General features: G+C 37.0%; 7 protein-coding genes and 1 long non-coding RNA gene across 14 annotated transcripts; 4 read left to right on the top strand and 4 right to left on the bottom strand.

Moving 5' to 3' along the window:
• The first annotated feature begins 16,123 nt into the window (after positions 1 to 16,123).
• LOC131307541 (uncharacterized) lies at positions 16,124 to 26,911 on the top strand. 4 transcript variants are annotated; one of them, XM_058334095.1, is made up of 10 exons: positions 16,124 to 16,466; positions 18,482 to 18,587; positions 20,632 to 20,951; positions 21,239 to 21,344; positions 21,449 to 21,805; positions 21,892 to 21,968; positions 22,050 to 22,174; positions 25,963 to 26,211; positions 26,556 to 26,600; positions 26,701 to 26,911. In XM_058334095.1, the coding sequence occupies exons 1-9, from the start codon at positions 16,303 to 16,305 to the stop codon at positions 26,576 to 26,578; spliced, it is 1,527 nt and encodes a 508-aa protein (XP_058190078.1). In that variant the 5' UTR covers positions 16,124 to 16,302; the 3' UTR covers positions 26,579 to 26,600; positions 26,701 to 26,911. The 4 variants fall into 4 exon arrangements, with proteins under 4 accessions (XP_058190078.1, XP_058190077.1, XP_058190076.1 ...); XM_058334094.1 differs by having other exon boundaries at positions 26,689 to 26,911; XM_058334093.1 differs by having other exon boundaries at positions 26,556 to 26,911.
• Positions 26,912 to 28,245: 1,334 nt separating this feature from the next.
• On the bottom strand, positions 28,246 to 31,644 carry LOC131307550 (uncharacterized). Its single transcript, XR_009194163.1, has 2 exons — positions 31,360 to 31,644; positions 28,246 to 28,514 (listed from the first exon to the last, which is right to left on the bottom strand). It is a non-coding gene; the product is annotated as an uncharacterized LOC131307550 (long non-coding RNA).
• A 5,767-nt stretch (positions 31,645 to 37,411) lies between these two features.
• Positions 37,412 to 42,689, bottom strand: LOC131307548 (gamma-glutamylcyclotransferase 2-3). Of its 2 annotated transcripts, XR_009194162.1 has the most exons (9): positions 42,317 to 42,689; positions 41,416 to 41,492; positions 39,743 to 39,796; positions 38,559 to 38,615; positions 38,434 to 38,474; positions 38,272 to 38,343; positions 37,836 to 37,915; positions 37,525 to 37,725; positions 37,412 to 37,482 (listed from the first exon to the last, which is right to left on the bottom strand). XR_009194162.1 is itself a non-coding variant. In XM_058334104.1 (8 exons), the coding sequence occupies exons 1-8, from the start codon at positions 42,423 to 42,425 to the stop codon at positions 37,634 to 37,636; spliced, it is 582 nt and encodes a 193-aa protein (XP_058190087.1). In that variant the 5' UTR covers positions 42,426 to 42,689; the 3' UTR covers positions 37,412 to 37,633. The 2 variants fall into 2 exon arrangements, 1 of the variants encoding a protein (XP_058190087.1); XM_058334104.1 differs by having other exon boundaries at positions 37,412 to 37,725.
• A 935-nt stretch (positions 42,690 to 43,624) lies between these two features.
• Positions 43,625 to 91,260, bottom strand: LOC131307544 (WAT1-related protein At4g08300-like). The gene is made up of 8 exons (XM_058334098.1): positions 91,242 to 91,260; positions 48,249 to 48,464; positions 47,828 to 47,890; positions 47,076 to 47,192; positions 45,566 to 45,806; positions 44,636 to 44,794; positions 44,171 to 44,322; positions 43,625 to 44,005 (listed from the first exon to the last, which is right to left on the bottom strand). Exons 2-8 carry the CDS (start codon positions 48,458 to 48,460, stop codon positions 43,768 to 43,770), a joined length of 1,182 nt encoding a protein of 393 aa, XP_058190081.1. The 5' UTR covers positions 48,461 to 48,464; positions 91,242 to 91,260; the 3' UTR covers positions 43,625 to 43,767.
• Positions 56,460 to 61,361, bottom strand: LOC131307545 (WAT1-related protein At4g08290-like). 2 transcript variants are annotated; one of them, XM_058334099.1, is made up of 8 exons: positions 61,151 to 61,360; positions 60,876 to 61,101; positions 60,266 to 60,328; positions 59,786 to 59,902; positions 58,113 to 58,350; positions 57,684 to 57,842; positions 57,314 to 57,465; positions 56,460 to 56,915 (listed from the first exon to the last, which is right to left on the bottom strand). In XM_058334099.1, exons 2-8 carry the CDS (start codon positions 61,085 to 61,087, stop codon positions 56,687 to 56,689), a joined length of 1,170 nt encoding a protein of 389 aa, XP_058190082.1. In that variant the 5' UTR covers positions 61,088 to 61,101; positions 61,151 to 61,360; the 3' UTR covers positions 56,460 to 56,686. The 2 variants fall into 2 exon arrangements, with proteins under 2 accessions (XP_058190082.1, XP_058190083.1); XM_058334100.1 differs by having other exon boundaries at positions 60,876 to 61,361.
• On the top strand, positions 84,024 to 89,786 carry LOC131307543 (uncharacterized). Its single transcript, XM_058334096.1, has 4 exons — positions 84,024 to 85,185; positions 85,766 to 85,903; positions 89,007 to 89,246; positions 89,335 to 89,786. The coding sequence occupies exons 1-4, from the start codon at positions 84,322 to 84,324 to the stop codon at positions 89,425 to 89,427; spliced, it is 1,335 nt and encodes a 444-aa protein (XP_058190079.1). The 5' UTR covers positions 84,024 to 84,321; the 3' UTR covers positions 89,428 to 89,786.
• Positions 91,261 to 99,477: 8,217 nt separating the features above from the next.
• LOC131307547 (ethylene-responsive transcription factor ERF014-like) lies at positions 99,478 to 100,484 on the top strand. Its single transcript, XM_058334103.1, has one exon. It carries the CDS (start codon positions 99,557 to 99,559, stop codon positions 100,181 to 100,183), a length of 627 nt encoding a protein of 208 aa, XP_058190086.1. The 5' UTR covers positions 99,478 to 99,556; the 3' UTR covers positions 100,184 to 100,484.
• A 2,585-nt stretch (positions 100,485 to 103,069) lies between these two features.
• On the top strand, positions 103,070 to 110,660 carry LOC131307546 (uncharacterized). 2 transcript variants are annotated; one of them, XM_058334102.1, is made up of 12 exons: positions 103,115 to 103,583; positions 104,886 to 104,945; positions 105,022 to 105,066; positions 105,184 to 105,244; positions 105,404 to 105,480; positions 105,864 to 105,913; positions 106,034 to 106,116; positions 106,960 to 107,030; positions 107,109 to 107,268; positions 108,686 to 108,819; positions 108,895 to 108,993; positions 110,252 to 110,660. In XM_058334102.1, the coding sequence occupies exons 1-12, from the start codon at positions 103,545 to 103,547 to the stop codon at positions 110,324 to 110,326; spliced, it is 954 nt and encodes a 317-aa protein (XP_058190085.1). In that variant the 5' UTR covers positions 103,115 to 103,544; the 3' UTR covers positions 110,327 to 110,660. The 2 variants fall into 2 exon arrangements, with proteins under 2 accessions (XP_058190084.1, XP_058190085.1); XM_058334101.1 differs by having other exon boundaries at positions 103,070 to 103,583; positions 108,686 to 110,660.
• Positions 110,661 to 124,474: the final 13,814 nt, after the last annotated feature.

Below are 124,474 nucleotides of genomic sequence, written 5' to 3'. Positions count from 1 at the left end.
CATCTTCTAGCTTGGTGCAATGCATCTTCAAACATTCATCGGTCGTAGAATTTAACTTGTTCACATCAAACAAAAAACCCCAAGTTTCCTCATATTTCTTAAATTGTTCAAACCGGCTCGTAAATGAAGAAAGAGCATGATTCATAATATACAAAAAGTAGTTCACTCTAAAGGATTCTTCAGTCGAAAAGGTCACCTCTTCACTCAGACTCTCATCAAATTATTTCTTCTGGCGAATGACACGCTTCTCGTGAAATATGGGCTCTACTCCCATTTTTGATGCAATTTCCTTAGCTTCATCTATGGCCTCCGCCAAACCGCTTGCTCTATATTTGTCAAGAAAAGTAATAAGCCCTTTCAATTGATCAATGGCAACATCTATATGCATGTCTTCTTTTGGAAGGTCTTGCTTACACACTTAACTACGAACAACATTGTATGCCAAATAACCATGCCAACTAAGAATCCAAAATCTTCAATTTCATGTCTTACTAAGCCTTCGGCTTCACACTTTGCACCAGCATCGTCACGACAATCGACATCGGCCAATTCAAGTAAAGCATCTTTGATTCCTGAAGCTTGGTATCTTATTGCTCTAACACTATCAACACGACGTTTCCAGCACGTTTGTGATAATGACTTCACAATGAGACCTCCAACATTATCCATCAAAATTTTCCACCGCTTGAGAGAAGACGAAAACAAACAATAGATACGTTGTACAACACCAAAAAAGTATTTAGCTTTGTTACAAGTGTTGGCCATATCGCAAAGCACGAGGTTAAGACTATGGCAACCACATGGTATGTAAAATGCTCTAGGATTTTTGTCCAAGAGCCTTTTCTGGACACCTTTGTGTTTTCCTTTCATATTGGAGCCGTTGTCATAGCCTTGTCCTCTTATATCACCAATATCAAGTTGAAGAGTGGCCAACACTTTTTCAAGTTCATTGAAAAGTCCAGATCCCGTTGTATCTTCCACCTTCACAAATTCTAAGAAGAATTCCTCCACTTTTGGTGTACTTGCTGAAACATCTGCACATCGTATTACAAGAGACATTTGTTCTTCGTGACTTATATCTGGAGTACAATCAAGTATCACAGCAAAATATTTTGCGTCTTTGATTTTACGAAGCATTGAACTTTTGACCTCATCAACAAGCATTTGTATTATTTCATTTTGGATTTTGTGACTAAGATAATGGTAATGAATCTCACCATTCTGAATTCGCCGAAAGTGCTCTTGCATGATTGGATCATATACGGCCACCATGTCCATTATGCTTAGAAAAATCTCATTCCTCTCTTGATATATTTTCTCATTGTCTCCACGAAATGCTAAGGTTCAATTTAGCAAGTGTTTTCACAGCTTCAATTATTCTTACTAGTACCCCTTTCCAATGCTCTTTCTCTTTCTTGATTTGATCTTCCACACATTGGTCGATTGTCTCATTCTTCTTCAATCTCCTCTCCGATTTGATCCATTTGCTCATGGAAGCAATATGCTCATTACTAGCTTCATGATTTTTAAGCCTTTGACCAAGATTTCTCCAATTTCTCAAGCCATTAGTAGCCAACAATGTCTTGTTTTCACCTTGCGCAAACAATTTACAACAAAAGCAAAATACTTTGTTGGAAGCACTCGAATATACAAGCCACCTCCTATCTTGTTTCTCTCCATTTGACAACCGGCGAATATAGTGAAAGGGAGTAAAATGCCTACCCTCCATATCCTTGGGAAAATAATCTCCATCCCTTCTTACCTGACCTCTTTCTACTATAAAGTCAATGAAATTTTGATCAATTTTGTCCCAATTTCTTGGATCATCAATGTTTGTAGGTTCACATTCAACACCCATGTCTTCATTTTGAACCTCAACATCCATATCTTCATGGTCACCCTCATCTACGCATTCATTTGGTTCCCTTGCACCGACATCTGTATTATCCTCCAAATTTTCATTTTCTTCATTCCCCATATCTTCCCGTTCTTCTTCATTCTCTAAATCTTCAACCACATTTGAACTCTCTTTTTGTTTTTTGCTACCGAAAAACTTATCGACTGAACCCGCTTGAGATTGAATTAATGTATCAATTCTTTGCTTTCTTTTTCTTTTTTGGGCATTATAATTAAAAATCTGCAAATCTCCAACATAATCTAATAATTGAGACTATAAAATTATTAATTAAAGAGAGTCTCACTTCTCATAAGCAATATTAAATCACTGTAATCATAGACTTCAAGATTTAAGGCTTTAAGCAATATAAAATCACTTTCAAACTTCAAGCAATATAATTTATTAAACAAAACAAATATACAATTCAGACAATCAGACAAGTCCGGCGCCTAGACCCAAATTCCAATCCGAAATTGTAATATACCTCCGAAGCTTAAAAAGATGAGAGACTTACAAGTTATGAGTGGAAAATGGAAATCTGCAGTTGGAATGTTGGATCAAACATTCAAACCAAAGAACTCATAATCCAAGAGGACCCTTGTTCGTTCTTCACTAGTGGGTGTGGATTGGTGACAACGTGCCGTGGTGATGGGAGCCGATTAATTTAGGTTCTGTTTGGAACCTAGGGAAAGGAAAGGAAAAAAAAAGGAAATAAAAGAGAAGGAAAATGAGAGAAAAATGGGAGGGAAAGTTTACTATTCACTACACTTGAAATTCTTATTTTCTTCACTCTTTCTCTTCAAACCAAACAATGGAAAGATTTTTTTTTTAATTTTCCTTTCTTTTCCTTTCCTTTCCATAGGTTTCAAACAGAGCTTAGGGAAAAATGAAAACCCTTGTTTGTTCGTTCTTTCAATTTCAGAGGCCTCTGGCTTCAATTTATTTTCGGAAAAAAGGTGAGAGAGTTGGGTTTTGTTTCTTTGAAAATGGACCATCTAGTTTTCTTATTTACAAAACTGCCATCGAGATTTTTTTTGGGCCCAGCTCTGAATTGTATCCGTGTGGGCCTTTTTTAACTTGGAATGGGCCACTTTTTGGGTATAGTACTATATAGGACCACTAGATATTTTGAGGCCCTAAAAATTTGTGTTTTGGGAAAATGGCAGTCAAGGACGTGTTTTGATAACTAATACCAGCCAATGACATGCTGAGAACATTTGTTAATGCTGAAAATGTCCTTAGCGGATATTAATTATCAAAACACATCCTGGGCCATCATTTTCCCTTGTGTTTTTTGGAGGCCTAAAGCCATGGCACCTTGGGCTTTAGCCCAAGGCCAGCCCTGTCAGTGATGCTTTAGTCAAACTATTATTAGCATTTGGTTTCTGGAGTTTTTGTTTCTCTGTCCAACTTGTTGAAATGGCCATGAACTTCATTCCTCTATATCTATAGTTCTTCTTTGTTTCTGTCTGAATCTATGCCACTGTTGAAATGCCACTCCTTATTGCAGCTGTAAATGGGCTGTTTGGAAGATAAAAGTCCTTGCCTGCTGCAACATTTGTAGAACCATTTGTGGAAAATCATTTTGACAACCAAACGACGGAAACCATTGTTTTGGAAAATATTTTTCATGTGCCAACCAAATACCCAAAAATAAAAGTTTCAAGTTTGTTTTCTGAAAAAACATTTTACATCAAAACAAACGAAGCCTAACTTTCATGTCTTTTGCCGGTAAATTAATATTATTCAAATTCGATAGAGATGAAATTGGACTTGTTGATCCTTCTTTTATTTTTTCCTTTGAACTCCACAAGAATTTGCCGGTATTTTTAATTAAGCATATCATGAATCAACATATTAGAAGAGTAACAATGGTTTTGTTTCTTAGATGGAGAGTGTGGAAACTACTATAAAAAGTTTAAAACCAGATTTTTTTACGTTTATATAGCAGAAAGCAAAAAGTACTATTAGTAGATTAGTAGTAGTTTTTTTTTTTGGGAAGGGAAGTGTAGAACTTAATTTGACAAATATTAGAGATACCAAAAAAATGGGTATCAAAATTTTTTATTCCATCCTTATAATGAGTGTAGGTTTCACACTATGTATTTTTCAAACGAGTGTAGGGATCCATCAAATATTGCTCATGTATTTCTATTGGCGCATCTTTCAGTAAAAAAAAAGGAGGGGGGGTGGTGTTGTTGTTTGGTAATGATTTTAAGAGAAATTTTTGGATATTATGTGAAGATAAATAGATAGATACTAGGAAGATGGGGGCACTATATGGTGCGAAAATTTATTAAAATCTATATTGAGAGAGAGTGGTTCTAAAAACCCAAAGTGAATAAGCCATTTTTTTTTAATGTGTTTTTGCCCATAAAAATATTTTTTTTAAATTTTTTTTCTTTGAATTGTCTAGTATAGTATTACTTGTAACTTATAGTAAGTTGTACCATAGGATCGAAAAAACCTTTCGGCACAGACTTTTTCACACAGATCCTACACATACATTTTTGTGGGGCCATTTCCGGTCCCACAAAGATGATCCGAACTGCTTATCTTTCTTAAAATATTTTTTTAGTGTTTATATAAAAAAGAGAAAATTAAATAGGCATTCTATTTATTACACTTATTTAGGTGTTCATCCTAGGAGATTTGAATACTTATGTTCTCATCCTCAAAATACATTGTTGCCCACTATACCCCTATCCATATATTAATAGATAATATCTATTTTATTAGATTACTGGCCCGTTTGGATGGAGGATTTGTTTTAGGTGGATTTGTAATGAGGGGGGATTTGAAGGTGGTTATGTAATGAGAGGTGATATGTTAAGAAGGGTGGCGCCACCTCTTAAGAAGAGTGGATTTGTAATGAGGTGTTTGGATGGTTTTTTGAAGAGGGGGATTTGGAAGGTGGATATGATGGGAGAAGATGTGAAATGACTTTATTGCCCTCATTTTATTAATTTAATGGGTAATATAGGTTAATTTAACTAAAACTAAAATGAATACATATTTATTTAAAAATACTGGATAAAATTAAATAAAATTATGTTTAAAATGTTTAAACCTTAATATTTAAAAAAAACCCGGATTAAATCCAATCATAATTGTAAAATAATTCAATTATTATGAAATTATATAGGAAAACAAATTTTGTTTTTGTTTTTTTATAAAATAATGAAAATTAGAAATCTGTTAAATGTTTAAAACATTTTTCTAATAGAATAATGATTTTTTAGAAAAAATATAAAAACCGAAATATCCCAAAAAAATGGTTTATTGTTAAAATTAATTGGGTAGTTGAAAGCACATGATCAACAAATTTGTTGGGTGTGTGGTAATTGAAACATATGTTCACCAACTTTTTTTGGTAATTTTTATAAAAGGCACACATTTGTACACTTTCCTTCATCCCATTTCATATCTCTTGTCCATTAAAAGTAATTTCCATCTATTTTAATATTTTGCCTCATAATGGCACGCGCCGCACGCCGAGCTTGGAGCGATGAGGAGGAGTCGTTACTAGAAAAACTTATGACTTTTGTAGATCAAGGGGCTTGGTAAGCTGAGCACGGGTTTCATCCCGTGTACTTGGGAGTCTTGAAAAATCAAATCAGATCTTCTTTCCCCAAGGAGGTATTGGCAAAATTCATATTGAGGCAACTATTAAGAATTGAAAATAAACTTGTTTTACATTACAATACATGCTTCAAATACCTGGGTTTGGTTGGAATGCAACTGAAAATAGACTGTTGGTAGAAGATGAAATTTGGAATCAGTATGTCCAAGTAAGTAATCAATATTCTTGCAATTTATATAAACTCATGTTTACGGTAATTTTTGAACATTTTTCCTACTATTTGTGTAAGTCAATTGACGAGCTAGGCACATGAGGGAAATGCAATTTTCCAATTATAATTGATGGTGCCATTGCTTTGGATGTCAGTACTGATGTGAAGAAGTCGGAAGCTTAAGACAGATGTTGGACAATAAATTTGTACCTTTCATAATGTACCTCAACTAAATGTTTAAATTTAATTAAGATGATTACTTTGTCTTCATATTACAGTCTTAATTTCCATAATGTTTGAAAATACGTAGAAGTCCAATCAGAATCAAATAGATATGCCAAGATTATACAACATAAGAAACCTAAGAAAAAAACTACAATGAAGTATGTGGTTAGAGTAGTTCGATGTTGAACTTCCAAAGGAATTGCGGATGTGGAACCATTGTGACTTGATTATTGTTCGGTTCGAACTGACTGCATTTGAAGGAGCCGGTATTTTTCCTCATGGAACTGTAACAATGCTCCTTCCGCTTCGTCGAACGTGGTGTATCTTTTGAACAAGTTCCCCGGGTATCCATTAACCTGCAATTCCTCGATCTCCCAACTTGTATAGATTCTCGATTTACGGCCAACGAAAACCACCCAATAGTATTGTTTATCTTCACTTGACATTGTAAAATCTACGAGAAAAAATTGATTATCATATTTACAACATAATGAATACTAATATTATGTTTATATGTAGTTGGCTCAGATTTTTTTTCCACTGGCACATAGTGCACGAGTTAGCTACAACTTATGTTGCCAAATGGTGATTAAACCATTGATCCTCATAAATTGTCCCGCCAAGACAAGTGCCTCGCCTTCTAATTTGTATGTCACATCATCATAGCCTATGAATCATAGTAAATTTCACCCAAAAAAGAAAATATGACAGCCATAAAACTGATAAGTGTAGGTAGATGATATGCCAAAACATGGCATAACAATAGTGCACGAGCCAGACCACAGAGTAAACTGCAGAACTGGACTACTGTGATAGTAGTTAGCAAAATAGCAAGCAAATATATTAGATCATAGCCGGACGAAATACACAAAACCAGAACAACAACTAGAGGAAACAACAACAATAGCAGCCAACTGCTGCCATGAGAGTAGCACTACCATTTTTGCAAGAGTTGGGCTCAAACAGTACCAAACAGCCACAAAACAAGCCAGAAACAACACAAAACAAGTCAGAAACACAAGCAAGACTTGGGCTCAGACAATAAAAACATAATTAAAGTAGTACTACCATTTGCAACTAAGTTGTCATTAAGGCCATCATAATTGGCAAAGGCAATACCAACTAATCCATTATTAGTAAACATTGCATCATTGCCCAAAAAAACAAACCAAGAAACAACACTAAAACTGGGCAACAAATAGGGGAAAAAATGGCCTAAAAACAGCAACAAAACATGCCAAAAAATTGTTAGAAAAGCCTTCCCATTCAACAGAACATAATGCACCCAATACCCAGCCAAGAAACATCAACAAAACTGAACAGAAACTAGCACCAAAATAGCCCAAAATATTGCCAGAAAAGATTGGCAAGAAACATAAGATAATGCAGCCAAGAACCAGCCAACAAATAGTAACAAAATTGGGCAAAACCAGCAACTAAACAGCCCAAAAATTTGTCAGAAAAGCTTGGCAACAAACATAACATAATGTAGCCAATACCCAGCCAAGAAACAACAACAAAATTGGGCAAAAATCAGCAACAAAACAGTCCAACAAACTGTACCAAACCTGTCAAACAAAAGGATATAATGCAGTACCTAAAACAGTCATAAAATCAGTCAAACACTGGCCAAAATGCAGCACCAAAATAGGTCTGCACACACACATATACATAGCCCTGCACACATACATATTGCCCTGCATGCTAGCAGCCACCACAATATGAACATTTGGGCTCAATTGTAATTACCATAATCAAAGTAGCACTAACCAGTAACTAAGTTACCATTAAGGCCTTCATAGTTGCCAAAATTAGTACCAATTAATACACATTGTAATCAATTTAAAGTGCATTATCATTACCCATCTCATATATTTGATCATCATCGTTTCCCTAACATTTGACCTATGAATATAATCATCATTGTTGCCCAAACAAGTACCAAATATACATTATGAAAAGTTTAACATGTTATAAGGTGCATCATTACAAAAACGTAAAAGGCCATAAGTAGTATATCGTTAATTACAAAAACAATGAATCACTTGGAGAAATCCCTAAGTGGTCTTCAATTTGATTTTGCCCGCTAATACGGCTTCCACCCAAGCTTGTCTGTAGTTCTCGGGTATACAGTAAAATATGTCCACATTTTCTTCCGCCAATACAATAATGGCATGTGCCGCAAAAATATCAAGCAACTCAAGGTCGAGCTTCTCAAGCTCGCCAAACACCTTCTCTTTTTTGGTAGCAAGTCGGTCCTCAAAACCAACCGAATCGGCGATCTTAAGAAACGCCGTACTACTTTGAGCCATGTAATTACCTATTGCGTCATGAATGGACGCCTCTTTTGCGTCCATCTTTGCTTTCTTCTTTGGCTTTTCCGGCACAACATTGGTCGCCGGAGTGTTCACATTAGTTCTTGGAGTGGCGGGAATGACATAACTTGTTGGAGTCCCGGAAGAAGTTGATATGTCAACAAAAGCCGAGTCACCATTTGCAAAGGATGGAGTATAGCAATCATTGAACAAGTCAACGGGGTTAATGGTTTCAATGGGGTTGGCCGGAACATCGTCAAGTTCCGCTGCATTCTCGACAACTTCACCGGTGGCCCTATCCCTCCTAAATAGTATTTGCCAACTCTCGTACATGGGAAAAATCTTCCCATTCATCCCTTTTGCCTTCGAATGAGACTACACATATTGAATGACATACATTAAGTGGGAGGTGAGAACAATTTGTGTAAGTGAAAATGGAAGAATAGAAAAGTTACCTTCTCATATTTTTTTCACACCTCTTCCGAATCCACTTGAATTGAATTAGTGACATAGTTCCAACCGAACCCACTAATACGTGTGATGTCGAGAATTAAACTATACATCTTCTTCCAATTTTTCACCTTGACTCGATGTTGGGTATTGCTTTAATCGTCGTTCCAGGCAATTTCTTTTTCAACTCCTTCTCAACCTCATTGAAAAAGTCCGGTTTGAAACCATTATGGGCTTTATACTTATCGGAGATACACTCCATCATGGCAGCAAGTAGGCACTCCTCTTCCTTATGGCTCCATAACCTACGAGCTTGTTTTTCCTTAGCAAATTGATGTTTGAGATTGCGCAGTTCCTTCACTTTCCATTATGTTTGATAACTTGATTTTGATAACGATCACAACATGACATATGTAATGTACTAACAAAATACCTAAATATTACATTGAAATAGTAAACACAATTCTTGTTCCAATGGTTTAAGAAGTCCAGAAGCAAATATGCTTACAATTATTAAATAACACAGTTACGCATATCCTATTGGCCATCTCTAGGATGAGTTAACCAATCGTTGTACATTTGGGTTGCCAAGTTATCTCTCATTTGGGTCCATTGGTTTGTACTTTCGAGAGTTCTAATATACTCATCAGGTGGTACATTATGTAGATTAGCCTGCTCCCACGCCGTGTATTGAGCCTCAACGGGATCCACCGCCATTGTACGCTTAATGAGATTGTGGAGAAGACAACAAGTAGTGATGATGCGGCATTCAGTCCTAATGGGATAGAAAGAGTAAGATCTCAAAATCCTCCATCTCATCTTAAGCACTCCAAAGCATCTCTCTATGACATTTCGTGCTTTAAAGTGCTTCATGTTGAAGAACTCTTCCCGGCTCTGGGGCATGTGCTCTTGCCTCCAAATATTAATGTGGTATCGTTGACCTCTATAAGGTGCTAATATTCCCGGCCCATTAGTGTAACCGGCATCGGCAAGGTAGTAACGACCTACACATGAGATTAGTTGCCTTAAATGAGTACGTTTACACGTAGGGGGAAGGATGTTCACTATTAATGGAAAGGTTTTCAAGGCACATACCGTGTGGAATTTTCAACCCGTGAGGCCTTACCAAGGCATTTTCAAGCACTCTTGAGTTTGTGGCGGAGCCTTCCCAACCAGACAATGCGTATATAAATTGCAGGTTACGACTACAAACTCATAACCCATTTGTCGCGTAGTCACCCTTCCTTGACCTATACCGTGCCTTATGTTTTATTGGGAGAAGGACTGGTATGAAAGTACCGTCTAAAACCCCTAGACAATTCTACGAGAAAGAAGAGAATTTTTATTATCATTGTTCATTTATAATCAAATAAGTGCATTACTATAACTTAAGATTTAACATTTATGTACCTCAAATCACTTCTACCTAGCATCCGGCTCATTGGCAGGAATAGGCTGAGGATGATTCCACAAATAGTTGTGAAGGCGCAATACCGCAATCAAAACTGAGTTGAAATGCCTAATAATTGTTTCCCCCGATCTCCAAAATTGTAAAATGGTTCGCCTATTCTTCGCATGGTGCGAGAGGATCCACAAAAATATTGCAACCTTCTCTACAATGGTGACATTCCTAGACGATTCTAGCCCATTTTCAGTAAGTAAATGGCACAACGTCATGAATGTATGCTTATTTACCCTCAATTGATTGTGGCAAGTCGTGTCACGCTGAAGTACCAACCTATTAAGTGCGTTTATTTGGTATTCGTAATAATTAGGATTGGCACGAAGATGAGACTTTTGTCGAATCCTTTGTCGATCCCTTTCGACAATCAAGTCCATAATTAACAAGTGTAGTTGAAAAACACTATTGACTACTGTCATCATACATAACATTGCTAATAATGCTTTATGGTTTCTCTTCTTTCTTCGTTCACGGTTCATTCGTCTTGCCATCTGTTTAGGGCACAAGTTAATTTAGTGTAAACACAATAGTAGGAGAAATCATAATTTAAGGCAGCTTATAGTATAGTCTTTTTTTTATCATTGTACATGCAATATTAGCAAATTCTTATTACTATTTACTAAACAGACAAAACAGTTACAAACTGCACGAATTACTATTTCTAAAATCCCTATTACTATCTTCAATGCCACCTGCTTATCAACAGAAGGAAACCAAGATATGCCTAGCACACACACAAACTTTAGACCAATACGCTTGACAAACATTACAGCCGTCATCTAAGAAAAGAAAATTCAGTTTCAAAACTATTTAGTCGCCTACCAAACTAATGGTAACTTTGATATCTCATACAAGCAGCAAAACAACTCCCACATCTCTTCAACACAAATTGACACTTTCAAATACACCAGACACAACTCCACCCACACTATAACATACAACATATTCCCTCAGACATCCCAACATACCCTAACCAGACAACACCATTACAGCACACCCCATTATTTGGTTTATACCCCATATTCATTTATTTTTTATTTTTGATCCGTACCCCATATTCATTCAAAAAATCTCATAAACCCTCTTCATTCACTTCCCCGCCACACTCGCACACACACACAGAGTTCAAAATTTGGATTCCATATGAGAGAAACAAACATCAGTGAATATTTTTTGTACTATAGATATTTATTTCTAGAAACATTATCTAGCCAGATATGTTGCTTACAAATTAATGCTGTGAGCAGTTTCAGTTTTAGTTCACCAAAATTCCACAAAACTCCCCAAAAAACTTCACCAAAACTGTAGTAATACCAACGAATTAGGGCAGATTTAATTTTATGGCATAATAAAAATTAAGTCAAAATCATAAATTAGGGCAAAATGAAAAAAAAAATCATCAATAGACCAACTCAGATCTCAAATCGTAACTCACTGATGACTGATATTCGGTTCAGTAAAAAAAAATCTAGATCTAGGGCAACTCAGATATGTCGTTACAGTACAAAAATGGAGTCCATCGAAAACCATATCGCAAAAGCAGATCACAAAAACCAGATCGCAAAACCAGATCGCAAAACCCTCTGCATACTACAAAAATGGAGTCCAGAACTATACCTCAGTCCTTTCAAAAAAGGAAAACAAGGTCAGGACGTAGAAGAAGACGAGGTGGAGAGTAGAACCCATTGGTGTATAGCCGTGGAGTCACCAGAGAGTAGATCGGCGACCTCCTTCTTCTTCTTCTTCTCTCTCTCTCTCTCTCTCCCTTCTCTCTTTCTCGGTCTGGTTCTAAAATGAATGAGGACAACTCACAAAAGTGAAAAGTCAAGGGCAAAACAATCAAATGTCACGCCCCGCCCCGCAAATGGCACCCAAAGTGGGCTCGAGTCGGCGCGACCACGTGACATTCCACACAGAAGACCAAATCATACCTCACAACCTGTCAGAAATAAACACCCAGCGGAAGACTTATCACCTTAACAAAAAAAAAAAAAAGTCAATGTATTGACCAACCAACATGACATCGCACAACCAGGAAACAACATCTGCATTAGAGTACTTTAAAAATTCTATTCTACAACACATCCACCAATGACTTACTTGCAACTTGAATAAACCAACTTCATCATCAATCACCTACAACAAACTTGACCATCCACAACGTCCAAGGCTAACCTCAAATAGAACGTCAACCATCGACCAAACTTAATTACAACCTATACAATTTAAATTTTTTTTAACTATCCTTAGCTACAATTTCATGCAAATTAAGTTCTGTACCAGTTAAGGCACTCGACAACAACGTAACCAAAAACTCCACCCGACGCTAGCAAAACACCTTAACACGACGACCGGTAGTGGACCCACTCTACGCAACCTGCTACCTGACAAACCAAAAAGGAAAGCCAGAGTGTGTGAGATATAAAAATGCTCAACATAATACCACAATACCCGAAGGAATATCAACATGAACACACATCACCAATGTAACTGAAATACTAGAATGTATATAACAGTTATAACCAACATATCCACCCAATTGAGCAATAATAATCAATGCACAACAATATGAATGTAATCACATCACATGTAGTGGCATGTCTGCCATATCCCATGAACCCAAGATAAGGTGTCCCACATACCATGCTCCCATCCACCGACAATTAGCCGCATTGGCATACGACATGGTATGCCTTACACGTTAACTTTCGCTGGTATAATCAACACCCATCAGTATGTATTTTCATCAAACACACATAGCACAACCAAATCTCGTGTCCCACACACCATGCTCCCAACCATCGTCCATTGAACGATATGGCTTACGACATGGTGTGCCTCACACGCACACATTCACAACATATCAAAGCTAAACAACAGTAGCATGATATACACTCACCACTACAGCAATATCTCAGTAAGGATAACCATATCAAAAGCTAACTACGATTAGGAAGATATACACCCACCACCACAACAGTATTATATGGAGAAAAATCATATCAAACACACTCACCTTTGTATTGACCGAGGTACGCCAAACTTACGATTTTGGCCCCTCCCGATTGACTGGCTTGACACCTAATCACAAGTTAACCATATCAATTTATTGAATGCTTAAACGTCACAACTAACTCCTAACAATAATCTATAACACCAATAATAGATTAAAGATGCTTAACGAATACTAGCATGTCCATCTCAAAGGTTTAGAAGTGTCCCTAAACAAGCGTAACAATCAAACACTACATAACCCCTACATTTGGTTTGAAATCTACGATCAGCCTATCGTATTCTGTCTACAACTTCTTATAGGATTAAAACCAGATCATAAAACCACCACCATTAGAAGGTACACCTCCGGAACATGAATTTTGATATAAAATTTGTTAAAAAAAGAGTCCGGACGATAAAGTTATATTCGTCTAAAATTACACAAAAATCTGTTCAAAATTACAGATTCTGCACGTCTATCAATTTCAAATTAAAAACTGATTTAACTTGGTACAAACTAAGTCAAAACCTTCACATATTCCAAAAGACAGACAAGTCTAGTTTTAGAATCAACAACCCGTTCGCTAACCCGATACCCGAGCTAAAAGATATAATCATTTTACTAAAATGTGTCAATGCAACAAATACAAAACTCAGCAGGGACACACCAACTTATAAAATCCGCCAAACTTAGAATATGCATCTAATAAATCCCAAATTTGGTACACACCATTATCACTCATCAAAGTTCATCCCTGATTTTTTTTAGATTTTTCACAATAAAGAAACCTTATCAAAATCACCCCCAAACTCAGAAATTCTGTGCAGCGAATCACAATTTTCAGCAGAATAGTTTGTATTCGAAAATTCATTAAAAATTGAATACTGAATACTTTTTAGTAATTCCAACGCCAAAATATCACCAACTCATCAGTCTTTAAGACTCATAAAGACCCCTAATCAGAAGGATCTCTTAACTATAAAAAAATTGATAAAAGACGCAGCTCTGTAAGCTGTCTGCTAAAAAATAGGATCTTGACCACGGTTAAGTTTATGATTTTTATCTTTTTCTACACCTCTCAGAAAATTATGAAAATTTAACACCGTATACTAGACACACTAATGAATCTTCAATAAAAATATCAGAAATTAACAAGTTTTCTAGGTATCTTGAATAATTTTGTGAAGAACAGACTAGAGTCTCTGGCCTCCTCTTCCTTCTCTTCTGTCATCTCTCTCTCCACATAGAAACAAGATACGTATGGAGAAAGATAAATATCCCCATGATATTTTTCTATATTAGGGCACAAGGGAATTTATCACATGCAAGCGGAACCACGTCCTAACTTATGGTCCAATCACAAATCACACACAGGACCCTCGCAAGTTCTATTGTTTACTATTTAAATCCCCAAAACACATAGTTCAATTAAAAGTAATTGAAATACCGAAATATCCGAAGTGGGTATTACACAAAAGGCCACCCGGATTCACTAGCGACAGGGGTACCCCCTGTCATTAACTAATACGGGAAGAGCCGGAGATGGAATCCGGCTACACCTCAAATCCCCCTTTCATTGGTAGTTTACAAAAACAAAACGAAGACTCTCCATCTCATTCTTCTAATACTTTACGAGGGTTTGACAGTGATCACCATTGGTGTCTTGCCTCTGTTTTATCGGTAATCTCTCTTTGATGAAATGGGCGAAGCAACCACACATCTCCAATGGCGGTATCGTCGACCCAAAACTCGTCTCAAAAGAGCTCCGGTACTATTGTTGTTTCCTTTGGGTTCGACGTGGCAATCCCCGTTTTGAACTCGTATTTAGAAATGAGAGTGAACGACATCAAAACAGTCATGGATGGTTGAGGAGCTAGTCGAGGTGTTAAGGTTGTGTCACTATCGCTTCCGTCCTCTTAATCGTCGCCGCCGCCGTTACTGGAATATCAGTTTTAAGTATTATGTTTTTCGATTTTTGTTATGTTTGTGAATTGATGATGTTTTGTTCATCTACCTCGTTTGAAACCTACACTTCTCAAAACTTGTCATGTTTTCTGATTTTTGTCATGTTTTTTATTTGATCATGTTTTGTTTATCTACCTCGATCGAAACCTACACTTCTCGAAACTTGCCATGTTTTTCGATTTTGTTATGTTTTTTAATTGATCTTGTTTTGTTCATCTACCTGATTAGGTTTTGCCATGTTTTGTGAATTGATTAGGTTTTGCCATGATTTTTGACTTACACATTTGTTTTTGTAAGAGGCGTGTTTTCTTTTTAGATTTTAGGGGAATGAAAATATGTGAGAGAAGATTAGGAGAGAGAAAAAATTCAAAAGATTAGGTGAGAGAAATGTTTGAAAGAGGAGAGAGAATTGAAATAATTAGAAAAGATAAAAAAGAGAGAGAAAGATATAAAAATTTAGGAGAAAGAAATGGTAGTTTAGGATTTAATTGAATTTGAGAATGTAAAAATAAATATTTAAACACATTAGAATGAACACCTAAATAAGTAATGTAAAAATGATGGCTAATTAAGTGCCTCTATAAAAAATCAACTCCAACAAATATCAGTAAGAATTTTTCCAAAAATGATAAGGCAAAATAGAATTTTTTTACAAGAAGGCTAAAAAAATATTTTAAAAAAATTAACGATTTACATACTTGAGGAACCAAAATGAACCCCGTACATGATGCGATGATACCTGTCAAAAAGTCGAGAAATTCTTCAGTGCCGAGTGGGCACAGACAGCTGGTGCCGAACACGCATTTCGGCCGTCCAAACATGTTTTGGACGGTCCAGATCTATTTGGAATTGAGGGGGTATTTTGGTAATTTTATACTTAAAAATTATTCAAACAGATCTGGACCGTGCAAAACACGTTTGGACGGCCAAAATGTGTGTTCGGCACCAGCTGTCCCGTGCCCGCTCGGCACTGAAGAATTTCTCCAAAAAGTCTGTGACAAATACTCCACACGTTATTCTCAATCCGAATCCGTCCATCCGGGGACAGATACCCCGTTCAGTACCCGAATTCGTAAGCCGATGTACGAGAAACACTCGACTAGAGAGAGAGAGAGAGAGTCGTCTACGGGTCTGTTCGTGAGTACAACTCCCTCCACTGAGAGAGAGAGAGGGAGAGAGAGAATAGGAGTAGGAAAAAAATGGCGGAAGTAGAGGAGGGTCAGGAGAAATCCACCGTAAAACGAGAGACGAAGGAGGCGGCCGAGGTAGAAAAACAAGTCGTCGAAGAAGAACAAGGCCATACGGAGTCCCAGATACAGCGCGCCATGCGCTCTCGCGTTCCCCATTTCAAACAGCTTGCCGAGTACGCTCCCCTCCTTCATCCTCTCTCTCTCTCTCTCTCTCTCTCTCTCTCTCTCTCTCTGCGATTACGCAATTCTACCTCTCTCGCCCTAGGATTTCCATACATCTCATTTTCGTTCTTTTGTGCGTGTAGTCAGTGTATCTGCGGTTTATTAGGTCTTATGTCACTACGGTAGTTTTGAACTTCTTTTGTTTACGAGGCTGATACAGATGGAACCTAATAGTACAAGCAGTGGTTAGGTTAATCGAGGCTATATCTATCCCTAGGTGTTTAACGCAGCCTCTGCCGTGTGCATACTTGACTCTGTGACTGAATTGTTCACCCCAAATAGGGACAATGCTAGGATTAAAAAGGTTAGGAAGCAAGGATAGTTGCATCATCTCGGGTTTATAAACGAGTGGTTCACTCGTTAAAAGCTCATTTGACATCGGTTAGTTACATAAATGAATTAGCTTTGCTGTCTTGGAGGAAGCTGGATGCCACTCAAGACAACAAAGAGATATGCAGGGAATGGAGTTTTCTCTAGTGCTTCCTTTTGTTCATAAGATTTTGCTGGTGTAGTGCAGTGTTTTGTTGGCTCTTGTGCCTGCTGTTTTTAGGCTGATTTGCTCTCTGGTTTGGTCTTGCATGACCTGCTAGGAGTGTTTTGTTTTTTCATTCGTTGTACTGATTGTACATGTGTTTGGAGTTAATGATAAAGGTACCTTTACCAAAAAATAAATGAATTAAGCTTGAACATTTCTTTGACACGGATACAACATTTGTCATAAAATCATGAAACGGATGCTGTGGTGGGCCAAACCCGACTGCCTCTATGGGCCAAATCCGATTAGCTTAACGGGCTGACCGGACAACACATATTGGTTGGGCCGAACGTTGTGGGCCGAGTCCACACGTTCCGTTTGGGCCTAGTCCAGGGTACAAGTCCACAGGGCGGGCGAGATGGACCGAGCGGTGGTCTATCACAGCACCAATAAAGATACAAAATACATTGACGTATGAAAATGTTAATCGACATCATCGCCAAGTTGTATTTAAAACCAGAAGCACCATTGACAAATTTGATAGTGCCCAGTTTTAAACTTCCTCCTATTAATGTCGCTTGTCGAATGCGAATGCTTATAAATGATTTCAGACTTATATCGGCGCGTGTCTGGCATGTGTTCAGAGCGTGCGTGTCCCATACATGTCAAACACAGATACGTGATGACTGTAGAAAACAGCCATCTAGGATGGTAATTAGAGGAGGAAAATGGGATTATGTCAAACCTGAAAATATCGGTCTGAATTTTGTTGAAAATTGGTAGGTCAGTGCCATAATAGATCCTTCCACATTAAAAGTATGTATGCATATGCTACAAGCCCTATGCCTCTTTATTTGATCGGTCTCTAGGCATCTTTCCTGCTCAAGCTGCAGTTTTGGAACTAGATATTCCTGCGGAGTGTGCAACTCTTTTGTGTCATGGAAAGGATAGAAAGCTTCGTAGAGCCTCCTTCCTTCCTATCTTTTTTGTTCCTTAAATTTATTCCATGTTGGATACTGTGCTCTTTTTTTTTCTTCTCTTTCTTTTCCAATGACTTGCTTTGTCTGTGGAAAGCCTTGGCAAAACTTTGGCCATCGTCCAATGCTGTTGATGTTTGTCCTTTAAAAATGACCTTGGTATCTGTTGGTGTTTGTTCAGTTATTATCCATAAGCTTTCTTGTTTCCAACCTTCTTTGCTACTGAATTTGATTTGTACATCAAATACTGTTGTTTATAGATCTGTGTTTTTTAGTCCACTGATCTTTTGTATTGCATTATCTGATTATCCTTTTGCATTTGTTGCTTTAGTATATGGATTATTGTCATATGCACACCTTGTTTTTCTGCATAAAATTGTCCTGTTTCTTTCATTTGAATGTGCTTATTTAATTTGCTATGTTTTAACCAATCATTAGTTTATGGAGTGAAGGTTCTAACTCCTTCAGTAGTAGACTGATTACTTTTTGTATTTTGGACTGTTTCTGGGTGCAGTTCCTTCACTTTTGAAGGTGTTCGGAGGTTGTTAGAGGAGGACTTGGGACTAGAGAAATATGCATTGGATGTACATAAGAGATTTATTAAGCAATGTTTGTTAGAGGTACTTTCTTGGAGTTAACTTCTTGTCTGCATTTCTTTTTTTATTTGGTATAATCCATAGATTTTATAAGTTCAACATGTTTCGTGTATGCTATTTTTCGCCTTTGTCTAAAGGTTGATTTTGTCTATTTTATTTAAAGCTGTATGGCACTGAAACTTGAGTTACTTCTTTAAGAGTTTGCGGCCCAATGGCTACTTATATTTCCCATTATGAATACATTAAGTGTTCTAATACCTGCTTACAACTTAAGTCCGTCATATTTGGCATTTGATGTAGTTGGGTGGGAATTGAAACTCAACCATTGGTAGTGGACTTGAATTAACGCTGCAATCATTGCTTAAATACAATGAGCTGTGGGGCTAAAACCAACCCTTCGCATGAAGAGAAATGAAGAGTAACAAAGAATATAAAATCTAAATTTTGCTCATCAGATCTGTCGTACAAATTTCCCTTAGATGTGCACTAAGAAGCACGTATCTGGACATGGGACATAGGCTTGAGACAATAATCGGGCTGGGCGCAGGTGCCAGATCCGAAAAGTCTAGTCTCGATCAACCTAGTGCACCAACCACGTGGTACGACGGGCATTCAAAGACCTGGCGAATGATGTGATGGCCCACCCCACCCAAGAGCTGTGTTGGTATCTATTATGAACTCGTAGAAACAGATAAATATATCATATCTATCAGAATAGTTATAAGACGTTTTATTATTAGCGCGCAATAAATTGTAAGCATTTAGGAGATAAGCAAGTATAAACAGCTTTACGCAACTGTCTCCGTGCAAGATATCCTATGTAAACTTCTGCAAGTAATAAATACTTTAGTATGAACTACTTTACGCTGAAGCAATCCTTTTGTGCTGTACTGTATGTGAGTGCTTCATTCCCAAAGACATGTGCTCAACCAGCCTTAGTTAATGGGTGGCAGCGTGATATGTCTAGTTGGAGGGCCAGAAGCACAATTCACGGTGGCAACTATAAATTTATGTGCATATATGCTTTTGTTTCAAGTACTATGCCCTCCAAAGCTTTGCAGAATCATTGTATCTTCCACAAAGGGTATTTTGTTGGGGAAGAAGAAGAATGGGCATGTGGGCTATGATGTGGCTTACTTGGCGAGACAGGGCAAGCAACATTTCTATGGTTTGGAAAGTCCTTTGTACCTTAGTACTCCCTCCGTTCCTATTTGATGGTCCAACTTTCCTTTTTTGGATGTTCCAAATTTTATGTCCAGTTTGTAAAGTCAATATAAAAAAGGAACTAATTTTTTCTCTTTTTGCCCTCCTTCAAATTCAATTTAATGCTCCTTGACAACTTTTGTATTGGAGTGGAATTTGAATTCTTTTTATCAGATTTTGGAAACCCCGCCACATGTACCTGCAATTGGGAGCCAAGGTGAACATTTTACCGCCTAAATGTCTCGGAAATTGTGATTTTTTTATTTATTTTAAACAGACCCAAACAATTTAAACTCCAACACTAATTATTTCAAAAATTGAGGGGCAAAATAGGAAAGTTAGAACTTTGTCCCCCATAATTATGAAACCCCTTAAAAAGTTGGATTCCCAAAGCGGAAATAGGAACGGAGGGAGTAGCTTGTATAGTTCGGACGCGGGAGCGTATAATCCTTCCCTCGACCAATTTCTCGTAGATATATAGGACACACACGGATGTGTATTAGGGGCCTTAGGGCCTTTCCGTCTTGGCCTTATCTAATACTTTGGTAGCACTCTCTTTATGCCTTCTTTTGTATAATCTGGTAGTTATTGGGAAAAAAGAGAGTATATGAATCTTATGTCACTTTAGAAATTTGCTCTTAATTTCATTGCTTTTGGGTCCTTCATGTTTCAGGAAGGTGAGGCCTTAGAGGATATTTGTTTAGATCTATATCTTTTTTTGTCCTTCGATAGTTGATGCAGCAAAATATGAAATTTACTAGTTCTCTGGTTGTTCTAATGTACAATAGCTAGTTCTAATATTTAGTTCACCATCTTGTGAAAATTAGGAGAGACTTTATTAATGTTTTTCTTGATCTAATTCTAGTGCATGAATGATGGTGATGGTGATGGTGAGAATGGCTCTAAGAGTTCAGCTGAGACGGTGGAGAAAAATGTTGATACAGGTAAAGGTGAAGTGGCAGAGTCACTTGAAAAAGAGCAATTAAAGGAAGATGTGAAGGTACCCAGCTCTGAAGATGAAGAAAAAATGGAAGACTCACCGGTAATGGGCCTTCTAACAGGAAATAAGAAAACCAAAGTCCAAACCAAGGAAACTCAAGGTGTTGAAAAGAAAGAAGTTCCTACTGAGAGCTCCATAAAAGAGGCCATTAAGAAAAGAGCTTCTTACCTCAAAGCTAATTCTGAGTATGTTATCATTCTTTGATATGGTTACCTGTCCACCAATATGACTTTTGGTTGTTAGCATCGTTACTATTGTGTTGTGGTGGTTATTGTTGTTGTTGCTGCTGCTGCCGTGGCTCCTTTAGTTTTACTTCAACGGTACTCTACCGTACTACCATATCCATCTTCTTTTCTTTGTTATAAACAAGTACTAGTGCATTTCCTTGGCATGAAAAGTTCCTATAAGCTTCTTTAGGTTCAGGTAAATGAAACAAGTATTCAGCATTTTTTTTTTCCTTTTCTTTCCTCAGTACTGTTACAATGGCTGGATTTCGGCGACTTTTGGAGGAAGATCTTGAGCTTGACAAGGGCACTCTTTTTCCCTTCAAGAAGTTTATAACTGAACAAGTAGAAAAGGTGAGCAAAACTTGTTCAGGTGAATTGAACTTGTTCCGGTAGTGCCATTTCTGGTTGAGTTGGCTAGGAAAATGAGCATGTGCTCATTTAATTTGTTGTCTCAGGTATTAAAATCCGCAAAAGTTTCTGAACCTGCAAGTGTGAAGAAGAAAACTTCTGCTAAAAAATCTGATAGCAAAGCATCAAAGAAAATCTACAGTGAAGGAAGTTCTGATTCTTTAAAAAGCGAAAGTGAGGAGATAGAAGATGAAAGAAAATTGAAAAAGAAAGTTGCTCCGAAAAAAAAGATTCCAAAATCAGAAGAGCCCAGGAAGCGTAAAAGACCTGTGAAGGAGACCAAGGAGTCTAGCAAGAAGCGGAGCAAGCTTGCAGAAGCATCAGAGGAAAATAGTGACGCAGAAGCAGGTAGAAATGCTTCTGAAGATGATCAATCTCAATCCTCTGCTGAAAAGCCTGCGAAGGTGATACATCATTTTTTCCATTTGATTGTTTATATTGTGTTCGTCGCAATTTAGTTACTTGTGACTCATCATTTCTTGGAACACAGACAAAAGAGGTGGCAACTCCTGCATATGGGAAACGCGTGGAACATCTAAAATCGATTATCAAATCTTGTGGGATGAGGTCTTCCTTTGACTAGCCACTTGCCAGCCTGGATATTTATATATGGTGGTGTCTTAACATGTTTTTCTACATATTCTGCAGTGTTCCTCCAGTAGTTTATAAGAAAGTCAAGCAGGTTTCTGAGAATAAGCGGGAGGGCTTCCTTGTAAAAGAGCTCGAGGATATTCTCTCAAGAGAGGGGTTGTCCACAGATCCTTCTGAGAAAGGTGCACTTTACTATGACATTGGTTTTGGTAGTGCTCCCTGTTACTTATTGCCGTGTATGTTGACTAGAGAAAACAATTTTCTGTTGATGCGGAATGAAGAGGTTCAGTATTCATTGAGGCGAGCAGAAACTTAACGTGGATGCTCAATTTAGTGCTATATTGATTACTGTCCCTACGTTCTTTTTAGTATTAGAAATAGGGTTTTTAGTTTCCTATTTTGTTTGGTGACTATCCATGCATTACATTGTATTAGTCAGGCTTGAATGTGTAGAATTGAGAATTTAAGGTAGTGGCCGTTAGGGCTGTGATCTTTTGGTGTTTCCTCCCTCTTCTCCCTCCCTGTGCTGCATTTTCCATTGAGCTTAATTAGGACAAAAACTTCAAATCTCATGGTTTGGTCATCATAGAATTTCTTTGCCTTCATATTTTAGCTTGTCAATAAATCAAGAAGATATGGCTTTGGTGGGGGATTCAACATCCACTCCAACAGATGAGTCGCGTTTTCAGTTGTGTCTGAATGACCTCAGACGGAGGTAACATAGCACTCAATTGGTGAACTTCGTTTTATAGGCATATGGGTTTGGTATGACCTGTCGCTACTCTCTGATCTCTGATCAAGCAGTAACTATCTAATTTATAATCGACATGGAATGTGGGGAACTGTGACAATTAAAAGGGATTCAGTGGACTTTGCAAATCATGAGATTCACTTGTTGTATATGTTAAGAGAAGCTTGGTTCTGTTTGTTAGAATCCAAACCATGGGTTTTGTTAATAACTGTGTGTACTTGAGGATCCTAAGATGGCTAGATGAAAAGACCAAGAAGCGTAAATTTAGAAAAGAAACTGTTCATTAAATGGTTAGTTGGTAACAGTAGAGCCAGTGGAGGATAATTGACTAATATGGTTTGGGCATGTCCAACCAAGGTTATGAATCCCGTATCGTACCGGCCGGTACGTACCGATATTGTCCAAATCTAGTACCCTACACCTCTAATTTCATTCCGGCTCAACTACCGGCCGGTACCGGAGATACCGGTCATTACCGGCCAATACCGGATGGTACCGGACTACTTTTAAATTTATATTTTTTTGTTCAAGTAATAACGGACGATACCGGACTATTTTATTTTATTTTTTAAATTTTTAATAAATGTGTATATTATACTCTAAATTCTCTTATGTGGGAAAATAACACTAATCGCGATAAATCCGAAACGTTATCTAGTATCTCACCGGTATCGCCGTACCAGTAGGAAAATCTACACTCTAGCCGATACGGTAATTAGAACCTTGTGTGCAGGCAACAATAAGAAAGAGCAGTGTTAATGGTAATGCTAGGAGAAGGGGAAATCTAAATTCTTGTAGGTAAGTATATAGCATTAAAAGGATGCCAAGGGGACGCAAAGTTAAAACTAAAAGAAAGAAAGGGAGGGAGCATAGAAAAAAATCCACATTTTGCTCAGTTTACCTCATGCCTCCTTAAGCCAAGAATGCAAAGATCAAGATAAGCCGAACTAAAGATAAGGATGCCCATGTGTCTATCCAAAAAGTGGTTTGTTTCTGTGCCACTTGGAACGCTGCTCATACCGGTACGATGAAGAGGACCAGGATCGGGAACGGAAACATGTTACCCACATGCATAAATTGGGATACGCTACGCGTAGACTTCTATTGATAGCAAAATTATAACTTAGTTTTCCAAACGGTAAACTTCACATCTAGTCAAACTAAGTATCGCTATATCGGTTTTCAAATTATTCATACACAACACATTTCTAGAGTCGTAGTAACTGAATCTGTTTACATCTTTTCTCACCAATCCTATTTCTATAGATTTTTACCTTCGGAATTTGTTTTTTTTTTAAAATTTTGGGGTTCACATGTCCAAACCACCTTAATATATTTATCTCATCCCTACCATTCTATGAAGGTTCTTTCTATTCTATCTTGCAAGATCTTACCACATGTCCATCTTAACATTCTTATTTCAGCTACATTCATCTTACTTGCATGTTGTTTCTTAGTGGCTCAATACTCCTTGCCATATAACATGGCTAGTCTTATTAGCGGTATGGTAGAATTTTCCCTCCAACTTTGTGGGTGTTTTGTGGTCACCTAACACTCGCGAAGCACTCCGCCACTTGACTCATCCAGCTTGTACTCTTGCATTACATCCTCCGTAATCTCTCCATCCTTGCTAACAACTAAGCCATGATATTTAAAATGCTTGCTTCTTGGTAAATCTGGGTTTTTGAGGATCACTCTTAATTATAGGGAGAGGTATGACACTAGGTATTAGGTAATACCTAATATGCGGGATTCTGCATTGTAGCTCATTCCTATCTAAACTCCTTCCGAGTTAAGTAATTTTTCTTTATTCTGTGGTAACTAAGGTTATTTCCTGTATGCATATAGAAGTTATATTCAGGGGAGTGATGGGTTAGTAGGCATGCTTTTTTTCCCCCCCAAGACAAAAGGCATGGTATTTATTTCGGAAGCAATCAGAGCTGGATTAGGGGGTTGGAACTTTGCACAAGTATGAGAAAGTTTGTAGGGCATTTGTTTTTCCTTGGGAAGTCTAGTCTTGTGAAATTTGTACTTAAGGAAAGATATATTTTTTGGAAGTACCTATATGGGAAGTGCGAAAATGGAAGTCACCTATTACTTTGTTTTGATTCTTGCTTTAGTCTATCTTATAGATTGAGCGTTGGGGTAAACATTTTGGTAGTTAACTTTTATGGTTCTTCTTCCCCTACTAATAAGTTGCAATCAATATGGTGATTTTGGTGTATCGGAACCGTATTTACTTGAACAATTGTGTCATAGTACCAATTATGGGAAGGCCAGTCATAAATGCAGTTGATTACCATGCATTGGGCGTTCCATTATATATTGTCTATAGGTACATGTGCATAAACATGTTGACAGGACATGTTTCGGTGTTTGAATGCTATATACAGAATACTAGATGAAAACTCTGTACAAAGTGCTGCTGAATAACACCTTATGTATTTTGCAAGTATAAACAGCGATTATTGCTAACTTGTTCTTGGCTGATTTGCCAAATCTTTTTATGTATTTAGACAAATTAATGGGAGCTAGATGTTTTTATTTGCTCGGCAACGGGAGCTAGATGTTCATGACAAAGTGGTTTTAGTTTTGCGATAGGCAACATAACTAGAGCCTGCATGTTAAAAAAGGTAAGCTTGAGTCCTTGCATGACATTTTGATGAGCACTTATGGATATTGTGTGGGTATTTTACTTTGTAGCAGCAATGAATGTGCCCACAGAATTTGTCCTATGGTGTGCAATAAATTGGTTTCGAGTGCGACAGTGCGTAGACTTGATTCCATCATGAAAAGAAACTATTACACCATTCTTGGTAGCCATTGCTTTGTTGAGAAGAGTACAAGCTGCTTTTCCAGTCCTCTTGAAAGCAATGCTTGAAGTAGGCAGTTCCTTTCCAAGTAGCTCCAAAATTCCAGTGTCATGTTATAATGTTGAACTTAACAATGTTCATGTGCTTATGTGGTCTACTCCTATGATTTCTATATGATTTGGAAAGAGGTACTCTTAAGTTGAACCAGGTCATGATGTGTGGAAACAATATTTTGTCATTACACATTATTCTTCGTGAAGTTTTTTGCTACTGTATCTTTAGTCATGTAATGTTTGTTAACCTGGCAATTACATTTACAACTATGCACGAACATTTTTCTGATACTTCAATGTAATTGAGATGATGGCAATGTTACCTACTGATTGATGCTGTGTGATTTGTTCAGAAATCAAAGAAGTCAGAAAGAGGAAGGACAGAGCAAAAGAACTTGAAGGCATCGACATGAGCAACATTGTCTCAAGCACACGCAGAAGGTCCACAACTAGTTTTTTACCTCCTCCAAAACCCAAAGTAACTGTTAAAAGTGATAGTGAGAAGGCGGAAGATATTGATAGTAGCAATGACGAGGATGGCACTGACAATGACAGCGATGATGAAGATGGTGATGACAGCCAGAGTGAAGAGCTTAATGAAGGTAAAAGTTTTTCTTTCAGGTTTCCTTTGTCTTAGTCAACGAGCTTCTATATACTCACACCCATAAGGGTTTTTCGACCATTGTGATTAACAATGCTTGAGCCATGTGGAGTTTACTCCCAATGGACTATGGAATTGATTTTGAACAATATGATAGCCATATCCAAAAATTGATTGTAAGAAAGTCTAACCCTTTGTTGCAACTATTGCTGTTCCTATGCCCTCAATTCTCTGGTACATTTGGTTGTTCCTACTTGAATATTTCATCTTTTCTGGTTACTACTCAGGTGGCTACCATTTTAGGTTTGTTACCGATGATTGACTATTCCCCTATCTATTTTGCAGATGAAGATGAGAATAGTGATTAAATCCTGCAGAAGCTGATTTAAGGTGACAGTGATAAAAGCTTCCATTACAGTACAATTATGTAATTTGTGCTTCTGAGTTCTTCACCCCCCACCCCCCCTCTTTATTTTAGTTGGTTTTGCAGTTGGGACTCGGCAATGCAAGCTATGATTGAAGCTTGAACAAATTAGTCAGTAATTAGCTGGAGTGTGTAGGCATAGGCTATGTTTTGCTATGAAGTGTTCGATAGAGTGGGGATGCTTTAGTTTCTTATTTTTCTTGAATGGTTCGTGGTATTATGCATAATAATGGGAATTTACTTTTAGCTCTCAATATGTATCAATGTTTTTGGATTATTTAGGTTTCTCTTCTTTCTTACCTTCATCGTTTTCTTTTCCTTTCACAATGCCGCGCCCCCAAATCCATCATTGAAACACCTTTCTTTTTGAGGATTATGAAAGATAGTGGCTGGAAACCCTAGTTCGCAAAGCCTTCAAGAAGAGGTTTTCGTAGTTAAGAGCAGAGAGGTGCAGGGGGAAATGGAATTGCGCTAGGCCAATTGGAATTGGCTCAAGCAGTGCCGTCTGTTTTTCTTCCCTCCAATATGGTCTTGGCCTCCAGTTTTGTCAGAGAGCTAATAATTTCTCTTTTTTCTCGTGAGGACGACATCAAATTACACAAAGGTTGTATCCATGGCTCCACAGTCTGTCAATTGCAGCATGTTGCCTTCGTACTTTTGGAACAGCTCATTGTTTTGAAATTTCCAATAAGAAAGCAAAAAATGCTTTGGTGACCATATTCAATGGTTGCACTTTTTAGTACCATATGATGTCATCAACGTTGGTATAATAGATTTCACTCGTCACGTATACTACAAATGCATTAAGATACATCACAATGTGTGTATATGAAAGGCAATACATCACAATGTGTATATGAAAGATACCCTCTCATCGTGGTGATTATTGAAAGCGATCATCTTAGTATTTGCTCATAGGAAAGATACCCTTTCATCATAATATGTATCGTAATGTTTCTCCCTCCAAAATGGTTAGCTAGAGGAGAAGAATCTTGTTTGTGGAAAGACTAAAATCCTTTCCATGAGATAATACACTACAAGAAAAAACACAATTCCCGACTAACCCTTTAGTCGCCTAATGTCCCCTTTTTAGTCGGCAAATGGTTTTCCCGACTAAATAAATTAGTCGGCAACTTTGTCGAGGAATGAGAGTCGGGAAAGGGTTTTGCCGACTAAACAACATTTAGTCGGCTAAGGTATATACTATTGGCTACTAAACTTTAGTCGGGGAATGTTTAAACCTATTGCCGACTAAAAGTTTAGTCGGGAAATGTGTATACTATTGGCGACTAAACTTTAGTCGGGGAATGTTAAATCTATTGCCGACCAAAGTTTAGTCGGGGAATGTGTACTATTGGCGACTAAAATTTAGTCGGGGAATGTTAAACATATTGCCGACCAAAGATTTAGTCGGGAAATGTGTAGCCTATTGGTGACTAATGTTTAGTTGGGTAACGTCTTGTTATAATCGTATAAATTCTAGATTTTTTTTTTTATCCGCAAATTCATTCCAGAATTTCCTACAAATTTTTTTCCCATTCTACAAAACCTATAAATTTGAGCCAATAAATCATTACATCCACAAAACCAACCTAATGCAATTAATACAAATTCTAAGAAACAAATCCAAAATTTCATAAATATAGTAATAGTGTCCACCAAATATAGTGATAACAACTTGTCTTCAAATTCCTAGAGCACAAAACAGCAACACGTCTCGAACTACAAAATGTATCTAAACTGCAAGGCCACAAAATACTAAAAAGTTCTACTCTAACAAACAGATAACCTTAAAACATCCAAGCACGTCCACAATATCTTTGATCTTGATAGTCAATAACCAAAAGTATAACTGCGGGATACTCCATTAAAGCGTCGATCTGTAAAAAAAAGAACAATCCACCATTAATAATTATGAACTAGTGTACCTCATTGCTCAAAGACTGAACATAGGTAAATACTAAGCCAAAACGAAACATATGGCAGCAGAAACACCAGTTACAGTAAAAAAATAACTACTGGCTTTCAGATCCAAAAACATGAGCTCATATTCCAACTCTCAAGACCATATTTTAAGCAAACAAAATCAAATTTTTGCACCTAACCACCAAATTCCAGCACTTGAGTACATGTTTTCAACAAATACAATTTGTTTCCAGCATGTTACACTCGATTCCTGCACTTTTACACATAATTTCAGCTCTTGTAGATTATTTCCAGAATTCAACAACCAAATTCTTGCATCTATACTACAGCTACAGCAGATTTAGCACTTAATAAAAGTGATTTCAATATCTAAACTTCAATTGTAGCAGTTAGAACTTCAATTTCAGCATCACAACAAAAGACATAAGGAACACAAAAAAAATAGCAAGGTACCACACTTGAAATGCCAAAAAAACAGCCATTTACAACACTACATGGCTGCAATCAATCCCAAATTCAGTGGTTCCATAGCTCATGTTCAAACTCTAAAACTATGGGTGTGATCAGTGGTTATGTTGAGACATCATAATACAATTCTAGCAAAGCAGAATCTATAACGTACAATGCAGACATGCCAAACCCAAAATGATAGTTCAGTTCTCCATACCCTACGAAATGTTCTGAAAAAGAAAGAGATTTTGCTCCAAGTTATTATATGACAAATTATGGCATGACTCATGAGTGACTAAGCGAGTTAACCAACCCAGATTTTGATGCCATTCTACATAATATCGATGATATGCAACCTACGTAGTAGCAAAACTTCGCCAGAATCAAAGTGTCGGTGTCAGAAACGTGTAAGACATGGATACGCTCCGAACACACTTCAGACACACGTGTCTAACACGCTTCTGGTTCATAGCTTTCTAAATGAAGTTCTACTCCTTGGATGACCATATTGCCTCCACACCAAAGGTAAGTTAACAAAGGAGATCCGAATGAAGCATTGTTGATTGATACTAGATTAACATATTTCACTAAGAAAGCATGTCCAGATAGCTACATAGCTACTATAAGAAATCAAGCTACTCAAAACCTGTATAAGAACCCTGTCCCCCCACATTCAATAGTATCCCAAGTAATTAAGTTCAAAGTTCAATTCTATCAAGAAACAGAATTTCAAGCAAATTGCAGTCATCATTTTTTGTCCAAAAAGTCATATCACACGATGTTCAGACTTTCTGAAACTTGATAGAACTATGGATCAAGAAATTTACTTTTCAGAAATCTTATAAACATATAAATCCAAAATGACGATACATGCAAAGTAAGTTCAAGGGTATGGAGAACTGAACAAGTACAATATGAAAACATGGCCATGGAATCATGCTATAAAATAAACTTTTGAACTAAACAAACACTCGCCATCTATTTTTTTCACGGGTCAGGAGTTGAAATGGCAACTCATACTTGGGGCATGTCTAGATGGCAACTCATACTTGGCAACTCATATCTTCAGCTCCAATTTTTTTGGTGTAATCACCAAATTCATTCCTGCAATGAATCACATCCAGCCCAAATTTGTCGTATTTCCTCAATGGTAAATATATTAGTAGTTAAGAAATGCGGACTATCAAAACAATAAAAAAAAAAAAAAAAAGTATTGCCACAATATCAAACAATATGATTGTCCAAGGGTATATAGAAAAAACAAGATACTATTGATCATTAAGTTCCTTTAAATGCTAATTAAACCAAAGGGCCAATAAGGTACCAGTTCCATAGACTAATTAAAGAAGTAGTTAAAGACGTGGCTATGAGGTCATACCAGTTACTCCCAACAAAAAAACAGCCATGTTATGCACTTGAAAGGACACAAAAAATAGCAATGTACAACACTTGAAAGGCCAAAAAAAAACAGCCATATTAAAGGCTTACAAAATGGACTGCAAATTCAAGTCGAGAGCAACTGTAAGTCGACTTGTTCAAAAATACAAAATGGGAAAAAAAAAATTGGTTCAAAGTGCAGTGGTAAGTCGACTAATTCACCGAACTAACCTCCAAACAGACCTCGTGGCCGCCCAAACCAAAGCCATGAACGATTAGACTACCACCATTTGTGGTTCAAAGTCTAGTCATCTAAATTCTAATTCTCATATAATGAAAATTTGTCATTACAATGGCTGCCCCAACATTGCTTTGACCACAGAAACACAAAACCCACACTTTCACACAACCACGTTTTTCCTTTCCAGAGAAGAACAAAAGACCCCACTGCCTTTTTCTTTCCAAAGACCGTTAAAGCTATTGTTTTCCCAGGTGAACCAATTGTGTTCTACCGAAGACACCCACACATAGTGTACCAAGCAATTTTTCTTTTCCAGAGGCTACTGCTTTCTAATGGTGTTTTCCCCAAAACATATGAAGACCAAAAAATTCTAAGGCTTCACTGCCCAACACAAATTCCATCATACCGGCCCTTATCCACTTCATTCAACCAAAACTTTTCCCCCATCTCTCTCAAGCAATTCAACAAACACTAAATCTACAACAACTTGATGGTCCAACTGTCACACTGTTCACAACAAATTAACACTACCCCAGCACACCCACGGGTCAAAAGGTGAGGAATACAAGCAGAAACAAAGGCATGGACTGATTATCATAGGAAAGATCAAAACCCAATATATAGATGATGAAAAAGTCACAGGAAAATGGAGTATGGGCATCACATACACCTGCAAAATCCATCTCGTTAATACATGCAAAATGAAGACTGAGCTCAGTAGAGGATTATACCTGGAGTTGTTGAGGAGAAGCAGAGCGAGCAGCCTCGGCCTTGAATAAGTGCGTTATCATTGTTTCTGTTGAAGTAAGGCGGCTCTAAGTTGACAGAGCGACCTAAACCATTGCGAAATTGAACGACGAGTTGCGGATTTAAGCGGCGATTGCTGGCCATGGCATCAATTGGATCCCTAGAAAATCACATAAAAGCAGGCGGGGGGAGAGAGAGAGAGAGAGAGAGAGAGAGAGGCGAAGAGAAGAGACGGGGAAGCTTGCATTCTCTGGGGTTTAGAAAAGACCAGGTGTATTCTATACACTGCCGTTTCTATTGGGAAACAAATTTGCCGACAAACCGATTTGTCGGGAATTACGACAATACCGCCAAGATTTTCAGCGAAAATTAAAATTGGCGCAAAAAATATTGGTATTTTCCGACTAAATATATAATTAGTCGGCAATTGTTTGATTTTAGGATTTAAAAAAAATATTTCGTGGGCTCTAATTGCACCGCCATTGCATGCAAACACTAAACTTTATCGCTATGGATGTTCTTACAATGTTCGATCGGAACCGTTAGAATTTTCCGTTTTACCGTTTATAGCCTGGTCACCAAAATTGAAGAGAATTCCATATCAAAGACCACATGATCAAAAGACTTTTACTGCGTCCAAAAGAATTAAAGTCTCATAGCACACCACCCGAGCCCCACTTGAAGTCTTTTTCCACGATCAGAACCATCTATCTTTAATTTATTATGGGTTAGATCATTCTTACCGAGATTATAGTTGATCGATTTTCGTTAGACAATTGATCGAACAAAAAATACCTTTTTATAATGAGTTCATGTGTCGATAAAGGGGTTTTCTAAACTTGATCGAATCAGAGATTTACGAGAATGAATAATTCAACAAGTGCAACAATATCAACGGTCTCGATCTTCATGATTGTAAGACAATCGTGTGGCTACTATAACAATGAATACAACATAAGGCTTAGTTGATTATCAAGTAAATCAGAAGTATAGATTGCAAAGGTAACTGTCTAGTTATTTTTTATAATGCTCGATCTGAATCGTTAGGATTTCAAATCTTATCGATTGTAGTATTGTCACCAAAATCGAAGATCATTTGATATCAGCGACCACATGAAAGAAAGCTATTTAATGCGTTTGGAGACGTTTAAGTGTTATAATGCACTAAATGAGTCCCGCCGGAGATCTTTCTTGGCAATCGAAATCATCTATCTTTGACGCAATACGAATAAGATCATTTGTACCAAAAATGAAGTTAATCCCATATAGGTAGACACTTGATCAAACATTAATTTTTTGTAATTTAAAAATTTGTGTGCCGATAAAGGGACTACTTTAACCTGATCAAGCCAAAAAATTTCAAAAAACTTATGATTAAGAAGGACAAAAAAATGAATGGTTTTGATTGGAAAAGTTGCATCGTGATCAATGTAGTTGGAACAAATATTTCAATTATTGAGAAAGTTTTAAAAAGGGGGGGAAAATTGATATTCCATGACTAAAATTGTTTTTAGTCGGCAAACATATATAAATCCCAACGAAATAAATTAGTCGGGAAATTTATTTCATTTTTTGATTTTTTTAAATTGGTGAAAAATGCTTATTTTTCCGACTAAACTTACTATTAGTCGGCAAAACTACATAAATGCTGACCAAACTAATTAGTTGGTAAATGTATTTCGTTTATTGATTTTTAAAATTCATAAAAAGTTTAATTTTTCCCAACTAATCCTATTATTAGTCGGCAAAAATAACTAAATCCCGACAAAATTAATTAGTCGGGCAATTTATTTCATTTATTGATTTTTTAAATTGGTGAAAAATGCTTATTTTTTCGACTAAACCTACTATTAGTCGGCAAAACTACATAAATGCCGACCAAACTAATTAGTTGGTAAATGTATTTCGTTTATTGATTTTTAAAATTTATAAAAAGTTTAATTTTTCCCGACTAATCCTATTATTAGTCGGCAAAAATAAATAAATCCCGACAAAATTAATTAGTTGGGCAATTTATTTCATTTATTGATTTTTTAAATTGGTGAAAAATGCTTATTTTTCCGACTAAACCTATTATTAGTCGGCAAAAATGCATAAATTCCGACTAAACGAATTAGTCGGTAAAATTTATTATATTTATTGATTTTTTAAATTAGTTAAAAATAATTTTTACCGACTAAATGTACTTTTAGTCGGCTAATATGATAAAATACCGACCAATATAATTAGTCGGGAAAATGTATTTTATTTATTGATTTTTTAAATTGCTTAAAAAATTAATTATCGCCGACTAAACTTACTTTTAGTCGGGAAAAATGTACTATTAGCGACTAAATTAGGTTTAGTCGGGAATAATAAAAACTTCTACCGATTAATTATTATTTAGTCGGTAATTGGTCAATATTTGGCGACCAACGTTTTTTTAGTCGGCAATGTTAGTCGGGAATTGTGTAATTTGTTGTAGTGATAGGCAAGCGTCACTTGGTGCATGGATCATAAAAACTTGCAAGCGACAAGAATTGAACTTCGGGTGAGGAGAAAAAAGTACGACAGTATGGGCTCCTCTAGTTGTTTCATAATACAATGCTATAACGATATTACATTGAGTTGTCTGTTAGATGCTTATCTATCGTAGATATAGTGGTCATAGATTTTGATGCAGTAGGTTTAAGGGTATGTATGTCATTTTTAATCTTTGTAACAAAGGGTCTATATAAATAGAGCCCAACTCTTGCAACGGTGATCAACACCTCCTCCTCCGTTCATCATCATCTGTAAGGCCATTCTCACAGTGATGAGGTCTCTCTTCCTCCATCGTTTCAATTTATTTTGAATCCTAGTATTACGGTTCGATTTTTGTTTTGTCCAGCAATCCCCCACAAGACACTTACAGGTAAATCCTCACAGAGGATCCGGATCCGCTCACATTAGGTGGCTTTTTGATTATTAAAAATATTGAATATATTGATTGAGACAGTTTCTCTCTCTACCCTTTGGGGTTTTGAATGAAATTTTGCTCATTTATTTGAATATTTGATTTGCATCATTTGGTATCAGAGTATCTAAGCTCGATTTGAGCCATTCATCTCGCCAGAAACCTAAAAAGGCGCCGAAAAATCCCGCCGGAACCCCCAATCCACTTGTCTCCTATAGATCTGCTCAACCCAAGCCTTTAAACCTCGATTTCGACCCTCAAAACTCACTAATCAACCATTTCGGAGCTGATACCTATTGTTTTCATACATCAAAACCCATTTCGGAGCATTTTGAGCACTAATCAACCATTTCAGACCTGTCAAGATTGATTTAGCCTATTTCAAGCACTGTACAACACTCGTTTTGTGTTTTTGAGCTGGACCTAGTCCTTTTCGACCTCAATCCATCCATTTTTGAGCTTAAAACAGTGTTCGAACCTGGATCTGCCCTTTTCGGCACTCGAAACTGTGATTTGTTTCTCGTTTTTACTACTTAAGCACTCAAAATAGTCGATTAAGGCTCGAACAGCCTTCGGTTGGACTCGAAACCCTATTTGGGCACCTAATTCAGCCATTTCGGAGCTCAGAATAGTGAGGCTATTCGGTACTTAGTTAACTGGGTTTGATCGATTTTGGTTGAGTTGGTTGAGTTATAGTATTGAGTTGGCTGACTTTGGGTCTAAAATCACTGAGTTGAGTGAGTTTGGTGACTGAGTTGACTGGGTGCATGTTCTTTGGGGTTGATTTGCTTGCTTGGAGTTGATTGTGGTATTGTAATGGCTTATTGGGCTAGAGGTAGAAGAGGAGGTAGAGTTAGAGAAGTTGTGGTGGACAACGGTGAATGGTTGAAGGTTATTCCATAATGTGGAATGCAAAATGATTGCAATTCAAAAGATAATCAGAATGAGATTAAAGAGTTGAATGAAGAAGTTACCTTGGTCGAAAGGGTGCAGCGTTTGCAACATCCGACCAGTAGCATGGATTGCATTCCATTGAAAAATCGTTATGGTGCTCCGCATTGGCGTAGAGCAAATGTGGTTAGATTTGAATACACATTGGTGAACGATGTTGATAATGAACTTTCCAAGTTTTGTGGAAGCCTACTAGAGTTCGTTGGTTGGTTGAACACCATTGAGAGTGTTTTTGAATATTATTTTATTACCGAAGAAAAAAGGTGAGGTTGGCATCTAATTGCCTTAAGGGGAGAGCTTTGGAATGGTGGACACAATTCAAAGTTAGTCGACAATGGAGAGGTAAAGAAAAGATTGGGGAATGAGGAAAGATGAAGAAGAAACTCAAGGAGGAATTCTTACCTTTCCATCAACATCTCAACGCTGATTTCTTGACTAGTTTTGGTAAGAGCAAGTCCTTAGGGGTTGTCCCAACTAGAAATCAATCTTTAATTGGCACATTGGAGGCTAGAAATCCGTCACCCAATGGAGTATTCAAATGCTTCAAGCTTGGAGAACCATTTCTTGAGTTGAGAGTTGGTGAAAAGGCTTATGAGCTCGTTCTTGATGCTCTCTTTGTCAATGAGGTGAAAAAACCAAGTTGTAATGATAATTATGAGCACACTAATGTTCCAATCTATGATGAGTATCCAAGTGAGGATATTCATGTTTCTATGCTTGATGAACCCTCACATGAAGATGTTGAGGATGATCCTGTCTATGGGGTTAGAGGTGATTTATATGGTGTTCCCATATATGGCAACTTTGAAGAAGAGTTTGGTGAGGATGAAGAGAAATGAGGATTTATTCTACCGATCAATGAGCCTTTCTTGACACCTTTGGAAGATAGTGGGCAAGTTTTGGAGGCAAGCCATGACATAGAATAAAGTTATGACTTTGAGATTGATGATTACTTCCAACACCTGTCTTCCAAGTTATCGATAGAGCAAGAGATGCAAGATGCACAAGTTTGTATTGTGGTGGTGCCCGAACAAGTTCCAAAGTTGCCGAAAGAGAGTGTAGACTACTTGGTGCTTGAAGATCTTTTGGGTATGGTTTTAACTCGAGCAAGCCTTGCGTATGAAGTGAAGTTGGACTTTGGCACTTCGTGATAGATGATTCTGATTCTTGGTGTGCGTTGGGAACAAGAGTCATGGCCTATTACTTTGACGTGTTTCTACACAAGAAGCATGCCAAGTGGGTGATCTATTTGTACATAAGAATGGACGCGTTGGACGTACACAAACGAAAGCTCGCATTGAAGATGAGTTATTGCGTAAGGGGTGATGATGGTCAATAAAATGCGGCTACATACCTGACCCGAAGCTTGCATGCATGCTTTATGTTTTCTTTATTTAGTGTCTTGTGTCTTGTTGTTCAACTTGAGGACAAATTATTTTTTTTAAGGTGAGTCTGATGCAATAGGTTTAAGGATATGTATGTCATTTTAAGTTTTTTGTAGTAGAAGGTCTATAAATAGGAGTCTAGAGTGCTCATTAGGTAGCTTTTTTATTATTAAGAATATTGAATATATTAATTGAGACATAATTTCTCTTTCTACCTTTTGAGGTTTATCTCCTTGAAAGTAATTTTGCTCATTTCTTTAAATTTTTGATTTCCATTTGACATCTAGTTTGCATAAGATTTATTGAGTGTACCGTACCTATCATCAGGTAGTGCATATTAGTATGAACGCTAAACCAGAAGTTTTCTTATTTCATTATCTCCTCTCTTTGTTTTTTTTCTCTTTATAATTCATCGTCATGCATAAATTCTTTCACAAATTCATGATCCAATCACAACCCAGAAGAAATCCACCAGAAAATCGCGGCTGACATTGATTATCCATTTAGTTCTTTGCCAATCCTGCCCATCCTGATTTTTATAACTCCCAATTGGCGTATACCTTGACAAATAAACTGCAGTTGACAATATAAGGTATAAACGAAAGCAGCTGATCACATAATTTGGTCATATGTTAAAGCCAAATGATGGGTCTGAAGGAAGCAAGTTCTGTCTTGTAGTTAGGGTCAAGAAAGCATATGAAGTGCATAAGATTCACTTCTTTCTGTAAGGAAAAAACAACTGTGCATTTGATGGATCACGGAGCCTAATAAACCAAGAATTTCTCAACTCATTAAGAGAGATAAAATATCATGCGACATAATGTATGGGAATAGGGTGCCGTTCAAAAAAATAAAAACAAAAATGTATGGGAATTGGGAGTCCATACATGACCCCAAGGTTCACAAATCCGAGTCCCAACAATATTTTCTAACCATTAGCACTTTCCAAACATAGAATGATAAGGAACGCTGGAGTTGGCAAGACTCTCATGCCTCGTGTGTCACGAACAAATAACCCGCCTCTGAAAGTAGGCGCCTTACTTCATTCGCGATATCCATTACATGCTTATCCTCAAATCCTAGGTAAAATTGGAAAAAACAGAAAGTTGATATGTAGTTGAGAGAGAGAGTGAGAGAGAGAGAGAGAAGGGGGGTAGGGGGCGCAAAAGGTTCTGGGAAGTAGGAATACCAAATTGAATGAGGGCCTTTTCAAGTTGGAAAAGGTAGTCCCTGTTGGGTCCTGAGGGGCCTTCTGCAAGTATAATTTGTCTGCAGAGTGGAGAAGAAGTACATCAAAGAAAAGACTAATTGATATCTATTAGAAAATTGACAAGTGCCCTCTGTGGTTGAGTTTTTGCCTTTTCGGAAATCAGTTTGTAGTACTTTTTTGGAAAAACTATGTTTGAAAAAAGATGCTCATCGTTCTGATGTCTCGCTCGATTTTCAGCAAAAATGGATTTCGAGATATGGAAACATCTTTCTAGTAGACAAACCAGAAAATGATAATCCGAAAACTGCAACAATTTAGGGCAGTGGGTTAGAATCATCCCTCATCAACCTAGCCGCTAAACTACAAAAAATTATTTTCTCGTATAAATTAAGTTACATTGGTAGAAAATGCATACTTGGCAATTTCTTCAAGTGATGCAGGGCCAAGGTAGTTTGGGTTGAGCTTTCTGTCTGAAGATGCTATATATCTAAACAGTCGTAGTATCAGTTTTGATCTTGTTGAGTTTGACAATCAATATGTATAAATCATGCAAATTGCTTGGATATCTTCCACTTACACCATAACATCGGAAACAGCTGGGGTCAAAGCCATTGGGTCCTGACACAGTTATAATAGTTATGTAAAGATAGAAAATAAGGCCATCAATATATTGGTACATTGAGCACGAAAGTTGGAACTTACAGTGAAGAAATCAACATAAGCCTTCGTGTCATATTGCTTCTCTCTCACTTCTAGATACTGTCACAACATTGAAGCATCTGCTAAGAAAATCGCATGTTTGTGCAGCTCGGAACAGACAAACATAGTGCAAGGAAAATTGATGTGTCTGTGTACGTGCAAGTGTGGTTGTATGATAGTGTTACCCTACACCTCATCTGCACATGTAGAAACAGTAAGCTTTTAATGTGAGGGTTTGGATCCTGTTGGTACGATTGGTGAAGCGGAATTTGCAAATTAGCTTGAATGGTTCTTGCAATCAAGTTGAGGAGGTGGTTACATCTTAGATTATTGGGGAGAGATGTGAAAAGGGGAACGACCATAGGTGGTGTTTCATAGGAAGATTGATATTACACTTGGATGTCGGCAATGGAAGAAGGACCATCGGGTGGCATATTTGGGTTTCTTTTTTGGTGATTTCTTTAGTTGGTCTCTTACCAATTCGGTTTGGGGATTGGTGAGTTTATTATTGTTCGGCTCTTATGTCCCAACCTAGTTGGGATATACTTCTTTGATAATGATGCAATTTTTCATTCTCCCTTGTAATAGGCTAATAGCTACTACAATAATATATTAACAGTACCCATGTAACTGATGGGGGTATAACTTATAAGCGTGGAGGACTGGACACAAACCTAACCTTTGGTAATATAGGCACAAAGTGGCTGCTTTCAGAAAGTTTTATCACTGAAATAGCAGCCATTGTATACCTCCATAAATCGAGGAACTCAAGGGATGTTATGCCATGAAACCATGCCCCTAAATCAAAAAGCGGGAAGGCATTAGAGAGGCCAGACCTAGAGACCCGATTGTCCTCATTATCTTGCTTCCTTCATTCACAATACAGAGCATCAGTAATGCCCAATGAAGTAATATTTACTAAAGTTAATAAAATCCTTTTTACTTATAGCAAAAAAGCATACAATTGGATTGAGTCGATCGACTATAGTTAGGTTCATATAAAACTGTTAGGTTCTTAATCTTATAAAGCAGCAAAGGGGATATACTACGTGTAGAAGGATCAGAAAGTTAGCTTATGGCCATGTTTGAACTTATCACATAATAGAAAAGGGGACCCAGGGAATTTTAAGTAAATTCCAGTGAACTTGGAATAGAGAAATTCAAAAGTACTGAAGAAATAGCCTTACCGTTAAAGCAATCTGTTCGTCTTCTGTCCCTGATATCTTGTAAGCAACTCCCCACTATGACCTCACACCAAATAGATTTATCAACTCCACATGATTGTGAGATTTCATATTCAAAGGTGAAATTCTGAAGCTACTCTCTTTAGTAATACCATTAAGCTAAGATCAACAAGAGGAGATACAAAAGGAAGAAAACGTAATGAGATATTGTACCTTCATCTTCCACAACAAACAAGCAGCAGCATAAATACATTTAATAAGTGGTAAACTGGTCATTTGGATAGTGTTCATTTCTGGAAATAACTCCCAGTGATAACAAAAGTGTGAGAATGAGAAAGCACCTTCGATTCCAAATAGTTACTTAATACAAAAAACACAGAGGTTAGATCTGCAGCTAATCGAACCCCAGAAACTCCCAAGTTGATGAGACGAGCACGGGAAAGTAGTTTTCCCTAGGAAAAACTTGCTGAAACGTAGCAAAGTAAAAAAGGGGTGACTCAAGCTAAGGCCACGTCTTTGTCCGTATTAAAGAACCGTATTAGAGTGTACAAATCCAAGCGGGAAATCATGTCCCATCTGGTTGAACTTCTACAGCTAAGAGCCTAAGACTAAATATCTGCCGGATGGTGTATCCCATAAAACTGTAGATATACAATGCCATGGGAGATGTGGTATTAATCCCCTCACCAAAATTCCCATGGGATCACCAATCCGACGAAATTATATAATGGCCTAAAGGTATTAGACTAGTTCAGATAAAAAAGAGAAGAAGAAGAAGAATTATTAGACTAGAAACCCATTTGCAAAAATCTTTGTGAGGTAAGTCCAAATCATGGCATCAAATCTCTGATAAACACAATCGCACTTTTTACGTTGCCTTTGGATTTTTGGTATGGCGAACAATCTTTACAAATCGTGCAAGTAAATTCCACAAACCAGTCAAACATGGGACTTAGGAAGAAGGAGCAAACCCCTAAGTCCTAGGTCATGTCCACCAGGCCAACCCTTTTAGCTTGTTAGTCGTACCTTACATTGTGAAAATGTATGGGTTTACTGATGCATGATGCACATATCTTGCAAAAGCAAGAATGAACTCATATTAGGGCAACTTTTATTTGAGGCTTTAGCTGTGACCAAGCTGTTGTTGATGGTAAGTGGAAATAATTAACCCTTCTCTCCCGAATGGAGATGTACGAGGAATGAGAGAAATGCAAGTTTACCGCAAATTACACAGTAGTAAGCTGCGTAGCCACAATTAGCTTGTAGGTGGTTTAGATTAAGAGTGCTTTCAATACTTATGGGGCTAGTTTATATAGGGCTTTACTCCTGCTTTAATTGGGTCCCCCCCTTGTGTACATTGTATTGGTCCCTAGAGATTAGTCGAGGTGAGATAGGTTGGTCCGGATACTCTAGTTACCAAAAAAAGAGAGGTACAAATAACCCTGAAACTCCATATGACTACAGAAGTTGTCATTGAGTACCCAACACAAGAAATAGTCGTGACTCTCAGTTAAGTGATATGCAACCTGAACTGTCAAATTACGTGATTCTTCTTAAAAATAATGCAACCGATGCCATTTGACGACAAAACTAAGATTATGCACCAAAAGTTACAAAGGATGATTACGAGCCAAAATAAGGGAATGGGTCATTGGGGTGGTAAGAGGGGCACTTACACACACTTCTCCCTGTGCACGCTCCATTGTCACTACTCTTCCCGGGTAATCCGGAGTCCCTCTATGGTCAGTACTCCCTGCCAAGAAAAACCCACCAAATCGTTCAAGAATCCAACAAAGGCTCCATTTGGATAGATATGGATCTCATATAAAAGGACTTTACAATACTAGTAGTGAGAAGAACTCAAAAAACTAGTGAGAAGAACTCAAATTTATGTTAGATAATTTACAAACCGATTTGAATTGAGTTGAGGAGAGTCATCCGATTAAGTGGGAGTGATTTGAAATCCTTCCACTTAGAGTTTAGGGATACAACATTCCCACTATATATATATAATACATGTTCTACCTCTCATCCGTTTAAGACTCTACTTTCACAAGTCACCTACAACTAAAGCTCTCACATTTTTTGTTAAAATTGACCATCAAATCCCTTTAACTTGCGGCATGGTTCCACTGCATAACGTCCCTTAAGTTCCTCAATCTTTAGAGGTATAGGGTGCCACTATTTTAGTAGTAAAATTTCTGAGAGTAACCACTTTGTACATATATTGTAAATGTCAAGTCTGTCTCTTTGTACATATATTGTCAATGTTAAGTCTGTCTCCCATACCCCTATGTCGGATTTTTTGGAGGGTTCCAACCTCAAACCAATTGGCAATAGGTGTGGTAGCATCTGGATTATATTAACCAAGCTTGGGTGACTTGGAGAGCGACGTGGTATAAAGTCTAATACCCAACCATTGGGATAGCATGAGTACTTACTATATTTATCAAATCTCTTTAATTAAGATCAACATCCGTTCAAACGGAGACAAAGTAAAATGCAATTACACATACCAACATACACAGACACATATCGAGAGAGAGAGAGAGAGAGAGAGAGAGAGAGAGAGAGAACCCTGGTAGAAGACGCGGCGATAGCCTTTGATGCAGCCGACGAGGCGATCGTCATAGTGAAACCCTGCCTTCCAAATCAGAGACCCATACCCAAATACCCACATCACCATTTTATCACTCCCTACTCCAACCCCACTTCTTATTATTGTTTTCTCTACCTCTCACAAAATTCTCTCTCACCAATCAATTAAGAGAACTGGGATTAGCACAGTTTCCCTCTCCCTCTCTGCAAACAAACACCAGAGAGAGAGAGAGAGAGAGAGAGAGAGTTTGGGATTCAATTGAGCTGGAAATTGAAAAAACAGGGAGGGTAGGTTCTTGATGGGCCTAAATACAAAGATCCTTTTTTCTTCTTATTCTATCTTTGGTGGAAAAAATTATTTGGTGGAGCTTCACTATGCTCCAGTTATTGATTATGCAGGAAACTAACGACTAACGAGTTCTATGATGCCACGTCAGCAACACATTGGACTATCCTCACGAAATCAAAAGCACATGATTCCTCAGACACCAAAAAAAAAAAAAACAAAAGCAAAAGCAAAAGCAAAAGAGAAAGGTCAGGTGAAGTCCAAATAGAGACGTGGATAAAAAAAAAAAGAGTCCAAATAGAGATGTAATTTCCCTCTACGTTAACTTAATCGCTCTAAATTTAGAATTAAGTGGTGGTTCACAATTTTTTTTGATTTGTTTGTCATTTCTCTTTTTTTAATAGCAAAAAATTTGTCAATCATAAAGCGTATGTATTTATGTTATTGTTTTTTTAATAGCTTAGGGTGTCTGGACTACCTTATCCTATGTAAACGACAACATACCAAGTTATTGTCATTAAAGAATTCCATTGGTGGTGTAAATTGTGACGGAACATAGTTTCCGAGAAAAGAGTGTTCCGCAAGAGTTTTGATGGGTAGGGTAAGATTACTCATTGTTTAGAGGGATAGAGTAATCCTTTTAACAACTTGCATGTAATACGGGATTAGTTGTACTGGGTTCAATTTGGGTGGGATAAACGATGGGATAACAAATGAAAAACCATATTTGCCTATTAAATGAAAATGGAAATAATCCCAAAGGTCGGGTTAATTAATACCACCTCTAGTTCACTCTTATAGTACCACGTGACAAACATGGGACTAACTAATCTGTGAGAACATGTGGGACTTGCATTGGTGCAAACACCATGACAAGCAACTAACCCTAGCACATCAATTTCTCCTTGTGGCACCATTTTTGGAACATGAAGTTTGGCATTGATCATTGCAATTAGAACAACAACAACAACAACTGAACTGACAACCAAAAAAAGAGGCTATTTGACACAAGTAATATTGATTGGCTTAATCAAAAGCAGAATATAGAAGTACATGTGAAGGTAAAGGACAACATAATACATGTATGGATACAATGAAAATCAAGGGATTAAAAGAGGAGAGGGAGATTGTGCATTTCTCTGAGTCATGGCTCCTGGGATGACACAACAATTTTCCCTGGAACCTTCAACTTGTTGGCAGCAGGTACATGATCAGATTCAGGGATATGATCATCAACAAAGATTGCAGATTTATCATTACAATCAACTATTGGCAATTCGTAGGGTGTGTCTTTCTCACAGCATGTTAATGCCTCTTGGTCTTTGCTTTTCCCCCACACTACGAAGTATAGGCCCAATACTATGATGATGGCTCCAAGCAAGCTGGGAGATGAAAATCACAACAAACAAGCACAAAAACATGTCAATTGACTAAAATATTCGAGTCATTGGGTCACCCAAAAAAAAAAGATTAGAAAAGTACACAAGATGGCTTTAAAATGTTGCAAAATCAGGAGAGAAAAACGTGAGCATCGTCGTATGGTATACCTTCCAAGGTGGATTTTTTCAGCCAAGAGGATGGCGCCAAGAACGGCGGTGATGATCATGCAAAGAGGGCTAAATGCAGTCACGAACACGGGACCTCGGACCTTGTTCACAACACCTTGCACGTAGTATGCTATTCCAGAGCAAACCACCCCCTGTTCATGTAATTTATCATACGTTTTGGAAAGAATTAGTATTAAGAAAAACCTTTTTACCTTATACATTTTCGGTGCATGAATTATGTGCAATGCTGGTAGAGCAATGCTCCAAGTACTCTTCTCGCCACACATTAGTATAGTCTCCACCATCAAGTGTGTGGATCCCATACTCTATGCGGTGGGAAGAATCCCTGAAGCATTGCTCCACGAGCTGTGAATAATCTCCTGTGTCGGATGGATTGACATTAGCCTTAGATGAACTCAACGAATCACATAACCGCACTTGACACTTGCACAAAGTGGTACTTACAGAATAAACTGCAGCAAGAAGCCTGGAGTCGAAACCAATGGCCCAAGCACTCATGTCGCGTTCCATTACAAGAGCCGCTATCGCACCTTCCACCATCCCCATGAAGCATATCAGCGCGGTCAGTGACAGCTCTGCTGGATATTGCTTCAATGTAATGGACTGACCAAAAGAATTAATCCAATTAGAACTAGTAGCTCTTAAAAAACATTTGGAATTAACCAACTTTGTTCATTTGCCCAAATGGAGAAAAATGGGAAGCAGGATTCTTCTAGTAGTCCTTGAATACAATAGAAGTTGGGGGCAGGTTTCTTGCAATCAAGTACTCAAATATCTTCCGGTAGCTCCAATACCGATGTTTCTCAATATATCAGCCGATACATATTGCTACTTGAAACATTGTTTCGAAACTCGAAGTTGGAAACAACGTAGGCAGGCTTCAGAACTCATCTAGAAAACTTGTTTTCCAAATTGTTTCAGAAAAAAAATTGAAGAACTGTTCTTCAGAAATTTGGGAGAGAATGCACACAAAGGACCTTTCCTTTCTTAATTTCCGGAAACTATTTTCACAAGAAAAAGAAAATGGTGGGCGTTCTGCCCTTTTCGTTGTTTTTATCCCGCGAAACACATATAACAAAATCAGAAAAAATCTAAAACAGAACTCAATAACAAGAACTTAGCATGAGGACACGAGAAAGCAGCTAAACATTCCAGACCTCTTGGGACTTGCCCCCAAGAGGTCGCAAATTCGAATTCCACGAAAGCTAAACATTCCAAACCTTGGGGCCAACGGAGGTTTGCCTGGTCGTCAACTTCAGGGCCCCGAAATTAATGAGCTACGTGCAAGCTGGCCCGGACTTCCGGTTATCAAAAAATAAAATAAAACAAGAACTTTGCACAAATTGTTGTTGACAAGAGATATAAGAGGCTCACTTGCAATATGAAGAAACCAGACCAACCACAAGTGCAAGAAAGGAGCATAATTGTGCCAGTGACCCAATGCTGATCAGCAGAAGAAATGCTGGTATTCTGGTGGCTGCTGGCCTTGGAATACCACAAGATGTCAACAATGGGGCCTTTGTACAGTGTCATCAACATGGCTCCAGTCAATGTGATTGCTGTTCCAATCACCTTTGCCAGACTGGGCTTCTGCTTGAAGTTAACTTTCTCCAACCTGATGACATGGAGAAATCATTTGCCTTTTATGACATTGATCAACAAGGCAGAGTAAAAGAATTAAATGATTTGGTCAAGAAGTGCTTGAACTCCGGATTTGCTTAAGTGAGGCTATACCAATTACCATGTATTTATTGTGGTAATTAAGGGAAATAGTTAAATAAATTGAGTCAATTAGTATTTAGTACATCCAATGAAGAAATTGAAGAGTAGATATCGATACGATGAAATGTTATAGCTTAATTGTTTTTGAAGTTCCAAATTATCGGCGTCAATTTTTTGGGTGTTTCAATACAAATAGAAGCTTTGCAAAAGTTTCATTTTTTGACCTCTATAAATTTTTTGGTCTCCCCATATTCTCATGCACTCAAGACGATGATCATGATAATCATGGTGCTTAAAAATTGTTAAAAATATATCAGTGGCTTTTTGTAAAGACCCATAGCAAGAGGTTGCGAGCTGATGCAACGCCACTTCTTATACGCAAAAGTTTGTATTAAACGAAATCTGCTTCTCTACTTACATTTAATTGGAAAAAAGACTGCCTGTGTACTAACTCTTTAAGTTCTATCGGTAAGCGGAAGCTATTACACACTCGGTACATACTATTTTAGAATCTACCATAAGTCACGAAAACTGTTTCTTGCCGAAAGGAAGATATTTAGCTTCTTTACTCAACAATATTCCCATCTTTTTTTTTTTTTTCCCCTTTCATGAATACTTATCTTCATCCAATCACAGCCCCGGTAGTAATTCACTGTTTTTCTTGCCAAAAAGATAACATTCTTCTAGTGGACTTTTTCATTATTGCCCATATTGGCAAGCAACATTTTTTGTGCTATGAAGAATCTATCTGGTGGGCCTGGTGGATGTGACTTGGAATTTCCTATGTTTTGGAGGTGGTTGGCCACTACAACCAAGTATTGTTTTAATGGAAAAAGTGGCAATCACATGGAATTGCTGAAAAGACAAGAGTGGGTCATATGTGGAATCAATTACGGAATACATTTGCCAATTTTAACGACATGAACTAGGTCGTTCCAATTTCATCGGACATCCCCAAAGGGGTTGGCCAGTGGTAGGGATCAACAGGTAGTTTTTCCAATTCTTGCGGAGGCTTTGCTCTACCTCTAAATGGGCCCCCGCTAGTGGGATAATGCGATTGGTTATTAATCGAGGTGCATGTAAACTGATTTTGACGGCCCGAATTATCACAGAATATAATTAAGCATATGAACAGTATTTAGTAGTACTAATAAAGTTTTACCTGAAAATGATGGCCATAATGAAGGTAAGGGCAGGGAGGACATTGACAGTTGCCGATGCATATGTTGCAGAGGTGTACTTCATTCCCAGGACGTACAAGTTCTGATCTAACACTGGCCTGATCATAATCCCATGGGGGAAAATAAAAACATTAGCTAGCTACTTCTATTTATTTCCAGTTTTGAAGACCCTCCTATAGCAAGAATATTTTTCAAGTAGTTTCAAATATATATATGCCAGAGAACAACGCAAGAGGGGGGGAAAAAAAAAAAAACTAAATTGGAGTTGGAAAAAAAACCACTTTCCATGATCCAATAGGAGGTTTGCGTAAGAGAATTCGAGGGAATGAAAAAAGAAATAGATAGAGGATAGAAGATTGGTGAAGTCTATGTGCACAAATTCTGACACAAGTGTGTCAGAAAAAACCGTCAAATAAACACATCGGTATCTGGGTTTATGCACAAATGTATGTTTCCGTATCAAGCTCTAGAAGATCCGTGCTCGATAATAATGTCCTGTAATTTAATCACTACTTCTTCAATTCAAGAATTGCTGAATTTGTACATTTATTTTCCTACCGTTTGACTTCCTTTAGTTAGTAAAAGGTGATATCCACAAAATTGCCAACTTGACATTTGCAGCGGACTCTGATTTTCAGAACAAGCAAAGATTTAAATTTTACACTCATCAAACTCTTGTACTTCTAAGTTAATTAACTTATATACGTGAAGGGCGTTCGAGTTAGGGAATTACTCTAGTAAAGCGAGTGCCATTATCTTTAGAAACACCGAGAGCGTCAACTTTGGCCTTATTTTCCTGTAAAACAGAACGCAAATTATGTGTTCAAGTTAGAACATACACCATACGTTATTACCGATATAGGAAAACGATAGAGAATGCACTAGATATGACAATTGCGCGCGAGTTCAATGGCTACCAGAGATCAAAACTAGTTTTTTCACGGAAAGGTATAGGTAATGGTAATTAACCAGTGGAAGAATTAAGGTGTTTTTTTCTTGCTGTAGTGTCCCAAAATACTGACAGTTTTTAGTACACACCGCGCCAGAACGAATGTGATACTGCCAGTTTTTCATGCTACAATTTAGAATAACGTGAAACATTTCTTAGTACATAGTGTTGGAGTATATATACAAGCAAAGAGAGACGATTGAACCTTTCGTAAACAAGTGCGAATGGAGTAATAACAAGGGTGGCAACCACGTGACGGTACACCACGAATATCCAATGGCTCATACCACGCTTCAAAGAGACCATGGTGATGATGTACATTCCAGCATACCCAAATTGCAAGGACACCATAGCCAGGTAAGGCTTTATCTTGGTGAACAAGAGGGACAACATTCCATTTGTCTTCTGGTCTCCCATTTTTTCCCTCTCTTTCTCTCTCTCTCTCTCTCTCTCTCTCTCTCTCTCTCTCTCTCTCTCCAAAAACTACTAGTAGTAGTACTTGTGTTTGTGAATGTGTACAATGATCAAACGCCTATTAGCCTTTATATACACAAAGAAGGCAAAATAAAAAGAGACATAAAGCTTTATTAAATTGACGTACGTGACCTATGCAATTCTCCTTTATATTCCCCTTATCCATTACCCAAAAACAAAAACAAAAGCCATTTTCCTAGTAACAATTAAGAATCTTTTTATTTTTATTTTTACCTTTTGTGATTTGTATCCAATAAAAGATAGAATTTTCGTGTGGAACTCTGCAAGTATGGAAAAAAATTCTTAGTTTTTTTTTTCTTTGTGTGTTCTTGGAAGTAGGGATTCGATAACCTCAGGGGTTAGTCGAGTGGAGACATGACATGCCTTATATCCCGAGCTTGCATTTTCGATTGACTCTCAACGGCAGCAAAAGGTTCTTGGACCAATTAAGAGTTTGCCTAATCGCTAACTCCAGGATCTTGGGATTAGTCAATGTACGCATAAACTGGCTTGACACCATGTTATAGAAATATTAAGGTGGGATGCGATTATTTTGACCACAAAATAGTTTTAGGGGTAAGTGCTAGCTTTGGGATGATGCCAAAGAGAATAATGAGTGGTAAGCAGAGTGGACACCATATCTTTAAGCTGTGGTCTGATGATTCCACAAGTTTATGATTAACACAGTTTTTTAGTACCAATTATTATGAGGGTGTTAGTTCAAGTGACGTCTCTTAATAATACATCATGCATGGAGAGAAATTTATTCACGGAACGGTTCCACGCAATCTCAGCTGTTTGTTTCGGTAATCAATGGTTTGGATTTTAAAAAAAACATCTTCCAGCGAAGAGTTAAACTTTTCTAGTGAATAGTTTTTTTTAAATCCGAACCGTCCAAAATACTTTTGGACCTGTGCGATTGATCGCTCACGGCTCCGCCATAAAAAAGTTTTTCTCCCATGCATGACAGCTTGCTTTTCCATGATAAACTCTCTTTTTGGGGGCAAATTTTCCATGATAAACTTGCACTGACTAAATTGGTAAACCTCGTGTATTTACAATCTCTGGGGAAAAAGGCAAAATATGCGGCGCAAATTCATTCTGGGTGTACAATTTTATACTCCCTTCATCCCATTTTTATTGTCTATTTTCATTTTTCGTGTCGTTCTTTCAACGCTTATATCTTCCAATATGAATCTCAAAAAATATGCAATATGGATCTTGTTTGATAGTTCTCGAGTAGATCTATAATATAAAGTTTTCAAAATTATGAAAAACATTGTAGATTGAGAGATATAAACGTTAAACGAATGACACGAAAAACAAAAATGGACAATAAAAATGGGACGGAGGGAGTAATACAATACAGATGAAAGTATGTTACACATTTTGCTTTTTTTGCACATCCAGTGTAGAAAAGAGGAAATTGTTTGTACAGCTACTTCACCAGTTAATACCCATGCCATTAATGGACAACCATAAGAGCGATGCGATTCAAAACGTGCGTTAAAAATACATGCTTGTAACAACCCGTCTTAGCTGACCTGCTAACTATTCGCCTAACTACGTAGCTCAAAAAGTAAATCTTAAGTTATAGAGCAACTGGTGGACGAATCCTTATTATGCCATTTCATATTTTCTAGAGCTCCCAATGTGGAACTTGATTTTCACTTTTTCCATGGTGGGTTCTTACAATCTCTACACCTTGGCTACAACATTCTTATTGCATTGGCCCAGTAACCTTCTCTTAATGGTCATAGTGTGTCACTTAGTTTTGTACAGCATAATCAATGTACTCATACCAGATTCTAGAGGTAGCCCTACCATGTAGATCAAGGTTATGCTCTGATACAAACTGTAACAACTCATCCCAGCTGACCTGTTAACCATTTGCCTAATCACGTGGCTCAAAAGGTTAACTTCAAGTTATACAGCAGCTGGTGGACGAATCCTTATATGTCATTTCATACTTTTCTAGAGCTCCCGATGTGGGACTTGATTCCCACTTTTCCTATGGTGGGTTCTCACAATGCTACTATACAAAGATAAGAGACAATGGCAGAGCTAGAAATCCCATTCAGAGGAGGCAGAGGCCGCTGTACATTGATCATTCCATGGTCACATGAATACCCAATTTTTTTTCCTTAAAATATATGTAAAAATTATGAGCTAGCCTTGTTTTGAATACCCAACTCAAATATCAATGAACACCCAATTCTAATAATCTTGAACATCTCACCCAAAAACAATTGAACACCCAACAACCAATTGAACACTTAATCACAACCCAACCATCAATCCAGGCAATTCATACTTGAACACCTAACGAATTACCTCAAACAAAGCTCACAATCCTAATGGGAAAAAAATTATCAAAAAATAAAGAAAAAAGAAGAATCTAGTTATTTAAGTATTATGCTTTGTGTTCTCTATCCATCTCCATTGTTGATGGTTTAATTGTGTTAATTTCACATTCATGATATAATTACTTTATTATTTTTTGTCTAGTTAGCTTGTAGAATTACAGACAAAGCTTTAAAAAATTCAACTATATTGCAAAATCCCATTAACTTGAATGATATTCTTTAAACTTTAAGGCTACGATAGAAAATCTCATCATGTCATCCAAATGAAAAACATATTTTCGAAAAGGTCAACCCCAATACTGTCTACTACACAATACGACAATTTAAAAAAAATTAAATTTTTGTTAAATAATATAGTATATATTTTAAGTTCTCATTTTGCCTCATATTTAATTGTTTTAGAATAGAGGTTTCATTTTTTTGTCCCCACTATGTATAATAATATACGAGGTTTTGCACATATAGTATTGATCAATACACCAGATAGTAGAGTTAAGGTAATTTATAAACACCCTATTACAAATTTCTGAAGCCGCCACTGGAGGCATCTTTTCACGACAAACTAGAAAAATTCATAGTAAAATATAGTGAAGAAATACTGAGCATGCACAAAAATTTAAATATTCTCTATTAGCTAGGCACAATAGCATGTAGCATAATGTATTCAAAAGCTTCAAAAACGTAAGCACATAAGTAGATATTTGTTGCTATTTTTCCTTACAATGAACCCCGATGAGTTTTTAATCATGAGAAATTATCATTATATTTCAGATTGCATGTCAAATCTTTAAGGGGTTCATTGATTTAGTTGAAAATCCACGACACCACAATGAATAATAAATCCAATACCCAAAATTTCCAATTCTTTCAAAGAATGGGTTTAAAAAAAGAAAAAGAAAAAGAAAAAGAAAACGAGTAGGTGATAAAATTTCGGGAGGCATGTGACCCCTGGGGCTTAATTGGCTTTGCCCATGATAAGAGGTATGACATTAAAACTCAAAATTTTATATAGCAAGGTGCGTAATATGCTCATATGACAATGCTCTATATAAACAAAAACATGCTTGCTTGGTTGCAACCTTATTGTTAGAGGAGAGACTCCCAATTTTGGAGCCATTCATACGGAGCTTTACTCCTCCTTTAATTCCGATCCCATCCCCCGCACGCGCGCACAAGTAGACGATGGGATCCCATACACTTGAGTTATAAAAAAGAAAGAAAGAAAAGTGGAGAAACCGATCAAATTAATGCACACCCAACAAACGTGATACATTTATTTTGTAAACCATAGAACTAAACCCCAGAAATTGATTCAGAAACTTAAAGTCAAGCTATGTACTAGATTCACCTCGTGTATAATTGGCCCATGAACACCGCTCCATATTTTTTTTGTGTGTAATGCTTACTCTTAATAAAATGTTACTTTTGTCGGGGGAGGGAATATTGACCGTCATTTTTTGCCTACCTATTTCATTCACGAAAGTATTGCTTCATTCTTTTACTAAGTGGTTTTTCTTTTGTCATGTGATAGAAGAATATTTTACTCTACAATACCCATATGGTATTAAACATCATCTTCGTAGGTCTGAATTCAAAACCTCACTGTACTAAGAGCATGCCCCGATTCTATTCTTAAGAGGTTGGAATACTGGAGAATAAGTCGATACCGTATATTATTCCGAAGAAATGGACAGCTAGCTACATATATTATCCTTAAAATCAATGCATATATATATAGATGCCAACGCATGCAATTGGGAGACAATGCCCAACAAAAGAAAAGTTGGTGCTTTCATGCTTGGATTCCAATCTGAAATCAGGTAGCATCCCACCTCAACCAAAAAACAGTAATCTCTTGTCAAGCAAAATCCTTTGTTTTTGTTACTCGAAGAAATCATATCTGGAAACTGTGCATCGATAGGAGATGTGGCTGGGAACAAATTCAACCAAACAGAGCTAGAAAAGGAAGGACGAAGTTAGTGTTCCATGCAGTGTATTGGTGTGTGCACACTCATGCGCACTGAGCTTTGTCTGTGGATATTTCCTTTTTTAATTGGCCTCGAATATTAGGCGTGTCCGGGCCAGCTTACGGGCAGCAACTAAACTAATTTCCTTCTCGGTCCGGTACCATCCACACCGGTACTAGAGAATTTTCAAGAAATTATTTTCTTGCGGGCTGACCCTAAGAAATGAATCTTGTTCAATTGTGCGGGAGAGCAAACTCACCAACGAACCGGACCAACCCCAGGGCGGCCTATTGATAATTTTGATTATTTAGATCTGACAATGCAGAGAAAATTTGGGATTAGTAGATGACAAGACTAGGTGTGAGGGGAAATTATATTCAGATTTTGATGGGGAATTCATCATGGCCGGAATATTCTGGTTTTTGAAATGACAAACTCAACGTATATGATTCCTTTTTCGTGGGTTCAGACCAAATTTTATTACTCTTGCGATGGCTTGTTTGATGTCCTACCAAGCAACACCACGACACTTGTTCGGTGTCAAAACAAGCCACCCTTGATATCCGCGGTATACAAAAAAGTTTATCCCGAATTGGGTAGGGGGGTTTGGAGCTGGCAGAATCTTTAGATACAATTAACTGGCGTTTGTTATGTGAGGTATAACGATGGGACCCGACTAACTAAGGGGAGACTTTTCTAGAAAGTCTATCCACACAACAATTTAATGAATTATCCGGATTATTTGTATAGGAGCCATAGTGAGCCTCACACCTTGATATGTTCACAGAATGTGTGTGGGTAGCAGAGTTCCTATCTATTACTGTGGAACCCGTATCTCTTTTCTGTTATCATCCTTTACCCCAACCTTTGCCTATTTTCTTCTTAAAAAAAAATAATTCGGCTATCTGGAGGCATTAATTGATAATAATGATATCAATGCCAAACTCCCCAATTTTTGAAAATTAAAAACAAAATGCTTGCAGTGGATGTACCATATAGTCTGTTTATTGCAGTGGAATCCATTGGAAATTGTTTTTTTTAAAAAGATCGTTAAATTGAGTAATATGTTTACCTAAAGAGCATCCGCATCATATTTTCTATATCTGTATTTTGGACCAAATTAATACCTTGTAAGCCACTTTATTACTTTGGCTATTGACTTTTAAAATATTTACTACATCAGACTTTTTACTCTCACTCTCTACTCAATTAAATATTTATACTTTTGTTTACAATTCATCTCTTAATTTAATTTTTTTTTCAAACTATGTTCATCCTTAATACGGTTTATATATTAAAAAATATGATTAAAAAATTAAGTACTTCAATTTTCAATTCGTTTGAACAAATGAGAAGATTTTATTTTTCTGATCATTTTATTCTAAATGGTCATAGTTAATTTTCATCTTTATGACTCTCATAATTAAGTAGTTGTTCTTCATTTGATTCTATGGCTATCTTAGGGCTCGTATATGAGAGTTATAGAGCCAAAAATTAATTATGATCCTTTAAAATAAAATTATTGAAAAAATAAGATTTTCACACCGGTTCAAACGAACTGAAAATTGAAACATGGAACAGGGATTTAGACAGAGAGAGCTCCTGATCGAGAGGGACCTGACGTCAAAAGTGGAATGAAAACAATAAAATAATAAATAGTCCATGAACAGTTGCTCAGTACCTAAATGTGTAATGTGAGTGGTGCTACTGGTACAGATTTACCAGCGAGTACAAATGACTTTTTAGACCTCTTTCGGGTCTCAAAAAAATGATCGGAACCGCTCATTTTGTTTAGAATACTTTGTTTATGATCCTTGTACAAAATAAGCTTAATCCGATTTCAGTAAGAGCATTTACAATACATCCAACTTTGTTACAGAATTCAAGCCTGAGTTCTAATGCAAAGTTGAATATTTTGTAAACAATCTTACCGGATCCGGATTGAGTTTATTTTTTACAAGGACCATAAACAAAGTATTTTAAATAAAATAAGCGGCTCCGATCATTTTTTTGTGACCCAAAACATGCCCAAAAAGTCATTTGTACAAGCTGGTACAGATATAAATCTGTACCAGTATCATTTCTGAATGTTGTAGCCTTTGTAGAAAATTGTAGAAAATGACGAGCCACAAGAGAGGCTGATGCTTTCACACGCTACTTTGACTTAGAGGGATGTTCAGAGAGGAGATGTGGATGCTAGGATTCAATTTTAATTTATTGAATCCGTTAAATCCGTTATCAATCCAAATCCGAACTTTATTTTTAAATTTTTTTTAAAAAACAGTAAATTTTTTATTTTGGAAAAAAAAATGTTTAAGAAGTTGTATTTTTATTTTTATTTTTATTTTTTATTTTTTATTTTAAAATTTTTTATTTTTTATTTTTTTGCTAAAATTTTTGAAGTAAAAAAAAAGTTTTCGGATCGAATTCGGATCCGGCCCATTGACAGGCCTACATACTGGTTTATAAAATTTAAGAGCAAATATTTGAACCTTTTTTTTCTCCCAAAAACGATAATAGGTAAGATGATAGATCTAAGAAACAGTATATGAAGAGGAAATTCCATCCCTAAACAGGGGATCATAAAACCAAACAGGAGAAGACTTAGTTCAAAGAGTACATCCAACTCCAACTAAACCACTCCAACTAAACCTACCGCTCCACACAAGGAGGCAGGAGCATTGCAGAAAATAATAAAAAAACACCTACACATAGATGATAGAAGCCCCACAAACGGGGAGAAATTCCACATATGTGACACCAAAGAAGAGAATCAGAAAAAAAAGACAAAAATCAGTAATGGAACCGAACGGAGTTTATCGTACTGGAGCAAACTTTATCCACAAACCTAAATCTCCCACTCCGACAAGGGGAGGATGCCTCTAACGACCCCGATCTGCAAGGCACTACCTCCAAAAGCAGAGGAGGGATGGCGAATGATGGTTTGGGGACGAGGAGGATGGAGGTGAAAGGGGAAGGATAGAAAATCTTTGAGATCTAGAATCAGGAGATGGAAAAATCTCACAAGGGAGAGAAATCCCTCCCCTTCCGTCACGCATTAATTAGGGTGTAAAACCCTGAGGGAGGGGAACGAGAGAGACGGGGGGCGGCGGCTTGAGAGAGAGAGAGAGAGTGTAGAGTGGGGAGTTTGTTGGTATTGAAAAATTGGGCTAATTTTTTGACCTAAAAAAAGTACTTTTTCATAGTTGGTCCAATTTTGTTTTTTACTTTTTAGGTACCTCTGGACTATTCCACCTTAATTTTTTTTAAATATATTAGATTTGAAGAGAATGCTGCTTAAAAAAAGAGAGGCAAGCCATCTCTAGTGGAATTTTCCCTAAAATGGGCTCCAAGCAACCAAGGTGGTCAAAAGTGGAGATGTCAAATCTTTTTGAAAGCTATGTGGCAATTTGACATTTCCAGAATAGCCACTCCAACTAATTTGTCAAATTTCTTAATCAATTTATTTAAGTCTTACTTTTTTTTTTTTTTTTTTTTGTGTGGTCTTATTTCCAATTTGACAGATATTTTCAGTTTTCTAGTGATGAAACCATAAAAGCAAACTTTTTTTTTGGATAGAAAAGGGAAATAAATTAGGAAACAGAGCAATTTCACTAACTCTTCAGCGACAACATTTTATTTCCAAGCCATGATACACACCAAATTCTTGGTTACAAATTGGGTACTGCATGGTACCCTTCGCGCACATCCGGGCCGTCCAAAAATACAACCAACGGTTCGGATCGAATTGAAAGTACCAAACGGAATTTCTCTACATAATTAAACAACACAAAAGTATAGGAGGAAGGTGCATAAAAAGAAAAGAGATAAAACAGCTACTTGTGTAATTTGAGAATTTTCATCGGACCATCCGAGGCTTCAACAAGTTTGTCAATTTTCGCTCCTTCTTCAGCCGGTTTAGTTATGTCTGCTGTGGAAATGGGCAACTCCCCAGCACCGACCTTTTTCCCGTCGGTCAAGGGCTGTACGGGACTAAGACGGTCCTTGCCTTTGCCCCAAACGACAGCGTAGAGGCCGATCGCAATTATGATAGCTCCAATAATACTGAAAAGTGAGATGACGAGGGGGGAAATTACGACACATATATAAAAGGAAGAGAAAGTAATTCATTTGTATGAAATTTGAGAGTGATTGGTTTCTTTGTTGGTTCGCTGGACACTCTGTCTGAGTCATTGTTGAAGGGTCCAAATGAACCTATAGTTACTCAACTCCCGATTCGTGTCAATTAAAGCTTATTTGAAACCGACTCCTTTTTATACAAGCTTAGCATTTGAAAAATATTTGAATTGGACTTGATTCCAAGCCTTGAAGCCGAAACAAACCCTAACCCGGAAGTCTAGGATTACTGTAGACTATTAAAAGAATTCAAGGAGTGTGTATCGTAGCACTTTCTCAAAAGAAATTAGAAAGATTGGAAGGGTTATTCGCGCAAAATAATGTACCTTCCGAGGTGGATTTTCTCTGCTAAAATGATGGAACCCAAGACAGAAACAATGATCATGCAAAGTGGGTTGAAGGCAGTGACAAACACCGGTCCTCTTGTCTTCATCACAAGCCCTTGGACATAATATGTGATTCCGGAGCTAATTATTCCCTGAAATTAATAATCAATTAATCACAGTATTCAATACAATTAAACAATTCTTCCAATTATTCTTTAAAAAATAATTCTTCTATTAGTTGAATTTTGCTTTTGAAATACACAAATTAATAAGTACATATCTTCACTTTTCTCACAGTTTTAACCAATTAGAGAGACAGCGGGTGATGAGATCGAGAATGGCAAAACACAAGGAGGTGTTCGGTACGAACCGTATAAACAGGAGCAAGGAGTCTGGAGTTCCAGCCGATTGCCCAAATGCCAGGATGATGCTCGGCCACCAGGGTTAGCGCTGCGCTCTGCACTGCGCCCATCAAGCATATCCAGAAAGCCAAAGATAGCTCTGCCGGGTACTTTTTTACCGTTATCGACTGCCAGCATAAACAAGATCAGTTCCAACCACCGTATAAACAAATTGTCAATAACATGTATGGAATATATCATCGAAAACCATTAGCACTCTTTTCTAATTTGCTTGTCTGAGAATATTGTACACTTGAGTTTTGTGGGCCGGTCATGTGGAATTTTGGTTCGATTTTAATCGGGTTGCCACTGTCAGAATGCACAATCGATGGGCTCGTAAACTGGCGCGAACACTAGATTATCAAAAGAAGATGCATATATGAGTATTGAGGACTCACTTGCAAAATGAAGAAAGAGGCCCATGCAAAACAACCAACAAGAATACAGAGGGTCCCAGTGAGCCAGTGCTTGTCCGAGGGGTCGTTGCTTTGCACAAGATGGCTAGCTTTTTGGGACCAAATGAAATTGATGATTGGGCCTTTGTATATGGTCATGATCAGGGCTCCTGCAAATGTTAGTAGGGTTCCCATTACCTTAGCTTGGCTTCTCACTTCTTTAATCTTCACTTGCTCTAATCTGATTAACAAATTAAATTTTACAGTCAATTTGCAAGTAATCTCCACATAATGCATATATGCCAGAAAAGGAATGTACAATTTTACAGGCAGTTGTGAATCCTACTCGGAATCGGTTAATTTTTCTCATTTTCAAAAAGAAAGAAAAAAAAAATCACGGGCAACAGAGAAAGCAAAACGAAATAGTGTGAGAGATCCGTGACGTACCATGTTAAACTAAAACCCATCATGATCAACACGAGTCACAATCTCATTTCCGAATTCTCTAAAATCGTAATGCGATTTCATCCTATCGCAACACACTTTGTTTTGGTCACTCAAATGAATTTCAAAAGAAAAAAGACATAACAGGGACATCGCGGGTATTTCAAGAAACAAGCTAGTCAAGGAATCTGAATTTTTTTCTTGGGTTTCTTTTTTGATAAAATGACCTTTCAATCTACCTTTTGGAAAAAATAAAAAAACCCCAAATTAAGTTAACACGTTTCCTTTCGCATCCCTCTTTTTTCCGACTAGTCATTTTGTAACTCCTTGTCTCCGCTTTTACTCATGCATGCATACGTACAGAGATTACTCTCTATCTCTTTCGAAATTATCCGCTCATTTGAAAAGACTGATGATTTTAGAAATCATTGATGATTTTAGAATTCGTGAGAAAAAATAACAATTAAAATGAACAAAACTTTCAAAGAATTTGAGCCGTCAAACTCTATAAGGCTAATTTGCACATTTGAAAATTAAATGTGAGCACCCAAAATATCTCTCTCTCTCTCTCTCTCTCTCTCTCTCTCTCTCTCTCTCTCTCTCTCTCTATTTTATATATAAGTCACCCGAAATCAGTCTTTTATTATCTGCAACTTCATTTATTGGAAGCAGCTGGTCGATCACCTGATTTTATCTTTTTCCCTTTTGAAATTCCATCTGCTTTTTGCTTTGCATCTTTTTTCTGATAGTTTTGGTTAGTGTTTTGCACGTAGAATCATCATCTAGTGGTACTCCAAAAATCAATTGGTCGGCGCCCATTCATTGCATATTTTTACTTTCAGCTCTGCTATGGGTACCGACCATGTACACAGATGGGTTCATGGGACCCACCTACGAGTACTACACGACAGATGAATCGATTAGAACCATTTTATTTTGAGCTGATTTTTGACCCAATTCTTTAAGTACTAAATGTTACTATAAAATAATGAATGGATTAGATCTGTCATTTGGGACCCGTAAGTGGGTCCCATAGACGGTACTCTATGGGTCGGTACCCGTATCGTTTTCGATTTTAACTTTTCCCCTGTCCTATCACCTTTCACCCAACATATCAGGAGTACTTTGTTCTCGACTATGCCAAGATCATGCATGATGACAGTACTCATTTTATTCTTTAAAGAATTTAAATAATTTTTGCAAGAAAAGATACTGTACTTTGTAGGGCTTACCGGAGAATAACTGCAAGGACAAAGGTCACAGCAGGAACGGCGTTCATTATGGCAGAAGCAAACGATGCCGAAGTCAGATTCATCCCCAAATAAGTTAGGTTCTGATCAAGAATTGGCCTGATCATACAACAACTGTCTTAGGATCGAGCTGATCATTTTTAAGTCTAGTTTAACAATATCAATCCAATCAAGAGGGAACTTTCTTAATTAGTTGAAATTCTAGTGATAATCTCATGATTTCTCTCTTTGCGTTTGCTCACTATTATAGATATATATAGGTAATAGTGTGTATATATCTAGTTATAGTAATTACAAGAACACTGGTTTTGGCACTCCAAAAAATGTATGTAGGCAAGCACTTTGTACTGTACAAAAGTGGAGCGCAAAAATCAATTTTCTAATTACAATTGTCTAAGATAATATGGTAAAAATGAGATCGATCATTACTCTAGAATATGGTTATATATACAGAAACATTACTCTAGAATGGCCAGGACCATGATCTTTAAGAAGATTGAGACTGTCATCTTTGGCCTTATTTGCCTGTGAAAACACAAGGAAATTAAACACAAGTACATAATGATCAGTTCCATGCATGCAAATATTAGATATCACCGAAGTACATATTGTTTCTTAGTTCTCGGCAAAATAAATTTATGAAATGTTTGTAAAGAAAAACAACTCTTAAATGGATCAAGGGCACTATGGCAAGCGTCACCCACCAAAACATCATCATCTGTCCCCAGTCCATGTCCACTACTTGCCCTTCCCAATGACTTTAAATTTAAAAATGGGCTAACAATTTATCAGAAAGTGAAGTGGGGAAGGGCACGAGACAAGGTGGGGATTGGGAACGGGGACAAAAGAGCTAGCTTAATTTGCTCTTATTGACCATATTTAAAAGGGGAAAGCGAAGAATAAAATTGTTGAGTACTATATGATACTAAGGGAAAAAATTTGTTCATCCTTAAAATCTGTAATACGACCATGTATCCATCAACCACTATCTTAGGATACTGGTCAATTTATATGTTGGTAAACACAAACATTGGAGGTCTCTCAAAATGCATCGTAAATAGCAATAAAAGACCTTTCAAAGAAAAACGCGAAGGGCGCGAGAGAGATTGCAGCAATGGCATTGCGGTAAACGATGAGCACATAACGGCTCATCCCTTGTTTGAGGGTAGCATCACTTATTATGTACATCCCAGCAGACCCACACTGCAATCCCACCATTAGCAAATATGGCATGGCCTTTTTCAACCCTAGATGCAACATCCCACAGCATGTTTGGTCCCCCATCTCTCTCTCTCTCTCTCTCTCTCTCTCTCTCTCTCTCTCTCTCTCTCTCTCTCTGCAGTTGCAGCAGTTCTAAACCATTTACAGTGAGAGATCAAGAAGCTATGAGGCCTGCTTATATATACACAAAGAAATGGCAAAAACAAAGATGAATCCATTTCATGGTATGTATAGATTCTTATCCACAAGTTTCACAAGGCACTCCATTAATTGTGTACAAAATACTTATTGCTTTTAGTGATGATGCGTGCAAAATTCTGAGTGCTTATTTCGTATGCAAAAGAATCCATTTTCTTTTGGTTTCTTAGCACTCTATTTGTGGGGATGTGGAATATATGCAATTAATGGAACAAATATAATGAGGGGTATATCTGTGTGCATGATAATGGAATCAAAATCAGCACCTTTTGATGAAGCCATCAAGACAGTCTTTTGCTCAACATTCTACTTAAAAAATATCAACTCCCAATTGGCCATCAGTATACTATAGTGGGGATTCCATGAAATGCACCAACATTCTACTTAAAATATCAACACCTTTCATTTGATGAAGTCAAGAGTCTTTGCTTAAAAACTACTACGAGATTGTTTACTATAGTTCAAGAAATCAGTTATGAAATCGACAGCCCAACAGGGTGTCAATAAGGCAAGAAGAATACAGAGAAACACAGTTTTTGATACGCTTTAAAAACTTCTCAAGGCACTTTATGGACGGCCCTGCCATTTTTGCTATTATTAGCATTTTTCTTGAAAAATAGGCTTTCGTGTTTGGCTTACCATGTTTGAATGCCAGAGAAATACGCACATTCGTAGCAATAAACAAAGTTATGACGAGCTTTGTAGTGTTAGCTGTGAACGTTAAACCGTGGTGTAATTTCGAAAGAGCCCACGATATGAAAAGTTTTGGTTATGAGAGTTTATGGCTATGCGATGGGTATTATGGTCTTTCTCACTTTCTGTTACGAGTCTGTTCTGATCGAGGAGGAGTTATGAGACTTCGTGGTAATCCTTGTTATGGTCCTTAGTTTTTAATTTTGAATTTACCAGATGGTAAAATAACAAAAAGGTGTATGCATGCATGGTATTTCGTTACATGGAGTACTAGATTGTAGTTGCTTCCTTCATTGCTAGTTGAAGTACCGAGCCAAACTTGTACCGTCAATTCCCAATCACTTGGAAAGGGGTCAATTTGGGGTCAAATACAATATTGCGAGATTCATGATTTTTGTGTTGATAAATTGGGGAACAATAAAAATTTTAAAAAATGGCAACAGTAACCATATGAACGAAAGTTTTGAATCTCTCTCTCTCTCTCTCTCTCTCTCACTGAAAAAGCCCTAGCCGCTTCTCTTCCTTCCCCTCCCTCGTCTTAGGGTTTTCACCACCCTTATGCGGCAGCGGGAGGGGACGGCTTTACCGTTGATAGTTATATTTTTCTTCCTCTACAGTGATGGTGTTTTCGCTTTCAATAACTCCTCCTTTTCAGTGGGGGTTTTCTCTCTCGATATCAAATCTGAGAATTTCTTTAGGTTGAACCTTTCAATTGAAACTTATGGTGAAGTGTGTGTTTTATCAAACTTGCGTAAAATGTATACTACTTTGTTTTGTAAAGTAGCAAGAAGTTCAGTCATAACCCCAAAGGGTTGGCCAAGTGGTCTTGGCTTGGAACTTAGGTGTTAATTTGTTCTATCCTGAGGTCTCAGGTTCGATTCTTCTTGCCAATAACTCTTGGGGTCACCTCACTCCCACGCGTAAGCATGTGAAACGGCTATGAGAGGGGTTATAAGAATTAGTCCGAGGTACGCGCAAGCTGACCCGGGACACCCTGCATTACCAAAAAAAAAAAAAAAAAGTTCAGTCACATAACATTCCAATTAGTGGGCTCCCGGAAATGTCACAGTGGCAAATGGGAACATCAATTGCATACAAACTGGTAATGGCTGCCAAGCATCTCTCTATGGAGTCTATGGAGCGGTTGATCCGGCCGTTTATCTCGACGATTGACGGCTCGGATTTTAACCAAGTAGTAATAGACAGTTCAGATTTGTATGAGATTTCTATGCGCTCAGATTCTGAACTGTCCGTTTCAAAATGAACAGCCGGATCAATCGCTCTGCACCCATTTAACAAAAAGATGCTCGGCAGCATTCCCGGATCCATGGGTCGTTTCTCCTAGTTTGGTGGTGGTATTTAACTTGAATACTATTACGTAAGTACTAAAGTTGTTTTTTTTTTTTTTCCAAAGATAGACTAGACATTTTGTGGGTCCAATCAATGCTAGTGCGTGTTATATCTTGCCTTTGTTTTTCTGGAATTTTAACTCCAGGTGCTTGCCATTCAGAATGCACGAGTCCTCTTGCGCTTTAGTTCATTGAAAAAATTAAAAAAATATTGCAACACCGAAATCACCTGTAATGGCTGTGAATCAGTAACCGGTCAATACGTAACGGGAATCGGCCGTTACACCCTGCTATACCGGTTTTTAAATCCTTGTCGTAGACACGTCTTAGACACTCATGTTTGTGTTGTATTATACAGTATCGATAGGTGACAGCCGGTAGTAAATTACATAACAATGTGCCTGAAAGGCTAAAGGTAGCAAATTAATGCAAGTTGTTTCTTCTTTGAATATGTACAAATCTAGATAATTATAAGGACTACTATAATGCTTGTAAAGACATTTTAATGCTTCAAATCCATATCGTATCAAAGGAAAGGGGGCTGCTGTGAGCAAAATACAGCAGCACACAATTTCACCGTTTATAAGTGTTCTGAACGGTCCGAATTTTAAAATAACTATCTCAACTTTTCCCTAGTAAAGATTCTTTTAAACCCTGATTGATTACTGAGATGGATAGTGAGACGTGGCACAGCTACACGCTGTTGTATTTTCTCACAGCAGACCGCTCCCATATTGAAGGCTTTTCCAGTCGAAAAGAGATCCAGTCAAAGGAATCTCCACTATTAAAGTGATTGTTTCGTGGGTTCAATCATTCACTTTAAGATTTATGTCAGGTGAACACATACAAATTTCATTATGTAAGAAAAGAAAAAAGTAAAAAGAAATGAAAAAAAGTTATATTTATATATTATGGTTTTGCTCAATTAAGCCAAGGATTTGGCTAAACATTCTAAACTTTGGGTCCCTGAAGAATTTGTTCGGTCTTTAATTTTAGAGCTCCGAAATTAGTTGAGGTGCACGCAAGTCTTCTCGGTTCGACATCTGATTACCCAAAAAAAAAAATTGTATGGTTTTGCTCATTTAGTATTTCTACCCTATGTTTTAAATTCTATTTTGGAAAAGAAGTTCAAATGCTTTTAGAAATTCATTCGTTTTAATTTTTGAATACAAATTCGAAAGATACTTGTAACAAACTCTATTTAGTTCAAACAATATTTTTATCATTTCGAAAAAAGTACTTTTTGTGTATACCATTAAACCTACCTCAATAAGCACTCGTTTGGAAATTCCAGTTCCTCAAAGATGATCCGAACATGGCCTATGTATATTTTCTAGGGGCCGGTAACCAAATCAATTTTCATTGAATATACATTCATGCTTTCCTTCTCATTTTACTTAAAAGAACAGAACAAACTTCCTCCTCATTTTTTTTTTTAATAACCAGGTTTGTACAATTATGATATTTTCAGGGGGGGAAATGGATATATGTAAACCCAGTATAGGTGAAGTGATGATATGCTCCACTCCAACTAAAAAAGCTATTGACAAAGAAAGCACCAAATTGCCAAAAGAACCTTATAAAACAAATACTAGTGGATATATATATTGATCCTGCAGATCGAATAATGCAGTACTGGATTTTCCTTGTTTTAGGTTTAATTTAGGCAAACCATCTAGTAATTAATCAGACACCTATATATAACTAGATAGAAAAGAACATCCGGCTTGCATTATTGTAGGAGAAAAGATTTGCTGCAAAGTAGTAGAAAACATATATAGTGCATGATCAAGTGGAAGTGGGGAGAGATAAGATCATATGAAATCTGACAGTACTATATTTATAAACACGTAGGGAATAAAGTATGTGTCGATTAGTTACAGGAATCCTGATAGGAAGTGGGAGATATATACTATAATTAGCAGATTCTTCCACTAAATGATTCAATTGAAACTATATGAAAAAAACCCTAGGTAGTTGTATGATTTGCGACGTTTCGATCTCTTTAGTAATCAATCCACAATCGATATCTTAACCAGTCTAGCAACCGAAAGCAAGACAATCGAATAACACAACAATGTAGGTGGAAAACTCCTGAATGGATAAAAAACCATGCATGGGAAGTAGTCGTGCATTGTGTAGTTACAAGCTAATTATTAACTTATTTTAATTAGTATAAATTTTCACTAATCTCCCTAAGCTCTATCTGCCGAATCATTGTTCACGACAACCAGTACTGCTTGACCACCGTTGCCTTGAATCCTCAAGCTTTTCGATTACCTCCCAGAGATCCACCGAAGGACTTCTTCTTTCCTCTAGCAATCTTTCTTAGGGCATCTCCCAAACTAAACGTGAATGAATTCTTCTTGCCAAGGAGTCTTTCTTAGGGCTTCTCTCAAACTAAACACAAACTGATGTAGAAATAAGATATAGCACTTGGAGATTGTATCTACGGTTCAAGAACCTACCCATAGATTTAAGCTAAATCTCCAAGAATCATCAAAGAAACACTCCCCAATCTTTTAATTTCTAGATTTTTGAAGGTATTTTTCGTACATGGGAGAGAAAGTGCGGGCCAAAATATGAAGAACACGTAGATGTATAGTGCTCGGGGCCGACGAAAGTCACTCGAGAGCAACTTTGGACGACTTAGCAGTTAGCATGACAGATTTAGCTTGCAGGCCTGTTATGCCTCAGTAAAACTCCAAATTGAGAAATTCGTATTTCTAGCAAAGTTGTGGCTCTTCATTATTCTTTCCAACCCAATTGAACAATCAAAATACTACACATCTAGCAGTGGGAGATACATAAAGAAGAAGAAGAACCTTTTCCTGTCTTTTTCTCTTTCTTTTCTCCCAACCAAGATATTTGGAAAAACCTTTTTAATAGCAGTCATGTCACAATACACATGAATAATTGAGCAACTGATTACCTCCATTCGGTTGAGTGCTTAACCCAATCCTTTTTATATACTTTAGAATTGCTAACCTATAAAAGTTTAAACTATTAGACCCGAGTAATTTATAGATCTATGTTCTTACCAGGCCCTCTCATTTACGGTGATTTTAGCTAGTTGATTTCAGAGGTCAAGGTCCCCACATTGAGAGTGGGATCCTTTGAGAGTGACACCCCAGCCGTTTCATAGAGGCTGGAAGTCATGAGCGTATAGGGAGGGAGGGAGAGAGAAGTTTTCATGGCTTGTATTTCGTGAGATTGATACAAATCGGAGTTTTTCCTCTCGTATTTTGTACGTTGAACCTCACCACTTATGAACAAGAGAACTATTGTTCCCACGGGATTCAGGATTCTAAAGTTCTCTTTTTCCTCTCACATTCAACATAAAAAATGTTGAATCTTTAAGCAGGCGGCGAGGTTCAAGACAAAATCTATTTCACAATCCTCAAAAACAAAAGCCATTAGCACTCTATTTCAATTCTCTACGTTTTTGGTCCATTTCCCTTGAAGTGAAACTTTAACCAAAAAGTTGATAAAAGTGAATCTGGGTCCAACGTAGAGTGTAGGTGCCAATTTTGAAATAGAAAAACTTTTGTAAAAAATGGACCAAAAAGGACTTCCGCACAAGAAAAAACAAAAACAAAAACAAAAAAGCACAGAGTGATATACATATATTAATACCCATTACAATATACTAGCCATTAAAATAAATATAAATTCTGAATAAACTATTGTTATGATTGTGAGACTTTATTTTAGAGTGTTGCTATATGTACCGACAGGGGGAGGGATTTCGTACTGGCAGCCGCCGGCGGGCCGTTTCCGGCCATAGGATGGCCCATCGGAGCCATCCAAAAATTCTATAAAAAAAAATCGAGGGGCCTTACGCAGGAATCAACGGCATCCGAGGTGTATAGGGTGTTTGATCCGAGCACCCCTTTTTCGTGTATATATGTATGTCCCCCGGTCGGTACCTCTATCATTTCTGTTTATTTTAATAAGTGTAGTTTTTCCTGAGTTATTTGGTACTAGTAGATGATTATAGAATGCCAACTATTGACCATGGACCATGTGGTATGATATTTAAGATTGAAGCCCAAGGTTCTTTGTGGGCTTGGATTGATCGAACATGGATGTCCAATGACAAATGTACCCATACAATCTTCAAATCTGACACCACTTCAAATCCAGAAAGTCTACACACACAGCAATCTGTGCACAGATCTCATTGTGGGGCCCATCACGGATTCCACACAAATCATCTGAGCCGTTTATTAAATGTGAAAAAAAATTTCAAAGGCCCCCATAAAAAATAAGCTTAATCCGATATCTATAGGTGCTCGATCCAATCATATAACTTTTCATTATCCGAAAATCTGAATGAAAAGTTAGATGAAGCTCCTATAGGTATCGGATTGAGCTTATTTTTTACAGGAACCCTTGAAAAAATATTTTACATTTAATGAACGGCTCGGATAATTTGTGTGAGACCCGTGGTGGGCCCCACAACAAAATCTGTGCACAGATCTGCTGTGTGTAGCAGCTCTCCTTCAAATCTGGTCACATATTGTGTACAACTTGACGTGGCCTATTTAAGATAGTACAATTTTGAAGTAAGTCAAGTGACACATCATCATCCTATATGAACCAATCACATGTATTTAGTTGGGACCGTTCGGATGACACGGTCCAATGGCCGTCAAATTGTGTATCAGAAGTTCCATTTGGGTTGATAAAAACTGTTATTGTCTTTGTAGGAATTGAACTCACTAACCCATGTATAATTTACATTTGGGGAAAAAAAAGGTGAACAATCACATGAAATGCTACCCAAACGAAGGTACAGTTCAAGCGTGTTTATGTTAGAGGTAACGATCTCTGCACCACAACATTTATAGAAAGCACAAGGCACAAAAAAGTTTATAGGTGTTCACAAAACTTATTTGTTGAAGTCTGTCGTACGCAATTAAGTGCTTCATTTCATTTACAGTACTAACAGGAGCGGCTCTAAGTCGAGATGAGCAAGGCGGCAGACTTAAGCTCCTGAATTTTGAATCAAAATTAGAGCCCCAGATAAGTATAGCTAGATATGTAATATATTTTTAATCTAGTACTTATATAACAATTAGCTAGCTAGCTTAGTGGAAAAGCTTAATTTCTCTATCCAATATGTACATGGTTCAAGTCTTAGGATGTAACAACTCGTATTTTTAAAATACAAAAATAATAGTATTAATAGTATTAATAATAATATTAGTATTCATTTCTTATTATTATCATTATCATTTTTTTTTCTTTACACTCATGCATGCATGCACTCTGCTCCCTCACCTCACTCTCTCCCGTACCTCCCTCCTGCAGCCCATCTTCCTCCCATAGCTCCCTCTCTCTCTAGCCATAACTCTTCCTCTTCCTTTTTCTCCAAGAAAAACCAAATTCGTCCCCCCTCGCACAAACCGAAAAATTCCTTCATCACCAAGGAAAATCCGAAGTTAATTCATTCATATCCTTCTCATCTCGTCCAAGTCAATGCCCAAGAGATCAAACCTCCATTAATGCAATCTTATCACCTTCTTCAAAATTCTCCTATAAATACCCTACCCCACTGACCCACGGATACACCACCATCTTCCCACATACCACTGAGTCAGAATAGGAGAGAAAATAGCAAGTAATTCGAGCTCCAATCCATGGAGTTCTAGAGAGAGTGAGACAGAAAAGTGGATTTCATAGCTACGTTCAACCGAAACCCAATTCAATCGTTCCAATCACTTCCCACAACTCCAAGCATCCCTAAACATCATCCAATTCGGCCCCAAGGTCCCCCATCGGCCAAACTCGAAGTCCCCCTCCTTAAATTCCAAAGTTTCGATTTCAATCCAATTCGAACAATTCAAGGTATTATAATCCTATTAAACCTCTCCTCTAACTATATTTATGTATTTTTAGTTCTAAATCATAACCCATATGGTCCCATGCACAAAAATCGTGCTGGAACAAGAAAAAAATTCAAATCTGTCACTGACCTTGTGCCTGCAAGGTTTGGGCCGAGGTTGCGGCTGTAGGCTCCACCGCAAGGTTTGACTTGGTCAACTTTGCGGCCAGCTCTTCCACCGCCAACTCCATTCGGTTTTATTAAAAAATCGTTTGAAACCAATTTGCGATCTTCCAAACAACGTTTTTGACACCCAAACTATTTTTCCTAAACTCCTTGCATCTCAAAGATGATATCTTATTAATTTCAATTTTTTTATTTAATTATCTATTTATTATTTATTTTACAAAGTATTCAATCGAAATGACTTTGTGACCTTATAAACCATGTTATTAATGTCCGAATAATTTTTTTTAAACTCTTTACACTCTTAGGATAAAACCTTGTTGACCTCAACATATTTTATTCATTAGATTATCTATTACCGAATTATTCTACTTTCGGTAATCTTCGGTAATACTTTTATTTAAAATATCCTCGAGAACCTTCGGACCCACTTTTTGATACCCGAGCATGTTGCGTATGACCGTTAAGACTTTTGTTAATGTCATGTTAATTATACTAATATTTTGATCTATTTGATGTATTTATTAATCAATCTAATTTCATCAATAGACTAATAAAAGCCTAAACTTACTAATATTTGAATAAAATTATTATTGTTATCTTTTTTTCTTTTATAATAATTAGATAAAAGTTTCTTGTATTATCATTAACTTATTGGCCATAAAAGATTAAGGGCAACAGCCCACTCATAAAAAGTTACGTGATTGTCCCGCTCATTATTTATTTTAATTATTACTTGGATTACTTGTTTATTTCAACTCTTGATTTATATGTAAGATTGGACCCTAGAGACATGGGTTGGTTTGCGAATAGAATTCACTTAGAGAGTGCTAGGTAATGGATAAATTGAAAAGTTTTATGATTTTAGAGATTGCCTGCAGGCGGGATTTGAGATGTGAATTGAGATGGGTGCTAACAGAGGCCCAGTCTCCAAACTGGCGAGAAGTCCAGTGATGATTTGAAACTAGCGGGAGTCCAATGATGATTAAGATAGGCGAACCCTAATTATGTAATGGCATGATAAACTTTCCATTTGTTTATAGTTATTGGGATGCACGCTCAGTATATAACTTAGGTGTATCTGCAATAGCAAAATGAAGTAATTTCATGGGACATGACATGACTAGTGGTTGAGGAGGAAAGATCTCGTAGATGAGATCTTAGATCATATGTAGGCTAACAGATAGTAATAATTGGTTTATGTATAAAACCTCTGTTTTACTTCTTCATATCAATATTATTTGTTTACGTGCTAGTTGTAAAGTAAGAGAGGTAGTTAAGTTGGATTATTCTACTAGATGAACTCTATCACTCAGGTACGGATTGTCTCGTATCCGTGCCAGATTTTGCAGAAAATCAAGGCGAGCAGTATTATATAGAGGAGAATCTGGAGATGGGAGTTGAGTCAGAGTATAATTGGGATCCGTATCAAGCTTAGGAGTCGACTCTGTGCTTTGTCTATTTCATTATCACAAAGACTATTTTAGTATTTTCCACATTGGTTTGTAATAAATGAATCCTTATGTTGAATTATCTATTTTGGGATTTGAACTTTAATATAGTAAATTTTTGAAAATTAATATTTAATACCTCCGATTTTTATTCCAAAAATCGGGCCGTTACATAGGGGCCTCTTTTTTTTCCATATGCATAGTATTTCTTTTCCCTCATAAGTTTGTCTTAAACCCCGAGAATCTCAAAGCCAACTCTGAATACTAATTTATTTAACTTAATCTGAGACTAAATTTACCTTCTTCAAATGCACATGGAAAACAAGAAAGTCTATGATCCTACAATTCGGCCCCTGAAAATCACCATGCATTCAAAATATGTGGTTGAGATTTAACTTCTTCCGTCCCCTTTTTAATGTCCAGTATTTTATTTTGGATTGTGTCACACCCCGCCCCGCAAACGGCACACAAAGTGGGCCTGAGTCGGCGCGACCATGTGGCATTCTACACAGAAGACCAAATCACACCTCATAATCTGTCAGAAATAAACACCCAGCGGAAGACTTATCACCTTAACATAAAAATGAGTCAACGTATTGACCAATCAATCATGACATTCGCACAACAAACTTCTTTATCAACTACCTACAACGAACTTGACTATCCGTAACGTCCAATGCTAACCTCAAATAGAACGCCAACCATTGACCAAACTTAATTACAAGTAAAATTTAAAAGTTTTAACTATCCTTAGTTACAACTCCTTACAAATTAAGTTCTGTATCAACTAAAACACCCCACAACAACATAACCAAAATCCCACCTGACGCTAGCAAAACACCTCAACATGATGACCGGTAGTGGATCCACTCTAAGCAACCTGCTTCCTGGCAGACCAAAAAAGAAAGCCAGAGTGTGTGAAATATAGAAATGCTCAACATAATACCACATACCCGAAGGAATATCAACATGAATACACATCACCAATGTAATTGAAATAGTAGAATGTATACAACGGTTATAACCAATATATTCACCCGACTGAGCAATGATAATCAATACACAACAATATGAATGTAATCACATCACATACAGTGGCACGTCTGCCACATCCCATGTACCCAAGATAAGGTGTCCCACATACCATGCTCCCATCCACCGACAATTAGCCAGCATAGCATACGACATGGTATGCCTCACACGCTAACATTTGGTGGTTCAATCAATACCTATTAGCATGCATTTTCATCAAACACGCATATCACAACCAAATCTTGTGTCCCACACACCATGCTCTCAACCATCGTCCATTGAACGATATGGTTTACGACATGGTGTGCCTCACACGTAAACATTCACAACATATCAAAAGCTAAACAGCAATAGCATGATAGACACCTCTCACTACAACATCTCATTAAAATAACCATATCGAAAGCTAATCACGAATAGCAAAATATACACTCACCACCACAGCAATATTATATGGAGAAGAACCATATCAAACACACTCACCTTTGTATCGATCGAGGTACACCAACTTACGATTTCGGAACCTCCCCAATTGACTGGCTTGTTACCTAGTCACAAGCTAACCATATCAGTTTATTGAACACTTAAATGTTACCACCAACTCCTGAAAATAATCTATAACACTAATAATAGATTAACAATGTTTAATGCATACAAGCATGTCCATCTTAAAGGTTTATAAGTGTTCCTAAACAAGTATAACACTCAAACACCACATCACCCCTACATTTGATCTGAAATCTACAACCAACTTGTCGTATTCTGCCTAGAACTTCTTATAGGGTTGAAACAAGATCATGAAACACTATTAGAAAGTACACCTTCGGAACATGAATTTTGATATAAAATTTGTTAAAAACGGAGTCCAAACGACAAAGTTATGCTCGTCCGAAATTACACAGTAACCTGTCCAAAATTACAAATTCTGCACGTCTATCAACTTCAAATCAAAAACGGATATAACCTGCTACAAACTAATACATAACTCTCACATATTCCGAAAGACATACGAGTCTAATTTTAGAATCAAAAATCCGTGCGCAAACCCGATACCCGAGCTAAGAAATATGACCATTTTTTTTAAAATGTGTCAGTGTAGCAAATACAAAACTCAACAAGAACACACCAATTTGTAAAATGAGTCAAACAAAGACCATACAACAAAATGACCTGAAATTTGGTAGAGATCATAACAACATCTTAGTTTATCCCTAATTTTTCTCAAATTTTTTACAATAAGGGAACCTAGTCAAAATCATCCCCAAACTCAGAAATTTTGTGCAGCGAAGCACAATTTTCAGCAGAACAGTTTGTGTTCGAAAATTCATTAAAAATCGAATACTTAATACTTGTTAGTAATTTCAACACCAAAACATCCCCAACTTATCAATCTTCAAAACTCATAAGGACCCATAACTAGAAAAGTCGCTTAACTATAGAAAAAAAAATTGATGAAAGACACAGCTCTGTAAGCTGTTTGCTAAAAAATAGGAGTCCGACCACAGCTTGATTACGATTTTTATCTTTTTCCACACTTCTCAAAAAATTTTGAAAATTTAACACGATACAATAGACACACTAATAAACCTTCAATAAAAATACCAGAAATTTAAAAACTTTCTAGGTACCTTGAATAATTTCGTAAAGAACAGACCATAGTCTCCGGCCTCCTCTTCCTTCTCTTCTGCCGCCTCTCTTTCTTTCTCTCTCTCTCTCTCTCTCTCTCTCTCTCTCTCTACGTAACAAGATACGTATGGAGAAAGATAAATATCCCCAGGATATTTTGCTATATAAGGGCACATAAGAATTTATCACATGCAAGCAAAATCACGTCCTAACTTATATTCCAATCACAAATCATACACAGAACCCTCGCAAGTTCTATTGTTTACGATTTAAACCCCTAAAATACATAGTTCAATTAAAAGTAATTGAAATACCGAAATATCCGGAGTGGGTATTATAGGTTGTCCCTTAATAAATGTCCATTTTGTAAAGTTAGTGGGTAAAAGTTGGTATATTTTTCATTTTGCCCTTAAAAGTAAATTCCATTTTGAAAAGTTAGTAAGTAAAAGTGTAATGGTGATGTCTCCATAGAGGGTAAAGAGGGAAAGTGGAGATAAAAGTTGACGTGAAAGGTGTAATTATAATATTTTCTTAATAAATTAGAGTTACAAAGCGAAATACTTAAAAAGAAATGAAGGGAGTAATTTTTTTGGCCTAGTTTTCCAAATTAAGCCTGCGACTAAAAACCCTCACCCAAAAATAGATTATATAACACATGCAAGAAAAGAAAGAGATGCAAGTACAATATATAGACCCACATGCTATTTACACCGTTGTCCTTCATAAGAATATACTTATGCCTGACACTTTCGTACCGATGGATGGACCGATAACACCAAGAAGTTTAGTACCGTTTGATAAAATTAAATTCAATTAGAAAATTTCAGAGTACATAAAACCAATGCATGAAAAGGTCAGAAAATGACAATCGACGGTTTGGATTTACATTAGAAATGCTATGGATACACCCCTTGGGTACACCATATGTACACCAGCTAACATGGACAGCTGACTGGAATTAACTAACGGACCCCAACCCCAAAAATTTGCAATTCAAAATTTCACTCCAATACTACCCGGTAAATATGAGAAAAAATAAACCCAGAACCAGACTTCTTCTCTCCACATCCTCCACAATTTTTCTATGATGCCCCAATGTGGTATTGGGGCATGATGTGTCACGCCCTCGATTTTCAACATAAATAAATAATCCATTTCATTGAATGATCCTCGCATAGTGTGTGTGTGTGTGTGTGTGTGTGTCTATATATATATATATATATATATATATATTATGCCCAAAAGAGAGAAAGTTCCAAATGATCATTTACAAACTAATTTCCCAAGTTTAATGATTTACAACATTGGCACTGCGGCCCAAACTCTATAACTAGTTAAAGAGAGTAAATTTAGAGGTTACATAATATTTGAAATTAGAAGAATTCAAACAAATTTACAATTTCATCTTTCTAAGAGATCATACAAAAGACGATGAAATCACTTCTCGGGCGGCTTTTAAAAGAGATGGGATCAAGCATGCACACCATGCACTCCGCATCAAGGTCCTTGAGATGTACCTGAAAATGATAGGTTGAGCTACACTAGCTCAGTAGAGAATTCTATACCCAAGCTATATGTAAATGTGATGAAACATGCAATGAGAATAGATGATTTTTCAATAAACGAGTAAGAGATACAAAGGGCACCATAATGAACCGATGGACTACGACTACGGAATTCAATACGTCTTAAAGATATCCCTAATCATTTATACATCAACTAGGAGCCGCATTAAGCACATATCAATCTAAATAATCCACGATAGTTTCTCAAACCATTTAAGACCTCACTAATCTCCTGATTTTTTACCATTTAACATCAAGCCTCTTTTCATAAAAAGAAAACATTGCCCTTTGATTGCCAAATAACTTATGAAAAGTCTCGACCTTTACGGGTCAAGTTCGGTTGATTCGCTTGAATACCGGAATCCGTTGATTTGTGCCCAAATACCGGAACCGTTGATTCGCTTAGGAATACCGGAGAATTTTTCATAAAAATCCTTTTTTCAAAACCAAATTCTTTTCTTTTCAAAACTTTGATAAAATCGATCATTTATTCCTTTGTTCGACAGTTACCATCTCCAGCAACAAACAATTTAAACAACATGAACTTCTATAACCAATCATAACTTCCTTCATCATGCGAGACATTCAACCGTATTATCACCCATTGCGTTACAGTGAATCCTTTCCACCTGAGTTTCTGCATTACCATACATTGCGTTGCGGGCCCTTTAGAGTCTCCTCATTACCACACTTTGCATTGCAGGACTCTCAATTCAAAGTTCACAACTCACACAAACACACATGCGTTATCAATCCATATACAAGAAGACGACACTTTCCAAAGTCACATCCTTCCATTCGTCATCATACAATATAATACAAAGTCATATCCTTCCATTCCCCTAAGTCTATTGCAACACCCTACATCACGTACTGAACCCATAACAACTCCACGACGCACCACCGGCTAGGTCCTGAACAAGAATCTCTAGAACGAATACCAAAGGAACCTAGGATGATCAATCAAGACGAAGCACGAAGATACGAGTTACCCTATTCTCTTTCGGACCACTAGGCAAACCCCTATCGACCAACCAAACGCCCACATCATACCTTATAACTTACGATATTTAATAACGACTCCATGGTATGTCCATCAATCACTACGTCACGCCATAACGCTTAATAGGTCTATGTCGTTTATTGAGACATGTTACAATATCTACTTAAATTAACCATATGCATAAATAGTGTATGAACACCCTAATCATTTAATTCTACACTATTCTATGCTACAACGAGGGCCCAAGGAGACCGATTGGTCAATGAATCTTTCGGGGTACGAACAATCAAGCTTAGAAGTGATTCAAAAGTGTTTAGAGAGTGCTAGAAGTGATCGTGGTTCAAACGAGCATGAAAAGAGCAAAATGTGTCAAAACTGTCCAGAAAACAAGGGGGTATCGATACCCCAAAATGAGGTATCGATACCTGGACGATTACTGTCCAGAAAAGGCTGGGGTATCAATACCCCATTTTGGGCTATCAATACCCCCAGAGTTTTTCAGCGAATTTTCAGACGTCGAAAGGTAAAACCCTAACAACAACAATGAATCAAGGCACGATTCAAGCACAAAATCAACTCATAAATACATAAAGAGAGTAAGAAATCCCTACCTCAAGCTTACAAGGCCGAAACCCAAGATCCACTAGCGAGCCCTAGCTTTAAAACTTGAAATCGTCCATGAATACTCCTCTCCGAGCTCTATCCAACGAATCACGAGCTTGAAATCACATCTAGGAGGTGGAACGGAGGTTGATAACCATGGGTTTTGAGTTTTGGGGTGAAGTTTTGTGTGATGGAGCAAGAGAGAGAGAGAGAGAGAGAGAGAGAGAGAGAGAGATGAGGGAGATTTTTGATCTCCTACAACACACACACCCTTTTTATACTAGCACCTATCTCAATTACACTTACACTCCATCAAACAACAATCCTATCATTTAAGCCACAAATCAAATAAACTTACATTTTTTCTATTTATTCGATATTCTAGCATTTATAAAACCTTTAAATCATTTTCAAATAATACGGGTCTCTACATCCTACCCTCTTTAAAGAAATTTCGTCGCCGAAATTTGCTAAACCAAATTCAACTGAATCACCAATCACAATACATAACCCTATGCCACATTTTCACGATCACAACTTCATCCTCCCTTCTCTACATAGATCTTCCCTTACCCTTTTTGGCTTCACACAAAACCTCTCATTAATGGTATAGTCCTACCATTCAACAGTCAATCTTGTATGCCTGGGATGCTCACCGGTTTTTCCTCAAGAACTACACCCCTTTAATCGCTCCTCTAAAATCTCAACCTTCATAGACACTCAAATTCAATCACTCACTCTAAGATTCAACAACTTATCATTTGTGTAATATACTACCAAATATTTGGTGAAAAAATAAATATAATTTAATAATATTTATCTTGTAAACCAATCTTTTTTGTAACAATTTTTTGAAACTAATTATTTAAGCCAAAAAATTGCCTTTATTTATAGTCATTTTTTAATATATTTCATTAAATTATTTATAATTATTTATTTAACAAATATTATTGTGAAATAATTATTCATTTATTGTTTTGAATAACTTACCATTAATGTTGTTAATATATTTCATTAAATTTTTACTTTGTGTATATATGTTTCTTATAATAATTTTTTAAAAATTAAAAATATAAACCATATAATTGTAATAATCTCCGAATTATATTTAAAGTGTTCAAAAAAAAAGAATTATATTTAAATAATTTATTTGAAATAATTTCTATAATCGGTTGACGTGATATTATAATGATTAGTAGTTATAATACGACATTAGACTATTCAATTAGTGGTAAGGTAACAATTAATCGTTATAATCGGCTATAGTAGTCAGAGTTATTTGACTAAAAGCTTAATTAATTGATCATATTCAATAAGTGATGATCGACTATAGTAGTTGAGTCATTGACCAATTGTACTAATGCTATAGTGATGATTGAACATTAATAATTGGTTAAAATGAATTAGTTAATGTAGGTTGATAGTGATCAATCTCAATAGTAGATGTAGTAGTGAACTATAATGTTGATTGCGATCAATGAGTGACTGATACAATTAGCTAATGTAAGAATAACCACTAACTATCGATCCCTAATGCCGTATTCAATAAATCATTTAGTTTCATTAATCATTAGATATGATGTTTTAATTACAAAGTAATACAAATTAGGTAGAACTAAGTGACATCAAATTTTGTTGTGGTAGTTAGCTTATTAACTATCCTTATTTATGTTTAAAAAATGTGTACATACCCGTCATTAATGTAATACTTACCACAAAATAAGACTATGCATACCACACTATCTGATCATTGTTACCACCATAATACTTGACTATTACTTCATGATGTGTACATACCATGGTTTATGCTAGTACTTACCTTTTGAAAAGGATACACTTGCCACAAAAGATCAATGCTTACGTTTTTGGTTTGTATAAATAATAATTACCATAATGTATATTAATCGATTACCACGATATATGAAATTACTTACCATAACTATGGTCATATTTGACCATAATCTGAATTTATCCCAATGATTACCTTTTTTGTTTGTTTAGATCACGTTGATCATAATGTATTGCATTTTATACCACTATATAAGAAAACACTTGCCACTGATTGTGGTCGTAGTTGAACAGATTTGGAGAGATGGATGACAACGTTCGTTCGAAAGGAAAGAATGTAATGATAGACATTAGTGATGATACTAATGATGATGATGAAAATGACAATAATCGGTTTGTTCTAAGAAACGACGTTTTTACCATATCTTAGATCCAATAAACTCATTATAGTTAATAAAATTGGTTTGTTCAATTCAAAAAATAATAATAATAATTAGTTTGATAACTCAACATCTTGAATTAAATAACGAGTTCACTAAACTTAAAAATGATAACCAACATTAGTTATGTTCCCACGTCCCATAACCAATTTCAACTCATATTTCGAAACAATAAAATTTTGATTATTATCTCTTGATGCGATCACACCACGATTTTTGTTACTACTTACCATTCTGAAAGGATCTACTGACTACATACTTAGCCCTAGTGGTAAGTTCTTGTCCCCTTCCATGGAGGCCAGTGTTCGAGCCCCATGAGGGATCGAGTTTGGGGTTCAAGGCTATGAATAGTCTCTGACAGATGACAGATACCTAATGTGTCAGTGTCAGTAATAATAGATGGAGATAAGGCCATGCGGAGAGTAATAAAAATTGAGTTACCTAATGTGAACATACCACGGTTTTTGGTTTGTTTGATCAAAAGATCAATGATTATATTTTTGGTTTGTTTAGATAACAGTGACAATAATGTGTTAACCAAATTTAAAATATATGAAAATACTTACTACGATATATGGAAATACTTACCACATACTATGGTCATATTTAACCAGATTTAGAATTATCTCAATGATTACCTTTTATGTTAGACCACAGACTTTAATGATGCGATTTGTACCACTATATATGAAAACACTTACCACTGATTATGGTCGTATTTGACCAGATTCAGAGAGAAGGATATGACAGCTTGAAAGGGAAGAATGTAGTGATAGACATTAGCGATGATGCTAGCGATGATGATGCGCATATGTAATTGTGTCCTTTGTCGCAGTAAGGTACGCGAACTAGGAAAGACGTCTATTTTGTGGAATCAAATTGTTATATAAGGTTGATCGTCACTGCTACTTAGGATGCTAAGTAATAGGTTTGTGTCGACTCTTTCATAAGAAATAATTTCTCCAATGTTCGTAGTAAGTATGTTCATTGACATGGTAAGTACCTCTAGATTTCAATTACTAAGTAACAAATTTTCGAAAGTATGTGGTAAGTATGTTCAATTTTAAGTAAATGCATCCACTATTTGTGGTAAGTATGGTCATTGACATGGTAAGTACCTCCAGACTCAAGTTGCTAAGTAACAAATTTTTAAATGCCTGTGGTAAGCATGTTCTTCTAAAAAACGATCAAATCCAAAACCAACCCAATTCTACTCTCTTCTGAACTGAACTTTAGCAACATTTAACAAATAAAACTGAAATTTAGGAACAAAGTCAAGTCTATGGACTGGTAACCCGCAAGATGTAATAGCATTAAAAATTGCATCCATTCATTTATGTTTCTCGTACACAAACTAATGAACAATCAGATGGGTATCTACAAATTATGAAATATTTGTACACTAAACACAGTTCAAAAACCTTAAAGAAGTTTCTCACTAAAGAATAATCACATGAGGCAGCTTATCCTCACTCCAAAACATTAATAAATTCGTCATATTTGTTTACACAAAATGGTATGGCTCTGGGTGTGATTAGTGTGCCCCCACCACCACAATAACAAGGCCACCATTACAATCCATTAGTTCTCCGAGCTTCTCGGGTCATCAACTCGTCGCACTGTGCCAAGATCGAAGTGTTAGAATTGGACGGAAAGCCAAAGCCATGGACTGACTCACACGGCCCGGGACTGAACTGCTTCAGACTGAATAGAAAAAATCAAGATCGTCGCCCTCTGGCTCCGTCCGCTCCTGAGATCACTAAAGCACAAAGGCTATCTAGCCTTTCTTCCTTTGGGTTCCACCCCTGCACACAACAACTCCCTCGGTCCCCTTCTTCTCTAGCGACCCACTCTGTGGAGGAGATACTGTGAAAGAGCTGTTATGGAGGAGGAGAGGAGGCGAGAGGTGTGGCGTGACAGAAGAAGACAGCTAAAATATTTGGGTGTGTTCAATTTTTTTTTAACCTGTGGTAGTAGGTTAACATGAGAGAGAAGTTGGTGGGTAGGAGAGAGAGTGTAATGGATCCAAGGGCTGTGATTAAAAGATGAGATCCAAGGGTCAAAAATAAAAAAGGGGCATGGTAGTTGGACCCACCCTCCACTCCCCCAAAACCAGCCCTCAACTCCTTCATCGCCATTTCTAGCTACCACCACTGATGGAACCTCAACACCAAAGCCTCTCTCTCCTTCTATTTCCAAAAACCAGACTTCAACTCCCACCACCGACACCATTTCCATCGACCACCACCGACGTCCGACCACCACTGCCGATGCCATCCTTCTCTCTGTGACTCCTATATCTCTCTACCTACAAAATCGAATCTTATTGCGACTCTCTCTCTATACAAAATCAAATGAAACTTGAAAAAATTCGAAGGTCAAGATCTCAAATCTAGAAGGCTTAACCCAAAACTCGTAAATCATTCATTTTCCCCTACTAATCTTCCCCGTTTTACTCTTTCTTCCATATCTCTAATCAATTATTTCGTTTCATTAATATGGGGTGGTCTTTGGAAAAAAAAAACTTTGATATTTAACTACTTACACACCAATGATTCAGAGCTAGCAAACACATTAATTTTGGTTTACCTTTGATTTATCATATTGTAGGTTGGGGTTCCACGGGAGATACTTACGTGTGAGCTGGAGAAGTGCTATTGGTTGATGGTTAGTAAGTGGAAAGGAGGAGCAATCTTATGGGGTGGGAAGGAGCGAGAGGTACAGAAGAAATAAAGGCAAAGTGTCCATTGTTTCTTTCTGTGAGGCTAACGTCAGGCTTTTTCGGGATAGAATGAGTAGGTCACCTTTTCTCTGGGGAAGAATGTTCTCCTTCCTCAAATTCAGTACTCACACACTCTCTCTCCAGAAAATGTCAGCTCTGTCAAATCAGGAGGAGTGTCAGGGTATTTATAGGGCACCTAAGCCTAGGTCAGGCCCAGGACGACGCTCCTATGAAACCCCAACACGTGTCCATCCTATACCTCTGGATCTTGGAGAAACGCATCCTCTTGCGGACCCTTTTCCGATGGAGGACTTGATTCTTCGCGACGTGCCATCCATCCCAAGCCACCAAATCACAAGAAACTCTCATTTTCCCGCTGGAGTAAGGTCGTGACCCGCGGCAATCGTGTTCCCATCGAGGAACCCCTTTCGGACCCTGCCTTGTAGCCCGGATGAAACTCCAAGTATTCTTTAATTAAATCTTTCTTCGTAACTGGTAAACTTCATTGATCCGCAGGACTTCAGACGTGGTCCTCTGCTGTTGACGTCGTCTTGGGGTTTACTTTTCCCTTTCCGTGGAGAAGGTTGGCTTCTGTGGGGGTTACACCTTCCGCGGGTTTTTTCCTTCCATTTTTTTACATGTGCTATTTTCAAATTGGACGGTTAAACCTCCTCCTTCAGGTCAAGGTTTGACCGAAGTCCCTTTTCTGCACGGTATATAAGGCCATGTGTCCGCTGCTAATTGGAGGTTCAAATAATCTCCTCTGGTCAAAGATTAATGATTTTGACCGCACCCACACATATTAAGCATGAGAGAGAGAGAGAGAGAGAGAGAGAGAGAGAGAGAGAGAGAGAAATGGGAGTTCGTCACAGGTGGTCGATGACTTGATCAGCGTCAATGGGAGTTTGTCACCGGTGAGAAATGGATTGGGGAAAAATCATGGGTAGTGGGTTTACTTTTCTCTCATTTCCCAGGCGATTTAGGGATGAAAATTTGAAATGAAAATTTTGGGGTTGGGGTCCATTAGTTCCAGTCAGCTGCTCACGTCAGCCGGTGTACATATTGTGTACCCAAAGAGTGTACCCATAGCATTTCTGGTTTTGCATTACCAAACCTTAATTCCATTCCTTCAGTTGTGCAATTTTTTTATAATCACAAACATTTTCCCACACATTCACATGTGAACCTATACACATTACGCCTTCAGTAATCGTGGGACCCACAAATAAATGTTAATGCATGTGTGGAAAGTGTTTTTGTTTATAAAATTTTCCTCAGTTGTGACCAGAGTGACATAATGCGTGTGCACGTACGTGAGTAATGCTAGCGTGAACATGAAAAGCGTTTACTGTATAATGTGGGAGTGCAAAGCAAAAATTCATAATGAAAATGAAGGGCTTTTAGTGCACCTACCGCACTGTTGAAAACACTTTTGGAAGAATTTGTTTTAAATTTTGGACCGTTAATGAAAAAACTTTTGAACAGCTGTGATGGCTACTTACACTCTGTAGTGAGTTTGCTCACTACAAGGTCCCCGACTCCCCGCACTACAGAGTTGTATGCCAATATCCCAACTGTCTATCTAAAAAATCAATACTCCGCATTTAAAAAAGACTCTTTTGTGCACCCCAGGAAGAGTGTTATATAAATTTGGATCGTAAAATAGTTTTTGACGACTAAAATGCTACCCTATAGCACCCTTGCGTTACATATCTCCATTCTGTCCGCAATTCAACTACATATACAAAAATTTAAACACAACATTCATAATCTCTGGTATTTATGTGAGACCTACATACAGATTTAATTTAACACCGTTCCACATGCGTCTGAGCCTCACATATACTCCGTATGTTAGAGATTAAGGGCCCGTTCCAGAATGTGAATAAGAACTTATTTTTTGTTCAATAATAAAGTTTGTTCCACAAAAATAAGAAGAAGATACTTATTTTTTCAGAATTTATATAAGTACCAATGAGCGCCGGGGAGGATTATACACGAAAAAGGAGTGCTCGGATCAAGTATCCTACACACCTCGGATGCCGTTGATTTTTGAGATGGCCCCCTAGGTTTTTTTTTATAGAATTTTTGAACGGCTCAGATCGGCCGTCCGGTGGCCGGAGACAGCCCGGCGCGGTCCGTCTGTACGATTTCCCTCCTCAGCTCCCATTACTCATAGCACAACTTTTTAAGAATGGCAATTTCAAGCTCAAAAATCATGTATTTACGCAAATAATTTTCTTATCAATATGGATCTTATTTGATAGATCTCATTGAGATCTTTAATACGGTGCATAAAAAAAATTCATTTACATTATTTTTGAGTTTGAAAATGTGAAATAAAATTTTTATTTGAATTTTTGAAATAACCTTTCTTATTTTTCTTTGATAAGTTTCAAAACAAATACTTATTTTTTTTAAAAGTTTACGAGGACTCAAATGCTGCGTACCTAACTTATTGTTTTCTGTGGCTATGCCCCGAGGCATGGAATAATCTCTCCTCTCTTTCGGTAACCCCCCCCCCCCTAGAGTCTAGTCCTCTTCAAGAAGTCTACACTTTCCGATCGGAATCCCGACGCCTCAGTGGGCCCACTCCGGCCACCGGATGGCTGATGCGAGCCGTCCAAAAATTCTAAAAAAAAAATTGAGTGGGCCTGCGCGAGAAGCAACGGCATCCGACGTGTTTGGTTCCAAACACTTCATTTTTTGTATATATATACCGGCGGGGCGTCGGAATTCCGATCGGATTCCCCGATCGGGAACTGGAGCCTTACTCAGTCCTCTTCGCTCCACCACCTCAGTGACTTCAAAATGTCAACGCACCACCTCCTCCAAGCTCTCTCTCTCCTCTTCTCTCTCCCTCTCCTCTCCGCCACTCCCCACCACCAACAAGACCAAGAAACCACCACTACCCCCATAACCCGATTCCAACAATACCTCAGAATCAACACCGCTCACCCAAACCCAGACTACTCCTCCGCCATCTCCTTCCTCCAATCCCAATCCCAACTCCTCAACCTCACCGCCCACCTCCTCCACTTCTCCCCCTCCAAACCCCTCCTCCTCCTCACCTGGACCGGCTCGAATCCCTCCCTCCCCTCCGTCCTCCTCAACTCCCACCTCGACTCCGTCCCCGCAGAGCCCTCCAAGTGGTTACACCCCCCTTTCTCCGCCTTCCGGGACCCCTCCTCAGGTCACATATATGCCCGCGGCGCCCAGGACGACAAGTGCATCGGCCTCCAGTACCTCGAAGCCATCCGGGTACTCCAATCTCAATTCAATTACAAACCCACAAGAACCATCCACCTATCTTATGTTCCTGATGAGGAGGTTGGTGGGTTTGATGGGATGATGGCGTTTGTGAGGAGCAAAGAGTTTGAGGGTTTGAATTTGGGGTTTGTGTTGGATGAGGGACAGGCATCGGTGGGGGATGAGTACAGGGTTTTTTATGCGGACAGGTCGCCGTGGCATGTGGTGGTTAGGGCAACGGGGACGCCGGGACACGGGTCGAGGATGTTTGATGGTGGTGCGGTGGAGAATCTGATGAGGAGTGTTGAGGTGATGAGTAGGTTTAGGGAGAATCAGCTTGATTTGGTCAAGGCCGGGCTGGCGGGGTATTCGGATGTTGTTTCGGTGAATCCTGTGTATTTGAAAGCCGGGATTCCGACCCCTGATGTGAGTTTTGTGACTTGTGCTTGTGTTTTTGATACGGGTATGGTGGCTTAACTGTATTGTTTTGATTGGTGTTGTGTTGATGAATTTGATGCCAATGTGTTTCTGTTTTTGCAATGCACTTTTACCATTGTGTTGATTCGTTTTGTGTTTTTGCAATGCATTTCATCACTCAGATGTAGTGTTTTGACTGTAAGAGGTTGATGTGTTTGTGATTTTGGGACTTGTGCTTGTGTTTTTGATATGGGTTTGATGGCTTAAGTGTGTTGTTTTGATTGGTGTTATGTTGATGAGGTTGATGCAATGAGTTTGTGTTTTTGCAATGCATTTGATCACTTGACCATATTGATGAGGTTGATGCCAATGTGTTTTGTGTTTTTGCAATGCATCTTGATCACTTGACCATATTTTGTTGTTTGGTTTTATGTTTTTGGAATGCACTTCATCATTTAACTGTAGTTTTGACTGGTAAGATGTTCATGTGTTGGATGCGCTAGGTTTGCGATATTGGAATGGGTTGGATCAATTTAGATTTGTTAGTGTTTTTGATTGGTGTGATATTCATGAGTTTTGGATTACGCAGGGTTTTGTGATGAATATGCAACCGTCAGAGGCAGAAGCAGGATTTGATATTCGGTTTTCACCGACGACTGACTCGGATCTTTTGAAGAAAAAGATTGCAGATGAATGGGCACCTGCTAGCAGAAATATGTCATTTGAGGTGAGTAATTGTCCTTCTGCCCTTTCATTGCTATTCACTGCAAATATCTAATAATGGGTTGTTTGTGTATACTATGGAGTTCACTGGCATATACAAGTTTCCTGTATTACTCTAAAAGGGCTGAATGAATGTAAGTTATGTAACCATGACTTGTTATTTTAGAGCTCAATGTTGTTTAATTGTTGATCTCTTGCTAGTTTTGTGTTTCAAGTTGTGAAGTATGGAAGTTTTAATTTTCATGTGTAACATAATGTAGTTACAAAGAAAAACCACAATTCAGGTGATATTTTTTTATTTCGTTTTACATTGTCTTTTTAACTGAACAATATTTTCCTTAGCTTCTTAATAGGGAAGCCTGTCGCTGAGGTACCACTAGCAGAATCTCTGGCTGCTAGGCTTGGTTGCAAAGTGGCCTCGCTCCATGTTACTTACCTTGGCTTGTCTTTGGGTTCTCTCTTCTTCTTGTTCTTTTCACTATAGCTAGCAGAATCTCTGGCTGCTAGACTTGGTTGCAAAGTGGCCTCGCTTCATGTTACTTACCTTGGCTTGTCTTTGGGTTCTCTCTTCTTCTTGTTCTTTTCACTATAGCTAAGGTAGTTTCAGTTGGGTGGTGGAGAGATTCCAAAGGATGTTAGCCGGGTGGAAAAGACTATTTGTTGAAGGTTGGGAGCCCTACTCTTATTAAAAGCACCTTGGCGAGCATTCTCACGTTGTTGAATCCACTCGCACCATTTCATCATCGATTGCTAAGAGATTGAAAAATCACAAAGGTTGTGTTTGGTTGGGAGTTTAGTCTAGTTTAGTTTTGGTAGTGGGTGGAGAGAGAAATAGAGTAATGATTGAAAATATGGGTAATGATTGGAGAGAGATGAGAAAGTAATAATTGAAAAAACAGGGTAATGATTGGAAAAAGAAATAGGGTAATGATTGAAAACAAAACTAAAACTAAACGGTGAACCGAACAAAGCCAAAGTATTTGCTATGGGGTGGTATTGGGGAGGTGTTCTAATAGCTCCTTGCGGATAGTAACACTGTTTATAGATCTATATATGTGTGTTGAAGGTGTTAGGAGGTTGGGTATTTTCAACAAGGCTTCATGGGGTATATGATTGTGCAGGTTTGCTTGCAGAAGGGGTGTACTTCAGAGAGAAGTGGTAATCTGTAACTACAAGAAAATTGGGGTGGTTGAGCGGCTGCAGAAGTGATTGGTTCTCACGGGAAGGGTTGTGGAAAGACATTTGGCTTGTGAGAAAGGGGTTTTTGATGTCTATTAGCTTTTGGAAGTGTAGGGGTGACCAGGTGAGGTTTGGGATACTAACGTGGTGTTGCAACGTTTGCTTTTAGCGATCTTTACTGTCATCTTTGACATTGTGGTTATCAGGATTCTCAATTAGTTGAGCTTGCAGGATGATAGGGATTTTTGGGACATTAGTCATATTACGATCTGGAGGCCGTTTCAAGACAGGAAATTAGAGCAGATGTTGTGCTTGCTTGATTTACTTTATAGCCCTCATCATCTAGGCAGGTCCAGACATTGCTTTACAGCCCTCATCATCTTACGTTGCCTATGAAAGGATCATATATGAGTGGCTCATCAATCTCACAGAAGAGAACTTAGTAATATTTGTGAGAAGTGTTAACCACCTAGTAATCAATCTCGCAGGAGAGAGCTTACTGTGCATTTGCATTTTGCTGGGCATTTATGACTATATCGTTACAAATTTTTTGGGAACATGTGATCTGCCTTCCGAAATTTACTAGAATATTTGGTGAGCATGGTTCATGAAAACTAAGTGACTCAAATGATTTTCTATGGGTTAAAACTTCCTAGCTAAGACGCATAGATACGGATACGGGATATGTAAACGATACGATACGGATACGTGGATACGTGATTTTTCCAAAAAGTAGGATACGAATCCGATACGTCGGGGATACGTTGAATATAAAAGTAAATAAAAAATATATTATATATACATAATTTCTAAACTACCAGTACCAGTAGAATCCATTCATATACTATTAAAAATAAAATCAGACGAGAGAGCAACAAGAGAGAGAGAGATTTACATTTATAACTGTACCTATATATATTACACAGCGAGAGAGAGAGAGAGAAACGAGAGAGGATATCACCTTCTTTTCTGCCTTTTTGTTCCAGCTTTATGTTTTAAGCAATAACATATTTACCCCCACATGTATCCAACACGCATCCGAGCGTATCTGAAATGTATCGGGATACCAAAAAAAAAATTTAAAAACAGGATACTTTAAAAAAAAAAAAAAAAAAAACCGTATCGGATACGTATCCGGAGCATATCCGAGTGTATCCGTATCCGATACATGTACGATACGTGATACGGAGGCCAAAATAGAGTATACGTGCTTCATAGCTTACTAGGAGTAAGACTAGGATGAGAAGACTTCCGTTTCGTCCAGTTTTTCACATATAGGAGACATGGAAATTTGCATGGGGAGTGCTAGGTACAAAGAAAATGTACCCGGAAATTACCCCGAAAAGGCAAATCAACAGTATAGATGCACTTCAAAGTGAATCTGTACCATTGATTTGCCCTTTCGGGGCAATTTCTGGGTACGTTTTCTTTGCACTTAGAATTTCCCATTTACATATTGAGGGACCTCCAAAGTTCATTTCTTTTGGGAGAAGAATACCTTTTTCGCTTTCCTCTTCTCCTATCATTGTTCTTGCTTGGAAAGTAGGTCATAACTTTGTCCTTGAGTTGGATAGAAGTGAAAAATAATTTCCTCATTAGATTGGCACCTAAAGAGGATAGAATTCGTATCTAACTCGCCCCATCAATTTGTTTCAATGTCAATATTTGGTTATTGGATTGACATTAGCATTTTCGAAGGAAAATCATCTATATATGTTAGTTCTTCTAACCCTGTTGATGTTTTGTATGATAGGATAATTGATGTTGCCATGGTGGGGTTTTTTTCCAAATGAACCTCATCAAGTTGGAGTTGAATTTGTAATGCTTGCCTTATCTTTTTTATTTGTTCCTTCCCCAATCTACTGTAGTCTGGGTTCCTGTTTTCTTGTCGACTAACTGACACTAGACTTCTGTTTGTATCATGCCAGATAACTGAGAAAGGACCTCTAAGAGACTATTTGGGGCGCCCCTTAATGACAGCCACTGACAATTCCAACCCTTGGTGGCCCATTTTCAAGCAAGCGATCGAAGCAGCTGGCGGAAAATTATCGAAGCCCGAAATCCTGGCTTCAACAACTGATGCACGGTTCACAAGGCAGATGGGGATTCCAACTCTTGGTTTCTCCCCAATGAAGAACACCCCTATCTTACTTCATGATCATAATGAGGTAAATTAGTGCCCTAGATATTGTTCTGTTTTCTTCATCCACAGCTACTATTGATCATTTAACTTTCAAGTTTGTGTTTTTCTCGCAGTTCTTGAAGGACACTGTGTATTTGGAGGGAATCAAGGTATATGTCTCTGTAATCAAATCTTTGAGTTCCTTTGAGGGAGCTGTTTCTCTTTAGTTATCCATCACAAGGAAGATGAAAACCAAGATTTGCAGGAGGCTTGCACGACGGGCTATTAGTTCAATGGTAGAGTGCCCCCTTGATAATTGTGTCATTGTGCCTGGTCTATGAGGGCTCTCAGCCACGTGGATAGTTCATTCAATGTGCTCATACTAAGTGGTGCAAATAGGTGAAATTCAGCAAATTCGATTGAGTTCTGCCTATATGATCACTAGTTTCCACTCAACATTTTTGTATCATCTTCCTGTCTCTTCAAATTTGGTGGTTGTATCATATATGTTTGAAGACTCTTCGTTCCTCACTTTGTTCAGAACAATTGCTTTGCAATAATGTACTCCTGAAGCACTTTGAAATCATGTTTGCCTCCGTGATTTAGCTTGTATTCATGTTGCGTCTTCGTGAATTATGAAATTCACGAATAACTCAGACGTTTTTCAGCTTTCTCGACCGATTTCCTGTTTAACAGTCTTAATTTCCATATTTGAGAAGTGCTTATAACTTGTGAACATTACCTGATAGATTTTGTTGTAGGACGACAGAAACTTCATCAATTAGTGTTGCGAATTAGACTGTTCATTTCCAATTGTAAGGCTCTCACTGACGGCAGAGTATGTTTGTGAGAGGTAGTAGGTGACCATCCGTATCCTTCGTTAATTTTTCGTTTGTTTTCCTTTGTACACGCGGTTGATTCGCCTAACTCGAATCTGAGCTATCTCACCTGGGGCTAATAGCACTTGGGGCAATCAACAAAGGTATGCCACCACCAACAATGTAATGCAATTGCCAATTGGGCTGGGGCATGAATCCCAGGGCTGAAAAGGTGGCACTTTGCTAGGAGGATACATAACTAGCATCGATCCTCTAAAACCATGGCTGAGGACAAATTATTAGGTGCTGTTTTTCAGTTTTTGAGTATCATGATTCATGGGGCATTATCCATGCGGTACTTTCTATCCGTGAGTTAACACTAACACACTATACAGGTCACCCATTGTCTTTCAACAACCCAACAAAAATGATTGTTGATGTTCTACAAAATTTGTCGGGCATGATTGGTTGGAAGTGCCTTGTATAAATAACACATAGTACTCTAGGAGTATTGAATAATTACTCTGGCTTTAGTCAACAATATTTTCTTGGATGTGTACTATAATTGTGGATAATGGACAAAAATCTAGCATCAGCTTCATTGCAAGTTAAAAGATTTCGAACCATACCCCTGTATTAGCAAATAAGTGGTAATGTTGGACGTGTACGATCTTCCTATTTTGGGAGTTAAGGCGAAACTGGCTTGATCAATTGTTCAATTGCATATCGCAGAGACTGCAAATACAAAATGCAAAAAATGGCTTTATGGATTGTTCACTTGCTTATTGTGGAGACTGTAAGTACAAAATGCCCCACAACTTTGAATAGTAGTATGGTGGGGTTAAAAGAGTGCGCGTTCCTTCTTTCAGAAAATGAATTGACTGTCAAGAAGTTTAATTTTATTTCTGTGGCAAATCCATATAGGTACTATAACTAGTTCAAATTTTGTTTTTTTCATTTTATCTTCTTTTTTCCCTTGAGAAATTGAAGCTTCTAACATAAGCAAGCTGTGCTGCACACATCATTAATTGGTGTATTATTTTTTCTTAGTTTATTATTGTGACAATCTTGTGTACCTCATAGAGGATTTTGTCCTTGGCATTTTGAGTCAACGAATTGGTTTTTTTCTTTTCAAGATTATCTTGTTTGTCTACACAACAACAACAAACCAGGCATTATGTATGCCATCACAACTATACGGATATGGTGGTACATTCCATGAACCCTCTCTCTCTCTCTCTCTCTCTCTCTCTCTCTCTCTCTGACGATCAAGGGTGTTTCTGCTAGCTTATGCACACCTCAACAAATTCCCTCCCGATCCGGTCAAAGGCAGACCATTCACGCTGGACTAGAGAATTCACAAGAAAACTATTTTTTTTGTGGTCTGACTTCAAGAATCGAATAGTGATCAATTGTGGGAGGAGCAAACCCACCAACTAACCGAATTAATTAACTATGGGCTAGCTACCCCGCTCTCTCTCTCTCTCTCTGGATGGATGGATGGATGGATGCTTCTTAGACCTCACCCACATGGAACTTGCCTCTTCAACCCCAACAAACCTCCACAGATTCAAAGCCCCCCATTACCCTTCTGCCCATCCTCCCAAACCAACATCCTCATCTACTCCAATTTCAATAAACTCAAGAGTAAGAATGCTAATAATGTTATCTTTTGTAGTGCACCCCTGCACTACATGGTCTCCGGTTCTACTATTTTGACTAGGATAGAATGCAATATTTTACTTTGCAATCAGTATAAGGTGAAAAGAGGTATCCCATTCATCAAATCACGGGTGGCCAAAAAGTTCAGAATCGTACAATATCAATCAACTCTCAGGTTAATGACATAGCTGCACCCATAGTGCACAGATCGGCATGCGGAGCCTGCTTCGGGGTCCCACACAAACGTTCGAACTAAAATCAGCTTAATCGGATAATTACAAGTGCTTGATCCATAATCTTTCATTCATAATACAGTATGCTAAATGAAAAAATTGGTACATTGGATCAAAGCACGAACACTTATCCGATTGAGCTGTTTTGATTTTACCCACTTGGAAAAAATATAAAAACATTAACGAATAGTTCTGATCCTTTGAATGGGATTCGGAGTAGGCCACACACACCAATTTATACACTATCGATGCATACTTGGTCAATGCCCATAGAACTATTCTATAAAATGCCTGGTAAACAGTGTCCTTTTTCATTAAGATATCAGCCTAGGTACGGAAGTCACGAGCAATTAATGTACCAGTTCATGTAGAATGCCTTCCTCTGTGAATTAAAAGCTTAGACAGCTAGTGTGTGGATTCCATTTTATGTAATTGGTATATGAAGTAATGGTACTGATAGGAATTAATAGCTAGAGAGAACCAAAATAAAAGAGATGAATGAAACGTCATTTTATGTGCATGCACATAAATATTGGTATGTGAATTGTTTATGTTGAATAATCAGGTAGGGACTCTGCAACCTAGCTAAGATCAAGTTACATACATACATACACGTCCTTCTGATCGTGGATGTGTCGATGGAAGAGACAAGTAGTCGTTCTGAAATCGTATTCATGTCATTTCGTGCACGTTTTGATGCTCGAATGCTGCTTAAGGGCATAGCTCAAAAATCTCGCAAATATTTTCACGTTATACGATTAGTGTAGGGCGGGCGGTGATGCCAAATTGTCTAGAATAGCATAGGAAGATAATATGGTATGTCAAAGAGAGCAAAGAATGGTGCAACTCCTAGACATGGAAGAAAACTGCTCTTCTTAATTTATTGCACTATAGGCTAGGGTTCTTGGTAATGGAAAATAAAAGAAAAGAAAATTGAGCACAATATGGTGGGGAGGTTCTAACTGAGGAAACCACCGATTTTGAGTTGAAAAAAAAGGAAAATAATTAAATGTGTTTGATGAAATTTCCTCCAAACTTCCAAGGAACAGAAGCCTCGTTATATTCCAGGATTTCTGAAATTAGCAATCAATAAACAAAACAAAAAAAAGAAAGAAAAAGAAGAAAAGGACTGTGACATGAACATGTGAGGTGCCTCTAATCTATTACGTACTAGCAGATAAACATTAACAAGAATCGTACTGTCCACCACCTGATCATAGAGTAGCAAATACTATTAATTAATCACGTTATAGTACTAATTGAACATAATTAAATTTTGTTAAATTGCGTCCACAACTGTTTTTCGTACGAAATGGCGACATGATTAAGTCGCGCGACAAACTCTTTCGCAATTTGAATTATGGTCATACCCTTTCTTTTTTTGGGTCAAAATATTAGGAGATTTCATTGATAGAAATAAACATACATCAAAGGTTATCAATTCCATGACGGAGGCAATAACTAAGAGGGTCTAGTAGACACACAAGCCTTAAATCCATAACCTCACAAACCAATACAACGATTCCTTGATCATTGGCCAACAACAACCTCCTAGGCGAAGACAAGCTTGCACTAAGGATAGTCGACAAACCCCCGCGGCCACGGCAACGACAAGAAGCATTTCGACAACCGGATCCCAAAATCAACAAATGAAACCCCAACAAAACCCAGAATCTGGGGTAAGAAAGGCCAGACTGGGGGAGACCCAGCCGGAAGAAAACTCACCGACAGAAACCGATGAAGAAAAACCCTAGCCTCTTCACCAAGCCTTGATCTTTATTAGCCACACCGCCGACTCCTAGCTTGTCTGATCTATAGACTCCACGATGAAGGACAAGTCGAAGACACCACATGGCGACGGACGGCCTGCCATAAGAGGGAGACCACACCGGTCTCAAACCCAACCGGCAGACACGAACTGGGGAGAGAGGGGAAGACAGGCGGGAGGAGAGGGATGAGGAGGGAGAAAGGAAGAAGGGGCAATTGTGATCGAATTTACTTTAAGCACATAGACAAATTGGATTAGTGGGCACCAAATTAGGGTGGCAAAAACTTATTTTCATGACAATGATATGAAAATTTTTCTCTCTGGCTTTTTCCCCGTCAATAATGCACCAGGCAAATGAGATCGAAACATGCATTTTTCTTCTTAATTATTTTTCTCACTGGCTTAATTTAACCAACCTCCATCGATCCTTTTCGATCTCCGCCTCCCCTCCTGGCCTCCACCTCTTTGCAAACGGGCTCTTTTATCCCATCTCACAGGCTCGCAGCTCCTTCCATGCATACATCGTCGCATCCTCTACCACCACCACCGCTGCTACTCTACCATATATTGTTTCTCTTTCACCGCACGCCCCTCCTATGCGGTCATAGAGGAGGTGAAGCTGATCTGCGCTAATGACGCAAATCGATTTGTGTCGATTACATCTGACTTCTGAGATACAAATGTTGAGTGTTAAGCTTAAGTACAAACTCCAATCCATTACTTAACAATTTTACAAAGCAAAGCTATACAAATTCAAAATGAATGCAAAAAGAAACTGGAGTTCTTAATGGATTGTGGATGAAATTAAAAGAGCTTTTTATTAATTCTTGATTCTTCTCCGTTCACCACATCTTAAATCTCTTCTGAAACGGATTAATAAAATTTACTCACTAACTAATATTGAATTTTCTTATTTGATTTTTGCTTATTTGTTCCCAGACTTTAGTAAATATTTCAAATAATGAAATTAAGGAGTCGCGATTGGTCAAATAAGTCCATTGTTGCAAAAACATGTACACCCAAGTGATTTACAACGTTATGAGCAGTCTCATTTACCGTAAGCATCGGTCGAAAACCAAATTTTACTTACAACTACGAGGTGGTTTGATAAATGTTTAATTTGAGATGAGTTTTTGGGTAATAAATAGAGAAAGATAGAGAGATGAGAGTAATAAGAGCAACTCCAACCAAGCTCTATTAATGCTCCAAATCTCTTTATCGGGGGTGATTATGTAATTTACTCATTCTTTTCATACTTTAGAGAGAATCTTGGAGGGACTCATTGTTATTTTTAAATGTTTAATCTCCAAAGTGGAAGTGGGGTCTCCATTTTTGGAGATCTAAGAACATCTCCAACCCAACATCCTCTATTGCTCCATTTGAGAGAATTGAATTAATAATTTTCAATCAAAAAGTGAATATAGAGAAGTTTACTTTTTCATACAAACTCCAATCACAGACTTCTATATCTCTATATTCATCTCTACTTCAAAAACTTCCTCACTTTTCCTCCGATCATTATTCAATTTCAATAAAAATCCATTACTTTTTGCATTTTATATTCAAAAAGTGGTTTTAGAGGATCCTCTATTTCTTTTTCTCATACTCTATACATGGAGTACCAAATTTTATCCTCCAAAATAGAAGAGGAAATAAAAAATGGTTTGGAATGGAAATTTCTTCCAAAATAGATAAATAGAGGAAGAAATGACGGATTTAGAGGATGGATTGAAGATGCTCTAAGAGTATATTTAGAAACCAAATCTCTTATAAGGACGATAGATCCATTCAAGATTCTACAATAAGGTATAAAATGTTGAACAAAAGAAATAAATTACAAAATTTCATAAATAAAGAAATTTTGAGCATTTTAGAGCTTGGTTGAAGTTTGTTGAAAACTCAAAAGGAAATTTCTTTCTCTGGGCCCACATTGGAAAGGTAACATTGTCCTGAAAATAATCAAAAAGTGATACATACACACTCACCGGTCACAGATCCAATCACACCTAACCACTCCTCTCGCACGTACATGTTGATTCCATATGTCGGTGAGTGTATACTTGACATTTTCCACATGGAATAGGTAGGTCATAGGTTTGTTGCGACAACAAGACTACGCCCACCACACATTAACATTCACCGCTCAATATCTCACTGTCCGGCTTGACAATTAATGGTTCGGATTTTTAAAAACTCTTCCAAGAAAAAGTTTTTAAGAATCCAAATCATTCAAATTAAACACTTTTGGTTGGTGAGATTGAGAGCGGTAGAGGAAGCGCGCGATGAATGTTAAACTGTGGGCATAGACTTTCTACTGTTGTGAAAGGCATTTTTTCCAAACAAAAAACAAAGTGAAAAAAGGGACTTTGGTTGTACCATAATCTTTGACAAAGCACCATCTAAAATTCCTTAATTTAACATGTGTTGACTAGTATTAGTAACTTACTTCCAAGTATGAACCCTTGGCCCACATGGGAAAGGGTCCTTTGTCCCACAAGAGGCACTAAAGTCATCTGTACATGTGTACTGGGCCTGCTGGCGGATTCCCAAAGTACAAATTGTAGATACGTAGTTGTAGTTGTAGGGTCGAGAATCACATCGATTAATTAACTCAAACTCAAGACATTAAACTCAAGAAAAAATCTTTTTAACGGCAGAGCAGTGAGTATAGTTGTTTACATAGCTATTGTGATTGATCGTTGCTGTAAATAATTTGTTCACGACAAAATCGTGAGTATGATTCTCTCTAAACTCAAACTTAAAACGTTAAACTCAAAATATGAATCTGATAGTAGTAGAGTTGACAAAGAGGAACATTTACTCAATACTTTCTGAATTTTATTCCAGGGATTCTCCTTATCACGTACGGATTTGATCATGGACCTCTCGAACTTTCGCTCAAGAAGCATCTAAATAATTTTCCTAGATAACGAGAGAAAAGCGCCAAGAAGTCAAAGGGATATCTAGACGTAAGAATTTTAGTTACTACTACTCAGTTAGCTACGAAACGGTTGTGTTGCATTCCCCATTTTATGTTCATTTATATTAGTAGTACGTTTAGATTGCAACCTTATTCATAAATTAGTGTTTTGTGTGCAAAATTAAACTAGTTTTATACTACTTAAATGAGAGTGATTACGAGGGCGATAATGTGATTGAACTTATATAAAAATGAGACCCACTAGCGAAAGATGGAACCCAGATTTAGACATTCTCAGTCCACTCGAAGTTGAATCCTATCCTATATATTCGTACACACACATTGATGTCATGACTTTACAATTTACTGTACATTGAGAGAGAGAGAGAGAGAGAGACAGAGAGATGGTGAGGTTAACGCGGTTTTGGAGAGCCACATATGGGAGACAGAGAAGCACCAGCTGTGTGTTTACGGATGCAAATATGCCTCACTGTTTTGTTTGCGCGTTTTTGAGATCCTTCCCTTGTGACGTTTTCGTCTTTGGTTTTATTTTAAAAAAGTGTTTTCATCTGAGCATACACACACTCAAGCTCTCTCTCTCTCTCTCTCTCTCTCTCTCTCTCTCTCTCTCTCTCTCTCTCTCTCTCTCTCTCTCTCTCTCTCTCTCTGCAAATCCTGGAAGCTGCCTTTGACATGCAGTATCCGATGTTTCTCTTTCTCAAAATTGGATTATTGAACCAATAAAATACTTATATAGTATGAGACTATTTAGACACTACTCGTATGGTATTTGAAAAAAAGGAAAATTGTCCACCAGTAAGCGCAATCTACTTAAGTTCAATTTGTGTGCTTGACTTGCTAAAATCTCATCTAAGATCAAAAGTTTGAACAAATATTTTATGCTCGTTAAATTTTCAAACTAAAGTCAATCTACTACTCGGCGTGATAACAGCCTCTCCGAAAGACAATTCACAAATTAGCATCAAAAGCGTACTTTAATGTTTTACTTCATATTTCGAAAGGTAAGATTTTGCTGAGCACTCTAGCGGATATTTTAATTCTTATTGTTATACTATATTACATACTCTTTTAGTATTTTGCTACATTGATAGTGTACTCCAGCAGATTCTTCAAATATTAAATTACTTTTAATAGAATCATTTGACATTTTGCTACTACTCATAAGATAATTAATTTCAAGAAAGAGAGAGAATTCGAGAGGTCTTTATTCATTTACAGAGTTTACTGAAACACTTAAAACCCCACAAAAACCTTCTGATTTCGTAAAACACGGCGTTGATGAAAGCATCTTCTCGAGATGCTCTAAGCTTCCCAAACAAGGTACTAATTACTTGATCGAAACTTGCCATTGGCTCGATTAAAAGTTATACAGTATTTACTTAACTTATAAACAACCAATATATTAATAAGAACTAGTATTAACAATTGTGTAGATCAACATCTATATATACAAGGGGAGAGTAATTTTTCTAATGTTTCAAAACTGTCGTTTTCATTTCGTCAATGTGATTACTTGCTCTGGTGGTCAAAGGCTCTGGAAGAAGAAATTTGTTTATTGAGATTTCCCGGATGGTAAGTTGCTAGGGGCTATGCATTAGTATATGGTCTCCAGAGGGTCCAGGTTTCGTTAAGTCTTTGTTTTCCCAGTGGTGCTACAGTTTCTGACGGGGAAATCCTGACGGTTTGTCAGGCCTACTCTGGCTACCAAACGGATGATCCAAGCCGTCCAAAAATTTAAAAAAAAAAAACCGAGTGGGCTAGTGAGAAAATCAACGGCATCCGATATGTGTAGGTGGCCGATCCAAATACTCCATTTTTGTGAGAATATATGCACACATATATACACATACAAAAATGAAATATTTGGATCGGCCACCTATACAAGTCGGATGCCGTTAATTCTTATGTAGGCCCACTCGGTTTTTTTTTTTAGAATTTTTGGACGGCTTGGATTATTTGTTTGGTGGCCGGAGTGGGCCTGATGGGCCGTCAGGAATTCGGTCGGGATTTCCCCGTCGGGAAACTCAGACTTTTCGTTGTTTTCCCTTCTCCCGATGTTACAATTTGTGTTATTCTAGGCCGGTCATACTGGCAACTGTCTTAGAAAGGGACATATCTACATATTTTTTTACCAAAATATCTCTGAGTATAAATTAAAGAACTCATGAAGAAAAGTAAACGAAATACCTACTTTTTTCCTTTGAGATAGGGAAGTAAACGAAATACTGAATGTAATTTATCTTGAAGATACATATACTTAATACAGTATGTGTGTGTAATTTTTCAGGAACAATTAGTATCGGTCTTCCGAATCGATCGTATTCTCATTGACGTTACATTATTTTTGTTTCTCTCTTTCTTTTATCATCTTCCTCTCAATATTTTTATCGCTCCGTGCGTACACATATTTAATACTCCAGATAAAGGAAATGACAAACAATTGAATTATTGTTAAACACAACAGAGTTAATATAATACGTACTTTCACGGGCATTGTCGAGCCTAAAGTCAATTTCATCAGAAGTACTTTGTTTTCCAAAGTTCCTTTTACTTGAAATTTAATTAACACAAGGAGGAAAACCATGTGGGTTTGAGTTTTTTTTCAATTTCTTAAATTAATTATCTCCTACTAATAAGTTCTGAAATTGCTGGGCAGGGGAGTTACCATGGAAGGGCAAATTAGTCATTTAACAAGGGATGGGATATATTCAAATTCTTCCACTTTAAAAAACTGGAAAATACCTGTCACCCATTTCCTGTAATTACACGCGCTAGTGTTTCCTTGACTAGGGGGATCTCTTTGCCCGAACCCTCTACCTATAAATATCAACCCCCTCCCTCCTGCCAATCAATAACTATCTCTTCCATTACACACATCACAAAAAGGAAGGAGAGAGAGAGAGAGAGAGAGAGAGAGAGAGAGAGAGAGAGACAATGGTGAAGAGTGAGAGCAAGATCCAATCAGAGGCACTAAAGAAGAAGTACAAAGGAGTGAGAATGAGGAGCTGGGGTTCATGGGTATCTGAGATAAGGGCACCAAGCCAAAAGACAAGGATCTGGCTGGGCTCTTATTCCACCCCCGAGGCAGCAGCCAGAGCCTATGATGCTGCCCTCTTGTGCCTCAAGGGCAATTCCGTCAATCTCAACTTCCCAGCCTCCTCAGTATCACACTACCAACGCCATTCCCCTGATAATACCATCCTGTCCCCTAAATCCATCCAAAGAGTCGCAGCTGCTGCTGCCAATAAATTCAATGACAACCAAATCACTACCACCACCGCAACTCCGCCTCAATCCTTTACCACCACCACCTCCTCTTCGGCCTCAGCCGCCTCGTCCCCGTCGATGTCGTCCTTGTCTCCATCTAACCCTGTCGAGGATGGTTTCTCATTAGTATCATCATCATCCCTAGGTATAACCTACAATGAGCTATTGACTAATTTGATGTGCAACTTCGAATCGCCGAAGTACACGGATATGATCAACGGGGCGATGTTCGATCCCCCGGCAATGGAAGACGTCTACGACGAAAGCGATATCCGGCTCTGGAGCTTTTGCTGATCATCCGATGAACTATTAATTCCCAAAGCAAGACACATCTCTATTATTTTTATTTTAAATACTACTAGTAGTCTTCTTTTCTTTTGGTTAATACTACTGTATTTCAGTATTATTCATTGGGTGATCTTCAGTTAATTTGGGTGAAGACATTGCTGACAGTGACCAATATTCATGTTCAATTCTTGTATTTTGAGACAGGGGAGGGAACTCACGTGGAGAGGGACTAATTTTTCAACTCTCCCATGTGGGTTTCTTGAGATATTTCCTATATATTATGTATAATTAATTTTGTGTTAATTAAGTGTGTCATGTGTAATGGTCATGTTATTTTTTTGTGAATATATATAGTACGGTATGGTCACTGGTCACACTTTGTAGCGGTTGGAGACTTACATGGTGTATATGTAATTACCCATCTTGTATGGGACGCAAACCGGATAATCGCACGGGTCAATCTTGAAAATTATCAGCAGAATTTCATATCCGCAAGTGTTGATTCAAAAAACCTGGTTTTTGTTCAGAATTTCAGAGCAATAATGGAATACTTAGATTAAGTACTTGCAAATATCCATTCAGTTGATTTTTTTTTTTCCTGTAGGAATTACCTCAAAAATGACTCTCGGCACCGATCATTGAAGAGTGATATCTAATGTTGGCTCCACACAAGATGAGTTCTGTTCGCTCATATTTTTAGGTTAGGTGAATAGAATTGCACTTCATCCCGAGGTTAGTTTTGCTCGACGAATTTGTTACCTGGTGTCCAAAGATTTGGGGAAGAAGATATTCGGGCAGAATTTTGGGTTGTCTTTGTAGTTTGGTGTGATTTCTTTTTCAATTCTCTGCTTCCTGCAGTTAAATGGTAACTAATGAACTATCACCAGTTCCTTTGTTGATGATTAAAAACAAAAGCAAAAATGATACTCACACAATAACTGTGTGACTGCACATTAATCCAGAATCCCGTTCTAAGTTGGATCTTAATTGCCTAGAAGGAAGATGGAGAGAAAAGAAAAGAAAAAACCTATGCAGTTAAGGAATATATTAACTTTTTTCACTATTTACTACATTTGTTTCGATAATCAGGTATCTAGGTCAAGGTACGCGTACCTCAATTAATCATGTGTCTACTAAAATTAATGACCATGTAAAGCTAGCTCACCTATTTAATACTTTTTTGGGAGAGAAGATATTGGAGGCAGGAGCGGCAATGAAAAGGATTTGACCGAACAACAACTCCAACTATGATGTCAAATCCAATGTCGCATAAAAGACTATTACAAAATGCTCCGACTATAATACCAAAAAGGAGGTCAAATCTTTATTGGCAATTGGCATGAAGCTTCAAATATCAAATTTATATTTGAAGCTATAAAAGTGATGTCAAATATTATTTTATAATTTTTATCACAGAGACTTTTAAGTTCTAGAAATTGTTATCTTTTTTTTTTTTTCCGAATATCAAAAGTGTTACTATCATTCATTGGAGACATTTTGATTGAAGATTCAACAAAATAAAAATCTGAGAGCATCTCCAAGGAAATAAACAAAGTTTTACATTAAAAATGTACTTTGATGATCCATGTGACAAATTAGAAAGTTATGCACTCCAAGAAATTCTTCAAATTTTAAAGTTTTTTTCATTTTTTTTAAACTTTAAAGGACTCACTTTGTCCAAGACATCAACAATTCACCAATAATAAGCAGCATTATATTTGATGAGGTGGCAATTTGAATAGTATTTTCCTTCCTCAAAGTTGAAGAGAGGGCCGGAGAGAGCTATACCAAAATAGTGTAGCAAGCTTGCTTTTTTCATTGGACAATGTTTTGCTTACGAGAAGTAAGGCGGTTGCCTTCCTAGCTAGTTCTAGAAGACAGCTTGGTTTGGTGCTCTTCCTTATAATCTTTTGATCATTCAGCCTCGTTTGAGGCCGAATTTTAAGTAGATCTTAAAAAAAAAAAATAAGCGAGGCGGTTGCCTATCTTCTAGTTCTACACCAAATGAACATTTTCTTGCGGACCAATTTCACATGGGCTGTCAACTTATGCATGCGCCTTGGGGATATAGGCCTCCATGCTCAATTGTTTCCATCACCTTTTTTTGGTCTCCCCAAGGACAAGAATGTGGGTCATGCTAGTATTAAAGTTTGGAATTTATAGGAAGCTTAGTGACATGGAATATGGTTTGTTTAATTTGGACAAAAGGATCCTATAGATTTCTTGTTTGAAAAAGGAGATTTTCAGTGATTTGGATGAAGGGAGCTCAAAATTGGAACTACCTCGGGATATATTTGAAGGGAAGACATTAGGTGGAATTATACAATAGTTTGGGATTCAGTACCGCCACGTGGTACTCTAGACTATCACTTTACGATCACACATTTTTATGGGATTTGTCACTAAGTATATGGACCCCACATGAACGTATGGTTGTCAAGTAGTCCGAAGTATCACGTGGCGCCGTGACGGTACTCCCAGACTATTGAATAATTACTCAAACATTGTGTTTGAAACCTTTAAGCTTGGAGTTCGCTGATAGGATCGGGTACCCAATTTTGCAAACTAAACGTAGGAATGGTAGAAATGAAAGTTACGAAACCAATGGTGAGGACATCTCTCCCACATGATTGTGTGGTAGAGGAGGGGCATGTGGCATCACGTGGTACTGCCCCAAGCCATTGAATGATCTCTCCGTGGTGAGACAACGCGGCAAACTAACAGGGGACAACTCCTATCCAGTTTTATTGGTTCCGTTTGGGGTTCAGGCCGTTGTAGGCCCATATCGATCCCACAATAATGATGGGAATCGATCACTTTGTAGAACTTATCGAGTTTGTCATTCACCTAAAAAATTCATTTGACCAAACATTTATAAGCACATGATCGAAACAAATTTGTACTACAAGGAAAGAGTGAAAATTTTAATATTTGGATTATTTTTTCATCCCATTTTCCTTGTACAAATCTGTTTCGATCATGTACTTATCGATCTTCGATCAATCTTACTTTTTACGTGTATGACAAACTCGATGAGCTCTACAAAACGAACGATTTCAGTCATTATTGTGACCCAAAACTGGATCCCAAACTGGACCAATAAAATTGGACGGGAGCTGTCCCCAAACTATGACGGTCCAATCCATTTCTTCTTTAGATCCGGTGAAACCCATTTGATATTCGATCCGGTGCAACCCATTTGATATTAGCTTGACTTCTTCATAAATGAAAAAAATCGGGTCAACCCTACCCGAACCGCATCAGCGCTTTCCCAAGGTCTTGTTACGAATTCAGGCCGATGGATCGTGCCGTCAAAGCTTCAGTTCAGACGCGAGCGAGAGAGAGGTAGAGGGAGAGAGAGAGAGAGATGGGCTATGCCAAGGATCAGTTGCTCGCACGTTTAAAGGTCTCATATTCTCTACCCATTAATTTTCTTTGTATTTTCTTTGCTTCGTCTTTCCATTTTTCCGTTGTGTTTATTTTTTATTTTTTATGATTATGCATTGAGTTGTCGAAAGTATATTAAAACTTATTGGATACAAGGGAATTAAAATCTCATTCATTGGCACTTGTAAGCTCTATTGGAAAGGATTAGAAACAGTCTGAATTGAAGAATATATGAAGAATTCCCAGTAGCTTAGATGCCAGAATCGTCAGGGCAATTTCCTATGCTTCACCATTTCTTTTGTCAAACTTAAATTTGATGAGAAAAGAGTAAAGACCCTTCTTTTCACCGAATCGGTGTCAATTGGGGTGAATCTTATTTTTTCATCCAATGAAGTGTGAGAGAGGTTTTTCACCAAAATCAGTAAAAGAAGCTTATGGGATAAGCTTGAAATGTTTCTTTGACAAATTTGGAGTTATATGCATTACAAAAAGAAGTCTTATGGCGCATTGTATAATCATAGGCCGGAAGAAAGTCCTCTATTGATGGAAGGTTCTTCTTCCGATCTGACATGCCGTATACCGAGTTGCATTTCTATTTTGCATTCTTTGGTATTCCATGGTGATAATGAAATCCCTCCTTGTGAATTTACTTAGCCACTGCAATCAACTACATCTAAAAGATAGTGAGACTCTAACCTGAGTCACCTGACTGATATTCCGCATGACTGAAAGTTAGCAAATGTAATGTACTCCCTAACCGACTGTATTATTTACCTTCCACATTTTTAAGTATATCCCCTCGTCCTTAACAGGAGCATTAGATGAATCTGGGACTTAGACACATACCCATACCCGAATGTATTTAACATAGGTTCACAAATGAAAATTTGGCATTCTTCAATAGAACGAATAAGTAATTTTTAAAATCTATGAAAATTTAAAAACTTGCTTTATTGGAGATCAAAGCATCTTGTTCAAGGTACGCTGTCTGGGGCTACCACTTGAATTACTTCTGCGATGGGAAGTAATTTTACTCATAGGAACTTATCTTAAATATTTCGGCAGATAATTATTTGTATTTGATAGCACCATTCTATCTGTGATTACCTTGATGTTGAGGCTTCATATGAACTGGTGATAACAGAGACTTTCTCAGCCTATGTCTCAGTCAAGTGGTATTTAGATCCCCTTGAATCTGATCGTTGTATATTTGGCTGTTGTTTAGGAACTCCTATTTGTTTTTTTAAGTACGATCATCCAATTGTGAGACTCTAATTTCTATTCCATTGAAACTGATTCTTGTATATTTGGTGTTGTTTAGGAGCTTCATATTGATTTTACCAAGTACGATCATCCAGTTGTTTTGACGGTGGAAGCTCAGGTAAAAGGAAACCACGATCTAGCCTATTTCCGCTACTTTTATGTGCTTTGAACCAACTTTGTTTGTTTCTTATCAGGGCAAATATGTAAAAGGTGCACTGAGCAAGAATCTTTTCTTGAAGGTATGATATTTAATGCTCAGAAAAGCACTCTGTTTTGTCCCTCTTCCCTCTCCCTCCAGGCAGTAACTTATGCTCTTCCTTTTTCCTCTATACTAATGTTTTCACCTGAGCATGCAGGATAAGAAACATAGGTTCTACCTTGTTTCAGCTTTGAAAGATACCAAAGTAGATCTTAAGGGTAATATGTTTTTTTAATTGTCTTGTTTCAATTTCAAATTTAAACTAGCTTAGATGATCTTGTGGGTATAGTAAATATGTATATGCTCATATGATTGGATTTGGACCTTTTATTATTTTAGTATCTTAAATGTTCATGGAACTTATTTGTTGCCTGCAGTTCTATCTCAGAGACTTGGTCTGGGAAAAGCAGGTTTAAGAATGGCTCCTGAAGAAGCACTACTGGAAGTACTTCAGGCACGTATAATCGTATATGCTGTTATATCTTTAAGCATAAGCAGTTATTGTTCGTGAATAGAAACATATCAGTTGAGTTAGTCGTACCACATCGGGGTTGTTAAAAATGGGACCTTACATTAGATTGCTAAGAGGGTTTCATGGATAGAATGGTAGGATCGTAACGAGGATTATAAGATTTTATGTTGCATAAAAAGCAAGGTAGAATACAATGACTAACGGTGATGTGCATTAAAATATGGTGATAAATCAGCAGCCCGGGGGCTTCAATCCAGCATGATCCTATTAGTTGAAAGCTATGATACAGAACCTCATGTGGAGGTTTATAAAAATGTGATTTTGATACAATCCTTGACAGTTTTTCTTGCTTTATTATTTTCAAGGTGCCTCTGGGCTGTGTTACACCTTTTGCACTAGTGAATGATTCAGCCCGGTATGCACTTAATCTTCTGTACTGTTCCTTGACATCGTTATACCCTTGTCGCAGCATCCATTCGTGTAAATATGTCAGTTTTACTTTCTAATGTATTTGCTGTATTTTCTTTTCTTGAAGGCATGTCTCCTTGTTGTTGGATAAAGGATTTAAGGATCACGAGAGCTGCTTCTTTCACCCATTGTCTAATGATGCATCAATTTGTAAGTTGTTTTTTATTATGATGCATGTTGCTAATTATAGCTTTTAGTATATCTTAATGTTTATAACCTCTGAATGATTTCTAATTGGGACTTCTACTGAACTACACTCTGGTCATATGTTATGATGTTATCTTCAAAAACCTTTATTTAATTATTTTCGGATGTGTTTGTGTGCACATCTATGAATGTCATTGAAAACTGCATGCACCGTGATTAATACATGTTACCAGGGACGTGTATTTCGGACTTAGTTTTATCGGTTGCACATGAGTTTAATATTTGGCAATGGCATTTGTCCATATGATAAATGCAAAGAATATCAAAGTCCACTGTAATGGAATAACAGAATTTGATGTTGAATATCCGATATCGTCAATTCTTCTGTTTGTTTCATAAGTTGTATGATTGCAATGGCTGAATGGCTCTGTAACTTCCCCGGTAGTTACATATAAGTACATTGGAGGTAGTTGGGATAAGTGTTTTACCGAGGGTAGATAGGAGGATAATCCTTGGGAGTTTACATACTGCTCTCTCTTTACATTTGGTGAACTAAAATTGAATTTTCAAGCTACATTATTACTGTTCAAAAGCATAAAAGTATGAGGGGTGAGTGTCCTCGTACAAGATGTGGTTAGCTGAGAAGAAGTTAACAAATAGCTGTTTGCTTCACATGGTTCCATGACTACTTCTTGCAAGTTGTACATCAGTTCATAATTTGGGTCTTTAAGAAAACCACTATGAATCCAGTCATTGTTGTTGAGAGGACTGGCCTAAAGAATGTTACTTTCTTGTCTGCATGTTGTCACTCCTGATGGTTATGGTCCCTAATATTGCTGGTTCAAGCTCTTAATGCCCTCGACCTCGACAAATTTCTAAAATCCATAGGAAAAGATCCGTCCTATGTCGACCTGGAGGTAATTTCCAATCCAGTTTCCTGAGTGGGTTTATCTACTAATGGATTTTGTATGAAACAATTGATTCTCTTTGTTTAGGCCAACCCTTCAGTTGGTAAGGATCAACCTCCTGATCTAGCATATCTTGTTCCATCTGATGCCATAGTCCTGGAAGAAGGTCCTACAGAAAAAGCAGGTCCTTCAAAAGGTCCTGAAAGTAGCCATATTGCCGTGAATAATAAGCCCACATCGGTTGCAGGTATGTGATTTTACAGAATATTAGTACCTTTATACTGTCACCGATTGTCTTTAATTAGTACTAATATTAGTTTCTTCTAGAATGGTATTCTCTAACTTGATCATTATTATGAGCTCATTCCAGTCATTTTTTTGTTCATTGGAGCTGGACCGACCCATACAGTTTTAGCGCTTGTATTACACTTATTTAAACTTCTTTAGGTTTGCACTTTCTTGATTTGTAGTATGCTAACTACTTGTATATTTGTAAGAGCCTTTTTTTCCTTGCCTTTATTGATCTCCGACTCCGGCATCAGTTTTGGCCTGGGGTTAGAAGGCCTAAAGGTGTTGGTATCTACAAGTCTCGAGGTATCTTGAATTGAAAAGGTCACTCCTGTGAAACAAGAAAAGAAGAACCGCGTTTCTCAAATTGAACATGAAATATGCTTTACGAAAGAAGCATGATGATCAAGTTCCATGTTTCTGAAATTGAATATGAAATATGCTTCATGAAAGAAGCATCGTGATCAAGTAAATATTCTGGCCCAATAATGTATATACAGCTATCCAACAAGTGCTAGTTTCATGATGAGATCCTTATGCTGGGTAATTCAACTTGCTTCCTCTACCATTGCCGATTTCAGGCTCTAAACAATTAATAGAATCTCGAAAAAAGGTGCATAAGAAAATACGAACGTGACACATCTAGCTTTATTTGGATTTTGGACAATTCATTCCTTACCTAAGACTTTAAGCACTCCAATCTACACGCCTACTTCACCAGGAAAATCATTATATCCAGTGCCCATCTTGTCCTACTTACTCTCTCAAAAACAATAACGTCGGGACACAGGGTAGTGATACTCTAAGGTTGTGGTCGGGGGTTTTTTTTTTTGTTGTTGTCATTATGCCATTTTTCGTATGTCCACATAAACCTATGGCTACTTATCGTCTGATATCACTTAGTTGACTTAGTAATTAGACATTCTTCCCATCTGGCAAGGTGTCATGGACTGAACTTCGGAAACAATTGGATTGACAAACATCCATGGCTCCGGAACTAAACAATTTTTTTTTTGGGTACTTCAGAAATAAAGAACTAAACATTTTGACGCTGCTTTCCATGTCTTTTACTTCTATACTTCATGACCTTATTTCGATCAGGTGGCCGACAAACAAATATTTACCTTTGTGTTACCTTTATTAGAGTTAGGCGGTCTCAATAAACCACATTTTGCAGGGTTGTTAATCATGGGTCATGTTGCATGGGAAAGCTATTTTAAGTGCAATATTGCAATGGTTTGTGTGCAAACAAAACCTGAGAGCTTTAATTGTGAGATGACCACTGCATCTTCTAGACCAATAGTTGAATATAGCTGATTTGTATTTTATGGTGATAGTCGTATACCACTTAACGAAGTCTTCTCTCTTTGGTATAGGAAAAGCGTGTAAGTCATCCAGTGAAACCCAAAAGGAGAAACCTATCACTTCCAAATTGCCCAGCTTTTTTGCTGATCCTGAGAAATTTGTCGAAGAAATACTAGAGAGAACGTCTGCAATAGTTCTTAAAGAGGTCAGTACAGTATATCTTATTTCATTGCTACTTCAAGGCCTTCATGGTCTTGGCCTGAAAATGCACATAATACAGATCAAGGAAGAGACTATTAAGCAACATGGGGAACAGCTTGGTGCTCTCGTATCAAACAGTATCAGAAAAGATCTTAGCTTGGATTTCACTAATCTGACTGTGAGTTTTTCCTCTGTTTCTTGCTATTTAACAAGTAATATACTGAGAGTACATTGGCAGTCCCTAAGTAAGTGTTGTATCCTTTATGAGTCTTAATTAGGGAAATGATTGGGTTCTTTACCACTCATATTGGACATTGGGAGCAGTTACCCTATTTGGTCATGCAAACACGAAAAGTGAACTCTTGAGTGATTTTAGACCTTGTGATTGGACATCTTCTTTGCCCCTTGATTTGGTATGGTCAAACAATTAGTTACTGTTATCTTTAGGGGGTTGGTTGCGTTTGCAAATCAGTGGCGGCTCCAAAAAAATTTAGAACGCTGTTAATAAATACTTATGCTCTACTACCTATTGGAACCACGACCAAATAAACAAAAATTTGTTTTTAAATATGAACATTTGTACCCAAAAACAACCAAGTATGAGAGAGATTACAATTGGCCTCAACAAGTTTTCATATATTGAAACCGTTTCATAATAGCCTCACCATTAACGGTATCACATACATCACTCTCAATATGAGTAAACAAGCAATCATTCATCCGTAGATCTCCCATTCGATTGAGCAGATTGCTCTTTATGTACTTCATCGCTGTGTTCAACTATTTTTGGGATGAGTGTTCAACAATTCGTGTGATTGGGTGTTCAACTATTGTTCGGTTGAGTAAAAAAATGAAAAAAAAAGAAGTAAAATTACTACATTTATTCGAACTTTTTTTCCTCTCTCTTAGGGTGTTCAAGTGACCACCTTTCAATAGGTGTGGAGCGTCCTATATGCAAATGCAACCAAACATCTCACTTCTTGTCAAACTATTATCATTTTCTTTGATGAAAGTTATTGCAAATACAAATGAACCATCTGACTATATCGATGGAAGATAGAATCTTACTGCAAAATATGCCATTCTGTGTTCTTAGATTAATCGTAGTGTTTGCTGCTAGGCCATTGTTATCACACCCACTTGCAAACACATTGCCCTTAAAATTTTAATCAACAAACGTATAAAAGCCCCTTGACATATGGTTTTTTACTTATCTTCACCATTTTTCATTTCTCATCATTATTTTTTACAATTATGCAATGCCACTATCTACACTTCATTTTTCTTTCATGTTAATATTCTCCTTATATTTTTTGGCTAAACAGACAGGTTGCCGATTTGCTTAGGGTTTTCACATTTGTTTTTCCCTTTTCATGTATATTTCGAGCTTTTTAATTAATTTGGCAGCAGCTGACAAGTTGATATCTTAAACGCAGACGATACTAAAAAACACAGCATATACAGAAGGTTTTCATGCCGGTACTCAACAAAAAGGTTCCAGATGTCCATAATCATATTGGATGTACTTACGGCGGGAATCATCTGTCGAAGATGGCAATTTGTTACTATTGCTAGAAAACTCAGAAAGAGTTGTCAGCAAACTCAGCATTACCTTCGGCCGCCACTTTCAATAGTTTTTTCAAATCTTCCATAACACCTCAAATCATTAAGTGTAATTTGTACTAAAGTTGATCTTGGCTTTCAAGTCCTTACAAGTAGGAGTTGCTTTTGGTAGCGAAACCTTTACTTCACAGGCACAGTGACTGTAATCAAAATCCTCTCTCTGACCTGGGTGCAGTTATGCAGAATGTTTGATGATATATAATCCGTTTATTTTTGTGAGAATCTTGAGCTATGGCTCTATTATACGCAGAAATTATGCTACCTACCACCGTGTCCGGTCTGTCCTTTTTTCGGTACATTGGATTGGTCCACATGGGTGTTCCGGAAAAAGTGCATCGTCGCTCGTAGTTTGGAAATTGCTAGTGTACCATTTAGATGATTTCTCGTGCAAAATTGTCTGTAAAATCATTTTCCATTGTTGACAACCAACCCTAATCTCAAGGTTCCAAAATATTTTGCCATTCATGTTTGACAACACAGCAAGGGCAAGAACCGCGATGAGTGGGTGTACTGTTTGCGATTTAGACAGCTTATTGGCCGGGCCATGGTGCTGGTCACCTAATCCTCCAGGAGGATCCGTTGTTTTCGCTTTGAATTCTCGCTATCACTTCGAATTCTTGCTATATACATCTACTCTCAATTATCATTTCTCACAAATTTTAATAGTTGAAGGTATTTTAAAAGCTGCTTTTACGGTTGCGTTCTTGCTCATGCTTAGGAACGCGTATTATGTGATTTAGCTCCCATCTGTTTAAATGGACTTGGCCCATAGGTATGTTTTGTTTACAACCTGTTCAAGTTGTTGTTGAGTAGCTAGCTGCATTGGCCGTTGGGCTTGGCATAGGCAGCAAAACTAAAAGCAACCGTATGCCTTTTCCATTGGCAAGTTTAAGCAGGCAGAAATTCTCCATCAGAATTTTTTTTGAGACAATTTATTCTATGTTCTGATAAACCTAATCCTACTTTTGAATCTTCATTCGATCTAAAAGGTCATACGTCATGTAATATTATGATCCTTATATATCCCTGTAGTAGAAGAAATGCATTCATTGCTTGAGTGTTTAAAATCTACTTAATATCGACGATCTGAAAACTGATATTCCCTCCGTCCCTTTTTTAAAGTCTAGTATTTTATTTTGGACTGTCCTTTAATAAGTGTCCATTTTGTAAAGTTAGTGGGTAAAAGTTGGTACATTTTCTATTTTACCCCTAAAAGTATATTTTATTTTAAAAAGTTAGTGAGTAAAAGTGTAATGATGATATCTCCATAAAGGGTAGGTAGGGAAAGTGGAGGTAAAAGTTAATGTGAAAGATGTAATAATGATGTTTTCTTAATAAGGTGGAATTACGAAGTGAAACACTTAAAAATGGACGGAGGGAGTATTCTTATTGGCCTACTAATTTTTCGTAGCTTAAATTTATACAGGTTTTGATACGTGATGAATTTTATTAGTTTTCACACTAATTTTAGGTGATTTATTTTCACTCCCCATTTATCCAAATGCACTCCTTTTTTGTTTTGTTTTGTTTTGTGGTGATGTGAAATTACTTGATTACCCTTTTCATGTGTGAAGAGAAAAACGTGTGAAGGGTATTTTTGTAATTCTACATGAATAAAGACAAAAAACGGAGTGCACTTTGGACAAAAGGAGAGTGTAAAAATCCATTTCCTAATTTTATAGCATAGTATTCTTGTGACCCGACCCGAGCACGTTGCACGAATCAGCCCAATTCCTTTTCTTATATTCTAGCCAAAATTCCTTGTTAGCCCACCTTTTAAGAGGATATAGGCCCAATATTTTTGTTCCTAAGCCAGCCTATATTTCCACCAAACACAAGTCTAATCCCAACCTGTTGTTTCAGTTTCTTTTAGCTGAGCAAAAAAAAAACCTGTTGTTTCAGTTAACAGAAAAAGCATTGCCAATTTTTGGCACAATTGGCACTTGGAAGTTTCCTAGTTTTTTAGATTATTAATATTAGATTTTTACACTACTCTTATGCAAAACCTATTCTCACCTTATTATCCACATTTCGCAATCTAAGGTTGTGTTCCACTAACTAAAATAAATAGAATGAGAGAATGATCTGTCTCGTACTATGAGAAAATGACCTGTCTTGTAAAAATATAAGTACTTATTTCTTGAATTAAAGGTGATGTATTGTGAGAGAATGACATGTCTCGTAAAACGGAAAATAAACTAAGGTTCTTATTTTTTATTTTACGAAAGATGTCATTCTCTCACAATACATCATCTTTAATACACAAAAATAAGTTCATTGGTAAATTGTTTCAAGCCGAAAGGCTAAAAACTACAACAATTTTGATAAATAAAGTGTCGGGTCAGCTTACGCGCCCTACTATAACAGGTACCAAAAAAGATAAATTATTTGTGAACCACCTTTTTCTCCGTAAACAAACAATAAGTAATAATTCATTTAATACCTTTTTCTTGGTAAGTATTCATGAACTACTTTTGCTAAGTAATTTCCAACGACCAAAAATAGAGACATCATACAACACAAAAGTCAAATAGAGATTTTGATGATGATGCAGGACCAAATCTTCTCTGTTCCATTAATTTTACGAGGGATTTAGGTGGGAGCTAGCTAGCTAGCTTCAAACTTAAGGAAAAAGATACTTATCTGCAACCCCATGAACAATAACTTCTACCGTAATTAATACTAATTATCAGACCCACATAAGCATACAAAGTCAATAAAGATGACCAAGTTAGGTGACTTACCACTGGTCATATCTGGTTCCATTAATTAGTCACCAGTAAGGAATTTAAATGATGATTGACAATTTTGAAAGAGAGGAAAGAGAGAAGAAATTAGAGTATTTTTCTCCTCCTTTTCTCTCTTCACTAACGGGACTAGGTACGCAGTCTCGCCTCGAATGTCTTTCAGCCAAGTATACATTGAATATGGATTGTTCCACTTGTACCGTATTAGACAGAGATTAAATTCTTTCTACCGGAGGAGGTGGAAAACCTCACTTTTTTTACTACCGTCTTTTTCGGTCTTACCGTGTACTTATTGTTTATTTGAATCGTTCATCTTGCAGACCCCACATAATAGTGTATTCATGCAAAAAATAAACTTGATCGGACATCGATAGGAGTATCAAAAATTGAATTTTGCTTTGTAAAATGGACAGTTTATTTTTATTATTATTGATAGAAATCAGATCATCCATTTTATAAACTAAAATTCAAATTTTGATATATCTAGCGATTTTTGATGAAGATGATTTTTTTGCATGACAATATTATACTGCGGATCTTATAATATGAACGGTTCATACTATAACAACAATAGACGCTTGGTGGGGTCCATAATGGATGGTGATAGAAAAGTATGATTTTACAACGGTGGTGGATATAATTTATTCTCTATTAAATAACTATCGGGAATTTGAACTCTCTGAGTTGAATGAAACAACAAATTTTTTCTCTCTTTGTACATATAAAATTTTTAAGTTCTTTAGAATTTTCACGCTAATGATATAGGTACCGACAGCCGGGGAGAGAAATCGTACCGACCGGCCAGTCCGGGCCGTCTACATGTATGCACAAAAAAGGGGTGCTCGGATCAAGCACCCTACACACCTCGGATGCCGTTGATTCCTGCGTTGGGCCCCTCGGTTTTTTATTTTAAAATTTTTGGACGGCTCGGATCGGCCGTCCGGTGGCCGGACACGACCCGGCGCGGCCAGTCGGTACGATTTCCCTCTCGGCCAGTCGGTACTCGTAGCAGTACTCGAATTTTCAGCACTGAGTTACTAGAATAAGAAATAAATGAAAGTCAACTTTAATTTGAGAATGTAAATGATATATAATTTTGAAAGAGGGGAAAAAGAGAAGAAATTTTCTCCTTGTTTTCTTTTTCACATATGTACCCAATTTCACCGCAAATATCTTTCAGTATATTGTTCCCACTTATATTAGGCAACTACCGGCGAGAGTTGAAAGAAGCAACAATTTTTTTTCCTCCGTACATATAAAATTTCAAGTTCATTAGAATTTTCAGCACTGACATTGAGTCACTAAAAAAGGCTAATTTAATTTGAGAATGTAAATTGATAACATAATCTATAAAAGTAAAATAATTGAAGTCGGACAAATCGTATTTTTCAATATGCTTGTGGCCTCTCAAACCAAATGTGAGAACCGCAATAAACAGGCTTTTTACCTCTAGGTCTAGAAAATAAAAAGTAATTCTCATCGGATCTTCCCTAATTAATGAAAATTTGAAACCCTATGAAAATGTCTAAATCCATAAACCATGAAAGTGTCTAACTCCAACGGCACCCTATGAAAATGCCTAAATCTTAAGGTACCCTATAAAAATGCCTAAATCCCTATGGTATCTTGTGAAAATGCCTAAACCCCAAGGGTAGGATATCCTAAACCCTAGGGTATCATAAACACTACACCCTCCGTCCCTAAATAAGTGTCCAGCGCGTAAAACTAGGCTTTACAAAACATGCATATTTTTTATTAAAAATTTTAATTTTTTTTCACAATCTAATAGAACTCATTGCTATCTATTGATTTGTGAAAAAAATTAATTTTTTTAATGAAACAAATGCATCTTTTTGAAGGCTTAGTTTTGCGCGCCGGACACTTATTTAGGGACGCAGGGAGTAAAACCTTAGGGCACCCTAAAATCCTTGGGCGACAATTTCATTAATGGTAAATGTATTTTTATAAAAGTGGACCTAATAGAAATTAAGTATTCTATTTCTCATTAATAAGAATTAAATTTCACTTTTCCGTACTTAGATGTAAAAATATCAATAAACTTTAAACTATTAATACTTTTTATGTAGGATTTTTTTTAAAATTTAATTAGGAGTTGTAATTAAGCCCTTATATGACAATTGATGTGTTCTTATGAATTTAATTTAAACTTAATTTAATTCTGATAATTTTTTTCTTATTTAAATTTGTTTTCCATTTGTTAATTTTACTCCAAATTTTTGTGGGTTATTGATTCGTCTCGATGAGAGAAATTAATAACTCATAAAAATTTTACGCAAAACTAACAAATGTAAAAAATACAACCTTACTAGCATCACATGTACTTATACACTCAAACACACACTCACACTCACATGAGTGGTGGTACTAGAAGATAGACTTTTCTTCTACTTTTGATCTTTTCAAAGGTCACACTCTGGGTGTTTTGTTTTGGACGGCTGCCCAATTTTTTTAATTTGAAAATCAGGACTGATAAGCTTTCTTTTACTTTTTGGGCAAACTTTCAGGACAATGACACCTAATTAATGCAAGTGGAGAAACTTATTTTATGAGAGAAACTATTTTATGCTCCGGGAGCATTTCCTTGGAGGGCTTTTAAATCACACATTTATGTGGTGTCCGCATTAAAGTGTATGAAGCCCACACAAATCAAATAACGTATGTATATCCAGAAAATTCTGCTTGTGTCATGCATAGAGTATATTCGGCATATGGTCAAAATTCCTAGTCCAAATAAAGAGTGAGTGTTGTGCATTAGTAGCTAACTCCCGTACGTAAAAAACCTCATTAGATCCTCTGACATGAATCTGGATATGGAGACGGAGACAAAAGAGTGAGGGATGTGCGTTAGTAGCTAACACCTGCACGTAAAAAACCTCATTAGATCCTTTGACATGTATCAAGATACGGAGACTAAAGAGTGAGGGTTGTGCGTTAGTAGCTAACACCTGCAAGTAAAAAATCTCATTAGATTCTCTTACATGAATTTGGATACGAGACAACGAATTCATGTAGCTAGCCAATCCTAATTGATTGAGACTTAAAAGATCGATCGGTTTCACAGCAAACTTGTAATATCAATATGGAAACCTTTGAAATTTGAGTGATCAGCTCTCTAGAAAGCATGAAAACTTGCAAATATTCTATTGAATGTGCTTGGAAAAATCTTTCTAAACACAACCTAAGCTATTATCCCGATCGACCAGAAATTCTGTCCGAAAGACCCCAGCTGCTACCACAGAGCTTTGTTCTCTTGAGAGTGCTTGACACCCCTTTTCAAAGCTCAGCAAATCTCTATTTGAATTTTACTGTCTTTAAGGATGGACTCGGGGGCTGCTGTCCGTTATGGACAGCAACATTGAGCGGATTTAAAAAAAATCCTTCTAGGGAAGAGCTACAACTGCTCCCTGGTAAAGTTACGGAGTATTTTAAAATCCAGATTATTGATGGCCGTGACGGATGGTGAAATTGAGCGTTCCTAAATGTTGCTGCTGGAAGACCCATTGGTTCATTTCCATCCATGGATTGTATACAGAAAGTAAGCAGCTAGCACACTCTTCAAGATCCAACTCCTAAAACCAGCCCCCTTAATTCCAAGTCCGAATAAAGAGTATTGTTGTGTACAATATTGTGTCCAAGTCCGATTAAAGAATGAGATTTGTGCGTTAGTAAAAAATCTTGTTAGATTCTCTGACATCAATGTAGACAACAAATTCACTTAGCCGATCTCGATTGATTGGGACGTAAAGATCAATCGGTGTATGATTTAGTTTGCTTTGGTACGTATCTCCAAAGATAACTTGCACAAACTTATTCAGGAAAAAATAGTGCAAGTTTTTTCGAACATTAATGTAAAATGTTGGGAAAAATACATTTGGCATGAATCCAGATTACAATTTAATTCATTACATGATAACAAAAATTAAAAATTACTGATGATAATTGGGATTGAATTGATATACAAAATCCGTATTGAATTCTGTATTTAACACAATATCCTTAAAACAGATTCGCCGCCTACCGAAATGTATTGAGGTTGAACCGGCGTCTGTCTTCCAGGATAATCCGGCTAGAACCACCACTCACAGAACACCACCATAAGTAGCCTTGACGAACTGACTCAGCGTTTCGTGAAAACCTGTTCGAAGTCAGAAATTCTCTTTCAGAGTTTTTTTTTAAGACTATTTTTCTATGGTCATAAACCCAATCCTACTTTTGACTCTTCATTAGATACATGGTCATACGTCATGTGTAAAATATGATCCTTAAATTATACTGTATTAGTAGAAGAAATGCATTACTTGTTTGAGTGTTTAAAATATTTATTGTTTGATTTTTATCTCAGAAATATTCTCTGCAAAAAATTAATTGTTTTGTCATTCGAGTTTTTTCATTTTTAGTATTTTTATTTTATCAAATTTTCTACTTTAGATGTAATAGGAAAGTAATTTTAGCACTCTACTTTTTGTCTTTATCCTATGTGAAATTGCCAAATTACCCTTTAACGTGAATGAACACAAACAAATGTGGAGTGCCAAAATTAATTTTCATGTAATATACTATAATTCTATTTTAAAAGTTAAAAAGTTTGTTAAAATATTAAAAAAGTTGAGTAAAGACGAAAAATACACAAACCTATTAAATATTTTTATCTCAAAAATATATTTCAAAACCGACAACCAAACACTAATTTTATAGCACAGTATTCTTGTGACCCGAGCACATGCTTGAATCAGCCCAGTTCCTACTTGAGTCAATTGTTTCCCACCAAGTCCCTGCGCACTTGGTGCACATAATTAATTTACCCATGTTCCTCACGCGCCCTTTGTCTCTCTCTTCCTTTTTTGTTCCCATGCACCAGAAGTCGTGTTTGTATAGTGTTATTTCGTGTTTCATGTTTTTTTGGGTTCGTGTTAAAATATTTGTTAACGTAAATGTGTCAAATATTTTGACACTAACCCGATCTGTTTAAAATTGTATTGTGTTCGTGTTGACACTATTAAGATCCTATTATTTTTTTTAATATTTACATAAAATTATATAGTTTCCAATATTTTGAATGAATTACTTATTTAATTCAATTACAAAAATTGAAGACATTTTCAATACTATCATAATTATAGAAAGGATAAAATCGGCCAAATCATTACATTAAAAAATGCCCCAAGTCATAATAAGACATAGGTCTCAAAATTGAATAATTTTGTACAATTTTAGCTAAAATAATAAAAAACACCAACAACTATAGAATAATTCTATACAAATTTTAAACTAAAAGACTAGACCTAAATAATAATAAAATTCCAATAAGCCTAAATAAATTTAATTAGTTTTGGACTCTTTAGCAGAAAAACTCAATGAATAAGTGATTAAAAAATTAGATATTCAATTGGTTTTGTTTCAAACTAAATAAATCTCTAATGGGTCGTAATAATAGTAATACACATGTCTTGTCTTTTTATAATCATATTGATATATTTCTATAGACGTTAACCAAGTATGATTTTGAAAAATTAAATCTCCTACTAATTTTGAAATTCAAAAGAATCAAAATTAATCATATCGTGTCGTGTCGTGTTTTGAGTCGTATCGTTTCGGGTTTACATGTCGACTGGAAAATTAAACAGTTATTCGTGTCCTAATTGAGCTACGAGAGACAAATTCGTATTTGACCCATATAATTGTTGTGTCAGCAGGTCGTGTCATATTCGTGTTCATGTCAAAAAATAATCAATCCAAACCCTCTAACTTCGTGTTGTATTCGTATTGTGTTAACAAGTCGTGTTCGAAATTTTCACCCCTATCACATCTTTCTCTCTCTTCTTTCCTCTGATCTCGCACGTACAAGCACAAGGCACAACTCTCCTCTCTCCTCTCTCCTACATCACGCGCACACTCCTCTCTCTCTCTCTCCCTCCCTCCTCTTCCTTCCGTTACTCTCTATCTTTTGTCTCCTTCCTTTTTAAGATGCTTATAACTTCTTTTTTGTAAACGTCTATTTTGTATAAAATTTAAAATTTTGAAATCTACTCGTAGAGATGTAACTAATAAGACCAATATTGAATATAAAATAATAAAAAATTAAAATTTTCTATTTAATGTTTGTTTTATTATATCTAAATTCACAAATAACAGTGTTAATTAACAATATTAAAATTAATATTTTTATTATGTTATGCACTCCTAATTTATGCCTAAGTTAAAAATTATACTTCCTCCATTCCAAATTGAGAGTTTCTTTTGGGATTCCAACTATTTAAGTAAACATGCAATGATTACACCTATAATGCATACTATTTTAACCACTACCCCTATATTCTACCTAATTTATAACATGGAAAAATCTAAAATCAGCCCACTGGGCTGACAATAAAAAATGTGAATGTGTATTAAAAAATGTAAAAAAATATATAGAAATATGTGTTTTCCTTATTCTCTTATGTGCTTATTGTCAACCCACTGGTTTGACAATAGAAAGATCGTTATAACATTTATATTCACCTGTGAGAGACACTTTTGGAAAATTATCAAAATTTTCCTTCCATTTTTGGTAAAGGACCATCATTTTGGAACAACCCAAAATAAAATAATAGACTCTCAATTTGAAACGGAGGGAGTATGTGTTAAATAATTAACAGTGTTAATTTCTATTTAGATTAACAATTAACAATGTTAATTTTTTTTTATCTAAATTCAGAATTGATAGTGTTATATATATATATAATCAACTTTGCAAATTCACATTTGACATCGTTTAATTAACAATTCAAGGTGTAAAACAAAAAAAGAAAAGAAACTACACATTGAAAAACCTTTTTTTCATACAAATAATTTTATATTCAATATTAGTCTTGTTTGGAACATCTTGCCGAGTACATTTCAAATATATAAATTTTATAAAAAATAAATATTTGCAAAAATGGTTATAAGCCTGACAAGATTTTAAAAAAAAATGTTGGACTGGGGGAGAGAGAGAGAGAGAGAGAGAGAGAGAGAGAGAGAGAGTTGTGTGCACATGCACATGGGATGGGGAGAGAGAGACGCAGAAAGGAAAGGAACTGAGATCTGTTTTGGCGCGCGCGTGGGATTCCTTTTGTAAGGACCTAGTGGGCTTTTAGACTTATTTGGAAAGGATCCCAAGGACTATGAAATTGAAAATTGGGACCGGCCCAGCATTTTCTCTTCCAAAATTCCTAGTTAGCCCACCACCTCTTAGAGGATATAGGCCCAATGTTTTTGCTCCTAGCCCAGCCTATATACAACAGCATTCTAAATTCCACCAAACATAAGACATTGCCCATTTTTGGCACATTTGGCACTTGGAAGTTTCCTAGTTTTTCAGATCTTAATATTATGGGAAAATTACGACCAATGATGTGTTGTGATAATTAATATCTGTCAATGATATTTTTAACATTAACAAATGTTCTCAGCATATCCTTGGCGGGTATTAATTATCAAAACACGTCTTAGGCCGTCACTTTCCCTATTATTATTATTATTATTATATTTTTACACTGCTCTTCTTCAAAACCCATTCTCACCTTATTATCCAAATACTTTTACAGGTTCTGATTATAAGCCAAAAATCCATAATTTGCAATCCACATTTCGTAATCTAAATAATTGACTCCGAGACACGCCTTAGTGGTGGTGATCCACAAGGATGAATTTGTAATTGTGAAAAGCTTTTTTTGAGCTAAATGGGATCTTGATAAAGTACAAAAAGAAGAATTAGTATACAGTTTTTACCTGACATTGCTTCAAAAACTCCGTATGTAGTAGGTTTTTTTCATAACTCTTTTGGGAGGGTAATTTATTCATACTTATACTTTTCATCAGTTTTTGGGTGGATCGTATGTAAGCACCATTCAGCTAAGATTATTATTTTTTAAGTATTTATTTTCTGCTATATGAGACATGTTATTTTCTTGCAATACATCACCTTTAATTTAAAAAAATAAATACTAAAATAAGTACTTATATTTTAGATAGTAGAACACACCCGTAATAAGTTCATCGGCAGATTGTTTCAAGCCGAAATGCTAAAAACTACAACAATTTTGACGAGTGAAATGTTAGGTCAGCTTATGCACACTATTATACGGAGTAACAATTACCAAACAAGATAAATTTATACCGTTTTTTCTCCGTAAACAAACAACAAGTAATAATTCATGTACTACCTTTTTCTTGGTAAGTATTCATGAACTACTTTTGCTAGTAATTTCCAACGACCAAAAATAGACATACACCACAAAAGTCAAATAGAGATTTTGATGATGCTGGCCCAAATCTTCTCTGTTCCATTAATTTTACGAGGGATTTAGGTGGGAGCTAGCTAGAATAGAAACTTTAGGAAAAAGATACTTATATGCAACCCCATGAACAGGACCGGCTTTGGGCTAAAGCCAAGGTGTCATGGCTTTAGGCCTAAAAAATGATAGTAGATTTTTAGGACCTTAAAATATGTAGTAATCCTATTTAGTATATACGGAAAAAAAAAAACCAAAAAAACCCTTTCCAAAGATAAAATAAAGGCCCAAGATACATCCAATCAAAGTAAGGCCAAAAAATACTTAGCAGCATACTTGTAAATTGGAGAACTAAAGGGTCCATTTTCATCAGAAAATTCATTTTACTAATTGGAATCAGGTTTTCCATAGTAAAGACCATTGACCAATGAGGTTTTTGTTTTGCTTGGCAAAACAAAATTATAAATCGTTGAAAATAATTTACACAAAATATTAAAAAATAAATATAACAGCTTGTCCCATTATATTTATTCATGTTGTTTCATGCCCGTTCTTTTTCCTTGCCCTTGCCGTGCCCGTTCTTTTTCCGTGCCATTGCCGTGCCTGTGCTTTTTTCGTGCCATTGCCATGCCCTTGCCACATTTTCCAAAACGAATTGTAGACACGCTTTCTTTACCAACTTGATTAATAATCTGGTTTGCAAAGAATACATTCACCAATACATAGAGATTTGTTTCAGTGGTTGCCCCAACCAAACGCCTTAATCTCGCTTCATTGGAATCTAAATCTCTTCATTTTTATGCTCAAATGTGTAGCAGAGGTGGTTAACAAAAAAAAAGTCTCCATTTCGTAGCACAAGAGTTTTGAACTTGAAAACCATTAAAAATCTATATGTATAAGCATGAACATGAACGGTACCAATACACCAAGTGATAAATCACTTATACCGAATGCATGTGGGATTCTTATTGATAAGTACCCTTTTATTTTGGAAAAAGTAATTTATTTATTTTATGCTTGTCCTAAAAATTCGTAAAAGACCTTATTTTTTATTATTGCTTTAGCCCTTCGAAAACTGAGAACCGGCCTTGCCCATGAACTAACTTCTACCGTAATTATCAAACCCACATAAGCATACAAAGTCAATAAAGATGGCCAAGTTAGGTGACTTACCCCTGGTCATATCTGGTTCCATAAATTAATTACCAGTAAAGAATTTAAATGATTGACAATTTTCAAAGAGAAGAATATAGAGTATTTTTCTACTTGTTTTCTTTCTTCACTAATGAGTATAGGTACGTAGTTTCGCCTCAAATGTCTTTCAGCCATGTATACATCGAATATTTATTCTTCCACTTGTATTAGATAACTACCGGGAATTTGAACGCTTGAACTCTCTAAATTGAAAGAAGCAACAATTTTTTTCTCTTCATACATATAAAAATTTTAAGTTCTTAATTTTTGGCACTGAGTTACTAGAATAAGAAATACTATATAAAAGTCAACTTTAATTTGAGAATGTAAATGATTTATAATTTTGAAAAAAGAGAAAAAGAGAAGAATTTTTCTCCACATTTTCTTTTTTCACTAATAAGTACGTATGTACCCAGTTTCACCTCAAATATCTTTCACTATATTATTCTACTTATATTAGGCAACTACCGGCAATCTTGAACGCTTGAACTCTTTGAGTTGAAAGAAGCAACAATTTTTTTCTTTCATACATATAAAATTTTAAGTTCGTTAGAATTTTCAGCACTGACTCGCTGAAAAAGGCAACTTAATTAACTATTACTAGTCCGCCCATTAAAATTTAAACTACTAGTCCGCCCATTAAAATTTAGGCCCCGTTCCAGAACACCTTCTTAAAAAATAAGTACTTATTTCACATTTTCAAACTCAAAAATAATGTAAATGAAAAATAATTTTTCAATTTTTTTTTGCATCGTATTAAAGATCTCAATGAGATTTATCAAATAAGATCCATATTGCATATTTTTAAATTTCAATAAGCCTATAATTTTTGAGCTTGAAATTACCTTTTTAAAAAATAAGAATTTAAAACGCGTTCTGGAACGGAGCCTAACTACTAAACTAGTACTACTTTTTTATGTAGGATTTTTTTTTTAATTTTTTATTTAGGAGTCGTTATTAAACCCGAATGTGACAATTGGGAAGAGAGATTTATTAGCATCACATTGATGTCCCAATCGGCAATCACTTTGGACGAGAAGGATAGACTTTTCTTCTACTTTTGATCTTTTCAAAGGTCAAATCCTTTTATTTTTTTTAAATAAAATACTCCGTAGTTAATGCTCTGGGTGTTTTATTTTGGACCGCTGCCCCATTTCAAAATCAGGACTGAGAAGCTTGTTTTTCTTTTTGGGCAAACTTTCAGGAGAATGACGCCTAAGACCGCGTTTCAAAAATCTTTTTAAAAAATAAGCAGCTTATTTTTTATTTTTAAATTTAAAAATAATATAAATAAAAAATAATTTTTTAATTTTTTTGCATCGTATAAAAGATCTCGGTGAGATCTTTCAAATAAGATCTATATTGCATATTTTTAGATTTCAATAAATCCATAGTTTTTTGGATGATGCTATGGTGTCCCCGGTCATTTTAGGGACACCGTAATTTTTGGCATAACTTTACCATTATGAGTATAACTAAAGTCCATTACAAGCATAACAGAACCCAAACAAAGCATAACTAAGGAATATCTAAAAAACCAACCAAGACATAACCAAACCCAACTAAGGCATAACAAACAAGTTATGCCTTACTGTGGTTTTGGTTATGCTTTGTTATGGTTCTGTTATGCTTGTAATGAATTTTGGTTATACTCATAATGGTTTTGTTATGCGAAAAGTTACGGTGTCCCCAAAATGACTGGGGACACCGAAGTCATTCCCTAGTTTTTGAGCTTGAATTGCCTTCTTAAAAAATAAGGATTTTTTTTGCATTCCGGAACGCATCCTAATTAATGCAAGTTTTCTCACCCTCCCTCCATCCC

The sequence above is a fragment of the Rhododendron vialii genome, chromosome 11a (assembly GCF_030253575.1).
Source record: "Rhododendron vialii isolate Sample 1 chromosome 11a, ASM3025357v1".
NCBI lineage: Eukaryota > Viridiplantae > Streptophyta > Magnoliopsida > Ericales > Ericaceae > Rhododendron > Rhododendron vialii.
Note: the sequence above shows the minus strand (reverse complement) of the source record. Positions and strands in the feature narration are given on the sequence as shown.

Excerpts from the sequence above, each read along its gene's own strand:
- LOC131307541 (XM_058334092.1), top strand. The coding sequence starts at position 16,303 with ATGGCGGAAGTAGAGGAGGGTCAGGAGAAATCCACCGTAAAACGAGAG. Across the intron at positions 18,588-20,631 it reads TTAAGCAATGTTTGTTAGAG|TGCATGAATGATGGTGATGG; the intron begins GTACTTTCTTGG and ends ATCTAATTCTAG. Across the intron at positions 20,952-21,238 it reads TACCTCAAAGCTAATTCTGA|TACTGTTACAATGGCTGGAT; the intron begins GTATGTTATCAT and ends TTCTTTCCTCAG.
- LOC131307548 (XM_058334104.1), bottom strand. The coding sequence starts at position 42,425 with ATGGTGATGTGGGTATTTGGGTATGGGTCTCTGATTTGGAAGGCAGGG. Across the intron at positions 39,797-41,415 it reads GTGCACAGGGAGAAGTGTGT|TGGGGAGTTGCTTACAAGAT; the intron begins GTAAGTGCCCCT and ends GTGAGGTCATAG. Across the intron at positions 38,475-38,558 it reads CTTATGTTGATTTCTTCACT|GACCCAATGGCTTTGACCCC; the intron begins GTAAGTTCCAAC and ends TAACTGTGTCAG.
- LOC131307544 (XM_058334098.1), bottom strand. The coding sequence starts at position 48,460 with ATGGGAGACCAGAAGACAAATGGAATGTTGTCCCTCTTGTTCACCAAG. Across the intron at positions 47,891-48,248 it reads TTCGCACTTGTTTACGAAAG|GAAAATAAGGCCAAAGTTGA; the intron begins GTTCAATCGTCT and ends TCTGTTTTACAG. Across the intron at positions 44,323-44,635 it reads TTCTTGCTGCAGTTTATTCT|GGGGTGGTTTGCTCTGGAAT; the intron begins GTAAGTACCACT and ends TTACATGAACAG.
- LOC131307545 (XM_058334100.1), bottom strand. The coding sequence starts at position 61,087 with ATGGGGGACCAAACATGCTGTGGGATGTTGCATCTAGGGTTGAAAAAG. Across the intron at positions 60,329-60,875 it reads TTCGCGTTTTTCTTTGAAAG|GCAAATAAGGCCAAAGATGA; the intron begins GTCTTTTATTGC and ends GTGTTTTCACAG. Across the intron at positions 58,351-59,785 it reads GTCCTTGCAGTTATTCTCCG|ATTAGAGCAAGTGAAGATTA; the intron begins GTAAGCCCTACA and ends TTTGTTAATCAG.
- LOC131307543 (XM_058334096.1), top strand. The coding sequence starts at position 84,322 with ATGTCAACGCACCACCTCCTCCAAGCTCTCTCTCTCCTCTTCTCTCTC. Across the intron at positions 85,904-89,006 it reads GCAGAAATATGTCATTTGAG|ATAACTGAGAAAGGACCTCT; the intron begins GTGAGTAATTGT and ends GTATCATGCCAG. Across the intron at positions 89,247-89,334 it reads TACTTCATGATCATAATGAG|TTCTTGAAGGACACTGTGTA; the intron begins GTAAATTAGTGC and ends TTTTTCTCGCAG.
- LOC131307547 (XM_058334103.1), top strand. The coding sequence starts at position 99,557 with ATGGTGAAGAGTGAGAGCAAGATCCAATCAGAGGCACTAAAGAAGAAG.
- LOC131307546 (XM_058334101.1), top strand. The coding sequence starts at position 103,545 with ATGGGCTATGCCAAGGATCAGTTGCTCGCACGTTTAAAG. Across the intron at positions 105,481-105,863 it reads CACTACTGGAAGTACTTCAG|GTGCCTCTGGGCTGTGTTAC; the intron begins GCACGTATAATC and ends ATTATTTTCAAG. Across the intron at positions 106,117-106,959 it reads GTCTAATGATGCATCAATTT|CTCTTAATGCCCTCGACCTC; the intron begins GTAAGTTGTTTT and ends TGCTGGTTCAAG.